This window comes from Amblyomma mixtum, chromosome 3 (assembly GCF_055824585.1).
Source record: "Amblyomma mixtum isolate Tamu chromosome 3, ASM5582458v1, whole genome shotgun sequence".
In the NCBI taxonomy this organism is placed as follows: Eukaryota; Metazoa; Arthropoda; class Arachnida; order Ixodida; family Ixodidae; genus Amblyomma; species Amblyomma mixtum.
Window position 1 is genome coordinate 184,928,074 of NC_143014.1, and position 144,179 is coordinate 185,072,252.

A 144,179-nucleotide genomic window follows, 5' to 3' on the forward strand; every position below is an offset into this window, starting at 1 on the left:
GCTCCTAGCGTTATCCGCTGCAGCGGTTACACGCGTTAGTTTTTAGAGCGAATATTTGTTTCGACGGAAACACTAGCAAGGATCAAGTGCCCGTGGCACAGAATGTTTGCGCTCTGCAAGTCAGTCAATCGTTTTTGTTAGACCAGGGAAAGGTGCCTATTTTGTGGAGCGACGGCTTGTATGCGTGTAGCGATTTCACTGAACCGGCCGGTTTCCACGAAACCGTGTTTTGTGTAAAAGAAAAAAGAAGACCGTAAGGGCAGCCGCTCAAGCGGTACCATAGTTCCAACTAGTAGCGGGAATGCATAACGCGTGTAGAATACTCCAAAAATCTCAGTGCACAACTGCTTGCTCGTCGTGGTAAAACCATAGACACTGCTGCATTCACGGACTACGTGTTTTTGACGGCGATAGTCCAAGAATGGCAAGCACTTGTGTAGTGGGGTCGTGCGGCGACCCAGGGGTCTATGTGCCCGGTAATAATAATAAAATGTTTTATCTGTCGGTCTAGGGCAGTAGGGCAAATTAGGGGCTCTAGAGCACTAGGGCAAACAAACAAATGCTGTATGAACTTTTCAAGGAAAATGAAAAGCGTCGCATGTTGAGAGGCCACTTTTTTCGACACTACCAACATGAGCGTGAAGTTTACTATGTTTGCTTTCGGCGCCGACACAACACACAGAAAACGCAACCACAACAGCAATTCAAGCAGCATGCCCGTCCGCAAAAAGTATCGAACCAAATAAAAACTGACTCAAACTAGACCGAAATGCGCACATTTTTAGCCGTAAACGAAAATTACACTTTCTTCGAACATTTCTTGGTGTTCAGCGTCGGCAAACTGACATAGGACTCCGTGAAAAACTTGTAGCTCCGTACTCGGTGGCGTTCGGAAAGTGGTTTGGACGCGTAGTAAGTGTCTGCGAAGTCACTTAGAAACTCGGGCAGCAGAAACCCGTCGACTGACCATTCAGTCATGTTTACAGGCTCAAGTGACAGGAAATAAGATTTCGAGCCAGCACAGCAGTAAGGAAGCTAACGCAGGGCACGCCTAGATCCAGACAGCAGAGGCGGAACGAGCTTCTGTCATCCTCCAACATGGCGGATTTTCACTGGTTCTTCTTTTCTCCGATAGATGGCAGCAATTTTGCATAAGGTCTATTCTAGAGCACAGGCTAGACAACTTACTGGATGTGGAGAATACCACTGTCACGCCATGCCGTTGCCCCACTTCGGATTACGCGAGATGACGTGCAAATAGGATTCAACTTCGAGTTTCTTCCTTTTATTTCAATAAATTACCAGTTATTGTTAGTCCAGCGCTGTCCTGTGTATACTTCTTGTGTTTCCGTTTTCGTAGCTGGTTACATTGTTTGATCCACACCAACTAGCCAGCATGGTTGCCCTGTTGCAGCCATTACTCATTGTCCGCTGTTATAGGTTGTTGTCGTTCATTTCTTTCTGGCTTCACTGAGGTGCACTGGAACAAGCGCGGCACGCGCTGGGAGCGCACTGTCCGGTCCCAGTATTACGCCGGGAAAATGCTCGCAGTCTAAAAACGGAGAGCCCACACATCTCGTAAATGGAAGATTTTGCATAAAAATGCGTTACTTTCCCTTACCTCACTCCGTACCTCACGAAAAAGTCGAAGCCGTTTTTATTTTCTGAGCTTGAAGATGAGCAGGCATGACGGCGATTATTTTGGCAGTGCGGTGAATGCATCAACGAATGACGAACAAGTTACCACGCAAAAGTGAAAATAAGAAGGCAGGTTTTCATCGGCGAAGCGGAAAAGACACAGTGATGAACACCGAAGCATGTGCGGCTCGCTCCATCGCAGGCTAAACGCGTTAAGCGGCGGACATTAGCGCGCTACGTTTTTGCGCTCCTCCTCAGCGCAAACAACGATGAAAAAGGAACGAAACGCGGAAAAATAAGCGAGTAACAAGTGATTAACCAACTAATGTGTGAGAAAAAGAAAACAAAAGAGAAGAGAGCGTCTGTTTCGCACCATTTCTTCCGTGTTTCCTTCCTTTCCCACTGTCCTTTGCTTTAAGCATAACTAGCCAAGCTGAGTGTGTTTACATTCTAGAATGTTTAGTTGGAAGTGAATTATTTGTGTCGGTGCTCCGCTATCCGGCTGTCAAGCGGCGCTTTCGAGCCGGACGTACGCGGTCGACGTGCGGCCCGCTCACTGATGGGCAACACATTTTGGGTCTCGCGCTAAACATCTATATATGTCTGGCGCACCATACGCGTTTTAAAGCCCGTTGTGATATCGCTATGACGAACTTCTTGACCAAGAAGTACGAAGGCTTGAATGGTACACACAGTCGAGCTTGATCTCGGCCCTCATAACCAGCTGCGTTTTCGGAAAAAAGAAAGATAAGTGTGTCTTGTTAATCACAGTTTAATTAAGGCCGTGGTCCTCGTCACAGAAATGAGTGGATAACACAATTATGTGCAACAACGGCTTGTCAGGAGTAAAATTATTTGGCAATGACCCGAGCTAGCATGACGAGAGAAAGTGAAAAGCTTTCAAGGGCAGTTTTTTGCGCCTCGTTCTTCGTTCCTGATTTTCCGGCGTACATGCAGGTTCATGGTGCTTACATAGTGAAGAGTTATCGCTCTGCATTTCTACGCTACTTCCTAAGAACTTTCCCGTTAGGCCATGATAGGAGGTAGCAAATATTCATAGCAATTTTTGTGTTTTTTTCTATTTTGTTGGTTTTGCGGAGTCTAGATTGTTATTACCGAGTTTAAGCGCAGCGGCTGAGCGATAAAAAAAGCCCCGCAATCAGATCGCGCCTGGTACCACAATGGAATGAAAAATAAATATTCTACAGTACAAACAATTCCCACAAAAGGCTATTCTATGACGCCCTGAAAAACTGGTTTATTTTCGTTTTGGTTTTGAGGACTCTTCAACGCTGGCTCATATACTTACGCGCTACGTAAGGTAGCCACGTAAAAGTGTCCGCATAGGTTTACGCAACAACGTAATATAGCATAGCAGGCTGTGAACGTTTCCAGGAGTTTATCTATGGAAAGCCAATTTCAGTTGAAACTGACCATCAGCCACTAATCTCCATATCTAAAAAGAATATCGGCGACGTGCCTCCACGCCTCCGAATGTTCTTTCTTCGCCTCATGAAGTACAGCTATGCCTTAAGTTACGTTCCCGGTAAGCATCCTGTGCTTGCGGATGGTTTGTCTCGAGCACCAGTGAGTGCATCACCCCCACCATCACATGACAACCCGAGATTCACGCTGTATCAGTTCTGTTTGATACGGTAACAGAGGCGACTTATCATTGATTGTCAGCAGAAGAGGCAAAAGACCCAATCCTCTCATCGGTGACGATATGTCTCAGAGATAATGAGGCTGTGAAAGAGTTTAAGCCATACGAGTCGGAACTGACTGTTGTGAAAACGGCGTGCTCTTCAAAGGCTCAAAAGTCGTTATCCCTCAAAGCCTTCGGACAGAAATGCTGGCTAAGTTGCATGGCGGCCATTGAGGGCAAGCAGAAAGAACGCCTATTAATGTTTTGGCCTGGGATGGCAGCGGACATTGAAGGCAAGATTAAAATGTGCTCCACTTGTAGGAGTATGCCTACGGACAGCCTGCTAAACCATTCATGATGAGACCGCCACCGGGACAGCCCTGGTTTCAGGTGGGTGTAGACCTGTTCCAGTACGCCGGAGAATCATACGTCGTCGTGTCTGATGCATTCTCCAACTACCCAGAAGCGGAATACCTGGAGGATACCAGTTCTCGAACAGTAATTTCTAGGGGTGTGCGAATATTCGAAATTTTCGAATATAATTCGAATATCATTTTTAGTATTCGTATTCGATTCGAAATCCCAGTATTCGTGTTGTTTCGAATACTCGAGACGACGCGAATATTCGTATCTAGCCGAATATTCTATTGCGAGCACCGGCGTTCATTTCGGTCCGCAAGTCCTATCGACAGAGACATAACAACATGTCGGCGCCCAGAGCAATGCGTAACTAGCGTAACGTTGGGCTATTGGGCCATGCAGTAGCTGACTGCGCTGGTGAGCTTCTTTGTGGCTATACCTGCGAAGCTGGTATAGTCAGAGATGTGCACGAAATACCTCGCAATACGTGTCAGTTCAGTGACAATTGAGAGGTCATTTTCTTTGGCTGGAGTAGTCGTTTCAGCTAGAAGGGAACTACTTCTGCCTGACCATGTGGAGCAGCCGGTTTTCCTTCACGACAACCTTTTATGTTCATCCCAGCAACGCGCTTTTGTGCTTATGGAAAACTAGCCTTGATGAATGCTGTGTACTAGCTATCTTCTCTGATATTTCCACTCTTCTAAGAACAAAGCCCCGCCGCGGTGGCTCAGTGGTTACGGCGCTCGGCTGCTGACCCGAAAGACGCGGGTTCGATCCCGGCCGTGGCGGCTGAATTTCGATGGAGGCGAAATTCTAGAGGCCCGTGTGCTGTGCGATGTCGGTGCACGTTAAAGAACCCCAGGTGGTTTAAATTTCCGGAGTCGTTCACTACGGCGTCCCTCATAGCCTGAGTTGCTTTGGGACGTTAAACCCCAATAAACCAAACCAAACCAATCTTCTAAGAACAAGTAAAACTCTAGTTTTGGCGAGTTAGTTCATGTTGAAAGAAGAAAAACTGGTAATGGCGCAAGAAACGGGGGCACAGAAGGCACACAAAAGACAGGACTGACGCCAACTTGCAACTGGGGTTTATTGCACCAAGCCTGTGTTTTGTACCACAACCAAGCCATATCAACAACGTTGTACATATCAAAAGGCAATTCATGCGAACACTGGCAACAAAGTATCGCTGATCACTACAGAATCTAATCTAAACAGAGCTTGGGATGCCAACTTCTTTTCTGGCTAGCAGAAACAATAACAACATCAACCAAGGCAAAAAAAACAAACAAAAAGAACAAGGCACTGGGGAATGAGAAGTCTACACTAACAAATTATGAAACGCGTGATGAAGGCGAAAAAGAGCAAGAATGGAACGACTATGAGATAAAACCACGTGAAAAATAGATGACTAACAATAACTCGAAAAAAAAAACATGACCAACAATAACAATAAGGGGGGATGAAGTCTGAAGATACGAAGCCTAGCGTCAAGTGATAAAAACTGAAGATCATTCCTGAAGAACAGTAGTCTCAGCGTCTAAGAATCTAAATATTGCAAAGCACCAAAAGAAGGCTTGGTGCAATAAACCCCAGTTGCAAGTTGGCGTCAGTCCTGTCTTTTGTGTGCCTTCCGTGTCCTTGTTTCTTGCGCCATTACCAGTTTTTTCTATCTTCTAAGAACAATGTTCGAGACTTTGATACTTTTTGTGCAGCCACACACACCTTTTGTGCTCATTTCATCACTGATTGTTGAACTGTGATGTTCTTGGGTGCTCAAATAAATGTTTTGTAGTACTAGTTAAATGCGTCTGTCCTTGATTATTCGATATTCGATTCGATATTCGGAACCAAGTATTCGTATTCGATTCGTATTCGAAAAATTTGATATTCGCACACCCCTAGTAATTTCAAAACTCTCCTGTTTTTGCACGCCACGGGATCCCAGTTGAAGTGTGCTCTGATAATGAGCCCCTGTTCACGTCCAGCGAGTTCCTAGCATTTGCAAGAGACTGATTTTAACCACAACACATCTAGCCCGAACTTTCCTCGCTCCAACGGTCTCGCCGAAAAGGGCGTTCAAATTCTAAAAGTCATCCTAAAGAAGACCAAGTCTTGCCATGAAAACTTAATTTTGGGTCTCTTGAACTATAGAACTTCTCCTACACTTGATGGGAGATCACTCAGCGAACTGCTCATGGGCCGACGACTGCGCACTTGTCTTCCAGACGTCATTGCCGTGCGACCAATGCAAATTCAAAAGCGTAAGCCAGCCCACTCTCGGCCGCCTCTGACTACACTGCGTCCTGGAGACTGCGTCCGCATCAGGGGTAACCGCTCACGGAACACCAAGAAATACGTTCAAAGCATGGTCGCGCCACGCTCATACCATGTCGTCACAGAGGATGTCAGAGAACTGAGCAGAAATCGACATCTTCTGCCTTCGCAAGAAAAGGTATTAACCGGAACAAGTCCCAGCGGCGACTTCCATCGTCCCGGAAGACACTCGCACAACAGCGAGTGAGTAAGTACTACCTTACGCAAAATCAGAAGCTCTGGATCCACACCAAATAAATCCACCAGACAGTGATGCACTATAATAAGGAAGTAATTACTCATTGGCATCCACCCGAGCGCAGCCATACAGCTACAAAGGAAAGCTATACAGCTTTCTCAGAAACTTCGTAGTTAAAGAAAAATTCGTCCTGGTCCGGGGTTCGAACCCGGGACCACCGCTTCACCGGAGCAGTCGCTCTACCAATTGAGCTAACCGGGACGGCAAGCTTATGGTAGGGCGAGAGCGAATTGATCAATAACTCGAAGTGGGAGCAGTGTTGGTCAAATGTTTTAGGGGAATTCCCCAAGGTGGAGTAAATTTGTAATAAGGGAGTAATTACTCATTGGCATCCACCCAAGCGCAGCCATACGGCTACAAAGGAAAGCTATACAGCTTTCTCAGAAACTTCGTAGTTAAAGAAAAATTCGTCCTGGTCCGGGGTTCGAACCCGGGACCACCGCTTCACCGGAGCAGTCGCTCTACCAACTGAGCTAACCGGGACGGCAAGCTTATGGTAGGGCGAGAGCGAATTGATCAATAACTCGAAGTGGGAGCAGTGTTGGTCAAATGTTTTAGGGGAATTCCCCAAGGTGGAGTAAATTTGTAATAAGGGAGTAATTACTCATTGGCATCCACCCAAGCGCAGCCATACTGCTACAAAGGAAAGCTATACAGCTTTCTCAGAAACTTCGTAGTTAAAGAAAAATTCGTCCTGGTCCGGGGTTCGAACCCGGGACCACCGCTTCACCGGAGCTGTCGCTCTACCAATTGAGCTAACCGGGACGGCAAGCTTATGGTAGGGCGAGAGCGAATTGATCAATAACTCGAAGTGGGAGCAGTGTTGGTCAAATGTTTTAGAGGAATTCCCCAAGGTGGAGTAAATTTGTAATAAGGTAGTAATTACTCATTGGCATTCCCCTAAAACATTGGGAATTCCCCTAAAACATTTGACCAACACTGCTCCTACTTCGAGTTATTGATCAATTCGCTCTCGCCCTACCATAAGCTTGCCGTCCCGGTTAGCTCAATTGGTAGAGCGACTGCTCCGGTGAAGCGGTGGTCCCGGGTTCGAACCCCGGACCAGGACGAATTTTTCTTTAACTACGAAGTTTCTGAGAAAGCTGTATAGCTTTCCTTTGTAGCCGTATGGCTGCGCTTGGGTGGATGCCAATGAGTAATTACTCCTTATTACAAATTTACTCCACCTTGGGGAATTCCCCTAAAACATTTGACCAACAGTGATGCACTATGCCCATTAACGTCACAGTCAGCACCACTAAGCCCACGACGTTATTCATGGACACGTCGTCCATGCCATAAGTTGATGTACGATGGTTCTTTCAGACAAACGGTTTGATATGACCGGCAGGTTCCCCAAAGGAAGGGGGATGTAGCGGAGTCTGCAATTGCGTAACCAACCGTGTCTGGCAACAAGGTAGCTATAAATACACTGTCAAAACAAAGCCAGCTCTCTTTCCCGTATTGGCAACCCGAGCGATGTTATTCCTGCAGCCCGCACGGCCGTAGACGATACATATACTACTTGATTAAACAGCATAACAGTATTCAACCTGTAATGTGGTCATGCAAAATTAAATCCATAAAATGACCAGACTGGCAACAAAAAATAACATGGTGGCTAGTAAAATCTCATTGGTTTTGGCGTTCAAGGGACCGTAAGAAATGCCCGGGTTACCCGAAGGTCAATTTATAAAATGCACCACGGCCCCCGAAAAAAAAAAAAGCAGTAAAGCCTTATCAGGTGGCTCCATTGCGCAAACGCCTATAAGACCGTGACGAGCGCTCTGATTCGGAGAGCTGGAAGAACAACACGAACGTAAGCGAAAGAGGAACGCACATTGACGTAGAAACGGCGAGACTGCTTCTAAAAAGGAAAATGACCAGCGATGCGCCAGTCGGTGTCCGAAAGCCGCGTGGAGCTGGGAATGGACAACCAGGGAATGCGCGGCCCGACAGCTGCCGTCGCCACGGGCGAGCGGCGAAACTCAGAAACCAGAACTATACGTGGCCGGGCAATTTTTTTGGCCTAGCGACAGGGGTCCTCCGATCGTTGTCACGCCGGTCGTTACGCCCACTTAAGGGGTGCTCGGGTTACAGTGCACCATGCAATAGGTGGCATTTTTACTCGATCGCTTGCCCTGCTGTTACACCTCGACTCGCCCCTTCGGGAGCCACATGCAAAGTTCCGCAAGTGGGCTTTCCCGCATAACACAGACGACCAAATCCAGATGGCAGACCTCACGCTAGGAGAGTTATGAAGGCGACAGGACGAATGCTGAGGGAGTGGGCACTATGCAACATATCACGGAAAGATTAAAAAAAAAAGCGCGCTTTCGCGTTGCGATTGTACGAAGCAGGTCGTCGGCCATCTTGTTCGCAGCACGTTTGATATGTGGGAAAGCCCACTTGCGGAATTTCGCACGAGGCCAAGCCTAGCGGCGTCGGAGTGCGATCGGTCCACGCGATAAATGACGGAGAAGAAACTCGATCGTTGGATAATTTGCCCAGATATTCTGGTTTTACCACGGTCGAATTTGTGAAAGTCGGCACGGTATACGATGGCTGGCGAGTATTCGGGATTTTTCGAATACTCGGGAATTCTCGAATACGAATACGAACCGAATATCAAATATTTGTATTCGAAATTCTAAATATTTGCACACCCCTATTTAAACGTTTGTTACATCCGAAGTAAACACATGAAAGTTGGTTGTATACGAGGTTAACACACGAAGTTCGTTATATCTCAGGAGGCATACTTAGGTTCGGTATAAACGAGGTGGCATACTAAGGTTCCTTATATCTGAGGTAGTATCTATAAGTTCATATAGGTTGTCTGCTAAGTTAGTTCGTAGCCCAGTGGGCAGGCTACCACCTGCCAGAGGCTACTGCTCCATGGGCTACTGTCAGTCGGTGGTTGCCATTTCCGCTTGCAAAGATCCTTCAAATGCTAATTACAGGGCGGTAGGAAAGGTCCGATCTGAGGACGTAATCTGTGCGACGCAGCGTTGCTTACAGCCCCAGAGTGCGACGGGGAGGTAACCATGTTGTGAAAATGCTAATTTTGGAGAACTTTCCTGTTGTTTCGCGAAACACAGCGTAAAATAAAGAGCCCAGTACCACGCAAGAAACGTCTTAAAAAACGTCTGGAAACGGATGCAAAAGTTGGCAGACGTCTTTGATTAGAACAAAATGGCTGAGCAACTACAGCAAGGAACTCCGAAACGTTTTTAAAACGTGTTAGAGACAATAACACATTTTCAGTCAATTGGCAAAAAGTGGCAAGACGGCTACCACTGTGCAACGCGAGATAAGCAACAGCTTTTAAGGCATTTATATTTCGTAAAAAAATTACTTTTAAGGGTATCCGCCTTTAAGGGTATGACGCGACAGCGGTTCCTCTTGCCCACGCAGGCACTGACACTGTTCCCTCTTTCACATTCACAATCATTATGTGAAAGACCGCACGGCATACATATAAAGCCGCGCTTCAACCAAGCCGTACGAACGTGCCTGCGTGGCGCAGCGGTAGTGTGTCCGGGGGTTTCCGATGCGCCGCTAGTGTGGCTGGCGCCATCTACGAGAGCCTCTTGTAACCACCTTTTATACCAGTCCGAATTTTTCCGTCACGGCGACGGCAACACCGACACGGGGCCTTCACGCTTTCGCGCAATTGCTGAGGTGGAGAATGCGAGAGCGACTTCATATCTGCATAGTTCTAATTGCCCTTTTTAGTTTTCCACACATACTCGTTTGTAAACTAGCTTTCTTCTCGTCCGTCACTCAAGTCGCGCGGCGCCACCAATGGCCCTCTTCTCGAGCAGTGTTTCGCAGCAACCGCCGAAGAGTGATCGTGCTAAATTCCTCCGCTCTCACTATGCTCTCCGTCCACGGTAACCGCTCTCCGGTTACGCATTCCTACGTTCTCGCCACACCCTCCTCCTTCCAGGGTAATACCCACCGGGTAGTTCCCCTGGCAACCACCAACCGGTTGGGCCTTCTTACCCTACTGCCACACCCTCCTCCTTTCATGGTAACCATCCTCCGGTTGGGGATTCACCGCTCTCTCGACACCCTCCTCCTTCCCCAGTAACCATAAATACCTTAGCTTCCCACCTGTCATCATCAAATTTCCTCGGGCGTTCTTCATATAATATTTTACACTGACCTTCCTGTTCTTCGAAAAATTTCCAGCTCATATCCCCCTGTACTGCCTCGTTTGTGGTTTGGTTTTGCCGTGGGCACCTAGTGCTAACCTTCTAACCGCTCTCCGATTTATTTATAGTCTGGACTGAACTCTGTCCTTAGGCACAAAACGGCATTCCCGAAAGTAAGCCCCGGCACCATTATTCCTTTCCAAACACCTTTCACTACTTCACATTTGTAGTACCCCATAATGACCCATTCCATTATATCGGCATCTCTTCGGCCTTTTGTCCTACCAGTCCTTACCCATACCCCGAGATATTTCTATTCTGCCACTCTGGGTATTTCATGGCCTTGTACTGCAAGCACATGATCAGTTGAATCGTTGAAAATCATCAGACCTTACTTAATTGCGCTAAAACTAAAGCTCAAAGCGTCTCCTTCTCCACGAGAATTAGCCAGATTTCGCAAATCTTCCTGGCTACCTGCTAACAGTACAATATCAATAAGGTGATTGTGCGGGCTAGTTGGCGTTCCACGAATTGCAGCGCAATTACACAGCAAAAAAAAAAAAACGAGAACAGAGACAACTTGACACACAAGCGGTACAATATCGTCCGCATAAGTTAAACCGGGAAGCCGCTGTTCTACGACCTTTCCGCCTTATCTGTACGACTGATCATAACCTAGATTACTTTCTTGTAGCCTTCTTTCCACATTTGACAGCATGCCCGTAGCTGGTCGGCACCTGGCGCCATTTAAATCCATCAGGGCAATCTGCGCATGCGCAGTGTCGACGCGCGCTAGGCGGTAGCACTATGTTCAAAGCCTCTATTTTTGACATACACGTCTTCTGAATGTGGCCACCTTCAAAAGGCCGCCGTGTCACTGATGATCGAGAGCGCGGTTAGGTAAGCATATGTAGCTCGTAGAAAAGGCTGCGATAAGCTTTTGGCAGCCTTTATTAAAAATGAACGACTGGAATACCCCGCTGAGTTTAAAAAGCTATGAAAAGAAGTTAGCCAATGGTTTTAATTATTCACGAAAAGTATGGCAGATTGCAAATGCGCTGTCAAAACGCCGCACAGGTGATTTTTCTGAACTGTTAGCTGACGGCACACCATGCTCGAGAGAAATGCTTGCAAACAGAATTAACGGCCACTTTTTTAGAGTTAGGGGCTTCGCTGAGAGGTTCATTCACTGGTTATATTAGCAGAGAAAGTTTGCACGCACACAGCACTGCGGAGGCCTGCTGCCGAGTGGTGCACCACCATACGTAAACATGGCGTCCGCCGAGTCTCCTGCGAGTAGCAGCTGGACAGTGGTGTTTTCTTTCTTTCCCATGATGGAGGCACCAGCCACGGGGTGACAGGCACGGATGAACACGTTTTGCAGCGCACGCCTTTCTAATGGGCTCAGTTCGCCGCAGCCTTCATAGCGCTGCAAACGAGCCGGAGTGCGGAGTAAGAGCCCAATGTTCTGTCAATTGCTTTGTGATGACTGTGCGCGGATAAGAGAGCTCATAATTCTTTCAACCTGTACACACGATCAGATATCTATATTCATATCCAACGGAACACAATGCTAATAAAAATTATGAGCACGAAAAAAAAACTACGCAGCAACAGCCCCCCTTCCCTCAAAGACACGGCAGTCTCCCCTCCCCCCCCCCAGTAACCTTAACGAATAAAAAAAGCTTCCAGCCCCCCCAAATCCAAAACGACCCGCCACGGTGGCTCAGACAGTAAAGACGAAAGCCACAGTGGCTCTGTGGTTAGGGCGCTCGACTACTGAGCTGGAGTTCCCAGGTTTGAAGCCGGCCCCATTTCGAGAGGCAAAACGCAAGAGGCGCCCGTGTGCTGTGCGATGTCAGTGCACGTTAAAGATCCCCAGGTGGTCGAAATTATTCCAGAGTCCTCCACTATGTCACCTCTTCCTTTCTTCTCAGACTCCCTCCTTCATCGCTCCCTTACGGAGCTGTGTCCATCGAGACGTGACATACTGTGCCATTTCCTCAAAAACCAATTTTCTAAGCTGTTTAGTACCTTTTTCTTTCTCTTTTCCGCCTCCCGGATATTAGCCATATTTCTATCTGTATGCAGTTCTTTGAACACTACAGCTACCTCCTTTGTATGAAACGACGTGTAAATGAGACTGCCAGCCGCTTTCTCTCTCCCTCTTTATTGTCCTCTCCACCTGTGCTGGATCACTGTGGGGATCACTGGATCCCCTTCGATGGAGCCAAACATGAATAGAACTATAAAATAAGAGCAGCTGGTAACACTGGCCACGCTCAGCGGCGTCCTGTACTGCTCCGCTGACAAATTACAACAGAGAACAAAGCCAGCTTTTTTAGAAAACAGAGAACAAAATCAGCTTTTTAATATCTGAATATCAAACAAGCCAGAGTTTATAATACTGTGTCGTGATTTCCTTGTCATTAAAGTAACAAGAAAACCTTTTACAACGGCCTACTTTTGTCAGGGAGGAATTCTGTTCAGTGGTCTTGAATGTTGGTGGAGCTTCATTGCAGACAAGAGTTGTATCCGACTAAAGCTTATTTTCTACCAAGCAGAGGACGAATTTGCATTCGTGAAGTGTTGTTCACCTAGTCTTCTGGTTTTGTCATTCACCCACTGTAAAAGAGTCTTCCTCATCGATGTCAATTGATTTTATATTCCCTCCAAAGCGAGAGTCTGTCCCCTACCACACCACTTTCACATCAGCCATTTTCATAGGCTAAAACAACAATTTTTTCCTCGCCTCTAGTTCATTCCTCTGCACCTTCAAGGAACTGCGACTCTCAAGAGGTTTCCATCATAAATAAACAAGCGTTTATCGCGAAATTTTGAAGCAAGCACAATTCTACCTCGGCCAATGCCGGAGCCAGTCCTCTGTAATTACTGCCGTATTGGATCAATTGAGGCGCCACCTCACAGCGCATTAATTTTTAAAGTTCCCCCATACGCAAAAACACTAAAAGTCACGCACTATGCCGTTTGCTTTTCATTTGACGCCGACATCCCTCCTTGCATGGGTTCATGTACACTCACTACGAGATGAAGTCGAGGTGTCGTAGTCACGCCGGAAGGTCCGCCAAGAGAATTCCTTAACAACATAGTATCTTAAAGCTTCTGAATACATTTACGAGGCATTACACGCAACGAATCACTGACCCAAGCAGCACCAATCATTGCTGTAACTTACATGAATGATTAATACTACTAGAGTCAGCTCTTCCAGAACATTTCAATCCGAAGTGTTATGTTACAGCCTGTGATGTGATATGTCACATCAGAACGTTAAAGGTGCACTAAAGAGGATTCTGAGCTCGTCTTCTTACTGCGGGAACTCGATCTGCACGCTCTTGCCGTTCTTAGAAGCTCCGAATTATCGTCCTGTGCGGCAGATTTCTCTATTAAATAAAATTGTGTTCCCACTCCCGCCTCTTCTTTTAAACTCTCCTCCGAAAAGAGGAGGAGTCAGCCAACGCGTGGGGTGCCTTTCAGCCAGGTACGTGACGGCTTGCCACTCTGCATTCGGCGGAGTGATATGTAGCAATCAGTGAAAGCTAAGAGTACACGCATATTTTTATTTCCGTGGACCTAATTGGCAGCTATGTAGTCGACGAATGAAACTACTTATTCACAGAAACCTAAAAAAGCTAAATAAAAGCGAAAGCAAAGCCGCCACGCAACCGGCTGAAAGAAACTCCACACGTTGGCTGACTCCTCCTCTTTTCGGAGGAGAGTTAAAAATAAAATTCGGAAGCTGGGATGTTTAATTCGATTTAATATAGAAATCAGCCACACAGAAAAATAGTTAAAAGTTTCTAAAAATGCTCAGAATGTGTAGATTGAGTTCCTGCTGTAAAAAGAAGATTTCAGATTCCTCTTTAGTGCACCTTTAAGGAAACGTAAAAGAACACGTTTGTTGTATCCTAAATATTTAAAACAAGTCTATAGCTCAAACTGAGCATATCGTAAAGTAATGTTCTAAACATTATAGTGATCAAATATCTCTAAAAAGAAAGTTCAAATGTCAAGTACCGTGTCTCAGAACAGTGCTCTAGTGCTCAAATGGCACCATCATTGCCCCTAGCTCCTAGCAGCGCTGGTTAGAGGTACCCCCTTTGCCAAAAGTAACCGGGAAAAGGTTTTTGCTTCTCAACCGTATAACGAAGCCTTTACGGTAACCCTAAAGGCCGAAAGGTGTCAGAAATTGAGGACAATGGCTCACCTTACTTTACACAGAATCAGAGCTTAAGGGCTGTCATGAGTGCTTCGCTACGCGGCTAAGAAACAAACCACCTGTGCCCGGTTACTTTTGACAAAGACTGTACATCCTTGCAATTGGCAAGTCTTGTTCTGCAGGACTACTTCCCCTACAGTAATTTAAATTTTAATGTTGAATTGAAGTCATAAAAAGATCGTTCCAACAATTTTGTAAGTTTCAGAAATGGCAAAGTCTTCCTGCACTGGTACCATCTCATGGATCATGCATGTGGCCTCGTACTGGTGTTTCGGATGATTGGCTTGCGTGACAGCGGCACTTTTTTTTTTCACCACACCAGCATTCCATGAACTTATGCTGCTGCCTGTAGATCTCGCTGAAGAGCACCACCAGTCTATGCCTACCATTTCAACTGTGAAATGCATTGTGATACCATTTAATAAAAAGAATTAAAAAAACTTCCAATTTGGCAATGCAAAAGGAAAAATTCACCGCAGACAGCTTTAACCACAGTAAAACGAACACTTCTGGAATTAAAAGCAGTATTCACTTAAAGGTGCACTGAAGAGGAATCTGAACTCGTCTTTTTTCCGCGGGAACTCGATCTACACGTTCTGAGCATTCTTAGAAACTTCGATTTATTGCCCTGTGTGGCAGATTTTCCTAATTAAATCGAATTAACGTCCGGCTCCCGCCTTTTTTTTTAATTCTCCCTCGTACGGTGGGCGGAGTCGACCAACGCGTGGAGTGCCTTTCAGCCACTCTCGCGGCGGCTTGCCGCTCTGCCATCGGCGAAGTAATACGTAGTAGTCCGTAGAAGCAAATAGTCCGCGCGTATTTTTATTTCTGCGGGCTTATTTTGCGGCTATATTATCTGCTAATGAAACTATTTATTCACGGAAACCTAAAAAACAAAATAAAGCGAAAGCAAAGCCTCCACGGAGCTGGCTGCAAGGCACTCCACGCGTTGGTCGACTCCACCCACCGCACGAGGGAGAATTAAAAAAAAAAGGAGGCAGCCGGACGTTAATTCGATTTAATTAGGAAGATCAGCCACACAGGGCAATAAATTGAAGTTTCTAAGAATGCTCAGAACGTGTAGATCGAGTTCCCGCGGCAAAAAGACGAGTTCAGATTCCTCTTCAGTGCACCTTTAATGAATAAATCATGATATCAAGATGTGCAATGTCGCTTCTCACCAAATGAATTCACCAAATGAATGAATGTATAAATTAGTCATTTTGGTTATTTCATGCGATTTCGATACAAATTAAAATTACTATAAACCCAACTCATTGGTATTAGAATGTCTGATTCTGTCAATGTGAGGAGGAAAGAACATGTTTTGGTCATCTGCTGGCCCTTTAAAAAAGTAAAATTTTAACTGCCAAAGGAGTCCTTTGTGTACAAAGAGGTGTACAGGTAAGAATCAACGTCAAGCAAAGTACAAAACATTTTCCCTTCCATGTATGCACGACCAAGCTCGGCTTTCAAAACTTTTTGCGAGTAGCATCAGCATAATACAGGAAATTGGGTTCAGAATCATACTTTTCCCTGCATGCACAAGTGTGAACAGTGTGACAGGCAAAGCATTCCGTAGTGACATGCTACTAAAACCTCAACTTGCAGAAATCAAAATAGAAACTACAGTGTGGAAGCCACAGGATAATGAATTCACCAAGACATATCGGTGAATGTCTTGGTGGTGTCCCAGAGCTACTGATGTGTTATGCATTTACAGTGAAAAATGACGTGACCCACAAATTTCATGATGTCCCTGCCCTCTTAATGGGTGCTGTTCAACCACATATGAAAGTGAAGCAAGAAATCGGGTTTTTCTTGACTTGTTGCAGAATGCACAAGCAGGATGATGCAGGATGCAGAAGGTAAAAGAAACCTGATCTTTTCCAGGGGTGTTAAATCACAACATGGATACAATATTGTGGGGCTAGCAAGCTACAGATGGTCGCTATGCATGCACACCCATTAGGCCCAAAAATGCTACCTGCTCCTTTGAGGGTATATCCACCAACCATGATAAATGAAAGTAAAATGCTATTGAAACGATCTAATTACGGCGGCAGAGAGATGCGGACTTCGAAAACGCAGCAGCTTCTACAAGCCTATTTAATGCACAAGCCACCATGTTGTCCCGATTTTCAAAAGCCCACTACAACATAAAGTGAAAAGCAGTGTCTTTATGAGACATTAAAGGAATAATTTGCTTGTGTGCAACATAAGTAGTGCATGAACAAACCCAACACAAGAATAAGCCATAATGCAACATGCGCCCACCACTCATACCTTTCCTGTCAGTACAATGAAACTTTCATTGTAGCAATAAACTAAACATGCTTACACAAGTTTGCAGAAATATGACACCTCAAACTATGCAACAAACATGTATGCATATTAATGACCACTTCTGTAGAGATGAAAGACTGACTTTGACTGCCCAGATACAAGCTTAATGTAGCAGAGACCAAGCACATAGGAAAGCAATGCCCTTCAGCCCTCTCCTCCTAGCACTCGAGCAAGTAAACACTAGACTCTGCAATGCTAGTTGGAAAATTAGCCCTTTGAATGTTCATGCAGAGGCTGGGCAACATTCCTTAAGCACGGCAACACCAACAGGGGCTGCAAGCTTCTCTCGCATAGATACCCTTGACCCCTATTGAAACCAATGGCACCAAATGTTTAGGTTTGGTTTATGGGGTTTAACGTCCCAAAGCGACTAAGGCTATGAGAGACGCCGTAGTGGAGGGCTCCGGGAATTTCGACCACCTGGGGTTCTTTAACGTGCACTGACATCGCACAGTACACGGGCCTCTAGAATTTCTCCTCCAAAGGAATTCTAGCCGCCGCGGCCGGGATCGAACCCGCATCTTTCGGGTCAGCAGCCGAGCACCTTAACCACTGAGCCACCGCGGCGGCTGAAAGACTGACTTTGACTGCCCAGATAAAAGCTTAATGTAGCAGAGACCAAGCACATAGGAAAGCAATGCCCTATAGCCCTCTCCTCCTAGCACTCGCAGCAAGTAAACACTAGACTCTGCAATGCTAGTTGGAAAATTAGCCCTTTGAATGTTCATGCAGAGGCTGGGCATCATTCCTTAAAGGGGCCCAGATACACCTGTTTTGCCTGTTGATTGCATACAGTGAGTTATAATGGTGCTATTAGCGTCGGTAATACCGCGTATACTCCGTTTTTTAATATTTTAATATCCTCCCAAAAACCACTTCATGGCTCTGGTGGTGTCGCCACACAGTGGTGGGTTTTTAGCAGCGGATATGACATCACCTGGCACGAGCTTGATGACCGGACAAACAGTAAATATACTGCAAATTGTGTGAATAAATAGCGACACGTTTTGTCACCTGTCTGCGTTTTATATTAGATCAACAAAAACAACTTGTTTGTCTTAGATAAGAGCCCTGCAAAGCAAGTAAAATAAAAATACACCACCAGGGGCGCTCTGGCATGGAAACGACGCTGCCAGTCTCAGCAAGAACGAGTTACAGAGAGCAGGCAACCATGGGGTACAAACTTCCGCGACGTGCTCTGGCTGGCTGTTTTGATTGGTTGCGCCAGGTGCAGTCATTGGGAGAGCGAAATAGGAGTGGGAAGCCCCGCCAAAATCGAGTTGAGGGCAGCGTTTTGTTTGCTTGTATTTACAAATTTCTTCACTGAATAGCTCCCGTTCCTGTGCATCGATTCCTGTAATTCTTTTTAAGTCAGCATCTGTGTGACATAAAGAACCCACCTGAAGTATAGCCGGTATCCCCCCAAGCAGTGTTTCGCAGCCCCTTTAAGCACGGCAATACCAACAGGGGCTGCAAGCTTCTCTCGCATAGATACCCTTGACCCCTATTGAAACCAATAGCACCAAATGTTTAGATATGCCACTACAACTCCCGTGTTAAACATGCAACAGAGGTAATCATTAAAGGTAATTCTGTATAACTTCCAGAATGTGCGTACCTGGCTTCATCTGCCAACTCTCCCAGCTGGCTAAGTGTGGCTGCAAGTGTTACACACAAATGTGAACTATGTTACATATGCACTGAATGTGTGAACACTGTTCCTGACACAGCAAGAGATTACTGCATTCTACAACTACAAATACAACATTCTCATTCTGTGTAAATCTCCATAAAGTGCCGACTAGAATGATCCAACACCAACCACCAACAATTTCATCATCTTTCTTAACGATCACTGAAACACTTCCTTTCTGTGTCATACCTGCACTAGCCAAAAGCAGTGGAGTATTAGATGTTCAATAACAAAAATAGCACTTTTTTGCTGGCTGAATTTGCAAAGGAAGCCCCTCAAAAAGAGGTGAAAAGCATTAGAGGCAGGTGTTCTGGCTAACTCAATGATCAGCTAGGCAAGATACAAATAAGGAGGTAAATGGGTAATGCAAATTGAATGCACTCGTATATGCAGCACAGCACCACCCTGTGGGTCACTAGGTGGAGCTGCAGTGCAGTGAATTTCAAGCAGATTTGCAGTCTGCAGCTACGCAAAAACATGCCAGTCTCACACAGATCGAAAAAAAAAGGACCTTTAATTGACCAGCTTTCCCAGACATTGCCGCAATTAAGAACTGCTCTGAAGGCATAATTTATTTGGTTATTATGTACCATGCAACATAGAAAGGGTAGGAGTAAATTTGTTTTTCTAAGTTTTTACACAAAGCAGTAAAATGTTCTAGTGACATCATACCCAAAAGCAAAAAAAAAAAAAGCCAACAATTGTTCTTGACACATTCGTAATATGTATATATACCTATGTTTATGTACACACAGTTCCTAGTGCACATCACTGAAGCAATGCACGGATGGCAATTCGTTAAAAAGTCGAGCACTGCTGCAACACCGTAATTTTTTTAAGGACCCCCACCACAAGAAAGACGTGAAGAACAAAAAAAAGATGTGAATCGCAAACAAACACATGCCACGGCTGCATCCAATAACTTGTCATTCGTAAACAGGGCCTTGCAGAAGCAATCAACCACATGCACACTGCTCCACCTGTTTAGAAGTTCGTACAAAAAAAGGAACATCCTCAGTTCTTAAGACTGAAGAACAATGCAGAAGTTGTTCAAGAGTCACCAAATAAGCTATCAACTGAAGCACCAAAGCATATTTTAACAGCCTTGAAGAAATTCCTTTAGCTGGCAGAAGCTAAGAATGAAATCTTTCACAATGGCAAATTTCAAGGAGCAGAGGAAGTGGTGCTCTTGCCTGTGTCATGTACCTAACAACTGCCCAAGTTCACCCATATGCGAATGCAACAGATGCTATGCCAACAAATTATGGCCACGCTACTGGGGTTGCATTTTGCTTGTATATCCTAGGCATGAGAGGCGATGCTGTCAGTTACGTGGCACAGATAGGAGGCACCAAATGAGAAAGGAAAAAGCTTTCCCAAAGAATGGCTTTTTCTTTGACTCCTAGGACGATGCAGTAACACATTACAAAAAAAAAAAAAAAATCTTAAAAGCAAGTTGCAAGCGACATCTTCAGAAAAAGAAAGGAAGCAAAACCTTTAAAATGATGTCTAAGTAAACAATGGTGCAGCTATTACAAAAGCACCCCCACAGACAAACGTGACAGACGACTTTGTCACACCATCAAAAAAAAAAAAAGAGAGAGAGAGAGAGAGAGGAGGAGCAAAAAAAAAACAAACACAAATGTCTGAGAGGCTCCTCCTACTCTTTTTATCATGAGATGATTTTCTTTTCCGTGGCGGCACACTGCTGGCATTACAGTGTTTTTCATTGCACACACGCACACACACATCACGCACACAGGCGTCTCGATGGAGACTGTGAAAGCAGGCTCGCCCTGTGTCCACTGAGTTTTTGCAGCAAGCAACAGCTGCACAAGAGTGGACTGAAGAGGAAGTGAGAGAAACGAGCCAGAAAGAAAGGAAGGAGAGAGGAAGATAGGACAAGAAAGAGAGGGGGGGGGGGGGGGACTATGAGCAGTCTTATTCCTATTTGCTTAGCTGCTGCTTCAAGTGTTGAAGGAATTCATAGTAGGAAAGTGCCGAGTCTGTTCTGTCATCAACCATGTGCTGCACAAACAGATGCCGGTCCTTGCTGTCCTCCCTGCGAAAAATGAGACACCAATATTTATCAGCACATCAGCGCATGCCATGGAGGCTAAAGCTAGTGTTCAAGCTTAATAGAAAAGTGCCAAATTATATTTGTCAATCCTGCTTTATGGTTCACAGGCAGTAAACTTAAACTGACATTGCTCAATTATGTCACTAGGTTACATAGTATTCAAAGCACGCGCAAACACACACACAAAAAAAGGAACATTAATCAGGTCTCACTTCCCCAAGTAATTATATGATGATGATAAATTTTTAATGGCACAGGGGCATCAGTGGCCAAAGAGCGCCATGGCACAAGGTTTTTCTTCTACTCAAGGTCGGGTCAAAGACCCATTTCCCAAGCATTTCACCCCAATTAAGCCTAACACCAAGCAGGGGAGAGCTTGTACCCATTGTATCACCAGTGAGTACCTGGTAGCACTGGGGATTGAACCCCGCACCTCCTCACCCCAATTAAGCCTAACACCAAGCAGGGGAGAGCTTGTACCCATTGTATCACCAGTGAGTACCTGGTAGCACTGGGGATTGAACCCCGCACCTCCTCACCCCAATTAAGCCTAACACCAAGCAGGGGAGAGCTTGTACCCATTGTATCACCAGTGAGTACCTGGTAGCACTGGGGATTGAACCCTGCACCTCCTCACCCCAATTAAGCCTAACACCAAGCAGGGGAGAGCTTGTACCCATTGTATCACCAGTGAGTACCTGGTAGCACTGGGGATTGAACCCCACACCTCCCACATGCGAGGCGGACAAACCCAAGTAATTATAGGCATCCTGATAAGCAATGCAGCAGGGGCCATCAAAGTTGATTTTGATGACTAGATTTCTTTTCACCATACAAAACCTAACTGCAGAATTAACGCATTTTTTAAAAAACCTGAAGACATGCACAAACTAGACACACAGTAAGGACACAGAACGAGATCAACTTATAACTCATTCTGTGTCCCATGCTCTCAATGAGTGCAGTTTAGTTAGTGCAAATCTTGATGGCCTTTAAAAAAAATGCACAGACAGCCTGCCACCTTTTGCTAATGCATTTCGTCTACATTAACGTGCACATAGATGCAAACGACAGGAACCAAACTAATGCCATTCAAAAAAATGTTGCAACGCAAGTGACACTGCTCACCTCTAGCAAATCACAAAATTATCACTGCAGCAAATGTCACAGCCATTGCCCTATGCCCATACCTGATCACCCTGAGTGGGCTGTAGAATGGCCGTCTTGACTGCGTCCACGAGAGGAAGTTCCGAACCCTTTCAGATTCCTCTGTTGCTAGTTGGGGCAGCTCAGTCTGCAAAAATGAGGTGCATGGGATCATTTGGATAAGCATACAAATCACATCCTGTCACTTTTAATGAGAGTCTCCTCAACCTCCTCCTGCTCTAAATTAATGTTTTTTATATTCGAAATGTTTTAGGCCAGCGCAAGCCTGAACACAACTCTAGCAGTTAAAATAATTTTTCAATGCTAAACGCTTTTTAATATACCCTTTACAGTGCAGTCCACTTATAACGATATCGAAAAATCCGGAAAAAACGATCGTTATAACCGATCATCACTATATCTGGACTGCCATAAAAATGGCTGCCAAACTTACCTCTGTAGCTCCTGACTCAAGTTTTACACTTGTGCTGAAGAACAGTAATTGCAGAACGTACGATTTGTGAAACAACGCGTTTATTCGTCACGTTTAACAAGTGCCTCAAGCGTTAGGTGCGCTAAAGTAATTTGATATGGGCACTTGCTTGCGTGGCAGTTGCAGTTTCACTACTGCAGTGTGCATAGCATCCAGCTGCTGCGCGTACACTGGCGGCAACCCTTTCGCGTGCATAAAGTCGATCAGTGATTCTATCTTGCACAGCACACTTTGCGTAGTCATCGGTGTCGAAGGTGGGCCAGTGTCAGTTTCGTCGTCGCTGTCGCTGCTGCCGCCGCACTCTGCCGTGACAACACATTCTCAATGACCTCCTCGCAGAACGTAGCAGCACTATCTGCACTTAGGAACTCCTCCATGGACGTACCATTCATTTCGTCGACATTTGCGGCGTGCTCCCAGAGCTCAGTAATGTCCGCAGCTTCAGTTTCCACGTCAGGGGGGGTTTCGTCCTGGCGCACAAAGCCCGCCTTCTTGAAGCAGTTTGATCTTCAAGTCCGCAGCCTGCTCTGACGTTCCAGAAACACGATCGGTTGCTAAAATTAGCCATTCCAGCACGCGTCGCCGATACAATGCTTTGAAATAGGCGATCACGCCGGCATCCAACGGCTGCAGGCACTGCGCTTGTTCTGCTCTCGTACAGGCGCGTGAGGGGCGCCCCGCTTCTCTTTTTTTTCCCCCCTCTCTCTCTCCCATCGGCTGCAGGCACTGCGCTTGTTCTCCTCTCTTACAGGCGCGCGAAGGGGCGAAGGGCGCCCCCACTTCGTTTTTTTTTTTCCCCTCTCTCTTTCCCATCGTCTTCCGTAGCCTAGGCCATAAGGCCGGTTCAGATGCAAGCGACTGAGCGATTGAGCGGCGCGTCGCAGCGAAAATTTCCAACTTGTTGAAACCTCGCCGCTCGTCGCAGCGACGGCTCAAAACAGGTTTTTCCGCCGCGGCGACAGAATTCGCTAACATTTTCGCTTGCATGTGAAACAGGCTATAGGCTATGCCTAGGCGATGCGGCCGACGCGCGGACGCGCGCAAAGTCACTGGAATTTAGACGCGCGGAGCAACTCGCGCTATCTAGCGGCGCTTATCTTACGGCGCTGTCTTGCGGCCGCGATCTCCTCCGGCGGCGGCGCGCGCCACGATCACGGAGGCCACGGCTCGCTCCCCGTGGCTTTCGCAATCGGCGCACACGGAAAAAATGGCGGCAGGCACGGCGAACTCGCGTATCCGAAGTTTTCGCCCGATCTCGGCATCGTTCAAGGGAACTTTGCACCGCGAATGTCACGCTCAGCATGGAAAACGATGTCCAGAAGAAAAAATTCTGATCGTTGTATCCGATATTCGGTCATGGACATATCGTTATATATGGTTTTTTTTTCCATAGCCTCAATGCATAAGTTGATACTCTTAAGTCAACTTATCGTTATATCCGATATATCGTTATATGTGGTATCGTTATAAGTGGACTGCACTGTACTTTGCAATCACTGGCAAGCAGTTACTAGGCTCAGTTACAAAGTACAGTAGAATCTCTATGATACTATCACAGTCGATACGAACTTCAGGAGGATAAGAATTCGTAAAATTTCCTGGCTGGAGTGCATTGTGTACAATGCGCCGAATTTCAGATTTTCCAAACACTCTCCTGCACTGCTATGGATTATAGGAATGTGCAAATTGCAACTGCACCCTTGAGCATTAAACGCTGCTCGCATATCGCTGATGCACAACTGCCGCTTGCTCGTTACACACCGCAAGCAGTAAGCAATGGCTTGTGGCCTGCACACTGCCGAAAACGCAAGTGAGAGGTGGCGTGCAGGCGTAAGTAAATCCTGTCAGCTGCAAATAGATCTGCATGAATGCATTTCCTGTGGACACAGATAGTTTGTTTTGGATTATACGAATATTTTTCGTGACTCCATGAGATTTGTATCAAGATTGTACTGCAGTTATACGTGGCGTATGATTGAGCAGGAAAGTAGAAAATTGCTAGTCAAAAATATAAGAACGAGAAAACAAATGCTAGTTGTCAAGGCCATTTCAGTGTGCACTCGTCTGTTTCTACCTACTCTGGTAGGTGCAGCTTCAATGCCTACGTTTTTAAAAATATTGCTGAAACCACTGTGCATAGTGTCACTATGCTCACACGAGGGCTCGCTGCACCCTAAAATCGGGACACAAGAGTACTACAGCTCGCCAAGAAAGCACTACATGGCCCCTCCTAGATGGTAGCTGGGACAGTATTTCACAGCCAGCACTTTTTCTTTATACACTTCATTAATTTCCAAGCTGTCTTGGCGAGTTTCGCTTCTTAACATCACGCAAACACAACTCTCGTCACTCCAGAGCCTCCCTTGCACAGTGCCATCCCTCATCTCAGCACGCTTAAGTTTGGCCCTCAACCATTTCCTCTACGTTTTTAAAAATATTGCTGAAACCACTGTGCATAGTGTCACTATGCTCACACGAGGGCTCGCTGCACCCTAAAATCGGGACACAAGAGTACTACAGCTCGCCAAGAAAGCACTACATGGCCCCTCCTAGATGGTAGCTGGGACAGTATTTCACAGCCAGCACTTTTTCTTTATACACTTCATTAATTTCCAAGCTGTCTTGGCGAGTTTCGCTTCTTAACATCACGCAAACACAACTCTCGTCACTCCAGAGCCTCCCTTGCACAGTGCCATCCCTCATCTCAGCACGCTTAAGTTTGGCCCTCAACCATTTCCTCTACGTTTTTAAAAATATTGCTGAAACCACTGTGCATAGTGTCACTATGCTCACACGAGGGCTCGCTGCACCCTAAAATCGGGACACAAGAGTACTACAGCTCGCCAAGAAAGCACTACATGGCCGCTCCTAGATGGTAGCTGGGACAGTATTTCACAGCCAGCACTTTTTCTTTATACACTTCATTAATTTCCAAGCTGTCTTGGCGAGTTTCGCTTCTTAACATCACGCAAACACAACTCTCGTCACTCCAGAGCCTCCCTTGCACAGTGCCATCCCTCATCTCAGCACGCTTAAGTTTGGCCCTCAACCATTTCCTCTTCCAACTTGCTTACGCTGTGCACAGCTGCTTCTGCTTAGCAGTCACTTCCAAGGCACAAAAACAACTGTGCTGCAGCAACTTGGCTATGTGTAACCTGGAAGCACACCTCTTATTAGCTGGCGATGCAATGCATTGCATCATGTGCCTCCGAGAGCAGCCTCTGACATCAGGCTCCCAGCTTCCCTTCCGTCCCATTATTTCAGACTGGCATTGCTCTCTTCAGATTTCACTCTCAGCCATGCCACTGATGCCCATTGCCCTTTCCTCTGCAATCTCTCCCTCCCTACTACTGTTGTGCCACAAATGTGTGCCTGAAGTGCATAAGGTTCAACCATAAATGCAACTGCATTTAGAGGGCTGTATTTCACTCAATAAAAAAATTGATGTTGAGAAATGGTTGCAGCAAAACAATTCTGAAAGCCATCTCTGCAAGCAACTGATGCCTTCAGGCAAAATATATGCAAATCACGTACCATGTCCTCAGGAATGGCTAAAAAGTTTGGCACGCCCAGGACATTCATGCAGAAGTGATCACTGAGCGCACGGCCCACGTAGAGGTAAAGACGGTCAACTGTGTCCAGAGCGTAGCAACCATGCCTGTCGACGTTTTCGAAGGACAACTGCAGCCGCGGAGGCTGGCACACCAATGTCCCATCATCCAGCTCCAATGCGTCCTGCAAAAAACAAATGCAAGCTCACGCAGTGCCCTTGTGGTTACCAGCAGCGAAAGATGAGTGAATCTTTCATAAAGAAATCTAAGCCACTAATGATGCACACAAAACTGTGCTGCTCGCAATAACTAGTAACACACCACTCATGCAGCTACAAAAACAAATCTCTATGTGCCAAACCAACACTTGGCTGTGAGGAGGACTCAGATAAATTTTAACTGCCTGGGGGGTTCTATAACACATACTGTAATCTCAGGACAACTGAACCTCACTGTAACGAAGTCAAAGGGGCCCCGCTATTATTTATTTGTTATAGCAGTTGTTTCATTATGGTTGCAGGTCACCTTGGCTGCAAATGACACAAGCCAACAGGCTTACTTAATTCTGTGTAGACTGAGGACTGCTTAAATGGCATTTAGTCTCCCTGCAATGTGTTCTGCAGTGTTTCGGCCAGCGTGCTCGTGTGTTAGGCGGAGAAGCCATCCAAAACGATTCATGATGGAATCACCACTGCGTGCCTGCCTTTATCGCTGCCCGTATCTGCTTTAGAACTTAGAAGATGAGGATAAATATGCAGAATAAGTCTCTCCGTTTTCTACCACATTACTGTTTCAGGGCCCATCATATAAGCACTGAAGCCTATGTGGCCTAAAGAAGAAAATGTTGCGCACTGGCAAGGCTGACATTCGGTTGATGTAGCCATATTCGGCCGCGTCGGAAGCATTCATGTGCATTTAGGTCTCCTTCGAGGAACAATGTTGTAGATAAAAGGAAGAGATGTCTTTGAAAAGATTCTTCGATTTAAACCACAAAAAAAAAAGATAAAAGTACACCAAATTCAATTTTTGGTATTAAGATTTAGCCGCAAATGGTCAGTAGCATGCCCGCCACAGCGGAAAATTAACGATGTATAGAAGCCAGTGACACGGTGACATGGTGGTGCTGTTGCATTAAGTAGTGCAGTTGTGCGATCCAAGGCATTGTTCAGAGGCCTCATATACACGCCTCTACAGAGCGGAGATTCTAACTCCTCGCCAACTCGTTGAACATTGTCTGCTAGCATAGTGCTGTTACTTAGCCGGCTAAATAGGTTTGCCACTGGATGTAAGGATACTGACGAGACACCATGCATAAGCATCATGAAAAAGTGTGGTGTTCTGGATATCAGAATGGTTCAGCCACAGCTCCACCGCTGACATCCGCACGCAGACGAGAAGCCAAAATGAAAAGTAAATTTAGACGAAATGACTTAAGGCCCGTTCACACTTGCGAGTCGCAGAGGTCGCGCGACAGTTTTGGTCGCAAAACGACAGTCGCAAACGGTCGCCCTGGTCGAAAAGTGACAGTCGCGAGCCAGTCTCTCGCTGTTCGATTTTTCAGCCTCGCGGCTTCGAGTCGCAAACCGCTGAACCAATCAGCGAGGAGCCAAGCTTCCGACAACAACACCGCTCACGGGCACGCCGGGCGACGACCTGCGCTGCTACCAGCTGGCTGCCCTAGTCGTCGCTAAGCCTAGCCGGTTACATATCGATGCCGCAGCTGAGGGCGCTTCGGATCCTGGCCAGCACTAGTAATTAAGATGCTGCTTTCGTCACCGCTTTATCGTGGACCTTGTATCATAGTAACATCAAAACATGCTCGACTTCCGCGACGCTTTCAGCAGCGGGGCTAGCAGACAACAGTCGAGCCACATTGAGCAGCAGCAGCAAAGCGAGGGAAGAAATTTGCTTGTGTCGCAGTTATCACTTCTACCAGCAACTCAGTACTGGCCAACGATCTTCAAAAATGATTCATTTTTTACGTTCCTCTACCCAAGGGCTTGGTATGAACGCGAACAAGCAATATTGGTGCATTTTTCTGACGCCGGCGGCCGGCATACTGCAGGCTGGTAGGCCGGCCCTGCAGAGAAGCGCGCCTCTGTCATCATGACGTTTGTACGACCGCGGTGCACATCAAAACCGTCACGACAACCTCATCTTCGCTCGGGTCGTTGTAGTACACTGCGAATAGCAGTTCAGATGACCGAGCGCGAGTACAGGAGACGCGAACAAAACAGACGAAACTCTCGAAAGTGTGCGAACAACATCATTCCCGAGAGTTTTCACTTCAAACGAGAATCTAACGAGAAGGCGACCCGCTGGTCGCGCTTGCAAGTGTGAACAAAGGCATTGTCAAGCTGCTGCTTAGTCGCAAGCGACTCTCAAGTGTGAATGGGCCCTTAGCAAACATTCCCAGTAAACACCAGTCACTAGAAGTCGTAAATATGGAGAGACATTTAGCCACAGTCTGTGCCGCAGTTTGCCTGACGAAAACACGACGCCGCTACAAGGGGGAGGGGGAGGAGGCAAGGGAGCCAGACGCATCCGCCTCTTTCTGCGCACTCATCTAAAACTAATTCGCAAGGTCTCAAAAGTCACAAAATCTGCTCATCTGGAGAAACTAAGCGCCTTGGTGGTTGTGCATTTCACTTGCTCTTGATGCTGAATGCTCGAAGTGTGAACGTCTTTGCTTCACGTTGCCGGTGCTCTCTACCGTACCCGCTCCCATCGTGAGTCTGCTGTCGGCGCCTGAATCGTGTGAGGAACCGAGCAGCAGCAATGGGTGCACACCGCCTGTCCCATGCCTTTACTATGTATGTTGTTTTGTGCTGCTTTTGGACATGAAAATTGCCTTAGTGCCACTTGATGTAACACTACAAAAGCAAAAGCTGCGGAGACTGCTGTATTTGAGCAGAGAGGTGCCGATCGCACTACAGCATGGCGCGTTTTGTCCTCTGCATTTGCTCGTTGCGATCGTAGACATTCAGCTTATGGCAGTTCATGTTTTGTCATGAAATTTTCGCCCGATTCAGCCGAATTTCAAGTAACGCAGTTCATTATAACAAGGTTTACTGCTGCAACACCTTCGTCACATGGAGTTCTCAAATATACATGCTTCAATGAGAACGGTGTTGGGGAATTGAAAAACTTCGTAATATCGAGGAATTCACTACATGGAGGTTCCTTACATCTAGGCTTAACTGTAATATAGTAGACTCATTAATTCAAACCTCAAGGGATGGGAGATTTTTCTTTAAATTACAAGAAGTTTGAATTATCAGGAGTGCACCTTAATATGATCCAAGACTAAACCTGATTTGCTTTATGGACCTCTATGCATACAAATAGTAATTTAGAACTCTTTAACCATGCAAACGTAGCTAAATTCTTGAACACCACATAAAATATGGGTGAAAAGCACTGATGTCTTTCCTTGATCACCAGTCTCGAACTGCTTGTATGATTAAAAAAACGAGATGAATAATGCATTGTTTTCCCAATAGAGCAAAAACCACATTAATTGGGACCTCAAGGGACTGAAAAAAATGTCCGTACTATCCAAAGTTCTGATCTCCCCTGAAGCTGTGAGGAGCCACACCCAGTGTTACCGCGAAGTTCAAGCTAACTACCACCATAGCATATGATTTCAGCTCAAGTGAACGTCATCTGCTGTGCAAGTCCATCCAGGTTTGTTCTGCCTTTAGTGGTGCAGTACCTACCTTATCACCCACAGCAAGAATGGCAACAAGCAAACGAACATAGTCGCTGTTCATAGATCCATTTATCTAAAGAACTCACCTGGTCATCAAGTGCATGTAGAGGATACAATGCTGGATAGATGTAAGTCATCAGGTATGTCAGAGGCATTGTCTTCATCTGCTCCATGGCAAACACTCGTTCATCCAGCTTGGTGCTTATGCCAACACGGAATGCAGTCTGCAATAAGACCACCATATGTATCAGCCCAAACTGCTCCAAGAAAGCAGATGGAATTTAATACAACACTTGAACATTCTGGTTATACTGCATATTTCACCAAACTGCTGAAACAGACACACTGCATCTCCAGCCAGCATTAAAAGTTCTTTCAAATCTGGTGGTATCAAATGTACTGCATGTACTCTCATATTCAGCCCACTTTTTCCAGGAAAGTTAACATCAATTAGGACGAGAGTTCATTATGTGAGAAAGAAAGTTTCAACAGATTTTTTTGGGAGAATCGAAATTTAATATACATCCACCCGCTCATCCATCCATCATCAACAAAAGCACGCAGTCCGATGCGTTCGCATTGCTGGTGTTTAGCATCACACACTTCGAAAGGTGTTCGCTGTATCACGGCACGATCCGACGATTTTATGGCAGCCGGCGGAACCAGCCAATTGCAGCGAGATAAAGCTAACATTCTGAATACCAGCCCTGAGAAGCAGGTGCTTGTTTTTTACATGATGTTAAAAAAAACCCTGACAGTTACAAGTGTCGGGGTCGGGCGTTTTCGCTCCCGATCTTGAGCTCACCAAATCGCTTGGGAGTCTGAAGGTCCTGCTTCCTTCACAACATTTCAGTGTAGATAATTTTTTTATAGGGTTCCGATTCAAACTGCTGCCGAGTTCTGCCCGCTAAGATGACAGGTGGCAAGCTTTGCCTCACTACATAAGTGACTGGTGGTGGTGCAGTAAGTGTTCGCGCTACAGTTCACTTTATCTTGCACTTGCCAACAATGCCACGGAGAATCTAGCGGCGTGAGCAGTTGGCAACCACACGGTTGGTACCCGTCTGCACCTCCTGCACTCGTCAATAGTGCTCCGAAGCCAGCGGCATGGCAGGTTGTAACGAAAGTAAAAGGCTTTGCATGGATACATGCCACCTGATTCTCCGTTACTCACATGCTTGATGAGCGCAAGTGCGTAGAGGGGCACCAGACGGGCGCAGTGGGGGATAGGCAGCCCCAGTGCAGCTGCCTGGCCAGAACCCAGGGTGACCTTGAAGGCCTGGATCAGGTCCAAGCAGGCATTGACCAGTGCCTCCCGTGCATCCACTACTGACGATGACAGACTCCGGTCCACCGCTGCACATGCACCAGTGAATAGCATTGTCCCCACTTCAAATTCACAACCCTCATCGCTGTTGATCCAGTTAATATTACCACACACCTCTATCCATTGCTTTGCTCACTCACTTCGTTCTCAAATTTGCTCGTTAGCCTCTTCAATAACCAACACCACCTAATCACCTGAAGAACGCATGCCACAGTTGGGGTTCCTGTCACTACTGCTCATCAAAGGAGATCATCTGCTACCAGCAACTAGGTTTTGTGTAAAAGCGCAAAGAATACATCCAAAAAAGGAACTCACATAAACAGCCTTTTCAAAACATTCAGACACATTGGTAAAGTAAAAGTCTGCTACGTTACATGCAGAAGTGCTCAAACATTGAACAAAATTTTAGCTACGCAGCTGTCTAGGTGCCACCATCACATGGATCACGTCAAAAGCTGACTTATACTGCCAATTATTATGTATAACCCTCGTCAAAAACGAACTACAAAATTAGGCATGCACAGAATGTGGTTTTCGAGTTCGAAGTGAATCTATAATTTTTGTGAGTAATACAGTCAAACCATGCTACGAAATTCATAGAACCCACGAAAGATTCCGCTGAAGTGGAACCTTCGTAGTTATGCTGACCAGAACATTCACTGACAGACTGAAATGGATAGTTTGTGAACATTTACTTCCGAAAATCAGCTTTGGCTTTCTGCCATGACAAAATCAGTGCCACGGTGCTATTTTGAAGTTATTCTGGAAATCTCGAACAATGGTATGGACCCACAACAATAGCCACCAAAATGCCCAATATTTTTTTTTCAGCGCATTATAAAAGCATGTATTTTTGTCCTGCAAGATTTTGCACTGAAACAGCAATGCCCGACGACATTTCAGCGTAGATGAGGCATGTGCGTTCATGTCACCATGCCCAAAATTGGTGTCGGATGCACCTCGGAACGATGCTTTCGACAACGCTGCAGAAATGTGGCCGTTCTGATTCTTCAGACTATTAGGACGTGCGGTACAAGCATATTGGTGACACATCCTTCTGTGTAGACTCCGCCTATACTGCTGTCAATCCGCTATTTACGCAGCAGTGCCTGTAACTAGACATTTGCACCAGAAGGAAAAAAATATCACAATGCTTGTGGCACAAAAGTGAGACTAGTGTGTACCCACAGGCATGCCAGGCAACAACGGATTGGTCACGCACTACTCATTTTCACTAGGCCTAACATGCTCTGCAATGAAGCTGTAATGAAAATGATTTCCAACTAGCCCCTGTTTATCATAAAAAGTTAATATGTTGCATGTTACCACCACCACAATAACTTCACACTGATATGAACGTACAGCTGATTCCAATCATGAGTTCATCAGTGAGATGAAAAAAAAAAGCGAGTCAGCCAAAAGCCACCTTGCATCAATGATCATGGCTTGCACACACGCAGTACGCTCATGTCTGCACATTAATTCCGATTCTGCAGGAATTAAGTAGAGCCCCTCTAAGTGCAAACTGACTTCGGCAGCCATTTTTGGTCAAACCGAACAAGATTTTGAACTCTTTAGGCATACTCAAGTGCACGAAAATAAAAAAAAGGAATCGCCTGCTTCCTTGCATAACCTTCGTTGAAACGAAAACTCCCTCCAAAAACTGTTCATTGTGGGAGGAAATAATTACACTGCTTTAAATGGCTAGCTGACTGGGAATCAAAAACACTGCGTTGTGGCTGAAATTTCATTTTAGCGGAGTTTGACTTGGATCACAAGCAGACAGAGCATTAACACAGCCTGCAAGCTACAACACCTTGAACCACTGATGGTAAAACCAAGGTCTGCACACACACTTCAGACAACTACCGTATTTACTCGAATCTAGGCCGGCCACGATTCTAAGCCGAGACCCGAAAGTTGAAGGCCACAGAAAAAAAAAAACTTACCTCGATTGTAGGCCGGCCGAAAAAACAACTGTGAACAAGAGGTACAGCACGCAAACGACATTTATTGCCAGGAACCCGCTCAGGCAGATCCCGGGCTGGCGTTTGGGCGAGGAGACATATGCAACGCCAGCCCGGGATCAGCCGCCGAAGTCCCGCCCGGCTTGAAGATTTGACGACTGCTCTGCAGCGAGTATAACTTTCCGCTTGAAGGCGGCACTATAATGGCACCGCCTGTTTGGTGCTATGGTGTTGGTGATAAAAACCACGCACGAAAACTTCACTGCTGCAAATGTGCTCACACCACCGCACGAGAACAGAACAAGGCCAAAATGGCAGCCAGTGCTCATGTGTGCTTTGATCAGTATCGGCTACGGATAGCAACGGCTACAGTGCTGTCTTTCGTTGGCGTTTTGTGGGGGTGCCACCTGCGTGCTACATTTATTCGTATTTTACGAATACGAAACCTCGAAACGAAATCCTCGAATCTAAGCCGACATAAGAGTTCTACATCTCGTTTTTTTGAAAAAACTATCGGCCTAGATTCGAATAAATACGGTATCATCAATACGTCACCTCTGCCAGGAGGATTATCAGGACCCACTCACCCATCTTGCATAGCATGCCCATAACTGCTTCCTGGTCTACGGACCCAAGAATGTCCTGCAGCATTGCAGTCACTGGGAGGCACAGAGTGTGCACACGAATGCGCCTTTCCCCTGAGGGAGATATACAAACGTGCTCAGTCGCTGGTCTCACACTGAAAAGATTTTCACTTCAACACAATCAAGCCACATATGCTGATTAAGTGATATGAATTCTGAATTCAAAACACAATAGTCTGACATGTGTCTCACAATGTTACATATCTTAGCTGCTCTCAAGTGCATTGTGCTTTCTGTTACAAATAAGCATTTTTTAGAAAACTTGGTGCTCAGATGTATCAATCTGCTTCTAAAGAAAAATGTTGAAAAGCATTTGGGAAGCCAAGCAATATGTTTGTCATTGTTTTGATGTCACTTTCCAAGGTAACAGTCACACAATATAATTAAAAAAATAAGTTAAAATAAGTTCTTGCAAATATCATACCTCGACTCGATGTGTACAGCACTGCTGCTTGGAAGCAGGCCACATTACAGTCGGCCAAGCTCTCCTCGATAGCAATTTGCATTCCAAAGCCTGCATCTGGGTTCACATTGGGCAGCGACAGCAGATCCGTTGAGCGCACAAAGAAGTTGCCATGGAACGTATGGATCACCAACCCTGCACCAGAAAGGGAAAAAAGAAAGCATACAATAAGCCCCTGTTAATGCAAAATTGTGAAAACAATGGAAAATTTCGTCAACAGTTTCGAAATAGGAGAAGTACCAAAATTTTCACTGCACTGATAGTGCGTTGTAAAAAATTTAAGCCTTCTACCTCACTTTATTTTGTGATTCACCCCCACAACAGAACCAAGCACCTAGTTGTAAGAAAAGGAGTCGTGTGCAGCAGTGCGGCAGCACAACAAACACAGACGGCAAAATTGTGCCAGCTCAGAGTGTTGATCACTTTGATAATAAGGTGACAGCAAGATTACCACCTTCTCCACTGTGGCTCAGACAACGATGCTACCCGCAAAGTAAGGGAATGGGTAAGGGGGAGCTGGTCAGAAGCGCCCGCTCTGCATGTCCTCTCTCTCAATGTGCCCGGCCGCCATTACCCTGGGAAACAAACCCTGTCGTCTCACTGCAGTGGCTCCAAGCTTTGAATCTATCAGGAGCTTAACTGCATTATGTACAGGGTCAATCACACTTAGCGTGAACACGGCTCCGCGTGGCACCGCGCTCCGCGCAGCGCCGCTTGCAGCGCCCGCAGGAAGCGGCGGTGGATTCTCGGGCAGGCGCAGAGTGCGCGATGAGCGGGGCCACCAGTGCGTCGTCTGCTACTGCGCGTCGTCTGCTGTCGTGTGGAGCATCGCCGCGAAGAGAGCTTGCCTCAGGTGCTGATAGGAAACCGTCGACTGTTTAAGACCGATCAAAATGCTCGTTACACAGCACACACTTCTCCACAATTTGTACTCTTTGCTCCTCTGGGAGACGAGACATTACGACGGGCTTCTCTGTTCACAGATTAACTGCTACTGCATTTCGCGGCTGCAATTTCTGACTGAAAGCTGCCAGTGATAAGTCGATGACTGCCTAAAATCTCTGCAAGCTCATCACGCAATCTTTCCGCGAGTGCGCCATTCTGCAGCTCATTGCGCTGACTCGGCTGGCCAGCCGCCAGCGGCGCTTGGTCTCGATCAGAGCGATAACCACGACGCCTATTTATGCCACATCGAGTATTTACCCAACGCCTAGCATTTTTTTCGTGCAAGCGCGCTATATGCAGCCACCGTGATTTTCGAAGTGATCTAACCTCACCATCAGTGCCGGCTCCCTGCCGAGACAGCGCAATGACTTGAAGAATGCGGCACTCCGCGTTGAGTGATGATTTTGCAGATATTTTGTTCAGTTATTTCCTTGTCTACTACATTCGCGTGTAACGGCCACTGAAATGCAGTAGTACAACTCGGAGATAAACACGCTCCGTGTGATAGTTTCATGCAACGTTCTTGTTCGAAATAAAACAAAGAAGCAATTCGAACTCTTTTTTTCCCTCACTGCTCTTGAGAGATAGGCGAGGAAAAGAGTGTGGCATGCGGCTGCCATTAACCAGCCATTTCGCATTCCTACAGTATGAAGTCAGAGCCATGCAATTGCCTTATTACACGCCGAGATAGTTTTAGTAATGTTCAGCTACCGTTTTAGAGAATTGTGTGCTGCGTAACGAGCATTTTAATCGGTCTTAAACAGTCGACGGTTTCCTATCAGCACCTGAGGCAAGCTCTCTTCGCGGCGATGCTCCACACGACAGCAGACGACGCGCTGGTGGCCCCGCCTATCGCGCTCTCTGCGCCTGCCCGAGAATCCATCGCCGCTTCCTGCGGGCGCTGCAAGCGGCGCTGCGCGGAGCGCGGTGCCACGCGGAGCCGTGTTCACGCTAAGTGTGATTGACCCTGTACAACATGGTGCAAGATATCAGCAAAGAGCAAACAGTGCAGCACAGCACAGACACGCTCAATGGTTCATGGCATGGCTCACTGTGTGACCTGTAGGCCACGCAAGTCACTCACTGATGACGTTTTTTTTTTAGTTTTCCCCACCCAGATTCCAAGCCATCCAAATTCATCATAAAAATACTTCAAGATAAGCAGCAACATAAAAACTCACTAAAGGTTACCACACCTATGCAACACATCATTCTGCGACAGCTGTTTGCAGTGGTGAACGCACTGTCTGCCCCGTTACACAGTGCCGCTTTACCTGGCCTGGGGCACAAATGAAGTAAGCACGTTTCTGCCTCTACACCCAAAGGACGCCACAAACTTATTGCTCCTCATCTCTTCTCCATGTTAGGCCACAAACACAAATGCTGACGCTTAATGCTGTTGCAATAAAACATGGTGCCTATTGAGCGAAATAAAAACTTCTCCATATTTCAAGATAAGAGCTGTAGCTAACTAAATCAAACTAGTATCGCTGCCAGACGTGCCGACGACCCAGAAAAGCAACACCATGAGCCAACCTGGCCCAACACGTGCTTTCGTACGTCTACTCGGTTTAACTATGTTAAGACACTACCATATTTTTTTGGAGGCCCTTTGAAAAATCTGAGCTTTTCCACGGCTTTATAGCGCCACCCTGTATCCATGCCACACAGCAGAAATACACGAAGTGACCCAACGGTAACCCATAACGCAGTGAGCGTGCCAAGCAAATGAATGGCCTTCGATACATGGCAGTGTTATGTGCACTGGGAAAGGAATAGGTTCCTGTCATTGTGAGTCCGAATTTTCTATCACATTGCTACCCCTATTACGCAGACATTTACTGCACTGATATTATGATGAGTACACTAAACAGAAAATGTATGCTCATGTAAGGGTACACATACCTTTGGTACACCGTATCCTCATAACCGCTTCGAAGCCAATCTTGCGTGTCACATAATACCGTAGCTCTGCCTCAAACTTCTCCACCTGGCTCTTGTTCTGAGTGCTGTGCAGCCCGGGGTAATAGCTAACGCAGCCTGCAGAGTACTTGGAGATACAGGCTGTAACAGGAAAAGCAAGGCACAGGAGTTGAGACCGAAAGCAAAGTAGCTCAAGAAAAAAAAACTATGGCAGGTGCAGACACTAGCAGCTAGCTACCACAAGATTTTCACTACACTATAAGTGCGGCTCAACTAGACTGGAACTGCCAACAACCGACCAGCTTTAGGCCAGTCTGCTAAGGCCATATTTCAGACCGTTATTGAAAGCAATGGAAAAATTAAATTCAAAGTAAGAAAAACTGTTTTTCAAAAAATCGACTTTCTCGCAATTTTTTGCGACCTCAGGGCCTGCATCCCCCTTTTAATCGACGACTGTAATTTAAGCCACCAACCAACGTGCTTGTACACAAAATGAACTGAATAAAATATTGACTCCCATTACCTAACTTGTGTAATGAGAGATTCAGCAGCTGCTGTTTGCAGCACAAGGGCTAGTTTGTGCCGCTGTGCACCAAGGGCACCACTTAACTGAAGGCACTGCACCCACTCCCCTTTCCTCCTTGTTTCTCCCTCATGTTATGCCAGTGACGCTGCAGAACCGGCAAGCGTTCCCTTGACAGCTGCCGCTGTAGAAAGGCACTTGGCCGGCACAAGACTACTAACCGAGGCTTGCCACATCCATGTATTGGGCACCCATGAGGAAAACATCCACCGCTACCTGCTGGCTGGAGCAGTCCAGGGCAAGTTTCTTGTAAAAGTCAGTTGCAGGCAGCAGGTTCAAGATCTCCTGCAAGCAAGACCCAGAAACTTGAAGCCAAGGAAAAGTGCCCTCTGACACAAGCAAGTAGTATGTATGACACGCCACCAAATCTTGCAAAGCAAGTAAAGCAGCATGCAGTCACCCCAATTTTTTTTACTGCTGCTAGCTTTTCTACACCTTTTCTTTCGTTAAAGATTACTATTCTATCTATTTGTTATTTATTTTACTATTTTCTGATTTTACTATTAAATCTTTCCACACCTCAAAGACACAATATGGCTTCCTAACTTGCACTGTACTGTAAGAAAACTGGAAAAATACCAGAAAATAGCAATGACGCCACCTTCTATCAAAGCACTACCTCCTGTATCTCACAGCTCCAAGCTTGCTCAAATGGTCGCAGAACAGTTTGTTTCCTTAGCCTTCGCCTGTTTCAGTTAGAGCAAACAGTTTTTCTAAATAATGAGTGAAACGGTTATAAAACAGCAAAAAGCAAGAAAAAAACAAACTGCCTTTCAACCAAAGTATAACATCACGACAGGCCAACTTATGACGTCACAGATACTGTCACAAAATCTTTTTTATGCCTTCATTGACTTAAATGGCAACTGTGACAACTTCTAATGTTATTGGTCAGAACCAAGAACAAGGTCGAAATTTGTTTCCTCCAGCAAACATCGAGCGAATATTGACAGGTACACAACTTATGACACCGCATGTGTAAGACTATACGTAGACATCATCCAACTGAGGCCATAAAATGAGAAAATTTGCAGTGTATACTCGTGTAAGTGATGGCGCCGTGCAAAGGCTACACCCCCAACTTGCCAAACAGTAATTCGGAAAAAAAAAAAAAATTAATCCAAAACAACTGTTTCACACGTGCATAATTTTGCCCTCGTACATTCCACTCGGAGCTAACAGATAATAACCACCTGAGACACACTGTACGACCACAGACGCATCATCCTGAGTGCCAGACTCCACCTGGAACCATGAACACATGGTGCCTCACCGCTGTTGACTCATCTTGTGCACTCAACGTTAGCACCAGAAGGCACAAAATGTTATGCTGCAAGAATGCAGTGCGCCCATGCTAGCGACACGTTTCCTTGCGGCGATGGGATTCAATGCTTGCCAGGCTTGGGTGCTGGTGGAATATGCACTTAGTGGCGTGCCGTTCACTTCATGTCCCTAGGCCTAGCATGGTTTGCATCAAAGCCACAGCTAAAGTGCTTTGAAAAGTGCTTTGCTACCAGTTTACCATCACACAATAACCTCACATTGAAATGAACATATAATGATTTCCACCAGGCCTTCAACAGCAAAGCGCGGGGAAAAGCAGGCAAGGCAACATCAACGGCCGCGGGTTGCACAAACGGAGCGCCGCTTCCAACCATTGGCCAAGGCACCATTACTGCCAGTCAAGCGGCAGATTTTCGGAAGGTCTGAACTTAAAATCACATGACGTTTACCAATAAACTGATTTTGCAATCTATTTTACTTTATGCAGTTATATCACGCGGTCATCGGGCGCACGTCCTATCATCCATACTTTCAATACATAATATCTTTGAAGGATTTACTGGGACTGTGCTAATATGTCAGAAAAATGCTTATCTGTGCAGCACAAGCACGAAGGGGAGCTAGTACGAGACATTTGACGCGGGGTGGCACTGAGCGCATGGTGCGTACGCCTAGCAGTTGTCATGAAGTCACCACTTAAAAGAAACAGCTGCGCAATGACAGTCACAATTAAAAGCAGCAGTTCGAGGCCCCACATATACTGTATAAACGCGTGTAAGGTCCGCATCCATGTATGGGCCGCACTCTGTTTTTCTAAAGGAAATATTAAAAAAAAAATATCCGTGTAAGGACTGTACCCAAATTCTCCACGACTCACGTGGGAATAGCCCTCGCGATCAGCTCCGGCTGTGAGCAATGGTGCGCTTGATCGTGGAGACCATGCACTTGCACACGAGCTTCCAGGTACTGCCAACGGACGGTGCCCAAGGCCGTGACTCATCATCACTATTGTGAACTACTACTTCCGCTGCGAGCTCCTGCCGCTCTCGCTACCTATATCGGCATCAGTACCACCAGCTCCAGCTGCCAAAAGCATGGGAACTGTGGTAGCATGTTAGTTCACCGTGGTTGTGGCTTTCACGTGCTGCCGCGGAACGTTGCAGTTTTCGCATTATGGGCAAGCACCTTAATAGCTACACGGCTGGGAGTTTGCTCTCGGCCACAGCAAGCATGCAGAAAATTTGACATGGCCAAGAAGTGTGTCCGACGACAGTGCAACCAAAAGGATGAACTGAGAAACAAAAGCTATAAAAAGAGCGCTTTCTGAGGCACGCCATGTGAGTTTCCCAAACTGGAAGAAGAGCTGCTTTATTATGTGATGGAAGTGCAGAATAACAGCGACGCGTTGACAATGGAGCATGCACCAGAGCACAGCATCAGCTCGGAGTCGAAATACTCCACGAGTGACGATAAGTGACGACTGAACATAGAATAAATGCCGCTCATTCCCTGACTGGTGTGTTTTTACTATAAAAAATTTTTTTTTTCGCACATCGTGTGTATGGGCCGCACCCCAAAAATTGGCCCTCAAATCTGGAAAAAAAAGTTCGGCCCGTACAAATGTTTACACGGTAGGTCTCACACATCACAGGTAGGTCGGCACCACATGTAGGTCAGCTCCCCTATTTCCGATGGCCATTTTTGTAGACTGAAGACAGCTTCAATGTGTGTGGCAAAGTTTCAATGCACTCTTAGTTTTTTTCATGTAATGGCCTTGTGTGTTAAAAAAATTAAGATTTTAAAACTGCTTATTGTACCATTCAACCTTTTTTATGTGCCAGAAGTACTCAAAATTCACTTCAAAATGATTCAAATAAAATTATGATTCGCTTCAAACCAAAAAACCACTATTCGCACTTCCCTAGTGTTTATGACCCCCCCCAAAAAAGAGCAAGCTGCTTATGACACACAGAGGTCTCAGTCCAGTTACTTTCTGTGATACGCACAAGCCCTGCGTCCCTGGAAGCACTTCATTTTCAAAGAAGACTGAGCTTGACTACAGTTAGTGGCATGGCATGGGCAAACCGAACACTGACCTTCCCAGCCCTCTGGTTGGGGTCTTCCCTTGGCTTGAGGCTGCCAGGACCAGCATTGGGAAGGATGGTCTGGAACACCGATACCCTGCCACCGATGGGACTCTGCACAAGACAGGACGGCAACCTCATGCATAAAATGCATTTTGAGGGGTGTATGCCATCGGTGATCTCTGCCTCACCATCAACTTGAAGGCAGCCTGTACAGCAGCACCCAAGGCACTAGTCGGCTCTCCATTTTGCGCATGAATCGATGGCAGGTTGGTCAACAGATCTTGAACAAGCTGCACAGATCAAAGAGGAGGGAATACAATTTTTTTGAAAATGAACCCCTGGCCACAGCTACCTTACAGCCTGCAGCAAATGGCAGTGTCCCGTAGCAAGAGAACAAGCTTCGAGCTTTCACCAGAAATTACACTGATTTTTTTTTTTTCCAAAGACAGGGACCCATAGTCACTGCTGCTGGACTATGAACAAGCACAATGGCCACATTTCCTTACACAATATTACAGTATATTATTACTTGCGCTATGACAACCAATCCTAACCAAACCTAATTCATTAACCCTTTCACTGTCACGGACGTACCGGTACGTTTTCGCGCTTCCCCCCCACAGTGTCACTGACGTACCGGTACGTTCTCTATCGTGCGTTCAAAATTTCGCGCTTGAGCACAAGGCTGACGCTCTTGGACTAGCTGCGCCATCTGTTGAATCTTTCTACAAGTTCGTATTTTCGCCCCTTACTGTTTTGGTACGTGTATTGAAGAGTACGGAGCGACTGCCATCCCACCCCTCTCTCTTTGCTGAATGGCACGGTCGCTCCGCATTCGCCGGATCATGACGCGCGCGTGTGGTTATGGGTCCAAGGGTTGTTCTGCCATCTGCCGCTGTTTTGCAGGTTTTTATTTTTCTTCTGTCAGCGTGTGAGCTACGGCGCTTCAAGTTCAAGGGCGCGCGCCGTTGCCACTCCGAGAGTCAAAGAGACTGACACATGACTCGATGGCTGCTTTCGCTCTCTCGTCGCACCCTCGCTTGCGGCTGGCAGCAGCAAAAGCAAAGCCCCTCAACTTTGTTTTAGCCTTTTTCCATCTCCCTCTCTCATCTTTATTACACAGCGTCCCATTTCTCTCCGTTTTGTGGGCCACTGAAAGCACACCCCCACTGCGCGGTTACTTTCGGATATGGCTGACCGCCCGGGACCTTCATCTGCGCATTGGAGCGGTGGCTCTTCAGATTCTAAATACGAGCCGAGCTCGGATTCGGATTCTGACAGCGTCTCATCCGAGGAAGAGGCGAGTTCCACATCGTCAGATTCTGACGTTGAAACGGCGGGACCATCATCCCGGAAGCGTGCGACACTGGGGGTGCGTCACGGGCAGAAACACCCGACAGCGAAAGGGTTAAATGTGCCCTTGACAACTACAGCTATGCCTGGTTTTATTTCTTAAAATAAACTAGAATACATGTCTTTCTTATATGCTGCCATAAACTTCGCCATGAATACATTGTTAGAGTATAATGTCCAAGTTTCACGCTAAATAACAAATTTTCTGAGTGCCCAGTGATGGTACCTTTTACAAATATTCCAAGCACAGCTGCTAGCCCACACGATGGCAACAACAAAGAGCAGAATAGGTTCAATGGTTCCGCTGACAAGGTAAAAACCATTTACAAAAGGTACTTACAGCTTTACTTTCATGGATGTTGACCAATAAACTGTCTGGTGAGGGCACGAAGACATCTGCAGAAAAAAAAAAAATTCATATGTGCAATGACAATCTGATAGAAAGTCAGGTGTCCAAAATGAACATAGTTATTACAAATTAGCAGAGCTGCGCGAATAGCAAAATTTTGGGTGCAACGTGAATTTCAATATTAAAAATTGAGTGCGAATCGAATTAAAATATTTTTCAAATGCTTTTCAGATACTACGAAGGTAAATTACAGATGCAATGTTCTGTGAAACATGGCCGAAAAAAAAAAAAAAATGAGAGGTGTGCGAATATCAAATTTGAGTGCAAAGTACAAATAATTAAAATTGGTCGCAAATTGAACAGCATAATTTTGATTATCAGTGCAGCTAGTAGTTCAAAATAGAGAAACGCTTTTCCACAAAACTATAAAAAACAGTATCAGCCTAATTTGTTACACCTATAAGGCAGGAATCATGTAGCAGTAATTAATAGCAATAAACTTTATTTCGTGGACCAATACCTTGTTTACAATTCTTTCAATAACAACAGCTTTCAGCAAAAAAAGTTAAATATCCCAGTTCGATCTAATTCTCACATGATAAAGGAGTTTACGGAATGCTGTCATGAAGCATTGACACCTCCTTGTTGAATGAGTGAGTCAGCGGCTGATTAACGGTGAGGCAGGGAACTGCTGGCAAAATGCAACAAGATGGCTAGAGAATAGTGTTGGTTGTTTGGTTTATGGGGTTTAACGTCCCAAAGCGACTAAGGCTATGAGAGATGCCGTAGTGGAGGGCTCCGGAAATTTCGACCACCTGGGGTTCTTTAACGTGCACTGACATCGCACAGTACACGGGCCTTTAGAATTTCTCCTCCGAAAGAAATTCAACCGCCGCGGCCGGGATCGAACCTACGTCTTTCGGGTCAGCAGCCGAGCACCATAACCACTGAGCCACCGCGGCGGCGGCTAGAGAATAGCGAATAGACGAATAGTGTCCGTCTATTGGCTAGAGAATAGCGAATAGACGGATAGTGAATAGTGACACATTTCCATCAATGCTTTATTGTGTTCACACTGCTGGGAGTGTCAAAAGCAGAACAGCTCTAAAATGATAAGGACCTCTGTGGCATCTTTTACGGTCCAACGCGCTCACAAGCAGCCACATCACGTGTGAGAAGGCGTGCAATTTTGAAGCTTTCACTGGAATGGAAGAATCATGCGGATGGAAGCAAGGGAAACCCAATCAGCGTCCAAATGGGCACACAGCTGTGCTCTGTTGGCTGGCTGATGCGCATCCGATAGCTGTTGCCATTGCCGCAAGTTAGCACAAAGCTCAGAAAAGCAAAACCAAAACTATGGCACCGTATTGAAATTAAGCAGTAAGATTACTGTCGGAAACACGCCCCTCCATTTAGCATCAAGAGAGCGCGGAACTCTGCAGCATGCAATTCAGGTTTATGTAGGGCTATTTTGACTATCGCTTGCCATGCCGTTCATAACTGGACATGGCATCCACACGAATTAACCGGTGCGAGACCCGCAGAATTAGCAGGAACCTGATGCCACAGAATTTCTATGAATTAACGAAGGTCAAATTAAAGTGCTTTTAGCGTACAAACATGGCTTCGCATACACACAATACAGGCAAGCGTGGGATGAACGATGGAGAACCCTGTTTCGGTGGTACTCTCTATTTTTTTTTTCTTTTGCCGGGCACTGAAAGAATGCAAGAGGCACTGCACCAACAAAAGCCCGACTGTGGCGACCAATCACAAATGCCTAAACTACGACTGTGTTGTGCACACCACGTAACCGCAGGCCCAGCGACGAAAACCTGGCAGAGCCCACTGCACCAGCCAGTGCTCCGGCAGCAAAGACCTGTTACGGTATGCACCAGAGTGCACATCTCGACTCGTGCGGGCGGCTTGGTTTCTTCTTTCCATTATTTTGAGAGTCCCGTGAATTTGCAGCGCATTGGCACTCACTATGGGCAGACCTATAGCTGAGTGGAGCAGTGTAAGGCATGAGCCATAAGTTCGAATTAACCGTAGTGGATACAGACATGTTCGAATTATTGGGAGTTTTCCGCTAATGAAATGCACAGGGATATGCCGGGACCTGGGAGTCAGTTCGAATTAACCGTGTTCAAATTAACAAGCTTTCACTGTAGTACTTTTCTGAAACCAGACTGAATAAGGCTAGGGAAGTGAAATAACCAAATCAAATACAAATCGGAAAAAATTGTGTGAATATTCGTTACTCGACAAGTGTGAGCTAGAATAGAAAAGCACTAGTGAGAGCACTACAGTACAACGCTATATTAAAGCTATAAATGTCGGAAGACTCAACACTGACTGCCACCAAGGGGACACAAGGCAGAGTCAGTATGAACTCTATGACTGTTGTGTCATACGCAGAGGTAATTTAACTTTTGCTACTGATAAAGACAGACAATAAAGTAGCGAAATATCTTAGTAACTGAGGGAGCAGGAGTTATGGCGTTCGAGATCGGGCATCGCGGCAGTGTTGGCTAAACCTGGCTGGACCCCACCATGTCGTTCATTTTTGAGGCCACATTATGAGCACTGTGAATGCTGCCCCATGAATGGATGACGTCGCAGCACTGAAATCTCCTTCCTGTCCAACTGCGACAGCATGCTGTGCAACACTGGAGTGGTCCTGCTTTTGAAATAGGAGTCAAAGAAAACTATGCCTTCTCTGTGTGCTAATTACAGCCGATCCGAGATACAGCGAACCAAGATATATCGCATTAGTGCTCATTTCAAACAGTGAGCACATCCCCTTGAAGATCCCATTTAACAACAGAGACCTTCCTGTTCACCGGAACACTTGATATATCAGACAACACGCTGCGCCCCTGTACGTGATACTTCCAACGGTGCTCCTGGAAAATTAGTGCAAATATGGGGATTTTTATTATCAGTAAAAAGACGTGTTGTATTCATGTAAATATGGTATTTACCAGATCACTAAATCTATGTGCCACCACTCTCTTTGAATGTCACCAGCTATTTCCCTTGCTTCTCTGGAAACCCTCCAAGTTTTCCATCGCATTCCCTTTCCTTCATTCCACCCTAAAGGCCCTGAAGCAGACCCAGTGCTTAAGCCTACCATCAATGTCTGAGACGAGCATCATCTGTGGTTGGCTGAGCCCTTCCCCGAGGTTGTAGAAGTGTACTGAAGAGTCAAAGGTAACAAAGCCAACTTGAGTACGGCTGTCGCCCGGAATGTTGTCCAGCTCCTCCAGAAGCACCTTGCAGAACGATGACAGGTAACCTGAAGCAGATTAATAGCACACCTTCGGTTAACAAGCTACACGCACAACACCTGCAATGCCAACAATGCTTTCTTACAGTCTGTACATTGCCTTGTATACTGTGTTGTCCGACATTTCCTAGGCACAGAGACTTAAACCATCCCATTTGCATGCAGTGTCTCCGTGTTCTTCAAAGCAGTTGTTGCTGTGAATAAGGGGAAACGCTAACCTCTACTCACAACCAGGGGCTTCGTTTAGGTGCCATTTTTCAACACTGGTTAGCAGTGTTATCCCTTTCGCCGCTTGGTGTCACTGCATCCATGCTTTATATTAATAAGCACAAGCCAAAGTTTGAACCAAATAAAAGGCCAGCCAGGACACTTGGTGAGCTTTGTGCCAACACAATGCAAGAGAAAGAGCGTTTTAGGATCTCAGGCAGTCGACACCATGAAGGACAGTGGCAACGGCTTTGTGGCTTAACAGCCTATCTGCTCTAGGCCAAGAGCCATGCAAGTGCATAGCAAATCAGATGAAGGAGAAGTGCAAGTTTTCTCAACCACAAAATGTATTAAAAAGTCACAATTCTGAGATCTTCAAGGAACACGTATTTTTCTGTGCTGATTCCAAGTAAAACATGTCCTTGTACAGCTGTGTATTATGTTATGCAAGGTTTTTGTTGTGAGCTTTCAAGAAATTTTGCTGCAGAGAACTGACTAAAATAAAATGCAAGCCATTAGTTTAAGTCAAGGGTAAAATTATCATCCTGCCTCTCATAACTCGAGTTATAGGGTTTCGAAGTAGCCAATTCAGAAAGGGGAAGAGGAAGTACTTTTTTCCCCCCGATGAGCAACAAAATGAGTAACCTAACCCCCATTACTGACAATGACCCTTGCTGTGATTGAGTTAAGAACCCAGCCAAGCTAATTTATACAGCACAATGCTATGAACTACGTATGTTCAAAGCATTAAATTAGGAGCGTGCAAATATTAAAATTTTGGAATATAAATGAATGCCTTCGAATCTAAAATCGAATATAAAATATCTGTTCAGTATCAAAAACATTTTCAAGAAAAGATTAACAGGCAAACATTGTTGTCTTTCTTTTTGAATAGCATATGGCCTTTGCAACCGAAATTGAATAAAACTAGAGTGACTCAGTGCCATACAAAAAAAAAAACATGATGTGCACAAATTGCATACTGCTCAATTAGACAACACAACGGTATGCAACCTGTCAAGTTTTTCAGACTGCATTTATTTCAGACTGCAAGGGACCAGAAGAAATGGCCGAATTATTCAAAAGATCAAGTTATTGAAAGGTCGAGTTCCACTCTGACCCCGTCGCCATTCTGCACATGCTAAATGTAGGCTGTCAAAATGCCGGCACGAGGTGAAACACTATCGCAGGGTAACATCTGCGATGTAGCATATTGGAAACCTGCCACAGTTGCAACCTAACAGCTGAGTTTGTACTGCATGGGTTTTTACGGAAGCTTGGACGTGACTGGCACACGAAAATGTAGCAGCCGGGAAAAAACAGCACCAGGGAACATAATAGCAGGGTTCTACTGTATTTGCGTGCTCCTAATTAATAAACTTAAACGTGGTATCTAAATATGCATCACAATCTCAAGGCACCTGCACTACAAACAAGATCACAAAAACCTGCCAAGTAAATCACCAAGTAGAATCATTAAGGTTTTTTTTTTTTTTCAACATGACAGGACAGCACCTGGCAAGGAGAGGCATTACAGTGCTACACAAGTTCACTACAGCTTCTCCATCTCTCCACAAGCAAATCACAAGTAACGATTCAACAACAAGCAAATCTATTTTTACAGACTAGTAACAACACATCCCACTGCAGACTACAACATATTTGATCCTAGAACAGAAGCTCAAAGAAGCCGGTTGCCGATTCCGTAGTGCAACCATTACTAACCTGTCTGTACAGCACCATGGGAAACATCAAGAACAAAGAGGTAGGCGGCTGGCTGTGGTGGTCTTAGCTGCATAAAAAAAGTGAACACTCTCAAGACATGACAAGTGTTGAGAAAATGAGGCGCTCTATTGGCGATTTTCATGAACGCAATGCCATGCTGTGGCAGCGCGAACTGGTCTAAGAAGGATAGGCAAGCGCAGAACCACGTTGTTTGCTCCACTACATAAGTGGTTCTCCAGCACATGCAGATATTGCAGTCACAGTTTTGTTGTAAAAATATATCTTAGGAGGGCTGTTACATGAACTGTTCCAGTGTACAGCTGAACCCTTTTATAACATAAAAGTACTAGTGAGGAGTTCTTATCTATTATAAGAAAGGGCTCTTATCAGTAGGATTTAGTGCTTTCATCATTTACTGACCTCTCACTGTTCATGTTGTCACTGTATGACTAGAAGTTTCACAAAAAAAGTCTACAGCTTGTTACACAAGCTTATAAGCTGCAAAGTAACTATTTAGCTGTTTACTTTCTTCTGCATGACATGATGTCAAGAGGCCACATGCTTTCTACTGTACTGCAGCCACACCTGTTGGCAAGCTTAGCCCTGGGTAACTTGATGAGTTGCAAAAGCAAGATATATATATTTAGAGAAAATGGATTTCCGCAGTAAATAAAGTACTGAAAAACTTAGTTTACTGATTGTCAATTGTAAAAATAAAAGCCTTCTGTCCAGCATTATTTTGTAGCACGAACTCAAAGCTAATTCCGTTTAGCAAATTGGGCGCTTAATTATAATAAAAGGAGCTCCGTTTAGCAGCACTGCAGCGCACGAAACACTGCAGACTAAGAGCATGCAAGCGCCAGATATTAATGCAGTGGCGTGCTGGCGGAGGCTTGCTCGTTGGCTCGCGGTATAACCTGCAGGGCACGCAAACCATTGACTGATGGCCATTTTTTGATGTTTCGAACTTCTTGACTGCGGGAGTAGCATGAGAAGGACCACTCGCGCCCATACCCCGCAAGTAGTTCAGAAGCAGTTCTTCATGCAGCACTCACAATTAATGTGCCCTCGTCGATGTTTTGCATCTAACTGGCTCGTTTTAAGTCAGTTTCAGCCATAATAAATATCACAAAAGTCATCTCTGATCACGAGTGATCAGCGATGGCACCATATCTGCGGAGTAGGGAAGTTAAGGAGTCTCTTATAAGAGAGGTTCTTGATCAAAATTCAAAGGTTACATGTCCTTTATTATCAAATATCTTCTACACCCGATGTCCACTACAAAGAGGTCCGCTTGATGGGAGAGATAGGGCGGCCAAGAGAGTGTAAAATCTCTTATTCCCGACTGTCTATTACATCATGATCTCTTATAACAGGGTTCAACTATACTATGAAATGGGAACAGCCTGCCCACAAGCCTCGAGGTCAGGTGGCATGCAGCACAAAAGCTTGCTTTTTCCAGCAAATGTGTTCTTAAATTTCAAAATCAAATAAGCACAACATGTACCATATAAGGAATACGAAAGAGAAAGTTGTAATGCAAAAACCTACATGTCAATTTTTACCAAAGTGTCCTCACTTTTGTTCATCACGAAAAAAAAAAAAAAATATTACTAGCCTGAACTCAAATTTCAAATCAGGCAGGCTTTTTACACAACTCCATCAAAAAACACTGAATGCTGCGAAGATATACTGCTTGGTGGTGAATGTGACTAGCATACAAACTCCAACATTATTGCAATGCAAAGCCACAATACGTACCATGTATTCTGTGGGTGCAATGAACTCCACAGTGGCATTACGAACCTCTGGCCGCCGCTCTGGTTCACCATACTTTTTCGTTGATGGGTCATACATGAAGTCATCAGGCACTGAAGAAATAGTAAGCAATGCAACGCCAATAACATGATCAGTAATAAACCACGGAGCTCAATAGCTGCACAAGTCTGCACAATGAAGTTATGAATATATAGTTTGTGCTCTTGATGTCCCTAAAGAAACTTGCCAGATTTACTAGATTCTAAAGCATGCCTTTTTTCTGGAAAAAATCTAAGAGTAATGAGCATTAAAGTCAAGCACGAAACTGCAACTACACCAGCAACACCTTATTGTTATCGGCATTACTAAATGCTGGCTTGGTATTTCTTGCATGTCAATACTGCCTACCGCAGTTGTGGACAGTCGTGGATACCAACAGGTCTCACGAGCATTTGCACTGTCATCAGTAAGGCTCCGCCCTGGGCTTGAGCGAACATGGAATCGTCGGTCGCAAAGACGTGCTGAGTTCACTAATTCGCTGGGTCGAAATGCGGAAGCAAGCGAAAATCGGGCTGCCTCAGGTGTGTTTGGTGATCCTGAAACTTGTGTGCATGATTGGCAGAAACAAAGGGACAGGATTTTCGACAAGTCGACTCTGAAGGGTTTCAACAAGCTGAAGAAGGGCTGGTTTCCAGAAGCACCAAGCAACAGGATTAGCCATGCCTTGCGGAAAGACTTAATGGTATGGATGCAGGATGCATGGTGCAATATTCAATCTGCCATGGTAAACAAGGCCTTCAAAAAGTGCAGAATTTCAAATGCCATGAATGGCACAGAGGATGAAATGCTTTGAACCATTGAGAGCAACAAGGAGGCTTCTCAGCGCAACAATGAGCGATGACGATTTTGCCGGACGGACGGGGAAAGGCGAGCAAGGCTGTGGAGCCATTTACTTAACCATGACATTAGAATGGTGGCAATAAAGGCTGGTTGTTCCAAGTGAGAAGATTCATTTCTTTACGAAAGGATGAAAATCTGGTGCAGGTTACAATCAAAGGCATTGCACTTTTTTTTTCTGACAGTGAAAAACTGGCGCATTACAATCGAGGGTGCGTTAGAATAGAGTAAATATGCTACTACTGCAAACCAAAGTCTGCAAGTAGAAGACACTCTGCTTTTACTCCTCCAAGAAAACTGTTACACACACACAGCAAGGCCCAGATTTACAGACAACATACTAGTAGAGCAATGGTCTTACACAAATAAGTCTTTATAGAAATTTGATTGCTCAATGTTAACTTACAACTACCCCTGCTCTCCCCACTTTCACCCCGTGCTTTCCTCATGGCTGTTGATGAAGCTCCTGTAATAGGCGCCCATAATATGACATGTCTAAAGCAAAGCCAGAGAATCAGCAACATCCACCCACAATTGCAAAAATGACCTAAAGAAACTGAACAGAAAAGGACAGGAACTGTTTCTTCATAATATAAAACAAGTGAAATTTCATTGCACCTTACGATTTCCCATGTAACAAAACACACGATCACTGTTACATGCACTTATGAATTAATGAACTGTATCAACTTCGACATTAATCATGCTCCAAACACACAAAAATCCTTCCGACTATATACGAAAACTCAGTGTATTCAATGCTGCAGTTTGACAAACTTAGAGATGCAGAGAATGGGTGGATTAGTCAGACTGACACTTGGCAAGGAAAGAGCGAATAAGAATAATGATTGAATAAATATTAACTGCTTTCCACACTGTGTCAACAGCCCTCATAAACGAAAACTGTCAAAGGCCTCAAATAAATATAACTGCTTTCCACACTACGTCAACAGCCCTCATAAAGAAAAACTGTCAAAGGCCTCAATTTTATTCTTGTCACTGATGCCACAATCCTTCTCAAATTGTCAAGATCATTCTGGTCAGACACTCTTGATTCATCCAGACATTTTGAGAAGATGTGATATTGAGAACTTAAAGTTCCAACAAGCAATGAGGAATTGAGAGTGGCAGCTGAAGCATGACAGCCCATATTATTGTAGTTTTTTTTTTTTTTGCTCTTCCAAGAGCAACACTAACAGTTACACCTGCCCAAAGACCTACACTTTTTCCTTTAGAGCCAAAAAGAAAAGCTTTTCCAAGTCAAATGCTTTGCAAATGAAATACGGAAAGAAATAATTATGAGACCATGAGTGCCATTTCACACAAGAAAAAAACCTAAGGACTATGATAACAGGATGAATATGCAAATAAAAATGCTGCAAGAGATGACAAAGAGAAAAAAACATTCTTTTTGCAATGTCACACAAGCATACGCTCTTCAATGGCATGAGGTTGAGATGACTATTTGGCATGCACCTCCTATCGGCCAACTTGCTAGTGTGACAGAAAAAATTCAGTTTCTAAGCACACTTGGAAAACAGTACAGCCTGGCACTTCAGTGCAATAATGCAACTTTTAGTAGCAAGCTACCATGAGCCCCCACACTTGCAGCCTTCGCTATTTCACAGACAGGCCTCCATGGCCCCATTTTCACTAACGCTCCCGCAACCTTACACAAAGGAAGTTCAAGCATAGTGACACAGACATTTCAAGCTCAAGCGTGATAAAAGGAAAGTGGTTCAGACAAGCAAAGCAGGCTCCTGGCTTCTGCCTATAGAAGAGACCAAGCCTAATGAGCCAACTTTGACCCCTTACGAGAATGATTCCCCTAATGCGCTCATTGATTAGCTGAACCAGCAGAAGCAGTCACGACACTCAGCTACAATGCAAAGCGACACCGAACTAGCTGTCCAGGTGGCGACATGTCGATACTGGAATGCACTCGTTTTGGTGCCTACTTTCACTGTATGGTCTCTAATACCAAGATTTCCCATCCGGGAGGCAAGCCACTTCTAGAACAATCAGCCATTCTCTTTTAAAAGCATCAAAGCAACTCGGACATCACTGCAGTTGCACTGCAGCTGCACCCAAAAGCAGCGACCGCAAAACCATACCCTTTCAGTCATGAAAAGAAATGTACTTCTACACATATTTTATATAAGATGACAGCAGTTTTATCCGAACATACTTTCTTTTGAGGTGACATATTATTAGTTTGAAAAAGCAATTCATGCAAGCGCGATAGGATCCAGGCTTTCTACAGTAAAAAAGGAGCACAGGCAATGCGGCTGCATGCATGCACTTTTCATTGCAAATGAGTACCACAACATTTTCCATTTGCTTCAGCCAGTTGATGACCACTTCCACAGATCAGCCCCTGGGGTGAGGGGGGAAGGAATCGGAGAATATGAGCCCAGGACCACACTGACTGCATTACTTCACTGATCACACCTTCCAATGCGCGTACCCTATTGCTAGTACCAACGATATAATGCTTAGCCCATGCTGCAAATGAAATCGGCAGCTTCTTTTTGGAACTGCAGCTGGGCACAGTGAATAGCTTCAATTCAAATATACACATGGCAAACCACTTGTTATTCAAGAACAAAGCAAGAAAAAATGGCTGAGGCTTAGCTAAGGTTAAGCCTACATATAGTCAGATGCGAAGCATATTGATGGCTAGGCTTGGTAAAGTTCCTCGCTTTGTTCTTCAGTTGTTGTAGAACGTTGTCGCCGAGCCGCATATTGAGCACGCCGCTTAGCCAGACGTTCATCCCGCTCTTCATCGGTCTCTGTGGCACGCTGAAGCTTTCGCTTCTCGTTCAAATCAACCCTGCTTCTAGGCGGCATCCCAACACCTGGCCGCCTCGTAAGTGCCCGGAGAGCGAGGCAAGGTCAGCTTTATACCGCTGCTGTAGCGTCACGTGGTCAGCTGCAGCGCCTCTGATGTGGAGCCTCCACCGCCGCGGCCGACCGCGCGAGCCGGCAGCCCATCTCTCCTCTGCTGTGACGTCATGTTGTCACGTGGTGTCACGTGGTCACGCTAAAGGTCAATGGTAGCTCCACCGCCGCGCTTGACGGGCTGTAGTGTAGCTCTAGTAATACGCTTCGCATAATAAACAATAAAATGCTCACTCACCACAACAAAAATGCGATATAATGGCAAAGAAGTTTTACTTTCACCTTTTACATGTACCACAGAACCACTAGGTAAGAGTGTGCCTGCTTTGAGTATACTTTCTCATGTGCAGATTTCTACAAAGGCTGGACGTATTTTGTGCAATATTATCACAGTAGTTCACACTGAGGGACCTTGGAGAGCTAGCACTTCAGTGAAAAAGTTGTACTGGCCCAACAGCACTCATTTACAGCAAAAAGCACATTAATCTAGAAACCCCCTCAGGGAAAACTTACAAGCATTGATGCGGAAGCATATGTTGCACTTCCACTTTTGCCGCTCCACAAACTGCACATACGGGTTGATGTAGGCACGACAGGAGCGGCAACGCACAATGGTGCTGCTCTGGATCACAGGCAGGTGCTACAAAGGCAAAGACATCGAAAAGTGAGGAACTATGTCTGGTTACTACGTGCTAAGCACCAATGAATGTGAAGACTCCATAAGTATGTCAAGTGATGATGCTCACATCACTGCTAATTCTAAGTTGAAACCAGTTTCATTAGTGAACAGAATCAAACCCTGCTACAACGAATGCCGCCACAGCAACATTTCAAAAACAACAAAGCACAGTCGATCCCGGATACATCAAAATAGTACCATAGTTCTCATTTATCCAACTCCCATTCAGCGGAACAATTGATACCTCAAATGGTGCACTACACACCTGCAACTTACGCTTCTCCTAAGGGTGCTCCTGCGATCACTTTTCACTTGCTGAGCCAGGTCAGCAGCAGTCTTGGACACCTACTAGCAGCACCAGCCAGGTGAAGACGCAAGATAGCATGACAAAGGGAACGTGGGGTATGGTTATGGACAGCATTCAGTGTGGCTGTCATTAGCAAAGCCAGCGTTCGGTGCACCAGTTGCCATGAAAAGAAACCAACCTAGCTGACTGAAGGCTTGCAGCGGCTCTCGCATGGCCTATTACGCTCACTATGCTGTTGAAGGTGCTGCTGAAATCAACTGCACCTTAATTTTTATATGAGATTATTTTGTTTATAGTGTACCTGTAACAGGATTACATCTGTTACAGGAGGCAGTGGCTAATTCCAAGGCACTGTCCACTGTGTCCACTGACTTCGATGCAAAGCAAGCTAGGCCTAGCGACAGCCAACGAGTGGCGTGCTGCCAGTACGCCAGCAGGTGGCGCGTCGCTGCAGGAAGCGTGGGTACGGTCATGTTCTTGCTTCTACATTACAGATAAGTTTATCTGTTATCATGCTTTATATAGTGAATTATCGATACATCAGAAAAATTTCATGATACCCTTCAAGTTTAATATATCCAGGATCGACTGTACTTCTGGCTTCCCATTAGCTAAACAAAGTACGAAGCAAAAGGTCCTCCCCATAGTAATCTTTCAATTAGGGTTATAAACTCGAGAATTTATTTTCCAATTACAAACATAAGGTCGCCAGTTGGTTCATTTTCACTCATCAAATGATACCTAGAGAGAAAACCATCATTTGGCATCACCAAAAATGGCTGTTAAAGCCTATTAGTTGTCACACTACGACTACATCATGCACGCAAGAATGCATGCCCATATGGTTGCTGCATGTCCTTTAGCATGCAAAATTTAACAACAGTTATGGTTCAAGGAACTCTTCCGGGCTGAGCCCCTCGGTCACTAATGTGCACAGAGAAAGCATCTAAGAGTGTGGGAAGCATACGGCTCTACCATAACCATGAACAGATAAAATGACTACAGCATTTGAAGTCAACATCATGTAAGTGAATGTTTACACAAACAATAACAGCTGTTATAAGCCCTCTCATCCTATCCAAGTCAAAGTTTCATTTGGTTTAGGGGGTTTGAAGTCCCAAAGTGACTTCACAGTACACGGGCCTCTAGAATTTCCCCTCCATCGAAATTCGACCACCACAGCCGGGATCTAACCCGCGTCTTTCGGGTCAGCAGCCAAGAGCCATAACCACTGAGCCACCACGGCAGCTACCAAGTCACAAAGTGCAGACAATAACATAACACCAGACTGGTAAGAACTAAACAACTAGGTTAACATAATTGTCTTCATGGTCTCAAAGAGCCACTGAGGTACATGGTCTCATAAGATCATTGCGCGTTTGTTTTAGACTTCCACCTGTTCTTTCCAGTTTCATGAAAAACAGAATAAAGGTTCATTCTCTAGTCTTTGACAGTTTTCTAGTTCTCTGACCCAAAACTAACATGAGAGGACTGTCTGAGAAATTTTTATAGCGAAGATGTGTATATCCTCACCTCAATGCAAATGTTTGTTGGCCCCTCTGTGAAACACCTGCACTGCCTAACAATCTAGACAGCAAGCCATGGACGGTGAGATGTTGCAACACTTACACTGACATCCCGGAAAGGATGAATAAGGACTCCTAATGGCAGGCGAGCCTTTTGTAAAAGGGACTGCGTTTCTGGTATCTTGGTCAGTGTGCACCTAAAAATGCTGTAAACAGAAAATGAGAGGGCAGGACAGTTATGCAAACTACTCCACAGCGTAGCTTTAATAGACCCAAATTTAAAGTTTGAAATATTTAACAACTACTCTCCATATAATTCAATGGCATTCAACAGAATCCAAAGTAAGCCACATCAATGACACCTTAGTCAGTGCTCTTGGTCAATGCTGTTTATGTACCTTCAAGGAAAAGGTGTCAGTCTGTATAAAATTTCTAAATGAAGCTAGCACAACTTTCTTACAAAAAGAGGTTGCTGAAATTACAACAAATGGAACAGACCACTCAGTATATTAGGCACCACATTTCCCTCGCTTCAGCCATTCCACTCAGTAGGTTAGATACTAGTAGTGTCCTTCATACTCAGTCCATGCCAGCACTAATTTACAGTGTTGTCACTATTTCGTGCACGGTGCACAAGCCCTTCTGTGCATACTCCCTAGGACTGACGCATTCAACCCTGGCCATAGTGCCCGCACACGCCAAGAACATCAGAATATAAAAGTGCCAGAATAGAGCAAAGAACTCTGCCAATACCTGGGCTACATCTAGAGATGCTGAACCATATTCTGCAGAAATCGAAACTAGTGTGGCTGAAATTCTGGCAACCAGCAATGACACAGCAACCAGAAGTTCAAACAAGCTCCTGCTGTTGAAGTTAATCTTTAAAAATTGACCTCAGCTTTGTTGAGCGAACTGCTACCAATTTTGAGGGCTGCATGTGGTATGCCTACATGCAGCCCCACTGCATACAATTTCTGCCCACAGCACACAATTCACTCTGGCCAGGGCATTTTATCAATTCCTATCATCCCAAAATTCTGCTGTATCAACTACTGTAGATTCTACTGTATCAACTCAACTGTTCTGTGCTGTGGTTCAAGCAATATCAGATGCACATGACTTGTATGAAGATACTGCATGCCAGACCAGTGCATGAATTACACCAAAGTGTAGCCTGAAATATTTTACACCTACAGATGAGCAATTTTTAGTACATAAAGTTCAGACGTGGTTTTGAGAGACCCCAGCCCTTACCATCAAAAATATTTTTAAAAATAAACATCCCAGCCACTGAATTTGCAAAACAAACAAAGCAATGCCTATGCCATGGCTTAGAGCAATTTGGAATAATAGCATCCTTTAATTACACGTGGGTATACAAATCTGCATTCAAATATTATGCAAAGCATGGGCTCAAAACAATGGGTAGCCAGCACTTACTCAGTTGAGCAGTTCGCATTCTCGCCAGGCAGCGATGGCTTGGGTGGATCCTCTGGGGCCTTAGGGAGAATGTTGCGTGACTGGAGCAAGTTGCATGCTTCATAGCCCTAGAAAATGGAGGACAGGTGAAAAAAACTTGCCGACAGTCAAGTTTTTATGACGTGACACTCAGCGACAGCAGTTGGAGAATCTGGTAACAAACGTAATGAACTTTGATACCAGATTCTACATTTCAAGATAATTCAGGCGATTAAATGAACACATTACCATCATTCTACCATTTCTACTGATGTCCACAAACACAATATCATCAAAAAATGATACTGTGGCACCTAACAAACAATTCTGCAAAAAAAATTCTGCAAATGCGGCGATTCTGCAAAAAAATCCACAATTTTTTAGGGAATCGTGGGAAACTAGGGGTCTTAGGCATGACTAGCATAACTGGTAACCAGAGCACAATGCAACAAATAATGTGCCCGAGACTCAGTTCCGGTTACATTGCATAAACAAACTTGAGGTGCAAGTGTGAAAAGGGCACACAGTATTACCCAAAGCTTGTTGAAGCTGGCGTTGACACTGAGGCCAGACATGCGGGAATGGAGTTCGGGGTCATAGCCGGGCACTCCACCAATGGGCGGCTCAAGGGGCGGCTGCTGTGTGGGCTGCTGTTGGGCATTGTAGAGAGGAGGTGGAGGTGGCATGCTGCTATTGCCTACCGATTGATTGTAGCCAAACTGCACAAAATATTCAAAGAGCAGATAACATGGCAGTCAGGTTTCCACCACTGACAACAAAAGCAGCATGAAAAGAAAAGTGCAATGACTGAAAATTATATGCAGGGCTTACAATTACAAGTACTTCGGCTACAAGAAATGCCTTACCAGAGAGGCACCTAGTCAGATGGTAGACAAGGTTGAAATTCAACACACAGCTGAAATACTTTGTGCAAGACCTTTTGCGCTCCACCCAAACAAGAATGTGGCCATTACAGCTTAGAATCATGAAGTTTTGCCACTACAGTGGTGGGAATGGCCATGAGTGTTTTGGAGCAGGCCTTGTAGCAGTACAGATTTCATTTTGGTGCAGGTGACATCTCTTTTGGAGCAGAAATATAAACATCAGAGTAGAAGCTTAAAAGTTTAATTGTCTCATAGGTATCATAAATTAAAAATACAAGCAAGCAGACAACACCAGATAAAAATGAAACTGGGTACGATGAACAAGCCTATAGGCCTATAGGCCTATAGAGGCCTATAGAAAATAGAAATATGCTTTCTCATGGCTGTCAAAAATAGTGGCGCGAATGGCACACTGCACATTAAAGGTTTAAAAAAAAGGGAAACTCAATAGCTCAACAAAGATCTAGCAGCAGTACTGTTGAAAACAGCCCTTTTCATCCACGACAAGAGCATCGCAATTAAAAGATGCAATAAGCACAAAAAACTGTCAAATAAAAATTAATATAGGAAACAGGACTGCATTAAAAATCGCATCTTTTCTCAGCCAAAAAACTGCCACACAGTAAGACACAGCACAATACATAAGTAGCTAGCATAATAAAACATGGTAATGCTGCAAAACTCGTTAAAAAATGTCAAAATCCGCAGATCTGCACAGCAGAAAAAACGCAATACAGCACTGAACACCAAAGAAAAAATTGACTACCACCGGTTATTAGTGACAGAGCACAGTAAAACCTCATTAATTTGCACTTCAAGGCAGTGTAAAAAACGTCCGAATTATCCGAATGTCGAATTATTGACAGTGGGAGTGGCATGAGCACGGGAGACTGCTGTGCTCTCCTGCTGCGCACTCCCACCATTCTCACTGCGGGTAGACGCCAACACATTCGTGCAGGCGCCTGCTCCCGCCAATAGGTTAGGAGTCTTTCTTTACGAAGCACTCGCATTTATGTGGCTAGCAGGGCACAGTTCATTAGCAGTTGTAATAAATGCCATGCGAGTGTTTACGTCTTGCTGTCTTCCTCGAGCCCGAATGCGACTGCAATATGTTAGCGATGGAGCCGTTCGGCAATCTGAAACTATGCCGAGCGAAGGTGCACATCTAGCAGCATTTCCAATGCTTTCTCTCTGCCTACCAAATGATATGCAAGCTAGAAGAACGACGCACATCGTCACACAGCATGAATTGGACAGGAATAAACAGCACGATCACCTGCATGCTTTACCTATTGGCATGCCAGCGACATAGCCATCGTCGTCATTTACTACCTGCTTTAGACTTTTTAAATGATGCTTTCATTTATGCTGCGAATCTGCCGTCTATTTTAGGAAAAGTTACCTCAACAGGAATGCTTTGTAGAACTGCCCACGGCCATCCGAAAGTACTGAGCGATGTTGTATGGCTACCCATGGTCGCCAAGAGTTTCCCAGGCTTCCATAGAAATAATTACTACCCAAGATCTCTGTGGCAAAAATAAAAACTTATTCCACAGAAGGTACTGAGAGAAATTAACAACTCGCTCCAGTGGACTTTGAACTAATTACAGGTACAGCAGCGAGCACCTGTCATCGTTTGCTTCTCTTATTTTCGATTTAGGTTCTGCTTTGACCATGCTACATCGCCACGGTGCAATGCGCAGCGGCATGAAAGCTTCCCTTTGTTATGAAAGTGCCATCATGGTGCCACCAAGACCACGCTGTCGAGAAAGGCGCGAGCAAGAGCGTGTACCAGCTCGTTGGACGCAAAAGTGACAATGCAGCTATCCATGCCACCGAAAAGGCCAGACCAGAAGCACAGGGGAAAACGTAAGCGTACACAGGCTGCAGCAGAGACCCGCACTTACTCATTCTCCCATCAAGAGAAAGCAACACAAACAGGATCGGACGGAATTTCATCGGTTGCCCTTTTGGCCTTGAATGGTAGAGGGATGAAGTGACAAACTCCACACTGAGCAGAAACTCCCACCACCTGGTGTTAGCAACAACTCGTCTTGGCGCAGCTGTGGTGCAATTCAGCAAAAAAGTCCCTGTTTGCAGCAGCTTTATTTAAACACAAGATGGCGCAATTGGCGCAGGCTCCCCACCACTGCCATTGCACAAACAGCAAGAACAAAACCTCAAGTGATAGCTCTCGCTGTCACTTACTCAATGAGCTACAAAACACAAGTGGTGGTTCTCAATTTCACACATGCCATCAGTGTCAAATGAAATGCGAACAGGAAAACTTAAATGCCAACACAAAAACACAAAAATATGTATACACTGACATAAGGGCCACGTGTAAGGGCCACACCCCCAATTTGGCTACAAGTAATTAAAAAAATTTCAAACCAAAAGAATTGCTTCATGTGTGCAAATTTTGACCATGTGGTACATTTCGCTAGGAGCTAGCAGAAAATGATAACTACCGGTGACACTCAGTACGACCGTGGATGCACTGCCCCATGCGCCGGACTCCGCTTAGAACTGTGAGTACCGAATGCCTCAGCGCTGCTAACTTGTCTTACACGTAAGTGTTTTCACCTGAAAGATCAAACATTAGTTATGCTGCGCAAAAATTGGAATGGGATGCACCAACGCCAGCAGCTAGTTTCCTAGCACCAATGCATCACTCACCAGGTTTGGGCACCAGCGGAATATGCGCCATAGTAGCGCGTTATTTACCTGGTGTTATTAGGCCTAGCTTCCTTCGCATCGAAGCCACAGCGAAAGAGCTTTGAATCTAGGCACAGTTCATCATAAAGGTTACCAGTAGTTACCAGTTAACCATCACACAATGACCTCACATTAAAATGAATGTAGTCGACGACCGAAAATTTGGACCCCCGTTTTTCTGACATGCTTGATAGTTTGAACTTTTTCGCATTCGGGATTCAGCCTCCCTCAACAAAGATATCATTTGGCGTTCGTGCTTTAATTGTTCTGCTGGCATTTCATTTGATACTGATAGTATATATCTATATGCACAAGAACCCTGGGGGCCTCAACACTTAGCAAGCACCAGTCCTGGTCATGGCAGCACATGTGCGCTATCCTGTGAAACCATATGTCACTGGAGTAGAATGTGACTGGTGTGGAAGCCGGTGACTCGCATTAAGAAACGAAGGAAAGGACAGGGAAACTGTCACATTTGCTTCACACATCAAACAACAGTGATGCAACAGACGTCTGAAGACTGAGAAGAACATCTCACGAAGACACGCTGCCAAGCTGCTGAACGACAACGACGCCGTGTCACTACCAAAATGTAAGTAGACAAAACTGCTTTCCCTATGAATATCCTGGCCTAGCTGAGCTAAGCCACTGCCAATTTTTTTGCTAACATGACACAACCACAATGAATAACAGACACTGACTGATATTACCTCACCATTTGTGCACAGATAAAGAAAACCGCCTTTCCAAGGACACTGCCAAATGGCAACCAATGTGCTTCATCTCCTCCAATGCCAAGTACCGTATTTACTCGCATAATAGGCGCACTTTTTTTTCCAGAAAATCCGGCTCAAAGTTCGGGGTGCGCCTATTACGCGGGGTAAAATTTCCGGAAGTTTTTCGACTCCCAAAATTGAACATACTGCATAAACAGACTCGTGTACACGGGCCGCACCTCATTTTCCCGAAGAAAATATTTTTTTAAAAATCCGTGTAAGGGCCGCACCGAAACTTTCCATGACCCACACGGGAATAGCCTTTGAAATGCACGCGCCAAGGCCTCCGCAATCAGCTCCGGCTGCGCGCAACGGGCGCTTGATCGCGGAGGCCACATGCCCGCACAGCAGCTTCGAGACGCCGCCCACGGAGGGCGCCCGAGGCCAAGCTCATCATCATCATCGCTTTCCTCCGCCGCGAGCTTTCACTATCCATATCGCCATCAGCATCACCAGCTCGAGTTTTTTTTTTTTTTGTTGCTGTCAAGTACCGGGATCTGCGGTAGCGCGTTAGTTTATGGTGGTTGGTGGCTTTGCCGCCGAGCGTTGCTGTTTCAGTTCGACGGGCAAGCGCCTTTATAGCTACACAGCTGGGAGTTTGCTCTCGAACACCACGAGCGTGCGGCAGGTCGGAAATTCGACGTGGCCGAGAAGTGCGGCAGTTGCGACTGCGGCGTGCCTAAATTTTCGTGCGCAACTCCAGGCACAGAGGTTTTCGCAGGCCTAAGTCGGGAACGTTTCCGGCTGAAGATGAAGCTCTCCAAACAGTCGTTTAAGGTGAGCATCCCTGAAAACTGTGTGCGGCTGTTCTATGCAATGTCGTTGTACGTGCTGTGGGTCCGCAGCAGCTGCGACAGCAGCAGCACTAGTGAGGACTAGTAGTCAGTTCAGCAAAAACTTTGTTAAAATAAAGATTGGGGGGCAGGGGGCGGCGAGGCGTCGGCTTGCAACCGTGTAAATACAGTATTGATCACAGTGCCAAGTTCGGGGTGCGCCTATTATGAGCGGAAATAAAAAAATCTGATTTTTCGCGACCAAACTAGGGGTGCGCCTATTATGTGAGTGCGCTTATTAAGCGAGTAAATACAGTAAACCACACATAGCATCTATCACAAACGCTCCCTGACCAACGCACTCATCACTGAAGCAGACATGAGGCCATGCTGCGATGCTGTAACGCAGCTAGTGGCTGCTTCTGCAGAAACTGCACTACAGCCCTCAAGGTCTCACAAAAATATTGTGGCCTTGGCCTTTTGCGACTTTGACAACAGATGGTACCTTCATACGCACACCAGCTAATGAACACGTAAGTGGCTCCCCACCTGCTGTGGATATGACGGCCTCCCATGCAACGTCTGAAGCTGTGCATGTGCACCTGAAGTGGGTGGTGGACCAGGGTAGCCGGGTCTCTGTTGTGGCGCCCCAAGCGTGCTGCTCTGAGGTGGCTGAGGCCCAAATCCTTGAGAGTGTGTCCCTGGCTGTGAAACAGAAGCTGGGGCCATGCCAGGCCCTGCCATGCCAGGTCCTGCCATGCCTGGCCCTGCCATGCCTGGCCCTGCCATGCCTGGCCCTGCCATGCCTGGCCCTGCCATGCCAGGTCCTGCCATGCCAGGTCCTGCCATGCCAGGTCCTGCCATGCCAGGTCCTGCCATGCCAGGTCCTGCCATGCCAGGTCCTGCCCCTGCCATGCCAGGTCCTGCCATGCCTGGCCCTGCCATGCCTGGCCCTGCCATGCCTGGCCCTGCCATGGTGGGGCCTGCCAAGCCTGCTGTTCTGGGGCCAGGAAAGGATGCTCCACTCAGTCCCGATGGTGGAGGTGGGAACTGCGATGAAGGTGGAGCTGGCACAGATGTGGGAGGGACGGCAGCAGGTGGACCAGGCACTCGATTGGCGCCTGGAAGCATGTGGGGACCTGAAACAGGTGGTGGGCCCGACACCGGCCGAAAGCTGGCCGAAAATGGAGGCTGGCCTTGAAATGAAGGCTGAGGGCCTGCTGCCATATGCTGGTTTGAAGAGGCTGCGTGCACACCCGAAGTGGGAGGTCCAGGGAAAGCAGAGGAAGGATTGGACACTGGGTATGTGCTGCCTGACATAGAAGTAGGGGGAGGTGGGCCAACAGGCCCCGACACTGGTGTGGGCCTCTGGAGGGAGGTCCCAGAGACAGGAGGCTGCCCACTCGGCAGTGGTCCAGGTTGCGACAATGTCCTTGCAGAAGGCGGCATGTTTGACCCCTGAGATGAGGGTGGAAAGAAGCCTGCTGGTGGAGGGCCTCGGACAGGCTGGGCCGCTTGGCTGGTACTGGGGTGCATGTAGCTGATGGGGCCTTGAGTGAAGAAAAACAACACAAGTGTCACTCAGTTGACAACACAAACAACTTAAACCACTATTGCCAACAAATGCACAACGCTATTTCGACGTCCCTTAACAGTGAGAGTGCAGTGTCCATCTGTCATCTTGCACTGATCAAGATTTCTGTACATCATATGGCCCCGGATATATGCTCACTGTTCATTATTTTCCAATCTGAGGTTCTTACTTCTTAAAAGTATTTTCATACTAGAAACAAAGGACACAGTGTTCTTAACACCTCATCTGTAATTTAAACTTAGTGGGCTATAGACGCAATGGAATGTATGACTTCCCCATTATGCCATCTTTTAGCAGTTTAATTTCAGAACCACTGCACTTTTTCGAAACATTCATCCTTGCCTATGTGCAATTCTTGAGAGTAGGCTCTTGCACTCTGATTGACACTAGCTTCTCAGCCACAACCAGAAAAGTGGTAAGCAACATCAGACAGGTGAGGCCAGTTCACAAAATTCTTATCACTTTCCTGGTTGTGTGGAACAGTGGCAGCAGACACCAAGCTTTGTCTAGTCACTGCGTCCCAGGTGCCCAGAACAGTCACATCACACATACGTGTATGAGTGACATACACCTGTGGATGCAGTGACATGCATTGTATGGCTGCCCTGCTTCAGTTGCACATGCCCAGAAAGACAAATCTTAGTACCACAACATGGAGAAATGTAGCTCTTGTTTTTTTAAATCTAACATCTTAGGTATGCCTTTTACAAACGTTCAGGTGCAAATCGTCAATTACAATCAGGCGCCTGACTGTAATAGTTCTCAATTTTACAACTATATACAGTTAAACTTTGCTGCAATAAATTATAAAGTGCTCTGCTATTTCTTTGTTACGGCCACTGCCTCCTTATAGCCACTAGTCACACTGGTTGCAACTATTGCGTGCCAACATGCCCACCTACCACCATTTTGACAGAGGACAGCATTTAGTCTGTTACTGATGTGTGCTGGCGCCATTGTGGCCAGCATACTTATGCGCCAAGTGAAAAAGCCATCTAAAACTCGCGACGGAATCACCGCTGCATGCCCGCTTTTACCGTGGCTTTTATCAGCTTCACTGCCAAGGAAACGGTTAAAAATTTGAAAGCAGTCTTCTCTTTTCCTCTTTCACTATCCCTGCAAAAGGCCCCAAAACATGCGCATTGCACCCCCCCCCATTCCTCGATATCAGTATGCCAACCGAATATGCCAGCCTCGCTAACGTGCACTTATTCTTTCCGTGCCCCGCATAGGGTTAAGTGTCTAGAAAACGGGTCTTGAAGGTATAATGTCGAAGAAGGCAGACAGAGACATAACCCAAACACTTAGCGCCATTTTCTCAGTCAGCAATTCCATCACAAGTTTTGCTTAAATTCCCAGCATGATGCACAAATATGTTGGTCTGACCACTGCCACCCCATGACTTCTTCACATGGCAACAACACTTTGTGGCGAAGAACAGATAAGCCATACTGAATTCGACTACCACTACTTTAATCACGACTGCCTTTTGGTCAACATAAATTGCCTTGCGCTTTTATTTTCCACTGCTGCCACTCATACTGGCGCTGTGAAATCAATGAGGGGTTGATACCACTAAGCCAACCAAACACACCGTCTAACAGCCAAACCACATGTCAGGACTGCGCTGCAAAAACGGAATCTGAAACAGGGGGCAGTTTCAGTGAGGAGGTGCAAAACGCAGGAACTACAATGGCCTTGGGAACTGTGTCCTGGTGCAGCAGGATGTGCGCACCGTGCTGCCTAACATTGTTCATCATAACGCGACTTTCATTTTTTTGTCCGCTGAATATTTTTTTTTATGAAGGAATTGCCACTTTTTATAGATGATGTATGTGGCATCCCTATATGCTCAAAAGTAACGCATGGTTTACGTTTATCATCACTAGTTTGTTAGCAAGAACAGTTCAAGTACGAGCAATAAGTACACAAATGGCCATGTTCAGTGTGGTGGTTGCAACATGAAATGCTACCATCATCAAAATAATGAGCAACAGTGTGCAAGTCAAGTGATTGGGCTACCACAAGAAAATGTAAACAGAATCAAGCCTCGATGTAACAAACTTCAATGTAATGAAGTATATTCCAATTTTCGAAATTTTGATTTCCAGAGAACACCATGTATTTTTAGCTTCAATATAATGAAGTAGATTTTGCCACACTTTCAACATAAAGAAATTTCACTGCTAGTTTGAACAGACCTGAGAAAAAATTGTACCGCGGGAGTGAGTGGTTGTGCAGAGCGCATACCGAACCACATATTGGAGCGCGCATTTGAAATTGGGTGCAACCCAGCTGGCAGATACAAAGTGTATAGGCAGACAGAGAAGAGCGACGCACGCACACCACTGCCTCCAGTCCGGCCGTGCCTTGAAGCGCCGAGAGCATGTTATTTTGAAACCAGTACCCATGGCTGCATTGCAGCGAAGCATGTCTTCTCCTCTGCAGACATGCACTTGGCAGCCCGCAAGCTGTACCGCGGACTGGTTCTTGTGATGTGAGTACTGGGGATGGGGAGTTTCACATATCAAGTATCGGCATCTCTCTATGCTGCCGCCTCACGGCTCCAAGGGGCTGTCGTTCCACTGGTTTGGGGCGAAATCTGAAATGGGCATTCCCCGCACACAACCCCAGATCTTTGAATTGTGCAGGCTCGTACAGGCTGGCGCTTCGAATTGTGTGGTAAAATTTACATTACGAAATTACAGGACGGCAGGAATTCTTCATTTACTCAGGATTATGAACTAACCAAGCCCGAAATATTGAGATTTTACTGTATTTCTTGCTTGCGACACACTGCTGGCTCCTTCACTTATGGAACGAACTGTGAAGACAGCAAACGCTTCACAAGCTTCATAGCAAGCTTTGACTGTATTAGCCAACTTTTTAAAACATTTCACTTATTTCCTCACATTCACCACCTCTACACACACAAGCACGCATGCAACTTCTAGTAGCACCACCAGTGATAAACACAAAAGCACAATTCACGGCTTGCACTACCTAGCTTGCCACTTGTGTGCTTCATTGTTCATCAGTCTACCCTATCATCCTGTGGTAATACACACAAATTACAATACTGTCACAGACAAATGAGCACAAATGAGAATCAGCAAATGCAAGCAAAAGGGGAGATATTGGTGAGCAGGGGTTAAAAAATGAGTGCCTCATTTTCAATTATGGCATGCAATGACCGGTCTTCTTGTGTGGCTGCTTCCATATTCCGAAACTCATAATCCGCATGTCCATGAAAGTGCCCTCAATAACTAAAGAAACCTAATGAGCCTACTCAAATGGCAAAAAAAAATTCAGAAATTATAGCCAAGACAGCCCAAAACAAAGGGAAAATATCAAGATTATTTGAGGGAAAACAGGAACAGCACTTTAGACTGGCAGCTTTCACATGGAAGATGATGAATGCTCTTGCAACCCATTGAAGCTCTTATAATATCAAAAATGATCACTAAGCAATGGCCTACACTAAGTGTGCAACAAGCAAGAAAAGTTAATTGCCCAAGCTTCTCGACTGTGCACCACAGTACTCCAGCCCAATGATGGAAGCTATGTGACCCTCAGGCAGTACCAATACTGCAGCACTAGACATCATGCCTAAGCAACTCCACTCTCATCCTAAACTCTTATTCTGAAAGCCACTGGCAGCTATTCGAATTAAACTGTTCTACCCTGGCACAATGTAGTGAACAGCAACAAACACTGAACTAAACAATAAAGAAGAAAGCTCCAGAAGAGGAAAAGAAAGGAGAACAAGCTCATGCAAAAGCGAAATAAGAGAGCAAAACAGGCTGACAGGGACACAAGGGACATTAGACATACTCGGCCTGGGAGAAGAGAACTGCCCCTCCATGAAATCGTAACGCTGACTGGGAATTGGAGAAGCATTCCGTGAAGACTTCGCCGATGTAGGCTCTACAGGTGGGGAGGGCACAGAAAGGGATGTGGCAAGAGTTGTGATGCACGGTTAGTTTGATGATGTACCACGCAGGACAGAGGGAACATGAGAATGAAGAAAGAGGACAGTCCCGTCACCACACAGACATACACTGTGACAGACAACTACTACAGCTGTTTGTGTGTTCTAATCCAGCCACACACATGCACAACACGGCAAAGCTTAATCAGCTCCAATGCACTAATGTGTGCCACTTTCTGCTGCATCTAACAGCTACAGCAATGGGGCATTACAGAATGCTACAGAAAAACTTAGCCTCATAGATTAGGTGCACCACAAAATTCTACATTCTAATTCACACTCACCACCTAAAATCAAGTTTACCATGTACAGGGTCCGTCAAAAGTTCCAAGGCCACAGGGTTTGCTTTTGAGCAGCATAGTCGGGCTGTTGAGATACCCTCGAAGCTCAAAATATCTGTAGAGAATAGAAGAAGGATCGTTCTACCAACTAAGAACCTCGATAGCTCTATCGGAATCTTAAGTGCCAGGATATACCGATGAAAAACGGACCATGTGGCCTGGGAACTTTTGACGGACCCTGTACTTCCCCACCCAGGCAGATGACCCTGTTTAAAAGGTAGGAAGTCAGGAAAGTGAAAACTGAACCAACTTTTCCCAGAAACATTTTTACATCAGAGCTTTGTAGAGAAAAGCTTTGCCTTCTAGTATTCAGCACACAAAATACATCTACACAAACGTTAATTGACCAAAGCTGTCATCAGGCAATCCTTATCCAAATTACTGTCAGTCAAGCTCGAAAAACACAAAAAACAATGTCGCCGAAGTCCGTGTATTCAAATTTTTTTAATGAAGGTGCTTGCAACATTCAAGAAGGCCAACACGGTCAGCCGTCTTAATGCTTTATACCACAGCAGGACACGTGTCCCACTCGCTTCAGGTGCCGGCAAAAGGAAAACGATTCACCTACATACAATATTTTTACGAGCTGAATACTACCGAACTATCAAACAAACCATTCAGTGCATTTTTAACTTTCGCTAATAGGCCGCCTTAGTGTTCTGTATGTTTTTCCAAGCGCGGGTGCACAGTTCAACAAGACCAATCTTGATGGAAAAAAAAAAAACATTTTGAAAAATTGTGTCTCTTCTGTCTACGTCCCTGTCTTTTGCGCTGTTTCAAGTAACAATTCAAAAAACTGTTGAGCTTTTGACCCTTTCCAATCAGTCAACTGCCTCACAATACTTCTTGAAGTAATTTTCAATTCTAATGCAAGTTGCCTTATACGTCCAAAAGACTGAGGTACAGAGACATACCGAATTTGAGGTATTTTGATGAAATCATTGGTGCAACTGTGTACCTCTCTTTTCTGCGAATACAAAACTAGTCGTCGAAGTGGCTTGAAAGTGATGTCATTCAGTTCCTAGAGACATCCTGAGTGCAATTCTAACATGTATACATGTGAGACATGCATAAGGTTTGTGCCTTTAAAAGGGACCAATATGTTCTCAGATTCGCCTTAAGTTTATTCATAGATTTGAGAGAACTTCATCCGTCGCCCCATGCCACTGACGCCCAGAAACGTGACTACCAAAATTAATCTAATAATAGTGATTATCACGATGACAATGACAAATAAACTATCAGACAGCTGTAGCACAAGAAAAAGTGCATTTTACGTGTACTACTTGTAAATGCACTCAGCGAATTACCCAAGCAAAAAGTGCCTTCCTATAGCTTCGAGTCCATCACAATGCACCAACAAGCTAATACCCCCTCCGAGCAAACTTTGGGCAAATTCCACTGGTTGATCTGGAGCAGCTTCTCCTGCTTCACGGAAGAAAATGCATGTTCCAATGATAGATTTGGTTCGGGTTACTGTGCCCACTTGTCATTTAGGAGCAACTCGCTACTTGGCAGAGCACTCTCTCGTGATTCAGTAATGAAAAGTGGATTTAAATGCCAAGGGTGCAGTGTCATCACTTCCAGTATGGCCAGGCCAAGCTCGCCAGTTTTTAGCGTGGCTTGAGACATCAAAGGTTTACCCTGGGCATTTCTTTACATTTCTGACGGCGTCATCAGATCAAGGAGTTACACTTCTCGACCCAATTAATTCAGAAAGTAATTAAAAGAGCTCAGAGACCAGCGCCATTGATGACAGCGAAATGTATGGCCCCTTAGACGTGTTTATTAAAAGAATGTTCTCTCAATCACCTCAAGAATGGTCAAAAAATCACCGGCTACATCGATGCTACAGCACACAACTATTAAGACCAAGCGGTATGCACACATACCCCGGACATGCACTCTTTCCTGGTGCTCAGCCCTGAATGCCATTGGCCACTGGGCATAGTAAAATGTGGTGCACCTCATAAACTAAGTGCAACATACAACTGTGCCATCATTGCTGGTCAAAAAAAAATGTGTGGACAGATGCTGCGCACAACTTCTGGAACCGATTGTACACGAGAGCTTTTGTCAGGCTCTCTGCCGAGCATGTTTGCGTTTCCCTGGTCAATCAGCATCAGGTCACCCTGCAGCAGATTCAGTCACTCTGGTGCAGATTAAGCACCCTACTGCAAACTGACTAGTGAAAATCACCATCAAAGATGTGCGTTTGGACTAAGTGTTGTGAGGCAGTGTACTCAGTCACATGAGAAATTTCAGCAACACTCCCTGCAAATCATGCTCAGCAAGTTCCACAAACTAATTTCACTCATTCCAAGTGCCCAGTCTCAACACCATTCAGGAAAAGAAAAAAAACAGGCACATGTAAAAATGAGGGTTCTGAGCTAGTCAAAACGCTGGCGAAATGTTGATGGAGCAACAGATATCGTGTGAAGCAACTGAGCCAAGCAAAGCCTTACCGGATGCAGTAGGTGTCACCAGAGGACTTGCCCCAGGCTGCTGGAAACCCTGGTTTACTCTGCTTGATGCCACACCTGCATCAACAGCATTAACCTAGTTTAGCTGCCATCAAACAGAACTGTTACCCACACAGTGTGACAGGGCACCTTCACCTGTACACACACACACACAGCAAAGCACCATGTAACTAGCCTCCATGAGCCATCTATAATGTGCAAAAATGCATCCATGGTATTATTGTGGCTAAACTTTTTTCACTGAGGCCTCATACACATCCACTGTCCCAGATTTAACATTAAACCATTCATGTGAAACACAAACACACATAATTTTGTCACACTATACAGTTATGAACCAAGGTTTTTCTGAACTACCAGTCCTTGCCCATGCATGTTCAACCCAGTCTAGACATGAGCCCCTCCTTCTCTACATGGTATTTCATAGCCTTAAAGCCTGTTTCACATGCAAACGAGAAGGCTAGCAATTCCTGCTGCCACGGCGCAAAAGACTTTTGAGTCATCATGCCAGCTCGAGCAGCCAAAGCGACGAGGTTCCAACAAGTTGGAAATTTTCGCTGCCACACGCCGCTCAATCGGTCAATTCGCTCAGCTGTTTGCATGTGAACCAGCCTTAAGGGGACCCTGAAACAGATCTATCATTAACAACACCACAGGATCAGTAAGGTACGAGGAATCGAGGGCTAAATTTTTAGCACTTGCAGTTCCCCTCAATTCAAATTCTATCCTCAATTTTCACTCACTCTGCACCACTATGGGTGACCTTGTTTACCAAGGCAGCACCGGATTGACAATGCGTGCGGGTGGAACAGCATAGGCAGCCGATACAGACTCCAGTGTCACACAGTTGATTGCACCTGGCTGATAACTTGTCTTGAGGTGTTGACGGTGACATATGCTATCTACACCGCAGAGCTCCCCATCTCAAGGAGTCAATCAGGGTCCCTTTGATCCAATGTTTATGAATTTATGTGCACATATCATAATGTCAATACTGCAACTGGCTGTTTCTCCCCCCCGGTGTGATAAGATGAGCTGCCTACCTGCAGGGCTTGAAGAAGGCACTTGCTGCTGGTGTGCGGAGACCTTGGGTGAGGGTCCATTGGTGTACCCACCCCCCAGGTGTGTCCAGCTACCGTTCACCGTGGGACCATTTGGCTTTGACTGCATTGGTGGTGGCCCCCCTGAAGGTGGAGCTTGAAGCAGGTGGGCTTCCTTGGCTACATGGTGGGCACTGTCCCCGTAAGGTACCGCATGGGGACTTGTGCCTTCTACAACCCCAGCTGAGGGTGGACCTGGTCGGCCGTATGGAATTGCCCCTCCATAGGGCACACCTTGACCACCTGGCATTGCCATTCCCTGCATACAACACAGGACATTTTAAGATGCAACGTACGTGGCCTGCCGCTCATAAAGTGTCACAAGCAAAATGCGGCTGTCCTACAGCTGCACCAGTTACCAGCGGGACACATACATCCCACTTTTTCACAATCATGTTTTGTGTTGAGCACAAAACTGCTGCATGCAATGCTTTCAGACTTCTAGCATTACATTGTAGATGTCCAAAGCTTTTTTGATTTCATTTTAATGGTATTCACCCGGTTGCAGCACATACCCTTATGAAAAACGAATCGTACCGCCCATGTATGCTGCACGCTGTTCAAAAGATTTTGGAGCACTCTCCAGCCAGTACACCGTAAGCGGTAATTGTCAAAGTTTATTTTTACTCATGAGTTCCTAAATGTCCTATTTACACAGTTTCTTTTTTGTCCTGCCCACTCTGGTTCCTTAAAAATTTGTGCGACATATATTTCACAACTTTTCAGTGATATACTTCCTATGTCTTTACATTGCTTTTATGCATTTTTATAGTCAAGTGGTGCTCGACGAAAACAAGAGAAGTCAGGACACGATTCACCTGCAAAGTCTGTGGAGTGCCTTCTCCATAACTTACTTGCTGTCTTCTCACAACAGAAACTAATCTCCTGCATGCATGCCCATGTTTGTTGTCCGAATGTGAACAAAGAGTAGAATGGGCGAAAAAAATAACAAAAAAATGTTACGCAGTCCACACTTCAGAATGTCAGCAGCGAGTGGACGTAACATTTCGTCAACCTTTTTATCATAAAAAGTAGGTTTTTGTATGTTCTCACATTTAATGTTTGCATGCCTACATCAAGTTCACATCAGATGATAAAAATGCATTTTTTATTCTGAAGCATCTGTCCTTCAGTGGTCAGCCGGAAACGTAAGTCACACTTTTTCCAATTCTTTCAGTGCGCAGTGGGACACATATGTCCAACTTTTTTTTCTCAAGAAGCGTTAACACTCATGTGCTCAAATTTTATGTATTTTATAAGAAACAAATAAGCATCACTATGCCAAGCTTAATAGCAGGCGTGCATTGCTCACAAAATTATGCCCCATAAAGGGTTAAGGACAGTACGCCAAAGTAAACGAAAAACAATTCTGTTTTTCCATGATATGAAATTTTCGCTTCTTCCTGAACGAGATTTAATGTTTCACTAGGATATGGACAAATTCTTTTCCAACAAATGCCAACAATTTTCCACAACAAGCTTTAGTCATAACCTTAGCCTGCACCCCAAGCTCGAACTAACGCAAACACAAAACACAAATAACAGAACAAAGCCGATGTCGCATCACTATCTCATTATCAGTCAGCACCAGTATATATCACAGCGGTATACACCATCTTGCCCAGGTCACTGTTTATTTTGCTTCAAAATAACACTCCATCCCATGGTGCCGTAAGTGAGGAACCTAACTTTAGAAAATGTAATAACGTCAAGTTTAGTAGAGTACAATCCCCCTTTACAAGTCCACATTTGTAAGCAGCAAAGCAAATGAAGTGAGTCCCACTCAAAATCACTACAGAAAGCTACAGAAAGCTAACAAGAAAGATAACTAGCACTGAGGCACAGCTAGATCAACTTCAATGTCATTGTGATGATTCAATACAGTGCCTAAGATGGTTCACAGATAGTACAAGCAGCAGATAAATAAAATACAATTTAAAACGCACGCAATGCACAGCTTGCACAAATGTCAAAATACTGACTTTCCCAGCACTGATTTAGCATGGCAAGCTGTACTAAGTAACTATATTCAGCTTGCTACATAAAAAAAAAATCCTTACAGAGACTTTTGGGGAGATTTGGCTTGGCACAAAACTGAATGGTTCTGGTAAATGCACTTTGTTTTGACTGCTTACCTTTCCGCATAATCCTAAACTAAAAAAAAAAACGTTTTGAGAGCTCTACAGAATACTTTTGTGCCTTGCACAGTAATTAAGAAGAACTTCTTGTTGGGCGAGTTGGTGCATACTGTTGTAGGTACGAATTGCGCACAAAAGACACACAGGGAGACTGGAGACTGAAGGAGCGCAAACTATCAACTGGTGTTTATTTGATTCAGTGCCGCTTTATAGGCAGTGTGCACACGTGCCTACAAAGAGGGGAAGGAGAGGATAAGGAGGCACATCAAACCCTGCACGACAATCCATCAAAAACGCTCCAAAAAATTCTTTCACGTGTTTTCTTCTTCTTTATAGGCACGTGTGCACACTGCCTATAAAGCGGCACTGAATCAAATAAACACCAGTTGATAGTTTGCGCTCTTTCAGTCTCCCTCGTGTTTTTCCTGTGTGTGTCTTTTGTGCGCAATTCGTACCTACAACTTGCACAGTAATATTAAGTAGCTACTGAATTTCGAAAACAATGTCAGAGCACTGTACTTCCTAAAAATAGAAGCAAACCTGAACTGAAACAGAAGTATTCCACCAGTACAGCAGTATGGATGATGTTACATTAACAATCCCATGAAATCGAGAGCCACCGCCATTTGATCCTACAGGCACCAAGCTCACATGACACTAGCCTGAGTGCGGCACACAAGATCTGCTCGTACTTCTACATGCAGAATCACACCGGTTCCATAGCTGAAAGCACTTGGCATATGTCCTATTGGAAAGCAGAGGCAGATGACTGTTCTTAAGAGAAAACTACCAATAAGAAGAGACTACACAAAAGTTCATTTGAATAGCCAAGACAAGTATGACAAAAATAGCTTCAGTCAAAATGAATGCACCTGAATGAATAAGCAAGAACTCAAGCAACAAAATTCCATCTGTGGAAGCTATGCATTATGATCTACCAGTGTCACAGAAGTGTTTGAGCATGGTGCTCCTGTGTGACCAAGCACACTTGCCTGTGGTTAACTCTGATTTACATGGCACCTGTTCGCCCGCAATGCTGTTACTATAGTCCCTAGAAATACTTCGCTAGTCTGCTGTCTCCGTGCTCCTCCCAATGGAGAGGAGTGCCTGCGCTCTTAATACGTGCTGCGGTGATGCTGCACACAGTAGGAGTGGGGTCGGCTATGCTGCCACCATCGTATTGCCCCCATGCAACAATGCTGTAGGAAGTTATGGTTGCCGGCATCACGTGTCTGTTCTTTTGCTTGTCGCGATGAGACCGCTTTAAGCTATGCTTGCTATGCATACTTTCTTCAGGCTGCGCTAAGTGGAACGCTCATCAGCCAAGCAAACTCCATAGCCATCTTTGCGGCCAGTCAAGCATGAAAAATCCTGCTTGTTCTTGCATAAACAACGCCGAGTGCAACACGTCGTCTGCTCCTGAGGTGCATCTAAGGGGCAACATGTCGTCTGCTGGGGCATGCGTACAAGTTGCCAACCTCAACACAGCAAAGAGCTAGGTACTTAGTACAATTAAAACCCCACCTGGTGCTACAAGCGGTGAGCAAGGCACATTGAAGCAGTCCCAAAATAATGAAAAACAGTTGGCGCGTGCGGGTGGCGGCGAAAACAGAGGTTGGAGAGGTGTGGAAGGGATGGGAGAAAAACCTATTGCTAGGTAAAAAGGAAAGAGGGGGAGAAGTTGGGTGGCTCAGAACTGCGGGCAACTGAAGAACTACTATGAAGGTGAACAAAGAATAAAAAGCAGGGTTTAGCAGTAATGAAGATCTAGAAAGATAACATAAAAACAGGCATGCGAAATGAAGGAAGGAAGGAAAAGTAGATTTTACGAAGAGCTGCATGGTGAGGAAAAGAAGAAAAAAAAATCAAGGGAACAACAGCAACTATGCAGAAAAAACAACTGCAATGATGCAGAGACAGAGGTCAATTCGTAAATGGAACACCAACACAAGAACTCCATTTTCTTCATTGCAAAAGCAATGCAAGGATCCACCTGGTCAGGTGATCCCTATATAATAGCTAATAGAGCATAGAGCTAATAGAGCAAATCGGTGGTGGTTTCTATTGAAATAAATAACAAAAAGGAAGGGAACTGATAGGATGATAGGTGCCAGCTGCAGTAACTGCAATATATTCCCCAGGCACCTGATCTGCAGCCAGCAGAAATGACAGGGAACGAGTATATGAGGGGGAGATGAAACAATCATAGGAGGGATATAGTAAGAAAGGGTAGCAAGGATACAGTTGGAAATGTACACAATAATTGCACACACACAGCACTAACACCGAGAACATCAAATGAAAAGAACCGCTCGCAGCCATATGTCCTTAACAGTTCCATGCAATGTGTGTTCGTAAAGGAGGCTGAAATGCCATTGTCACCATAAGAATGTTTTAACGGTACATACGTAATGAACAAAAATGGTAAACTTCCACCTTCTCCGGTATTCCAAACACTCTGTTTATACGCAGCAGTCCTCTCAAGAAAAATGAAGAAAAAGCAACCAAATAAGCTACACACAACCGCAGGCCACAGTCATGCCCGCCGTATTGACCATGCTCAGAGTGCTCACAGTGTCCTCGCAGCACGCATTACAGAGTAAACCCCACACTGGGCACAAGATGGCAGGCTAGCAAGTACTTCTAAGAACCATACTGTTACACCAAGGCAAGATTAGGTGCAGCATAAAAAAAAAAGTGGAGCTCAATGTGCATGCACTGAATTTCATGTGTTTGTGCTTGTGTGTATCCTGTCTGATGATGAAACTAGGACTTCATATTTTTTGTACTAGTATTCAATAAATTTCATGTGAAAGCACTAGTTAATGCAAGGATGGTTCCAAATTATGACTGCTAACTTACAGCATATGAGAAATTTTCACGTGTTCTCAATATTCTGTGTCCGCCAGATTCATGTTCCAAGATATTTCACAAGCAGACAGGAATTTATGGGGCCAAGTAAGGCACCATAACAGGTATGCTGACAGCGGCACAACATACAATTTCGCACTATGCGCTGTAAGGCAGCAATCATAACTGGGAGCCCATCCTTGCACTAACTAGTACTTTCATGTGAAATATATGAAATACTAATACATAAAATACACAGTCCCACTTCAGAATCTACGGCTTTTCGACTGAACGAACTGTATACGCTGTTGCGTAAAACCGCTTCATAATCATCACCAAAAGCACCTACGGAACTAAAAATAAAATATATAAAGCCCCTGAAGGCGTTCAAGTGACCAACCATTAAGACATGCGGGTTGGTCTGAAAGTCACAATTGACGAAATGCTAAACCTTGTTTGGCTGAGTGATTACAGTGCAGAGATTGTTTACGATATTATGTGCAGGCAACTGGGTATGAAAGAAGCTTACTCTGACGCAACGTATTGCGTGTCGGGGGCAATGGACAATAGATAATCGCATCAGGCTACTGAACTCTGAGGTTTTGAAGATGTGGCATAAAACAATGGGCCATTCAGCGCAGGGCAATTGAGACCGAGCTCACATCGAGTGCTTCCAGGCACCACCGCTAATTTTTTAATGTTTATCCTTAGAGGCTCACTATTTGCTGCTCACTAAGGTTTAAAAGCATACTATGCTTTCTTTCAACACTTAAGATATTTGCCAAATAAATAACGAAATGTTTTTCTCCTCAAAGGTGGCCTAGTGCTGGAGACAAGCAAAAAAAAAAAAACATTGGTATATTTTGGTAGGGCTCGTTAATATTACAGTAGAAACCAGTGAAGTACAGCTGGTATCATCAGTAACTTATACTTTAAATCGACAGAGAAAGTGAGTCCAGACCCAATGATGGCAACAAGCTGTTCAAACTTCGTGCACTGCTGGTAGTAGGTAGTACAGCTGTGTCGCTTGGAGTCATGAAGGAAGGAATGCACTAGCTTTCCTTCATTCATGCCTGGAGTGGATTCATTGTAATGTATGGGGAGGACTAAGCACAATACAGAGGGCAATTTTTGCTGGAAGAAACTTCAGGTGCATTTTTTATTCAAGCAACTAGTCACCACTTGCAGTGTTTAATTCTACTTTTTCAAAATCTTTTCAAATATTTTCAAAAGGCCACAATGCTGTCAGTGGTACTGACAGTGGCAGTGCTACTACACGAGAAATATGGTTGCAGATACCTGTAGTAGATATCAGCAGTCTTACCTTACTGACAGTATTTTTAAAACAACATTAATGCATTAAACTGTAGTTTTAAGAGAGCTTATGCATATCAGTTAACGTCATACTCATTACTGCCTAAACAACAGGCAGTCTAGTCATGTCTCTAATGTGAGTGTTTGCAGATGCCACCTACCCCAAAGAAAGGAAAATTCTCATGTCAAAAAGCTACATTTTAAATTGCTCTATCATATTTCGCAGCCCCACAGCCAGGTATACACTTATTCAGACAGGGAGCTTTAGGCTGTCACAAAGAAAATATGGTCAATAAAATTCAGTAGACTGTTCCCTTAAACTGCCAACAAGACCTGCTCTAGAAAGAACAAAAACAATGCAGCAGTACACACATAGCATTTAGTAACTGCAACCAAATGAATACACATGACAGTCACTGCTCATTTTTACGAACACTGTCAATCATGTGCTCCAGACAAAAAGCAAGATAGCAAGCAAGCAGCAGTAAAAACTTTCACCTGAACACAGACCCAAGAATACACAAGCCCATAACAGCCTCCCAAAAAAGTGGAATGTTCACTGTGTCATGTACAGGTAACTGACATCTGCTGCTGCTAATTTCCCTTAAAATAGAAAATATGCATAGACGTAGAGACTACATTGCAAGATTATTTTGGCTTCTTGTCGGCACAAATCAGAAGTCTTTCCAACATACAAGACAGGTTTTGCAGGTAGCTGAGTTGCACAAAACCTCAACCTCTGTGAATGTCCCAGTAACAAGTACAGACATGAACTGACAGATTACATCAAAATCTGTCAAAAGGAAAAGAGCACCTAAAACATAGCCATCACAAATGTTTATCTGCAACTTAGCCATCAAAACTGTTAAAAGACGATTAAAGAGGGAGGTTTGAGAAGCTTGGAGAGAGATGCTGTGTAGTTCTAACCATCTTAGCAGCACACATGTCAAAATGTCTGCGAAAATTCGACAGCCTGGGAACATATGAGCCAAAGATAACAAAACTGCACCACCCATCACTGATCATTGTGACCAAATGCTTACCCAGAACGTTTCAAGTTCGAAAGACGGGATGGCAACCATGCAGCAGATGCGCTGCCATTAAAACGGTAGGTGCTGCTTTACCACTGGGAAGCTAAACTTGCACACGACGAGAATGGTACGAATTGCAAGCAATGAAAATAGAGACATACAAATGGCAATATGACGCACTTCTGTAAAGCCAGATGTTACGAATGCGGGGCGAGGAAACGAAAAACAAACCAAGTACGTCGGCTGCCAACGTTTCCTCGAGCAGCATACACCGACAAGGAATGATTTCGGTGCATAATGACGCAATACGCCAGCGACGGGCAGCATCATCATCCAGCAACCTTAATCTGCAGCCGTTCTACATTTGTAGCTCAATGATTGACAGCCAAGGTGCAGAAAGTAATCGGCTTGAGAGCTCGTGGCATGTAAACGAGTGCCGCGCGCGCACAAGGTCACTGACTGCACATCACAGATGGGGAAGAGGCGGGGGAGGAGAGGTTCAGGGGAGACAAGTGCAACCAGCAGGCTAGAACACGCAAACATGACAGCAGAACGCTTAAGGCTGACTGCTCAAGCATATCGCTACAATCAAATTCAAGGCTACGATAAGGCATTAGCTATTTTTTCCCCAGCTTTCCTGCTCCGCCTTCCCATTGCGCTGCAGCCTGCTCGTGCTATAATCTCAAGTTTCCCAGGATATACCTCGCACTTCCAATCAAATATATGTAATTACATCGTTACCCAGCACCTTCCGCGCAAAGTTATCCTGTAAAAAAAAAACAAGCAGCGTTACTACGTCGCGCACTGATGATGCGGCAGTGCTTACGCGTCGATGCCACGAAGACGTTCGTTTCGAATGTCCCACACTGAAAAAAACTGAAGCGGGGTTCATCTACATACAGCCAGCGTAATGAAGGTGTGTTTATGTGCGCAAACTCTCCCACCGAAGATGCGATTAAGCCTTTTTTTTAAACTCGCCGCAAAGCTGCTCTGTCGATCGCAGGTCATGCACTGGAGGAACAGTTGAGAGCTCGGGGAAGACGGTCTGCCCGAAACCTCTGCAGAACGTCAGGTAGCGATAAGTGCTTCAGTACTCACTTAGCAATGGTTAGAGCGCAGCACGACGGCTTCGTCTTTTACTTCTATAAAACACTCATACTTCCCGTGGTCAAGAAACAGCAGGCTGACGTTACGTTCTGAGCGCCGGAAATGCCATGCTACGCATGCGCCCTCAAAACAACGTGGCATTCAACCCAGAATGCACTGGAAAAAGGAAGCGGAACTTACGCACAAGAAGTTAATATGTCGGGTTTTTTTTGCTGCTAAAACCGAAACCGAAAGTAACATTCGTCTGGATCATCGTTTGGATGATGTAAACATACGTTAGTGTCCATGACACGTTTCTTTGCACACAAAAAAAATAAACGACACATAGACAAGGCAAATGAAGAATCTGACCAAAAAGAAAAACAATTCTAATTCTTCCACTCGCAGCTCGAAACTGAAAGCTCATGATGGAGATGACAATGCTCCTCTGCTCAGCAGTGTTGAATTTATAAATCAGGAATTTGAGACAATGAAAGCAAAGCAGTCTGAGCTTATTGCTGCCAACAAGCTGTTGGCAGATGAAAACGAAACGCTTCACAATAGAGTTGCACAACTCGAACAGTACTCCAGGACCAACAATGTGGAAATAAAGGGAGTTCCTCTGACTAAAGGCGAGGATGTTAAAAAAGTGTTGGAGAGCATTAGCAATGCCATTGAGAATCCTATCTACTCTGCCGGCTTTGACATAGTCAAGAGAACTTTGCGCAGAATAACACAAGACGGAGGGAGAAACACGTACACACACACGGGCGCTCGTGTGTGTGTACGTGTTTCTCCCTCAGTCTTGGGTTATTCTGCGCAAAGTTCTCTTGAATATGTCGCTACACCAACTGGCCCAACGTTCTGCTCTACTCAGATTGACATAGTCCATCGTGTAGCCACCAAAAACTAAAATGAAAAAAAAAAACAATCATTGCTCGTTTTGTTTTTCGGGAAAAGAAAAACGAATTAGTACACGAAGCACGTAAAGCTCATCCCACAACGGGCCAAACTGGCTTTCCTATAACTTCATCTGCCTCAATATTTGTGAATGAGCACGTCACATTTGTCAACAAGAAACTGTTTGCCAGGGCTAAGCTGCTCAAGAAGGAAATGAATTGGAAGCATCTCTGGACTGACAACTGTCGCATTCTTGCGCGTATGACTGACGAAAGCACGGTCTTCCGCATAAGCTCAGAAATAGACCTTCAGGTCTTCCGCAGCAGCTCGGAAATAAGCCCATAGGTCTCTGCCTAGTTTTGCCACTGCATGGCTTCTGACTCAGCTGAATCCCCCTTGAGCATTCCACTATCTCCTGATAAGCTTCAACATGTCTTTGCAAGCAGTACTCTTTCTCTTATCCATTTCAACGCACGCAGCCTAAGGAAAAACCATGAATCTATCGATAATTTTATCACTTCACTTCAGTACTCGTTTTCTTTCATTTGCATTTCTGAAACTCGGCTCTCCAATTCTGACGGCAATCTATTTGGTTTCACATCTTGACCAAATGTTTAGGGGAATCCCCCAAGGTGGAGTAGATTTGTAATAAGGGAGTAATTACTCATTGATGTCCACCCGAACGCAGCCATACGGCTACAAAGGAAAGCTATACAGCTTTCTCAGAAACTTCGCAGTTGAAGAAAAATTCGTCCTAGTCCGGGGTTCGAACCCGGGACCAGCTAACCGGGACGGCACGCTTATGGTAGGGCGAGAGCGAATTGATCAATAACTCGAAGTAGGAGCAGTGTTGACCAAACACTGGTATCTTATATACCAGAATACTGCAATTGCCCATCCAGCAGCCATGGGAGTGCTGCAATTTTTATTTCCCCAGAAATTTCACACCAGCGTAGATTCGATCTCGCACTGAATGCAATGCAATGCGAATCAGTTTGGATTCAAGCCAACCATTCACTCTTTTTCGCTGACTGTCGTAAGTTGGTACTCGGTTGTATCTATCGTTCCCCTTCATCATCAATTCCCGAGTTTCTGTTAGCGCTAGATGCCACATTAAATAAACTACCTTTCGAAAACAAGAATGTTATAATTCTTGGGGACATTACTATTAACCTTTTAGATACGGAAAACTCATGTTGTTTCCTATTATGACAGTTTAAGTGGTTTCGGGTACGAATGTATCATAAATGCTACAACCAGATGTACCCCCAGCGTTAATCGACCATGTTCTTACCAATATTTCGCCCTCACCCTACTCAGGGGTAATCGAACTCGACATAGCGGATCATTTTCCTATTTTCATTACGCACGGTGAAGTTTCCCGTCCCTCGCGTTATGTTTTCTACACTTCTAGGTTTAATAGCGAAGAATTTGTTAGTGCTATCAGTAATACAGACTGGTCTCCGTGCTTTGCATCGAGTGATTCGGAGCGAGCAATGGAATGTTTTTGCCGCCTTTTTTCCATCTGTGTGTCTGAGAGTACAACATCAGTAAAGTGTAGAAAAAATTATAAATTTCCCCACAATCCTGAAAGACGGTTTATTAAGCTGTATGCGACGCCAAGAAAATTTATGCAAAAAAAAACAAGAAGCAGCCTTTTAAAGCTGCACTTTACAAAAACTACGCTACTGTCCTAAATAACCTACTGAAGCACGCGAGAAAATCTTACTATGAGCAAAAAAATGCATAAAAATGATAACACTAAAAAGCAGTGGAAACTTTTGAGTGACTTCCTGAAATTACCCAGCGCAAACAGCCCCCTTGCTGAAATTAATTTCAATGGTATTGTCTACACTGAGCCATACGACATTGCGAATGCCTTTAGTGATTTCCTTTCTGCACCTCATAATAGTCATCCACTTAGCTAAGAAATAAACATAAAGCGCTCTAAACAATCTTTTTTTTTCTTTTTCCAGTTTCCCCTCGTGAAATCGAACTGCTGAATATTGGCCTCAAGGACACTAGCCCCGAATTAGATAAGATATCCTCCAGCCACCTTAAACTTGTTGTCAGTCTGGCTTCTGAACCACTTTGTCATGTTATTAACCTCATCCTAAAAACAAGTCTTTTTCCTGCTTGCTTCAGAACAGCTTAGGTAATCCCAGTGTTGAAGAAAGGAGACAGACGATTAATTTCTAACTATCGACCTAATCGGCTGTCTCCTTTCTTGAACACTGGGATTACCTTAGCTGTTTTGAGGCAAGCAGGAAAAACACCTGTCTTTAGGATGAGATTAATAACATGACAAAGTAATATCATCGAGAAATTGATAGTTAACAGCTTAAACTACCTAGATAAATACAAATACAAATGCAGTTTATTTCATGTTTTTGTTTTACAAAACATGAGGAGGTGAGAGAAAAAAGCTGCTGAACAGCAGCTTGACAAGCTCCCGCCCCCCGTGAGATTCCCGTGAATTTAAGATAATTTCCCCCCATCAGTTTGGTTTTCAGTCTGGCAGCTCGGCTAACTTAGCTGTCATCTCTCTGACTGATTTTATCAAGCAAGGTATTGATAACGGCGAATTTGTTGGCTTTGCCTTTTTAGATTTCACAAAAGCTTTTGATATGATTAATCACTCCATATTGCTTAAAAAACTGGACTTTTATGGAATCGCAGGTCCCGTGTCGCGACTGCTGAAAAGCTATTTGCAAGACCGTCAACAAATAATCAATATTGCTGGAAGAATCTCCCAAGCTAGAACTATAAATTAACCAAAGTGTTCCTCAGGGCTCTCTTTTAGGACCCTTAATTCTATAAGTCCAACTCACTGTGTCTTATATGCTGATGACACTACCGTGTCACTATCTAATACGTCCATCGATTATCTGACTCTTGAATTGAATGCCGTTCTAAGTACTGTAGCCAAATGGTGCACTGATAATCAGTTAATGATTAATCCCGCTAAAACGAAATTTATAGTCTTCAAAAGTAGCCAGAAAATTATTTCGTGTCCTCCTACGTTAACCCTTTGCTCTTGTAATGTTCCGGCTTCTGATAACACCAACTCTCTCGGCGTTATTCTTGATTCAGCTCTTAAACTTTCCGTCCATATCGCTCATCAAAAAAAAAAGAAAAGATCAACGTTTGGCATCAGAGCGATAATTAAGGCGCGTCCATATTTCCCATGCAACCTACTCCTATCTTTGTATATGCCTTCATACATAGTCACATCACTTGTGGGATTATTGCATGGGGAAATACTTATCATTGCCATTTATCGTCTATGCAACACTTACAAAACCAGGCCATCCGCATTATTACCCGTAGCCTTTTCTCTACTAATGCTCGTTCTTTATTGCATGAGCACAATATTTTACCAGTCCACCAGATTTTCCAGTATCACCTTGGAATCATGTTCTTAAGGTTACTATATGGCACCCTGCATTTTCATTTTGTAGACCCCATCCTGCTGATCAATCACAACCCTAGCAGATTTGCAACTAGAAACAATTTTCTGCTCCCCAAAGTCCATGCCAATTATGGTAAAACGACGTCGTCTTTTCAAACAATTTCATTTTGGAATACATTGCCGCCCACTGTAAAAACATCAATTTCCTTGCCTGCATTAAAGAATAAGCTCAAGGTATATTTGTTGGAATGCTGATGCTTTGTTCTCTTTTTATGTACATTACCTGCGTTATTGTGCTATTAGACTCTGATTTTGTGGTGAAGTATTGATTGGTTATTTTATTTATTTTATAATTATCCGCTAACTATGCTGTATTTATTTCTTGTATTATTGATCTATCAAGAGTCCCGGTACAGTCTTTGACTATGGGACCCTCGTCTGTACACTTATGATCTTTTGTATATATTTTGGGACCAATAAACAGTCATTTCACCACAACTAGCCCGACAACAACATTGATAGGTTAGTGTCAGAATTCTTTTTTTCGCACACAAAGACGACACAATAAGACAAGGGAGACAGGACGGAGCGCAAACTTTCAACAGTTTTATTCAGGAAAAGTACATGATGTTTATACAAAAATAAAATGGATATTATAGATGCCACGTGCAAGCAAAAAATCGGGAAAAAGCACAAAGGAAGGGCTCAGGTGACTCACCTCTTATCTAATTTATCTAAAAAGGCAAAATATTTTGTGTTAATGAGCGCCTAAGGGAACACAATTTGTCCTTGAGGAACGGTACCGGTTCACACCTGCCGGCATACATCAATTAGTGTGGAGAAGACGCTTCTTTTTGCGTCTCTCATAGCCTCAGTCGCTTTGGGACGTTAAACCCCAATAAACCAAGTGTGGAGAAGAAAATGACAAAAAACAAAAAGAAAAAAATTCAGGGGGGCGCTTTGTTGACCTAAAGCGCGGAGAGGCGACAGCCTTAAGCGCGGTGTTGCTGCTAGTGTCACTGTTGTGTGGTTACGATGTTAAGCTTCGCCTCTGAGTGTGGAACGCGATAGCGTCTTGCAACGCTGCCAGGGAGTCCACAGAACGCCATCGCCCGTTCGGCTCTACGTCTTGCTTGTCGGTAAATTAGTTTTTGAGGAAAGGAAATGTATCTGTCTATGTATCTGTCTCGCATATCTCGCTGGACACCCGAACCTCGCCTTAAGGGAAGGGAGGAAGATGGGAGTGAACGAAGACACCGTATTCACTAGACGCGCCTTTGTTCATACCAAACCATCGAGCTGGCATGGCGGAGTGGTTAGCATACTCGTTTCGCACTCCGGAGTCCGGGGTTCGATTCCCGAACTCGACCAAATTCTTTCTCGGTTTTATTTATTTATCTGGTCCTACTAGAAAGCTGAATTGGTTAATTAAGCAATGATCTAAACTCAGTCCCACTTAGTTGGAGCATCACTATACGATCCATTTAATTGGTTGCATGGTTACTAGCCAAAGTACAATTGGCCCCGTTTGAAATTCGCGCACTGTGACGTTACGACCATTTCGACCAATTGAAAAGCGTGACATTTCTGTCGACAACTCCTGTTTACAATGATGAGGCATTAAAGGCTTCCGCCTTAAAAACAATGTGTGATTCCAGGCTCCAGGGCACTAGCATCTTGTACAAGAGCACTGACACGCTTGCGCGAGAACTGGCTGAGGTCTACCATATTAGGAAAGGCGGTTGTTGATGTGTTAGCACACCATCTGTGACATTGTATGACAAATAATTTGAATTTCTAGATAAATTAGATAAGAGGTGAGCCACCTGTGCCCTTCCTTTGTGCTTTTTCCTGGTTTTTGGCTTGCACGTGGCATCTATGATTACCCATTTCTTGGTATAAATATCATGTACTTTTCCTGAATAAAGCAGTTGAAAGTTTGCGCTCCGTCCTGTCTCCTTTGTCTTACTATGTCGTCTTTGTGTGCGAAAAAAAGAATTCTGAGAATGAAGCAACTAGCGCCACAACGCATATTACTGGATACGTTAGTGGTTTTTGAGGAAACTAAATGGCGCAGTAACTCTCTCACTTTTCGGTGTACAGCTCAACTGCGCCGTGAGGGAAGGGGGAAGGTGGAAGTCAACGAAGAAAGAGAGAAAGAGGGGCCGTAGTGGAGGGCTCCAGATTAATTTCGACCACCACGGAATCTTTATGGTTTATGGGGGTTAACGTCCCAAGGCGACTCAAGCTATGAGGGACGCCGTAGTAAAGGACTCCGGAAATTTCGACCACCTGGGGCTCTTTAACGTGTACTGAGACATCGCACAGTACACGGGCCTCTAGAATTTCGCCTCCATCGAAATTCGACCGCCGCGCCCGGGATCGAACCCGCTTCTTTCGGATCAGCAGCCCAGGGCCATAACCTCTGAGCCACCGCGGCGGCACCTGGGGATCTTTAACGTGCACTGACATCGCATAGCTCACGGACGCCTTTTGCGTTTCGCCTCCATCGAAACGCGGCTGCTGCGGTCGGGTTCGAACACTGGTACTCCGGCTCAGTAGCCTAGCGCTCTAACCACTGAGCCACCGCGGCGGGAAAACATAATGTTTGATAATTCGCAAGAAACATTCAAGACCATGTTATATAAGGCGTACAGAAGCAAAACTTTTGCATAAAGTATATAAAGATTGTCCAGTATGGAATCTGAACCAATGACACTGTATACGTACAGTGTTACGCATCTTAATCGTAGCAACTTTTAAAATTTTTCTAGCCTTAACCGCTGGCTCGCTTACGATGAAACTGCACACGGAGCTTGCACATTGCGATAAGCTTTGGTTCGTAGTAAGTTTGACAACAATACTTACCTGGTTCGGCCGCGCATGATGCAAACCCGTAACCGTCTGCGCCGAGATCAACGATACGAAAGACTGCAACGCCGGTTTGCCGCCAAAGGTAAGGCCGTTTATCTTTTTTAGCCCAAGAGTGGTTGTGATGCTATTTGCATTCCGCAAAGGAAAGCGCCACAGCGCGAAATGCGCCAAGCCGAGCGTTGCAAGGTGCGCGTGTCCTTTAATGGCGCCACCACCACCCTTCGTGGGCAGCCTCTCACTCGGTTCGTCAATCTTGGCGCAAAAGACTACGGGCTTACATCATGCGCGGCCAAAGCAGGTAAATACCGTTGCCAAACTCACTACGAAGCAAAGATGACCGCAATGTGCCAGCTCCGTGCGAAGTTTCACCTCAAACTAGCCAGCGATTATGGCGGGAAAAAAAATTTTAATTGACGGTTGATTTGTGTAGTTAGGCCAAATGCGAATTAGGCGCGCTCGCACATCGGTTTTCACTTCAGTTCCGGTGCTCCAATCTATTGTTCACGGATGGAAGTTGTTCGGATAGCTATCGGTTAATGCCTACATATGCAATTGCAATTGGTAGCCAGGTGCTCGAAGTAGTAAGAGAATATGTCTATTTAGGGCAGGTAGTGACAGCTGATCCAGATCATGAGAGGGAAATAACTAGAAGAATAAGAATGGGGTGGAGCGCATATGGCAGGTTATCTCAGATCATGAATGGCAGTTTACCAATATCCCTCAAGAGAAAAGTATACAACAGGTGTACCTTACCGGTACTCACCTATGGGGCAGAAACGTGGAGGCTAACAAAGAGGGTTCAGCTTAAGGACAACGCAGCGAGCTATGGAAAGAAAAATGATAGATGTAACGTTAAGAGATCGGAAGCGGGCGGAGTGGGTGAAAGAACAAACGCGCGTTAATGAGATCCTAGTTGAAATCAAGAGGAAGAAGTGGGCTTGGGCAGGACATGTAATGCGAAGGCAAGATAACCGCTGGTCCGGGTAACGGAGTGGATTCCAAGAGAAGGCAAGCGTAGCAGAGGGCGGCAGAAAATTAGGTGGGCGGATGAGATTAAGACTTGCGACTTCAATTTCCTGTTACTCTGTTTTCTCTATCATTTTTTTATCTCCTCATCCCCTTCCCCCCGTGTAGAGGAGCAAACCGATAATTCTTCCGGTTAACCTCTCTGCATTTCCTCTTATTCCTCATCCTCCTCCTCCACATCGCACAGCGGCCACGTTTTGAAGGAGGCGAAACGCAGAATGCAGCCTTGTGCTGTGCGATGTCAGTTCCCGTTAAACATCCCTAGATGATCGCAAATAATCTGGAGCCCTCCACTACGGCACCTCTTTCGCTTTTTCTACATACATTCCCACCTTCTACGACGCAGTTCAGGTGTCCATCGAGGGATGACAATTACTGCGGCAATACGTTTACTCAAAAACTAATTTTCAATTTTATCTTTCAGTGACATCGCGCAGCACATGGCCGTCTTTTGGGTTTCGGAGACGAAAGACCCAGGCTGAATCTCGGCTTGGCTGGTAGCCGGTAGCATGGGTAGCACTGATGGCGCCGGTAGCCTCAAAAGGCGCCTGTCAGCAATGTTAGTGCGTGTTAATGATCCCCAGGTGGTCGAAAATTTGCGGAACCCTTCAAAACGGTACCTTTTCCTATTCTTTTTTGTTTTTGCGCCTGAAGTAAGGATGATGAAATCACAGGCATGCCCACTGGCTCCAGCTGCAAGCCACAACCATCCACCGCCGTGGCTCAGTGGTTAGAGCATTCGGTTATTGAGCCGGAGTAATAATAGTTCAAAACCGGTAGCAGCGGCCGCGGTTCGATGGAGGCGAAGTGCTGACTGCGCCCATGAGCTGGCCGATGTCGGCGCACTTTATAAGATTCCCAGGCGGTCATAATTATTCCGGAGCCCTCCACTAAGGCCCCTACTTCTCTCTTTCTTTTGTTACTCTCATCTTCCTCCTTTCCCTTTCGGCGCAGTTCGGGTGTCCATCGAGATGAGTCAATTACTGCGTCATTTCATTTCCTGAAGAGCCAATTTTTTTCAATTCAGAGATGTATAATATCAAAATTCTAATGTGGACAACTGGCGCTGATCGTTTACGTTACCACGGGTGTAGTAGTAGTAGAAGACGTTTATTCGGCCGTAATTTACAGGCCGAGCATGTCGACCGCCTGGGCGACCAGAAGTCTCTGTTCTTCCTCCCATTTATAATCACTATTAAATTCTTTTAAATGCTGAGCCCCGACCCGGGGACACAGATCAAGCTCCTCCAGCTGTTTGAAGATGCCGCCGCTGCCCAAGGGATAGCAGCCGTCGTTTAAGAAGGGAGCGGCTTCGGGTCACTCCTCTGTATCCGCTGGTAATAAAGTTTCACTACCGCCACTACCACTTGAACTAACACCTCACAGGTCTCGGGCTTTTTTGCACTTCGACGCTGTGCAAAAACGGCCGCCAAGCCCGGAATTCGATTACTTGTGATGCTTTCTATGGTCAGCTACCGAACGGCCAAGGGCGTCCGCAGAATTTTTTGCAGGGGGGTGCCCCATTGGTTGTTGGCGCCGGGGGGGGGGGGGGGGGGGGGTATATTCGTAGCAAAAGGCACTATTCGCGCAGTAAATTTATTTATTTATATATAAATAAAAAACAAGTAAAATACACACATGAAAGAAAAATTACAAACAGCAAATTAAAGCGCGGCTACGCGAGATAAATTAGAGTTTATCAACGAAGAAAATATTAAAATTAATAAAAATGCAAAAGATACTATCACTTCGTGGAGAAGAGTGCCCAGTCTTGCTGCATTCGGGTTCTCGACTCACCCGGATTGATGACCAGCACACAGCACAATATGTTCACAAACACGCAACTACAGTCACTCAGTCAGTCTTCCTTGAACAGCAACTATAGGCGCCTCGGATTTTTCTGGGCGAATTGCGTAATTACACGGGTGATAAATTCATTGCCGTGCTTCATTACAAGCACTCAGTGCACACTCATCATACACATTGATTGGAAAAACGGTTGAACGCGTACGTTGAAAACAAAAGAAGACTAGGTATATATACAACGAAAACTTATTTACAAGATAAATGCACGCTCGCAGCTTCATCGCTCCATCTTACTCGCGCATCCGCACAGTCGAGCAACCGCACACACTGCTCGCCGCTCGTCGTTTTCTCGTCCGCTGTCTTGGTTGCTCTCACCTTCGTTGACAACCGGCCACTAAAAACACCCAAGCACAAACACAGAGGCGCGCACACGTGCAAGGGCTTACTTGCCGCAATATCCCCGAATGCGCATTTTGGGGGAGAAAGGAACGCCGCGCGAGACTTCCAAGGGGAAGGGACACTCGCCACTCCGGTCGGAAAATTAGTTTTTGTGTTTTTATGGGGTTCAGAGCCCCAAAACGACTCAGGCTATGAGGGACGGAGTAGTACAGAGTTCCGGATAACGTCGACCACCTGGGTCTCTTTTCTCTTTACCATGCACTGACACGCACAGTACATGGGCGCTGTTGTGATTTGAGGCCCATCCAGAGGTGACAGACGAGCCAGGCAGGCGCCATCGGGCGGCGTTGACCAAAGGCGCTGGTTTTCGGAGAAGACGCAAAGAACGCTGGTGTGGGGGCGCCTCTGGAGACTGCGTCGCCGTGAACAAAAGCAGCTAATCCCCTTTGCCGAAGATTCTGAAAGCGGCGCTTCTACCGAACTGCGCTCTCCCGTGGATCGGAGGAGACAGCGAGCGGCGGCGGCGCCGACTCATCGCCCGCTTGACCCTGAGCAGCCCGACAAAGCGGGGGTGGACACGGCTGATTTGTCCTTCCCTCCTGAAGAATTCATCGGTGGCCGGCGTAACGAAGGCGAAAACAAGATGCCCTGTGCACTGACAGCCTCCGTGTCGCTATCTCTCTAGAGATCAAAGAAACAGACACCCATCTCAAGACGGCTCGAAACACATGCTCGCCGGTGCCGCTGTATGTCTGCAACAGGTCGCCCTTCAGCAGAGCTAACGATGGCGTGGTTTGAAAACGGCGGAACGACGCGCGCCCGGACGTGGCATTTCGCAGATGTGACCCAAAGCGTGGAAGCGGGGCGGCTTTTACCCTTCTGGCTGAGCGCACCACCGCCCCTGGCGTGCGGCCATCGCGCACGGTTCGAGTGAGTGATTTTCCAGGGAGGTGCAGCCGCCCCCCCTTGCCCCCCCCTCCGGACGCCCATGCGAACGGCACATCCCCTGAGCCACTCTGCAGGTAAAATGCAAGCACCAGGCCACGCCTACGGTCCTGTGCGAGCGACTCGTGACCGCGTGCGCAATCGAAGTCTTTGCCTAGTGACTGCAGCTCCTCATTCAGACCGAATGGCAAGTGGAAGACGACAAAAACAAAGTTGTGCTTCCGGCGCGAGCGTTCGAACAACTGGACGCTCTACCAAGAAGACAGAGAACGGACGTTCGGCGACTTCTGAAGTGAGTTTTCTTTTTTTAGGCAATCTGGTGTGACACCGCTGGTACACCCAAAGTGATTAGCCGCAAATACTCTTTGATCGGTTGTAGTTCTTAGCGATGGGCTTAAGCCACGACGGCGTCTTAGTGCGTTCAGCAGAGGTCAAGGATGCGAGGTGAGATTCCCGCTACGGCGTCACTCATAGCCTGAGTCGTTTTGGGACGTTAAGCCCCCCCTACACCACCTTTCACAAAGCTGTCTCATTGACAATGTGCAGATTTATGACTTTAAACCCGCTACACCATATCACAAACGAGCTGAACGAAGTACTTGTCTGATGGTTGTGATTTTAACGTTGTGAAGATGGGCGTATATTGATACGTGAGCGCATTGGTCAGTCTGTTAGCAGGCGATAATTGGAAGCCCGTTCACTCTTTTGCTAGCCGGTGGCTGAAAAAAAGTGCTGAGGTCGTTCCTTCCTAGTTCTAGGGGAACGATTAACTGCAGAGCTGAGAAAGCATTGCTAGCTCCTCTAGATGGGAATGCGATCAGCCCTTTTCGAATTACTGTTAGGTGGCTGTGTGTGATTGCAAAGTCGTAAGTGCGGTGGAAGTGTAACGATTAGAGGTTCAGGATTTTAAAAGACATTGCATGAAATTCGGTGCGGCCCGACGGACTATATACGGCCACGCTTGCTAATGGCAGATTCTAATGGTTTTTTTTTTTTTTTACTGTTAGCTCTGCTGTTGCCTTCTATATACAATAATGTCTTTTTTTAATCCAGAAAGGAATACTTGGCCTTCACATTGGAATTTCCAGTGTCGCGTCCAGAATGTTCGTTTTTGCTATGGTGCATTTATGCAAGTGTCACTTTAATTTTCGATATGAAACGAGACTCTGCTGCTTGGCAACAGTGTTGACGGCCGTTTGCATTAAAGACGCGAAAATGCTTTCTGAAAAGATATTGTCACAGATGGGTCCTTAATCACACAGGCTAGGCACAGGCCGCAAACAGAGAAACAGAGTCCCAGCTCCGAGAGCACGCGAGTTCCTCACTTCTTCGTCCTTTCGGCGCCGCCCGGGGACACCTGGCGGCAATATTTTGGTGTTTCTAAATTTAACCACTGTCTCAGTATGGAAGAGAAGTCACTATACCCTGCTTTCTATTGGTAACAATCGCTTTGACACTTGTTTTAAGTCGGTACTATCTGCCCGAGAAGTGTCCTGTTATTGACGCACAAAGCTATTTTCTTCGCCTCGTACTTAATGAGCGTGCAAGAAGCTGCCGGTTTTCATGCTCGTAGCAGTCCTCATCAGGACCAAAAGGCAGCGTTTCTCCGGCGTCACTTCGGCGTCTCGTTTACCGGAGTCCCTCGAGGCGAAATTCCGGCGCTCTAAGCGACGCGGCGTAGCAAGACGCAAATGTCTGGCAAGGGCAGATGTGAACGTTGGTGCCTGAAATACCTCGCAGCTGGGGACTAGTGGGGACCAATGACTGACCACGCATTGGCAACGATTTCCAGATTAATCCGCGACGCTGCTGTATGTATACGTGAAAGGCTTTTCTAAAAAAGGCTTTTCTTAAAGGCTTTTCTTGTGAAACGCAGCTAGCCCTATTCATTCATGATTTACATGCTAATCTCGATTCTAACCTACAGACCGACACCATTTTTCTGGATTTTGCAAAAGCATTTGACAAGGTACCTCGTAAACGCATAATCCTAAAACTTTCCCGTTTGAACCTGCCCCCCGACATAGTAAAATGGATAGAAGAATTCCTGACTAATCGCTCACAGTTTGTCGTTGTTAACAATCAAAATTCCAATCCGCTACCAGTAACATCAGAAGTCCCTCAAGGTTCTGTACTAGGCCCGCTTCTATTCCTAATTTATATTAATGACTTACCGACCAATGTGTGCTCTAATATTCGCACGTTTGCTGACGACTGCGTTGTTTATCGCACAGTTACTAACGCCTCCGACCCAACATACCTTCAAGATGACCTAAACCACATACAGGAATGGTGCGACCGTTGGCTAATGGAACTAAACCCTCATAAATGTAAACGTTTGTCCTTCCACCGCCGCGGTAACCCGCTTGATTTCCCATATGTAGTCGCTAACGTTCACCTGCAGTCTGTTTCCTCATACAAATACTTAGGCGTCACGCTGTGTAACAACTTATCATGGGCTACACACGTTACTAACATAATTTCCTCGGCTAATAAAACTCTCGGATTCTTACGACGTCATCTTCGCCACGCCCCACAACAGGTAAAATTACTAGCATATAAATCTCTTGTCAGGTCAAAGTTAGATTACGCATCGGCAGTTTGGAACCCTCATCAAGTTTACCTTATCAATGCGCTCGAGTCACTTCAAAACAGAGCAGCCAGATTCATTCATTCCTCCTATTCGTACGACATCAGTGTGACATCTTTAAAAGCGGAATCCAGTTGAGCGCCCCTTTCACTTCGTCGTCGTATTTCTAGCCTCTGCCTATACCATAAATTTTTCCATAGTTCGCTGCGCTGCGCTCCCTACATTGCCCCGCCAGCCGGCATATCCCACCACATTCGTCATCCTTTCCAAGTGTTTCGCCCCCGTGCCCGTACTGTTACCTGTGCCGCTTCTTTTTTCACCGTGTTTCTGTAGACTGGAACGACCTCTCCAATGACATCGCTACCATCTCATGCCCATCCACATTCGCCGAAGCTGTTACCAACCATTTTTCAAAATAACACTTGTTCATTTGACTGTTTGTACCCACCCCTTATGTAATACCCCCAGTGGGTCTTTAAGGTATTAAAATGAAATGAAATGAAATGAAATGAAATGAAATGGGCGCGGCCCGTTTGTCACGTTTCTCGAAGGCAGAATTGTTTCCGCACCACTGTCCTCCTTACCCCCGTAGTAGGTTCCCGTCATCGATGAAGAGGACAACTAACTACGGATAGGGGATAACTGAAGGGATTTTCCCACTGTCTCTCCCTACCTTCGTCTGGAGACGCCACTATCGTATACCCTCATGTGTTTCGCCGCCCTCTCCTGCAGCCGCCGAGTGACAACGCCGGTAGACGAGATGCTGACTAGACGCCGAAGAAATGCTGCCTTGTGCTCGGGCCTTAAGACGCCATAAAGAGCTTCGAAACACCTCTCGAACAATCTGTGCGCGTGTGTATACGAGTTACGAGACATCAGGGAGGACGTGCAGTCGTAAAACGCCGCCAAATCCTCCGAAATGCCTTCCAGAAGCTCGATAGGCGTCAGTGTAGAAGTTATGAGTTATTAGCAAAGAAGTGACACCGGTTCACGTTACATAGTGCGAGTCGCGTCCTGTGAAGGGAGAGGGTAAGGTGCGGATGAACGGGACAGCACTGGAGTTCTGCATCGGCAGACTTCAAGGGAGCTACAATCTGTGAAATATTTTAGTGTATAAGGACGTGGTGGCTCTATACAAGTAATTGTACTGGGCTGTGTTACCTTTACTAGCCACTGCAACCACCGCGCTACCGGCTAGAAAATGAAGAATATATGATTGTACGGAAACCTCCACGCAGGCCTTTTGCTCTGATCATTGAACTACCTAGATCGTTCTTAAATAGCTCAGCAGAGTGGTTTCTTGGGCGAGTTGGTTTACCATATTGAAATATAGCTGCGCTTAAAAGACACGGACTGAAAGAAAGAGACACACACACAAAGCGCTGGACTTACAACTGAATTTTTATTCGGGAAACACTGCTCTTTATGCACACCAGCAGCTGATAAAAATGGAAGATGGTAACACCCGGATGATAAAAATTGACAACTGCCTCGTCACATGTCCAGTCCTACCTTCCCTTTTGTAAAAATGCCCTTTCCTTTGATAGTAGTGAAAGGGACGTGCTACTCACACATGCAACCCCACTGTCCGCTATGCTCATGGCTTCAATTATTTCACGCGCCGTTTGGTCACGGTTCCTGCTTACTATCTTCGTCTCGTTATAGGAAGGTACACATTAAATAGCTCCAACGGGGCAAATGCAGCGAAAAACCCAAAAGGCAAGGGGTGGATTGTTTTTATGTGTAATCTGATAATCATTTTCCTTGTCTTTTTTTTTTTTCATTCCGCACGTCGTAGTCATTTTAAGCGAAGCTCAAATTAGCCCAGCTTTCCTCCTCTAGTGATTGCCTTAAGTAGTGTCGTCCGCTTCAGCCGCTGCCATATGCCTATCTCTGCTTTGCGAAAATACGTTTTTCTTCTCGATAGGCTTTCCACTCCGTGAGTCCATTGCTCATCATCAACTGGCTTGATGTTAACACCGCATGAGATATATTTGGAATTGCGGTCACTAATTAATGAAAGTTCTCGCCAGTTGAGAGGTGTTTTGTTGAATCAGTAATGCGCTCATTGTGAATGGGAAATGTGTTGCTGATGTAATCTTGAAAATTCGTTTTAATGGGCTCGAGAAATGCGCTATTGAGTAAATAAACTGGTCAAAACTTATGCAGATCCTTGCGCTGCAGAGTGCTTCATGGCTTCCGTGTAGCTTTCGAACACGATACTCATCAACCAGTCAGATGACCCAGGTGTAAGAATCGAAAGCAGCGCTTTGACAAGTGACGGATGAAAATACCTGCACTGTTCTTATACAAAGCATCATTGGTGTGAACAAAGAAAGGAAAAATCTGCACATTGGAGAAAAGTGTTAACAGTATTGGGAGTTGAAGGTGAGGCTACAGATGCCAACTTAGGGCATTGGCTTACGTTAACTGCGACGTTGTGCGTATAGAGGCGTGGTAACGGAGACTTGCAAGAAAAGAAGTTTATACAAGATTCCTTTTTGATGTGCCACTCACCAGCCAATATTAAACTCTTTGAATACAGAAAAATTTTCATGAATCGCCGAAGATTGCTAACGAGCGATGAAAGATGTGCCTAATTCACTGAGAGGAAAGAATTGAAGGGGACACACATAAGCTCCAGCTTAATGGGTTAAGAACGGGATAGCGTTAATACGTTAATGCACATATATACGAAGTTGCTCATCATCTACTTTGCATTCATATATAGCTGGGAGTGGTGCAGCGTTTAAACGATGCGTCATTACCCTGCGATGGCAGGTGTGCTGCCACCCGTGGGGCTTGTGCCACCCAAGTTGCTCTTCCCGAGCGACCTCTCGCGACCGATCATTAACTTAACTGCTACGTGCTACGGAAGGCAGGCTGCTCAGAATCTGATGGGCAGGCTGTGATGACGCCACAAGGTCACGTGACCTAGGTGGCCAACCTGCCCCCTAGGCTGCTTCTCTGGGATTTCTCACAGATTTTTCGCTCGCTATCATCAACGCCGACGCCGAGACCTGACGCCTGCCTCTCTGCGACACGAGTTGCTTAACGCTGTCAGGTTAAAAGAGTTTGCAACAATAACAACTGGTATAACTCGTTCGAGCTACTAGACACCTTTAGCATACCGTGTACAATACTACCGTTACCGTTACCGGAGGACCGCCCACCGGCGGTGAGCGCGCGTTGATTGGTCCCGATGCTGCTGGCGCGCGCGCAGCTGCCAGGTACGTGGCGCCATCAGGCGCCGTCAAAATGATTTGCACATGCGCATTGGCTGCGCGCGGCTCCCGGTACTCTGGTACCGGTTACGGTAACACGGTACGCGGTATGCTAAAGGTGTCTACTGTGCCCCGCCGCGGTGGCTCAGCGGTTACGGCGCTCGGCTGCTGACCCGAAAGACGCGGGTTCGATCGCGGTCGCGGCGGCTGAATTTCGATGGAGGCGAAATTCTAGAGGCCCGTGTGCTGTGCGATGTCAGTGCACGTTAAAGAACCCCAGGTGGTCGAAATTTCCGGAGCCCTTCACTACGGCTTCTCTCATAGCCTTAGTCGCTTTGGGACGTTAAACCCCAATAAACCAAAGGTGTCTACTGTAACGCGAGCTACTGTAACTCTTCTGGCTCAGTTGCTGCGGTACGCGAAGCAGGCTTTCTCGATCCTTTTCGTAAACAGGTATCACCTAATCTGCCGTGTTTACGCAGCACCTGAATGGCGAGCCTTGGATGTTCTGCGCAACGGCCTTACGCGGACCCGCCCACATGGTTGACCCGTCTGCGCTACACCAGCAGTTGGTACACCGCGTCTCCCATCGACGCTGAACTCCCTTGTACTGCAGCGGAGGACCAAAGCTGCCAGATCTTTGACCACTTGCCCGTATGGAATGAGGTTTTCTACTGCATCCACTACGAGCTTCGAGCGTCCTCTAGAACGAACGGCCAGCTTTCGCTGGTAAGCCTCGGTCCAGGCCGCCGTTGCCGCCCCACGGCCAAAGACTTCATGGACTGGCAGAAGGCGAACTACCTTCTCAACTGGCTTTTGAAAACACACCGATGCATAGACGCCCTTGAACTCCTTTACTGGGATGTTTATGACAAGGTGTCCCACCCGTACGACCATCTCTTCTGCGAGGCCTTCAGCGAGAACAAGTGGGTGAAGACACTCAAGATCACCTTTTCCCAAAGTCACAGACACGAGAAGCTTAGCGCGCTGATCGCGTCATGCGTGCGCCTAGAACGACTCGAGTGCTACTTGTCGCTTCCAGCCGCGCTGTCCTCTGCACTGGCAACTCTTCTACGGACGACCACATCTCTGACTGTTCTCATTATTGGATCGTTGCGAATAACCGAACAGGAAGCTGACGATTTCTTGGCCGCGTTGCGTGAAAACCGCACTCTGAAGGAACTCTCAATGACCGAGCCGTACAACGCAGCGGTTTCACTGCTCAACCGGGCCGAGTTCGCCGAGTATCTAAAGAACAGCACCACGTTAACGACGTTCAGGATCAGGCCTCTGGAAGCGACTTGCTATGAGCGCGAAAGTTGGTGGCTCTGGATCCTGGAAGGCGTGTCGGAGAACAGAACGATCACCAACGTGAGATTCGAAAATTTGGTCGTGGGCCAAGAAACCTCCCCAATAATAGGCAAGATTTTGACGCAGAATACGGTTCTTCGTTGTCTCAGCTTGACGTCGATAAGAAAGCCGGATGATTTCAGATTATCGACAGTGAATACCTGGTGGCTGGTGGCTTTCGTGGAGAACAAGACACTGGAGGAGATATCGCTGCATTTTCACATGCTGTCGATGGTGGAGTGGGAGATGGTATTCGCATCTGCGGCCCGAAAACAGAACCTGAGAAAAGTGACGGTAAAAGTGATTCCCCACGATCATTACTCTATTCAGGAATTGTACAGGCTGATACGTGAGGCTGGCGCGGAGGAGAAGGTAGTCATTGACGCTGGAAGCTACTTTGTTGGAGATCACCAGAACACACTGGACTGTCAAGCCTTCTCAGAGGTTCGTGGACTTCGCAGGCAGTGTACGAAACTGGACATCTGCCGAGCTTTGCAGCAAATTCCATCGCTGGACCACCTCACGAGCTTGCTACTGCGGATCCCAGCTGTTGACCTCGATGATTCGCTAGCCACGGATCTTAGCGAGTGCATCAAAACAACGACCTCGCTTCAGAAACTACGTCTGACTACAACGTGGGGTGATGAGGCGCTCAACGTTCCAAACTGTTCATGGAAAATCGTCGTTTCGTCTTTTCTTGAGAACAAAAGCCTGGAAGAAATTTTTGTAGCCGCAGTTTACATCGAAGACGAAGATATCGAGCGTCTGGCGGATGCAGTCAAGCTGAGCAGCGTCGTCCGTTGTGCAGAGTTTACCGGTGAAAACTCGGATAAAATAGACGTGTTTTATCGGCGATTGTCCGTGGATATCGCGGAAAACTACAACCTCCAGCGCGTCAACTTTCTGTACCCGGCGAAACGGAATTCCCCAGAGTTCAAGGCCTGGTATGCCGTTTGGGAAGTGGCACGTCGGAACTGTGACCTTGTCGAGCTCGCCGCTGTGTTCGTCAACGGCATGCGGTTCGACCGGTACGTACGTCCGAGGTTGTGCCATGTCTTGAACCGCGCTTGGAAATTAGCGAAGCTTCGGCAGATTCGAAAAAGATCGTATTTCTGGCTGAGAGTTATGAAACGAAAGTCACTTTAAAAAGGCTGCTACGCCATTCCAGATGTTTTCATCGTAACATTAAGAGGACACAGGAAGACACAAAAGCACAGGAAAAACGGGCAGTTTCTAAACTCATGGGCTTAGCAGAAGCGATGTAACGTATTTTGAAGTGAGACCGAAATAATTGCGCATACGTTTCTTTTGCATGTACTTTTGTTCACGAGTCTGGGTTTATTTTATAGGCATAGGGAAAGAAAAGGAACAACTGCCCTTTCTTCTCTTTTCAAGCAGGAAATTTGCATCGGAAAGCAGTTTAATCTTCATTTTTTTGCGAGAATTTTCGGGAACATACTGCGCAAATGGCCACGGACGTATGCTTATTGCGCTTCCCTAGAAGGGGGGCCCGTTTCCATGCTTCGTCGAATGCCACCAGACAACATAACACAGATTTTAACCGCGATGGTTTTTGATGTCTTTTTTTGAGCATGTGTTCTTGCCTTATAAATGTACTGCCCCACAATGACGTCATCGTGCGCCTCCCTTACGGCGCTTTGCAGTGGAGAGAAACCTGAGCACTGCCACAGCTTTGATCGGAGATTGCTCACGATTTCAAATACTGGCACAAAAATGATTTCCTTTGCTTCCCCTGCAAGCTTCCCATATTCGATCGCTTTAAGCTAATTGAATTCCCAGAAAATTATATATTTAATCTGAAATTTTATTGTGGATAAAATAGGTGACAGCTTCACAGCGACGTAAATGCTGAAGGAGGTCCTCATGCAGTGGCTTCAAGGAAAAAATTCAAGGGGACACTTTGTTGACCTAAAGTGTGGTGTGGCGAAAGCCTTAAGCGCAATGTTTCTGCTTGTGTCACTGATGTGTGGTTAAGATGATAAGCTTCGCCTCAAAGAGTGGGACGCGACAGCGTCTTGCAACGCTGCCAGGTAGTCCACAGAACGCCATCGCCCGTTCGGCATTACGCCTTGCTCGTCGGTAAATTGGTTTTTGAGGAAAGGAAATGTATCTGTTTCGCATATCTCGGTAGACACCTGAACCTCGCCGTAACGGGAAGGGAGGAAGATGGGAGTGAACGAAGACACCGTATCAACTAGACGCGCCTTTGTTTATTCCTAACCATCGAGCTAGGATGGCGGAGTGGTTAGCGTGCTCGTCTCGCACTCCAGAGACGCCGGTTCGATCCCCCAACTCGACCAATTTCCAGTTCGGCTTTGTTTATTTATCCTGACTGACTAGAAAGAATAATTAGGCTGATTGGTTAATTCAGCAATGAGCTACCCTCAGCCCCACTTACTTGGAGCATTACCATACGATCCCTTTAATTCGTTGCATGGTTACTAGCCAATATACAATTGGCCCCGCTTCAAATTCACGCAATTTGACGTCACGACCATTTTGACCAATTGAAAAGCGTGACATTTCTGTCAACTCCTGCTTACAACGATGAGGTATTAAAGGCTTCCGCCTTAAAAAAAAGGGTAATTCAAAAACACCGAAACAGAAATCGACGCAGAAAGCATCACGCAACTCTGAGACCTCGAGGTGCGGAAATTGGTGCTCCGTTCCCTTACGTGGAAGAGTTATGCCTTCAGGTTTGATTCTTGCATGTTTCACCCTTTTTCAGGTGCTGTGCCAACGCCCTGGAAAGAGTGGCCAACCGCCCAGCGCTGTTGAAAAAGGTCGCCGAGATGGCATCAGTCAGCGAAGTTGAGGCAGCTGCCATGATTCGCCTAGCACTAGTCCGCTTGGAACCCATGGACGTGTTCATGCGACTCTCGGGGGTAGTCCGGGAGAGGGTTGTGTGCCACCCACGCGGAGACGGCCGCGTGCAACTGCACGACCTGAACGACTACTGCTGGGCTTCTTTGAGGCGTTACCTGACCTTGGACGACATAAAGCAACGCCCTCAACTAGAACGCAAAGCTGGGCGCGTTGCTGCCCACATTCGGGATCGGAGATTCCGCGCGAAATAAAAATTCTCGAGGAAAGGGCTGGCGCAGTAGCTGTCATATTCGGTGGACGCGTGAACCACGTGATGAAAGAAAGAAGGAAGAAAGGCGAATAAAGTAGCAGGGGAAAAACTTGTAGGGTTTTAATATAGTTCAACTGAGCAGAAGTGCGAAAACATGCGTTCAGCCTGGTTGGCTCATGGTTTTGCTTTGATGGGCCGTCGGCACGTCTGGCGACGGCATTAGACTCAGGTTAAGCTCTGGTCGGGTTCCGGTTTGCAGATGGAAGTTGGTCGTGTGTTCGGTTATAGCAGCAGCCTGTTCGGCTGCTGCGATAGCCTAGTGATCTCGGGCAGTGGCCTGCGAAGTTGATCTGTTCGCGCTGCCACAGGTTCGACTATTTCTTTTAAACTTTGCGTCGCTGTTGCTAGGCAACGGCACAGCAAAGATCAAGACAAGATTCTAAAGCGTCATCGGGAAGGGCTCCCACAGGAGCTGCCACAGATGGCCACAGATGCGTAATTCCGTTCTCTGCACAGTACAGTCCTCCGAAATAAAGGCCCCGCCTCTGGATTCCTCTGAGCTTCTACAAAAGCGATTTTGGCTCAGAACTGTCTTAAAACACAACTTCAGGGGTAAAGCACCTTTAGGACAAACTCTAGATGATTGCGTGATGTAAGGTCTTGGAGTGAAAAACAATGGCTGCGGCTTAGCTTAGCTGACCCTGGTTATGAAAGCGAAAGTCACGCTTGCATAACTACCTTGAAGTCACTATGCGGCCCGGTATGCGCGTGTGTGCGTGTGCTTGTGTGCGTGCGTGCATGTGCGTGTATTTGTGCGCGTGTGCTTGTGTGTGTATGTGTGTGCATGTGCGTGCGTTCGTGTGTTCGTGCGTGCGTGTGCATGTGTGTGTGCGCGTGTGTGCGTGCGTGTACGTGCGTGCGTGTGTGTGTGCGCGTGTTCGTGCGCGTGCGTGCGCGTGTGTGTGTGAGAGAGAGACCCTTTCAATGGAGAGGTACCACCGAATACTCCGAGTTAGCGTTTGTTGCACTTGACTCAACCAGAAACCTTCACAGCCAACATACATGCATGTAAAAAATCGACAGAGACGGGGGGCATGACGATTTGAAGAGGGTGCCACTCGCCACACCAAATTTTGAAGCTATAAAAAGCCTGCTATGGGATTCCTATATATGCAAGGGCACTCACAGCCAGGTGTTGGACGCAACAAACGTTTAAAAAATATTTTAATTCCGTTCCAAAGATTACCTAAATGCTCACTCTCATGATCTAGACCCATCGCTAGCGCCATGAACCATGACGTCACAAGGGGAGTAGAAAAATTAGTTTTAGTGACGTCATACCAAAATACAGTGACGTACGATGAGCGGGGCACAGCCGCGTGAGCGCAGTCGACGCACCAGCGAGCCGCGTTTGCTGCTAACCGCCACTCGCTGGGTTTGCGGCGCGCCGTTGCGAACAGCGTCGCAACGTCCGATTGCAGCTCGTTGCCTGCGTCCGGCATACTAGATGTCAACGGCGGGCCGCTCGCGGCAACAACAACGACGGGAAGCGGCAGACAATGCGAGTGCGGAGAGCGGCAGCGTCATGATGACATAGGGCGCACTCCTTGGAGCCCGGCGGCCTGCGCCAGTCTTCGTGCCGAACGCCGGCATCTGAAGAACTCGATAGTAATGTTTGTTCACGTTCATAGCAAACCCTTGGATACATGAATATCAAAAATGCATCGTTTCTGACGATCCTTGGCAAATACCGAGTTCCTGGTAGAAGTGATGACTGCGATGCAAGCAAATTTCATCCCATAGCCGGTTTTGTGCTGCTGCTACCTGGTGCGGTTCGCCTGCCGTCTGCTAGCTCTGTTGCTGAAGACGTCGTGGAAATCGAACATATATTTTATTATGGGACGAGTTCACAGTAAAGGGGTGCCGAGCGGAGCACGTTTCTGAGCGCTGGCCAGTCCCGAAGCGCCCTCAGCTGCGGAGTCTATGGGAATCCAGCTAGGCCTAGCGACGACTAGGGCAGTCTGGGACCAGCGCGCAGGTCGTCGGCCGGCGTTGCCGCAGGCAGTGTCGTTGCCGAAAGATCCACTTTTAGCACAGTCATGCTGTCGTATCTCGAATCTAGAAAGCATCCTTTCTGGTAGCATGGCTGTTTTGCATTTTATTGTGCGGACGTGAGGTACGCCGAGTCTGCCGGCCGGTCGGCCAGCCTGGATACCGTTCATGATGTAAAAAATAGCGCACAGGGAACACACGGGACGGAAAGTAAACGACGCAGACAAGCGCTTGTCTGCGTCGTTTACTTTCCGTCCCGTGTGTTCCCTGTGCGCTATTTTTTATATCATGAACGTTATCCAACTTGCCCAACTTTCCGCTTAGCCTGGATACCGTCTGCCGGCGTCATAAAAGCGAGCTAAAGAGTGTTCTTGACGTAAATAATACACCATGGTACAAGAAATGTGAAAAAGTGTCATTTTGAGGATCGCTGACCAATACTGAGCTGCTGGTAGAGGCAACAACTGTGATATGAGCAAATTTCTTGCCACAACCGCCTAGCAGCTGCCGCTGGCCAGACGTTGGAGTCCGGCTCGCCTGGCGCTCGCTAGCTCCGCTGCCGAAGGCGTCGAGGAGATTGACCATACTATTATTTTATTGTGGGATGATTCTCTTAACACTAAAGCTATTTGTGAAAAGTAGGCCTTTTATTATAGCGCAGGCGACTTCCGAAGCGCCGGCCGCTTGCTAAACAGGCTATAGGCCTAGCGATGACCACGGCATCCAGGCAGCAGCAGAGCTCGTCGCCCGGAGCGCCCGCGAGCGGTGCCGTTGACGAAAGCTCCCAACATAAGCAGACATGCCTTGTCGCTGCTCGAGTATAGCTGGCAGTTCTGATAACAAGGCGATCTTGTCTTTTCTTGTGATATTTGTACACCATCCCAAGCAGCGCGCAGGTACTGCTGCACGGCAGTGTGACACCGGTTGTGGGCGCAGCTTGGGTAGAGCGGCGCAGCGATGCTTACTGGCATTTTGCAAAGTGTTTCGCATCCTCACGCGAACCCGCGAAGGCGATATTAGCGTGCGATAAAAAAAAAAGTCGATGTCCTCACTCATTGGAATCAGATCTGTCAGAATCCGAGCTGCTGGGACTAGACATGCAGTTGTTTGTTTTCATGCGCTGGTCAGCACGTGTGTGAGAAAGCAGGCGATGCAGCAGTAGGTGCGTCACAACTTTTGTGGGCCCACGTGACAGAGCGAAGTAGTTGATCTTCCCCCTCTGTGACGTAACTGCACAACTCGGCGTTCCGAAACCGAAACCGAAAATCGTTCACCTAAAAATGATATAATAAATTATTCACTGTGAATATATGAATCTTTGAGTGTGTATCATGCTTCCTGGAGCCATAAGAAACGTTTGAAACTAAGAACGCGCGAACCACAAATTTGGTGTCTCCACCCCTTTAAGGGAATGGAGAGAGGTGCGAGTGAAATCTGAAAGAGGAGCAGTTTTTCTCATATGGGCACCAAGTGTTCGAGCCGAGCCCGAGGCCCTGTAGGATAACTGTATGAAAACTGTACGTGTCTGATTTCGGGATTTCATAACAGGGGGGCTGGCGCGAACGCCGAACCCCCACTACCAAAATTTATATGCCCCAACTACCCCAGTTAGGCGTAGTGGCGCGCTTCAGCCTGCCGCAGTGCAATGGCAAGCCTCGACACGGAGCCCCGACCTTGCATATCGCCGGCGACCCAGCACCAGGTAAGTATGCCGACGCATCTGCTGAAAACGGACGCCATCTGATTCATACCTCTCTTCAGTACCAGTGACCAATGCACTTCTTACACGAAGTTCCTTATTCCGCACTTGTCAGAATCTTGTTGAAAAGCAACTACTCGGCTCGGCGCGACCGCCGACACGAAGGAGTAACTCTAGTTAACCTACCAGTTTAGTGTAGCGAAAAGAAACAAAACAAATTCGGTGTTAGATGTGTTTGCACCTTGTGACGAAGTTGCACGAGCGGCTAGCTGCGAACAGAGTGGTCGCTGCCGGACGTGCATCTCGAATTCGTCAAAAGGTGCGAGCACAACTAACACCTAATTTGTTCTGTTTCTTGTCGTTACAGTGATCTCTTAGGTAACTAGGTGGTCGAAATTATTCCAAGCCCTGTAGGGTGGCTCAGTGGATAAGGCGCTCGTCTACCGAGCCGGAGTACCTGAGCTCGAACCCGGCCATGCATGCTGCCCGCGTTTCGGTGGAGGCGGAACGCGAAAGGCGCCCTTGTGCTGTGCGATGTCAGTGCACGTTACCATGTGGTCGAAATCATTCCGGAGACCTCCACTACGGCACTTTTCTCTCTTTCTTCTTTCACTCCCACCTTCCTCCCTCCCCTTACGGCACGGCTCAGTTGTTCACCGAGATACGAGATATGTGAGACAGTTACTCTGTCATTTCCTTTCCTCAAAAACAATTTTAGATTTTCAATGTTCATCCATCCCAAACGCCGCGGTTCAGGTCTCCGTCTGGAGTAACGACCTCGGCACACAGTTAACGGCCTCACTTTCAGAGCCCGCAGTGCAACACAAGCAGAAGAGGTCGCGATTGCTCTCGCGGCCTCACATTCCGATTCGAAATATAATCACCCACTCGCGAGGGGCCTGTCGGAACGTCGAACAAGGCTGCACTCCCTTCCTAGCCTATCGAATATACCAAAATTGCATACGGAATACCCGCCGCGGTGGCTCAGTGGTAAGGCGCTCATCTACCGATCCGGAGTACCCGGGTTCGAACCCGACCGCGGCGGCCGCGTTTCGATGGAGGCCAAAACGCAAGAGGCGCCCGTGTGCTGTTCGATGTCAGTGCACGTTAAAGATCACCAGGTGGTCGAAATTATTCCGGAGACCTCCACTACGGCACCTCTTTCTCTCTTTCTTCTTTCACTCCTACCTTCCTCCCTTCCCTTACGGCGCGGTACAGGTGTCCGCCGATATATGTGAGACAGATACTGCGCCATTTCTTTTCCTCAAAAAACCAATTTACAATTTACAATATACGGACCCCGCACACCGTTACCTTATATGGGCCCCTGCTCATCAGGGGCTGGCAGGAAACGAGGCAGCAGACGCAGCCGCCCGCGCGCTCTCTCACCGGGCTGTTTTCTCCTCCCCACCTGATCAGGAACCCGATCTTAATCCGGTCTACACGTTCAAAGATATCACAACCTACTATCAAGATAGCCATCGCCTTTACCCTAGCCCATGTAACGGCCTGAAGAAGGCGAATGAGCGGCTCCTTCTCAGCCTCTTCACTAATACCTTGCTGTGCCCGGCAGCACTAAAACATTTCGACCCCTCCTTTAGCGGCAACTGCCCGCACTGTAGTGCGGTGCCTTCGGACGCCTATCACATGGTGTGGGCCTGCCCCTCCAACCCGGCTATTCCCCCTATCCCCAATCCAGCCCGGGAGGACTGGGAGGCGACCCTGCTCGGCTGCCACGACTTACAGGGTCAACAAGCCTTAGTCGGGCTCGCCAGGGCGGCGGCTACCGCCACTGGGGTCCCATACTAGGGACCTCCACCTAGTGTTTGTAAGGCTCAGGCCCTTAAGGGCTGATCCAAACATACCTCCTGTCCCTTTTTAATAAATGTTTTTACCACCACCACCACTACCACCTTATCTTTCCTCATAGCCCCTGCTCCATCTGTCTGCAACTTTCAGCAGCGAGTTCCACAGCTAGGCTCGCCGCACTCGCTATGATGGCTCAGTGGGCGCAGATCAAATTCTAGAGGCCCGTGTACTGTGCGATGTCAGTGCACGTTAAAGAACCCCAGGGGGTCGAAATTTCCGGAGCCCTTCACTACGGCGCACCTCATAGCCTGGGTACCTTTGCGACGTTAAACCCCATAAACCAACCAACCATCATTCGACTGTTGAGCACAAGCACGCAGGACCAAATCCCGACCCCGGCGGCCGCGTCTTCCTAAAAGTGAAATTGAAAAGAGGTGCCTCTGTCGGACGATGGGAGTGCATATTGATCCCAAGGCTTTGGAAATTATTCAAGCGCTTCGTATCAAGCAGCTCCGCTTTCACTTACTTTTGGCGCGCTGCGCAGCATTACGCATCGCTTTCCTACGAAAAGTTAAAGCTCCACAGGTGGTCGAAATTATTCCGGAGCCCTCCCCTACGGCACCTTTTTCTGCCTTTCTTCTTTCACTCCACCTTCCTCCCTTCCCTTACGGCGCGATTCGGGTGTCCACCGAGATACGTGCGACAGTTACTGCGCCATTTCCTTTAAAAAAAAAACATGTAAAAAAAAATTTATGCAATGAAAGGCCCCGTAAAAATCATTTCTCTGTGGATATCTCAACCGCTTCATGAAGGAAGGGACGAAGGTAGCAGTGAGAGGAGAAAGTGAGAAAGAAGTGCCGCTGTGGTCTCGAATAGTTTTGGCCGGCTGGGATCTTTAATTGGCACTGACCACTCAGCATACGGGCGCCTTTTGCGCTTCGCCACCATAAAAACTCGACCGGGATTGAAACTGCTCCACCATGTTCTCTGCGGTGTCAGTGCACATCAAAGAATTCCTCTGCGATATCAGTGCACGTTAAAGATTCCCAGGCGGCCGGAATTATTCCGGAGCCCTTCACTATGGTACCTCTTATCTCTCGTCTTTCACGCCCGCCTTCCTCCCTTCTTTTGCGGTCTGCTTCGTGTGTGCGACGAGATGTGACGCAATTACGGCGCCATTTCATTCCTAAAAAGCCCATTTAAAATTTTTTCCTCCTCTATTGCACTTCTTATCTCTCCCTTATTTCGCTATCTGTTTGCTTCCTTCTTTCACAGTGCAGTCTGCGTGTTAAACGAGGAAAGATTACAAAAAGCTGGATGGGGTTCAACCCTGCTGAAGCTAGTTTACCGAGCGGGAAGCTCCATTCAGCATGCTCAGACATATGCATCAGCTATCTGGTCACCACATCATGCTTATTTAATTCATTCCCTCGAAACAATTCAGAACCGTGCAGCGCGTTTTATTTCTCATGGCTACAATCGTCGTTCCAACTTAACAAGCACCAAGTTATCTTTGGTCGGTCGGTCGGTCGGTCGGTCGGTCGGTCGGTCGGTCGGTCGGTCGGTCGGTCGGTCGGTCGGTCGGTCGGTCGGTCGGTCGGTCGGTCGGTCGGTCGGTCGGTCGGTCGGTCGGTCGGTCGGTCGGTCGGTCGGTCGGTCGGTCGGTCGGTCGGTCGGTCGGTCGGTCGGTCGGTCGGTCGGTCGGTCGGTCGGTCGGTTGGTTGGTTGGTTGGTTGGTTTATGGGGTTTAACGTCCCAAAGCGACTAAGGCTATGAGAGACGCCAAGTTATCTTTATCGCTAACAAGTTTACAGACACGTAGGGATATCGCACTTATTTGCTTACTACAGAAACTAATAAACAGTCGTCACGCGTCAATACTGCCACTTACACGCCTAATGCGCACTTCAATAATCTTAGCTTCCAACGTCTATTCGGCCGAACACTCGTTTAATTCTTCTGCTTTGCCACGTGCTATCAAGTGTTGGAATGGTCTTCCGGATTGCATTGCTACCATACGTGACACATTAATGTTTAAAAACAAATTGACCACCTTTATGCACCCATGATAGAGTACATCAATTGTGTTCGTATGTGTAGTTGAATCCATGCAGTGCCGCTAATCGTTTGCTGTTTTTCTTGGGTGTCAATGTAATACGTTTTTATTTTAAGTACGTTTTAATAATTGTTTGCGGTCCAATGTATGTAATATTGTTTACTTTTATACTTTTCCACTTTGTACCATATTTTGTCTACAAAATATTGTAATCCCTCCCTTCACACAATGTTCCAAGTGTGGAACCTGTGAGGCATTTGTATAAATAAATAAATAAATAAATAAATAAATAAATAAATAAATAAATAAATAAATAAATAAATAAATAAATAAATAAATAAATAAATAAATAAATAAATAAATAAATAAATAAATAAATAAATAAATAAATACAAAAGATGACATTATCTACCAACGGCTACCGGGGCAGAGCGGCATAGCAAGAAATCACCGCGCGGATGAGGTCGCGCGAACTACTCTCCAGGACGACGATTTTGTGTCGATCCCCCTTCTGAGATCAGACGCAGCGGGCAGGCTTCGCGCACTTGTGCGGGACATCACGATTCCCGCATGGCATTCCGGCCAATTTTCCCAATTCATTTTCATTTCATTTTATTTTCATTTCATTTTATTTCGGACAACAATACATGGTGTCCGCGGGGAGAGGCTAAAGGAGACTGGAGTGTCTCCTGACGAGGCCTAACACCCGCTTTACACGTCGGTGCAGATGGTGCAGAGTGACATATCAGTGAAAACAGTGGTACATAAAACACAGTGGGACAGGAATTCAACATAAGCAATTACACAAACACTGATCAGGCAGAAAATAATACTCAAGAAGTCATTAACAATGAGCGATAGTAATTGGAGTAGAAAAGAAAAACACATTCGAGCAGAACAAGAAAGAACAGTACAGAACAGTAGGTGTAAAAATGAATGCAGCAGGTATGCATAACAAAATTTCACACAGGGGTGTTCAAAAGATTGCTCATTTTCTTCTTAAATTGGTGAATGGTGACACTCTCCTGGGCACAAGCAATTAGTGTTGGATATTTGTTGCATAAAACTGTTATTTGGTGATCCGTAGTCTGGGTTCCGTAATTAGTGCGAGGCCTAGAAGCAATCAAGGAAATTGTGCGCAAGTTATGTGGGATTTCTCTATTCAAATAAGAACGAGAAAATGATTCAAAGTCATGTTTTATTTTTTGGTAGATTAGGTGTGCTAAGTAGTGCTTATAGCATAGAAAAAACGGTAACACCTTACAAGAGGTAAACATGTCATTGGTACTAGCAGGATAACTACCCAATATGCGCAAGGCTCTTTTTTGCAGAGAGAACAACCTATCTGAGTCAGTTTTATTACATGTTCCCCACACTAAGATACTATACACAATATGGGAATGAATAAGAGAAAAATATAGCTGTTTTTTTACATGGAATGGAAGAAGATAACGAAGTCGTTGAATTAACCCAACTGATCTTGATATTCGTATCCGCAGACTGTTGATGTGATCAGTCCAGCCCAAGTCACTGCGGAAACGAACTCCTAGGAACTTATGAGAATTCACCTGTTCAATTTCTGTGTTATTAAAATATAGTCGGATATTATGCACAAGAGGCTTATTTTTGGCACGGAAAAGCACATATTTAGTTTTTTTTTATGTTTAGTTCAAGCTCATTGGCATCAAGCCATGTTCGCAGTTCATTGAGCCAGGTATTGGATTGATATTCAAGCATGCTAAGGTTGGGACCAGAAAAGAAGACATTAGTGTCATCAGCGTAGAGGACCATATTTGAAGTTGAATGTATATTTACAATATCATTAATATATAATATGAAAAGTAGAGGGCCGAGGATAGACCCTTGTGGTACACCGAATTTTATTACGCCCGTGTCGGATTTAAGCTCCTGTAGCCACGTAGACTGCCTCCGTCCTGTAAGATAGCTTTCCAACAATTTGTGTGCAATACCGCGAATTCCATATTTTTCTAGTTTTAATAATAAGATACCGTGTTTAATTGAATCGAAAGCTTTGCGAAAGTCTAGAAATATTCCAATGGTGAAAAGCTTTTGTTCGAAGTTAGAAAGAAGGCGATCTTTTATGTCCAGTAGAGCAGTCTGTGTGGATTTACCAGCCTGGAATCCATACTGTTCTTTGCATATTACGTTTTTTTTATCAAGGAAGTTTTGTAATCTTTTGTGTACCACACGTTCTGCGATCTAGGAAAACAGTGGCAATATCGAGATAGGGCGATAGTTGCTCATATCATTTTTGTCGCCTCCCTTGTAGATTACTGTAACTCGAGCTGATTTCATCTTATCAGGGAAAATACCAGTCAGGATCATCCTGTTGCATATATGCGTTAAAGGTGGACTGATGCTTCTGATAGCGGCTTTTACTGGTACCGTACTTATATCGTCATCACCTGGAGAACATTTATTTTTAAGGGAATTAACGATAACTACGATTTCTTCTTCAGACGCGGGGGTCAGAAATAGAGACTCACAGCAACTAGTTTTCATATAAAGCTCTACAGGTGATGGGCGACTCGCGCCTGCTGTGGTATAATAAGCGCCTGCTTTAAGAAAATGTTCATTAAATGTATTAGCAAGTGTTACACCAGAGCAGGAAGTTCCATCAATCAGTAGCTCGGAAGGCAGATGAGGAATTCACGTTTAAAATCCTTGGACCCAGCTCCGGCTTCCATCCGGCCCACCAAGACGTGAAGAAACTTTACTGTGTCGCCTGTGGCTTGGTGTAGCTTTCACCAACCATTACACTTTCTTGATCGGTATGGCTGATAGCCCTGCATGTGCCATCTGCGGGTATGACGAGACTATATGACTATATGTGACTGCCCTGCCTACAGCGTCGAAAGGCAGTCTCTCAGCCGTGAGCTGGAGCGTCTAGATCCCGGAAATATGCACCCGTCCCACCATGAGCAGCGCCGCAGAGCCCGTGCGAAGGCACTCCATCGAGCGTACGGCCCCGAGCCATACGCCGTATGGGTGGACGCTGCCTGCACGGGTGATGAAGCGACAGCAGCTGTGGTGAACTCCTCTTTATCCGCCCTCCTCACACTACCTCTCCCTCCAAACACCTCCCCAGAAGCTGCAGAGGAAGCCGCCATTGCACTTGCTATCACCCGCACGGAAGCCCGGTATATATTAAGTGACTCTAACACTGCGATTCTAAATTTTGCTCGAGGCCGAGTCCATGTCCCTGCTTTTGGCATACTGGACTCGCCCGATGCACCCCCGCCCCGCCAAGTGGAGCTGATATGGGTGACCGCGCACTCCGTGAATCCCGGAAACGAGGCCGCCAACCTTTTAGCCCGAGGTTCTTTAAACCGGGTTCAGGGGGCCTCGGATCGGGGATTCACGAAGGAGCGCATGCACTCATTCAGCGAGCTGACGCAGGCCTACAGAGCCTCACGCCAGCTCTACCCCCCGCCCCACCCCTCCCTAGATAACAAACAAACAACGCTCTGGCGCAGACTACAGACCCACTGTCTTCCCTCACCCCTTACCCTAGCCCACTATCATCCCTCCTTCCCCACTCCGGCATGCGCCCTATGCCCAGAACCCTTCGCCTCTTCCCTCCACACCATTTCCCTCTGCCCGGCGAACCCTCCCCCGCGGGACCTAGAGAACCTCAAGACCTGGGAGGACTGGGAGACCCTGCTGCGCTCGGAGGACCCGGTCGTGCAGACCATCGCCACCGGCCGGGCTGCCAGTGTTATGAACCTTAAGAACATAAACACTTGAGTGCAGTGGGGTCGTGCGGGGACCCTGGGGCGTGCCTCGAATTCCTTGTACAATAAAGTTTTTTTTTCTCTCTCTCTAGATCCACGGTCACTGAAGGAAATGAAGATTCTCGGCCACTGGCCGCGGCGATCTTCGGCGGTGAGGGCCTCAAAGGCACTGCTCCGCTTCTTGCAGACTTCTGGCCTGCATGATAGGCTGTGACTTCACGAATGCTAAGTGCCATGCGACTTCAATTTCCTGTTACTCTGTTTTCTCTATCATTTTTTTATCTCCTCATCCCCTTCCCCCCGTGTACAGGAGCAAACCGGTAATTCTTCCGGTTAACCTCTCTGCATTTCCTCTTATTCCTCATCCTCCTCCTCCACATCGCACAGCGGCCACGTTTTGAAGGAGGCGAAACGCAGAATGCTCTCTTATGCTGTGCGATGTCAGTGCCCGTTAAACATCCCTAGATGATCGCAAATAATCCGGAGCCCTCCACTACGGCACCTCTTTCGCTTTTTCTACAAACGTTCCCACCTTCTACGACGCAGTTCAGGTGTCCATCGAGGGATGACAATTACTGCGGCAATACGTTTACTCAAAAACTAATTTTCAATTTTATCTTTCAGTGACATCGCGCAGCACATGGCCGTCTCTTGGGTTTCGGAGACGAAAGACCCAGGCTGAATCTCGGCTTGGCTGGTAGCCGGTAGCATGTGTAGCACTGATGGCGCCGGTAGCTTCAAAAGGCGCCTGTCAGCAATGTTAGTGCGTGTTAATGATCCCCAGGTGGTCGAAAATTTGCGGAACACTTCACAACGGTACCTTTTCCTATTCTTTTGTGTTGTTGCGACTGAAGTAAGGATGATGAAATTGCAGGCATGCCCACTGGCTCGAGCTGCAAGCCACAACCATCCACCGCCGTGGCTCAGTGGTTAGAGCATTCGGTTATTGAGCCGGAGTAATAATAGTTCAAAACCGGTAGCAGCGGCCGCGGTTCGATGGAGGCGAAGTGCTGACTGCGCCCATGAGCTGGCCGATGTCGGCGCACTTTATAAGATTCCCAGGCGGTCATAATTATTCCGGAGCCCTCCACTAAGGCCCCTACTTCTCTCTTTCTTTTGTTACTCTCATCTTCCTCCTTTCCCTTTCGGCGCAGTTCGGGTGTCCATCGAGATGAGTCAATTACTGCGTCATTTCATTTCCTGAAGAGCCAATTTTTTTCAATTCAGAGACGTATAATATCAAAATTCTAATGTGGACAACTGGCGCTGATCGTTTACGTTACCACGGGTGTAGTAGTAGTAGAAGACGTTTATTCGGCCGTAATTTACAGGCCGAGCATGTCGACCGCCTGGGCGACCAGAAGTCTCTGTTCTTCCTCCCATTTATAATCACTATTAAATTCTTTTAAATGCTGAGCCCCGACCCGGGGACACAGATCAAGCTCCTCCAGCTGTTTGAAGATGCCGCCGCTGCCCAAGGGATAGCAGCCGTCGTTTAAGAAGGGAGCGGCTTCGGGTCGCTCCTCTGTATCCGCTGGTAATAAAGTTTCACTACCGCCACTACCACTTGAACTAACACCTCACAGGTCTCGGGCTTTTTTGCACTTCGACGCTGTGCAAAAACGGCCGCCAAGCCCGGAATTCGATTACTTGTGATGCTTTCTATGGTCAGCTACCGAACGGCACATCCCCTGAGCCACCCTGCAGGTAAAATGCAAGCACCAGGCCACGCCTACGGTCCTGTGCGAGCGACTCGTGACCGCGTGCGCAATCGAAGTCTTTGCCTAGTGACTGCAGTTCCTCATTCAGACCGAATGGCAAGTGGAAGACGACAAAAACAAAGTTGTGCTTCCGGCGCGAGCGTTCGAACAACTGGACGCTCTACCAAGAAGACAGAGAACGGACGTTCGGCGACTTCTGAAGTGAGTTTTCTTTTTTTAGGCAATCTGGTGTGACACCGCTGGTACACCCAAAGTGATTAGCCGCAAATACTCTTTGATCGGTTGTAGTTCTTAGCGATGGGCTTAAGCCACGACGGCGTCTTAGTGCGTTCAGCAGAGGTCAAGGATGCGAGGTGAGATTCCCGCTACGGCGTCACTCATAGCCTGAGTCGTTTTGGGACGTTAAGCCCCCCCTACACCACCTTTCACAAAGCTGTCTCATTGACAATGTGCAGATTTATGACTTTAAACCCGCTACACCATATCACAAACGAGCTGAACGAAGTACTTGTCTGATGGTTGTGATTTTAACGTTGTGAAGATGGGCGTATATTGATACGTGAGCGCATTGGTCAGTCTGTTAGCAGGCGATAATTGGAAGCCCGTTCACTCTTTTGCTAGCCGGTGGCTGAAAAAAAGTGCTGAGGTCGTTCCTTCCTAGTTCTAGGGGAACGATTAACTGCAGAGCTGAGAAAGCATTGCTAGCTCCTCTAGATGGGAATGCGATCAGCCCTTTTCGAATTACTGTTAGGTGGCTGTGTGTGATTGCAAAGTCGTAAGTGCGGTGGAAGTGTAACGATTAGAGGTTCAGGATTTTAAAAGACATTGCATGAAATTCGGTGCGGCCCGACGGACTATATACGGCCACGCTTGCTAATGGCAGATTCTAATGGTTTTTTTTTTTTTTTTTACTGTTAGCTCTGCTGTTGCCTTCTATATACAATAATGTCTTTTTTTAATCCAGAAAGGAATACTTGGCCTTCACATCGGAATTTCCAGTGTCGCGTCCAGAATGTTCGTTTTTGCTATGGTGCATTTATGCAAGTGTCACTTTAATTTTCGATATGAAACGAGACTCTGCTGCTTGGCAACAGTGTTGACGGCCGTTTGCATTAAAGACGCGAAAATGCTTTCTGAAAAGATATTGTCACAGATGGGTCCTTAATCACACAGGCTAGGCACAGGCCGCAAACAGAGAAACAGAGTCCCAGCTCCGAGAGCACGCGAGTTCCTCACTTCTTCGTCCTTTCGGCGCCGCCCGGGGACACCTGGCGGCAATATTTTGGTGTTTCTAAATTTAACCACTGTCTCAGTATGGAAGAGAAGTCACTATACCCTGCTTTCTATTGGTAACAATCGCTTTGACACTTGTTTTAAGTCGGTACTATCTGCCCGAGAAGTGTCCTGTTATTGACGCACAAAGCTATTTTCTTCGCCTCGTACTTAATGAGCGTGCAAGAAGCTGCCGGTTTTCATGCTCGTAGCAGTCCTCATCAGGACCAAAAGGCAGCGTTTCTCCGGCGTCACTTCGGCGTCACTTCGGCGTCTCGTTTACCGGAGTCCCTCGAGGCGAAATTCCGGCGCTCTAAGCGACGCGGCGTAGCAAGACGCAAATGTCTGGCAAGGGCAGATGTGAACGTTGGTGCCTGAAATACCTCGCAGCTGGGGACTAGTGGGGACCAATGACTGACCACGCATTGGCAACGATTTCCAGATTAATCCGCGACGCTGCTGTATGTATACGTGAAAGGCTTTTCTAAAAAAGGCTTTTCTTAAAGGCTTTTCTTGTGAAACGCAGCTAGCCCTATTCATTCATGATTTACATGCTAATCTCGATTCTAACCTACAGACCGACACCATTTTTCTGGATTTTGCAAAAGCATTTGACAAGGTACCTCGTAAACGCATAATCCTAAAACTTTCCCGTTTGAACCTGCCCCCCGACATAGTAAAATGGATAGAAGAATTCCTGACTAATCGCTCACAGTTTGTCGTTGTTAACAATCAAAATTCCAATCCGCTACCAGTAACATCAGAAGTCCCTCAAGGTTCTGTACTAGGCCCGCTTCTATTCCTAATTTATATTAATGACTTACCGACCAATGTGTGCTCTAATATTCGCACGTTTGCTGACGACTGCGTTGTTTATCGCACAGTTACTAACGCCTCCGACCCAACATACCTTCAAGATGACCTAAACCACATACAGGAATGGTGCGACCGTTGGCTAATGGAACTGAACCCTCATAAATGTAAACGTTTGTCCTTCCACCGCTGCCGTAACCCGCTTGATTTCCCATATGTAGTCGCTAACGTTCACCTGCAGTCTGTTCCCTCATACAAATACTTAGGCGTCACGCTGTGTAACAACTTATCATGGGCTACACACGTTACTAACATAATTTCCTCGGCTAATAAAACTCTCGGATTCTTACGACGTCATCTTCGCCACGCCCCACAACAGGTAAAATTACTAGCATATAAATCTCTTGTCAGGTCAAAGTTAGATTACGCATCGGCAGTTTGGAACCCTCATCAAGTTTACCTTATCAATGCGCTCGAGTCACTTCAAAACAGAGCAGCCAGATTCATTCATTCCTCCTATTCGTACGACATCAGTGTGACATCTTTAAAAGCGGAATCCAGTTGAGCGCCCCTTTCACTTCGTCGTCGTATTTCTAGCCTCTGCCTATACCATAAATTTTTCCATAGTTCGCTGCGCTGCGCTCCCTACATTGCCCCGCCAGCCGGCATATCCCACCACATTCGTCATCCTTTCCAAGTGTTTCGCCCCCGTGCCCGTACTGTTACCTGTGCCGCTTCTTTTTTCACCGTGTTTCTGTAGACTGGAACGACCTCTCCAATGACATCGCTACCATCTCATGCCCATCCACATTCGCCGAAGCTGTTACCAACCATTTTTCAAAATAACACTTGTTCATTTGACTGTTTGTACCCACCCCTTATGTAATACCCCCAGTGGGTCTTTAAGGTATTAAAATGAAATGAAATGAAATGAAATGAAATGAAATGAAATGAAATGGGCGCGGCCCGTTTGTCACGTTTCTCGAAGGCAGAATTGTTTCCGCACCACTGTCCTCCTTACCCCCGTAGTAGGTTCCCGTCATCGATGAAGAGGACAACTAACTACGGATAGGGGATAACTGAAGGGATTTTCCCACTGTCTCTCCCTACCTTCGTCTGGAGACGCCACTATCGTATACCCTCATGTGTTTCGCCGCCCTCTCCTGCAGCCGCCGAGTGATAACGCCGGTAGACGAGATGCTGACTAGACGCCGAAGAAATGCTGCCTTGTGCTCGGGCCTTAAGACGCCATAAAGAGCTTCGAAACACCTCTCGAACAATCTGTGCGCGTGTGTATACGAGTTATGAGACATCAGGGAGGACGTGCAGTCGTAAAACGCCGCCAAATCCTCCGAAATGCCTTCCAGAAGCTCGATAGGCGTCAGTGTAGAAGTTATGAGTTATTAGCAAAGAAGTGACACCGGTTCACGTTACATAGTGCGAGTCGCGTGGACTGTACCTGTGAAGGGAGAGGGTAAGGTGCGGATGAACGGGACAGCACTGGAGTTCTGCATCGGCAGACTTCAAGGGAGCTACAATCTGTGAAATATTTTAGTGTATAAGGACGTGGTGGCTCTATACAAGTAATTGTACTGGGCTGTGTTACCTTTACTAGCCACTGCAACCACAGCTCTACCGGCTAGAAAATGAAGAATATATGATTGCACGGAAAACTCCACGCAGGCCTTTTGCTCTGATCATTGAGCTGCCTAGATCGTTCTTAAATAGCTCCAACGGGGCAAATGCAGCGAAAAACCCAAAAGGCAAGGGGTGGATTGTTCTTATGTGTAATCTGAGAATCCTTTTCCTTGTCTTTTTTTTTTTTCATTCCGCACGTCGTAGTCATTTTAAGCGAAGCTCAAATTAGCCCAGCTTTCCTCCTCTAGTGATTGCCTTAAGTAGTGTCGTCCGCTTCAGCCGCTGCCATATGCCTATCTCTGCTTTGCGAAAATACGTTTTTCTTCTCGATAGGCTTTCCACTCCGTGAGTCCATTGCTCATCATCAACTGGCTTGATGTTAACACCGCATGAGACATATTTGGAATTGCGGTCACTAATTAATGAAAGTTCTCACCAGTTGAGAGGTGTTTTGTTGAATCAGTAATGCGCTCATTGTGAATGGGAAATGTGTTGCTGATGTAATCTTGAAAATTCGTTTTAATGGGCTCGAGAAATGCGCTATTGAGTAAATAAACTGGTCAAAACTTATGCAGATCCTTGCGCTGCAGAGTGCTTCATGGCTTCCGTGTAGCTTTCGAACACGATACTCATCAACCTGTCAGATGACCCAGGTGTAAGAATCGAAAGCAGCGCTTTGACAAGTGACGGATGAAAATACCTGCACTGTTCTTATACAAAGCATCATTGGTGTGAACAAAGAAAGGAAAAATCTGCACATTGGAGAAAAGTGTTAACAGTATTGGGAGTTGAAGGTGAGGCTACAGATGCCAACTTACGGCATTGGCTTACGTTAACTGCGACGTTGTGCGTATAGAGGCGTGGTAACGGAGGCTTGCAAGAAAAGAAGTTTATACAAGATTCCTTTTTGATGTGCCACTCACCAGCCAATATTAAACTCTTTGAATACAGAAAAATTTTCATGAATCGCCGAAGATTGCTAACGAGCGATGAAAGATGTGCCTAATTCACTGAGAGGAAAGAATTGAAGGGGACACACATAAGCTCCAGCTTAATGGGTTAAGAACGGGATAGCGTTAATACGTTAATCCACATATATACGAAGTTGCTCATCATCTACTTTGCATTCATATATAGCTGGGAGTGGTGCAGCGTTTAAACGATGCGTCATTACCCTGCGATGGCAGGTGTGCTGCCACCCGTGGGGCTTGTGCCACCCAAGTTGCTCTTCCCGAGCGACCTCTCGCGACCGATCATTAACTTAACTGCTACGTGCTACGGAAGGCAGGCTGCTCAGAATCTGATGGGCAGGCTGTGATGACGCCACAAGGTCACGTGACCTAGGTGGCCAACCTGCCCCCTAGGCTGCTTCTCTGGGATTTCTCACAGATTTTTCGCTCGCTATCATCAACGCCGACGCCGAGACCTGACGCCTGCCTCTCTGCGACACGAGCTGCTTAACGCTGTCACGTTAAAAGAGTTTGCAACAATAACAACTGGTATAACTCGTTCGAGCTACTAGACACCTTTAGCATACCGTGTACCATACTACCGTTACCGTTACCGGAGGCCCGCCCACCGGCGGTGAGCGCGCGTTGATTAGTCCCGATGCTGCTGGCGCGCGCGCAGCTGCCAGGTACGTGGCGCCATCTGGCGCCGTCAAAATGATTTGCACATGCGCATTGGCTGCGCGCGGCTCCCGGTACTCCGGTACCGGTTACGGTAACACGGTACGCGGTATGCTAAAGGTGTCTACTGTGCCCCGCCGCGGTGGCTCAGTGGTTACGGCGCTCGGCTGCTGACCCGAAAGACGCGGGTTCGATCGCGGTCGCGGCGGCTGAATTTCGATGGAGGCGAAATTCTAGAGGCCCGTGTGCTGTGCGATGTCAGTGCACGTTAAAGAACCCCAGGTGGTCGAAATTTCCGGAGCCCTTCACTACGGCTTCTCTCATAGCCTTAGTCGCTTTGGGACGTTAAACCCCAATAAACCAAAGGTGTCTACTGTAACGCGAGCTACTGTAACTCTTCTGGCTCAGTTGCTGCGGTACGCGAAGCAGGCTTTCTCGATCCTTTTCGTAAACAGGTATCACCTAATCTGCCGTGTTTACGCAGCACCTGAATGGCGAGCCTTGGATGTTCTGCGCAACGGCCTTACGCGGACCCGCCCACATGGTTGACCCGTCTGCGCTACACCAGCAGTTGGTACACCGCGTCTCCCATCGACGCTGAACTCCCTTGTACTGCAGCGGAGGACCAAAGCTGCCAGATCTTTGACCACTTGCCCGTATGGAATGAGGTTTTCTACTGCATCCACTACGAGCTTCGAGCGTCCTCTAGAACGAACGGCCAGCTTTCGCTGGTAAGCCTCGGTCCAGGCCGCCGTTGCCGCCCCACGGCCAAAGACTTCATGGACTGGCAGAAGGCGAACTACCTTCTCAACTGGCTTTTGAAAACACACCGATGCATAGACGCCCTTGAACTCCTTTACTGGGATGTTTATGACAAGGTGTCCCACCCGTACGACCATCTCTTCTGCGAGGCCTTCAGCGAGAACAAGTGGGTGAAGACACTCAAGATCACCTTTTCCCAAAGTCACAGACACGAGAAGCTTAGCGCGCTGATCGCGTCATGCGTGCGCCTAGAACGACTCGAGTGCTACTTGTCGCTTCCAGCCGCGCTGTCCTCTGCACTGGCAACTCTTCTACGGACGACCACATCTCTGACTGTTCTCATTATTGGATCGTTGCGAATAACCGAACAGGAAGCTGACGATTTCTTGGCCGCGTTGCGTGAAAACCGCACTCTGAAGGAACTCTCAATGACCGAGCCGTACAACGCAGCGGTTTCACTGCTCAACCGGGCCGAGTTCGCCGAGTATCTAAAGAACAGCACCACGTTAACGACGTTCAGGATCAGGCCTCTGGAAGCGACTTGCTATGAGCGCGAAAGTTGGTGGCTCTGGATCCTGGAAGGCGTGTCGGAGAACAGAACGATCACCAACGTGAGATTCGAAAATTTGGTCGTGGGCCAAGAAACCTCCCCAATAATAGGCAAGATTTTGACGCAGAATACGGTTCTTCGTTGTCTCAGCTTGACGTCGATAAGAAAGCCGGATGATTTCAGATTATCGACAGTGAATACCTGGTGGCTGGTGGCTTTCGTGGAGAACAAGACACTGGAGGAGATATCGCTGCATTTTCACATGCTGTCGATGGTGGAGTGGGAGATGGTATTCGCATCTGCGGCCCGAAAACAGAACCTGAGAAAAGTGACGGTAAATGTGATTCCCCACGATCATTACTGTATTCAGGAATTGTACAGGCTGATACGTGAGGCTGGCGCGGAGGAGAAGGTAGTCATTGACGCTGGAAGTTACTTTGTTGGAGATCACCAGAACACACTGGACTGTCAAGCCTTCTCAGAGGTTCGTGGACTTCGCAGGCAGTGTACGAAACTGGACATCTGCCGAGCTTTGCAGCAAATTCCATCGCTGGACCACCTCACGAGCTTGCTACTGCGGATCCCAGCTGTTGACCTCGATGATTCGCTAGCCACGGATCTTAGCGAGTGCATCAAAACAACGACCTCGCTTCAGAAACTACGTCTGACTACAACGTGGGGTGATGAGGCGCTCAACGTTCCAAACTGTTCATGGAAAATCGTCGTTTCGTCTTTTCTTGAGAACAAAAGCCTGGAAGAAATTTTTGTAGCCGCAGTTTACATCGAAGACGAAGATATCGAGCGTCTGGCGGATGCAGTCAAGCTGAGCAGCGTCGTCCGTTGTGCAGAGTTTACCGGTGAAAACTCGGATAAAATAGACGTGTTTTATCGGCGATTGTCCGTGGATATCGCGGAAAACTACAACCTCCAGCGCGTCAACTTTCTGTACCCGGCGAAACGGAATTCCCCAGAGTTCAAGGCCTGGTATGCCGTTTGGGAAGTGGCACGTCGGAACTGTGACCTTGTCGAGCTCGCCGCTGTGTTCGTCAACGGCATGCGGTTCGACCGGTACGTACGTCCGAGGTTGTGCCATGTCTTGAACCGCGCTTGGAAATTAGCGAAGCTTCGGCAGATTCGAAAAAGATCGTATTTCTGGCTGAGAGTTATGAAACGAAAGTCACTTTAAAAAGGCTGCTACGCCATTCCAGATGTTTTCATCGTAACATTAAGAGGACACAGGAAGACACAAAAGCACAGGAAAAACGGGCAGTTTCTAAACTCATGGGCTTAGCAGAAGCGATGTAACGTATTTTGAAGTGAGACCGAAATAATTGCGCATACGTTTCTTTTGCATGTACTTTTGTTCACGAGTCTGGGTTTATTTTATAGGCATAGGGAAAGAAAAGGAACAACTGCCCTTTCTTCTCTTTTCAAGCAGGAAATTTGCATCGGAAAGCAGTTTAATCTTCATTTTTTTGCGAGAATTTTCGGGAACATACTGCGCAAATGGCCACGGACGTATGCTTATTGCGCTTCCCTAGAAGGGGGGCCCGTTTCCATGCTTCGTCGAATGCCACCAGACAACATAACACAGATTTTAACCGCGATGGTTTTTGATGTCTTTTTTTGAGCATGTGTTCTTGCCTTATAAATGTACTGCCCCACAATGACGTCATCGTGCGCCTCCCTTACGGCGCTTTGCAGTGGAGAGAAACCTGAGCACTGCCACAGCTTTGATCGGAGATTGCTCACGATTTCAAATACTGGCACAAAAATGATTTCCTTTGCTTCCCCTGCAAGCTTCCCATATTCGATCGCTTTAAGCTAATTGAATTCCCAGAAAATTATATATTTAATCTGAAATTTTATTGTGGATAAAATAGGTGACAGCTTCACAGCGACGTAAATGCTGAAGGAGGTCCTCATGCAGTGGCTTCAAGGAAAAAATTCAAGGGGACACTTTGTTGACCTAAAGTGTGGTGTGGCGAAAGCCTTAAGCGCAATGTTTCTGCTTGTGTCACTGATGTGTGGTTAAGATGATAAGCTTCGCCTCAAAGAGTGGGACGCGACAGCGTCTTGCAACGCTGCCAGGTAGTCCACAGAACGCCATCGCCCGTTCGGCATTACGCCTTGCTCGTCGGTAAATTGGTTTTTGAGGAAAGGAAATGTATCTGTTTCGCATATCTCGGTAGACACCTGAACCTCGCCGTAACGGGAAGGGAGGAAGATGGGAGTGAACGAAGACACCGTATCAACTAGACGCGCCTTTGTTTATTCCTAACCATCGAGCTAGGATGGCGGAGTGGTTAGCGTGCTCGTCTCGCACTCCAGAGACGCCGGTTCGATCCCCCAACTCGACCAATTTCCAGTTCGGCTTTGTTTATTTATCCTGACTGACTAGAAAGAATAATTAGGCTGATTGGTTAATTCAGCAATGAGCTACCCTCAGCCCCACTTACTTGGAGCATTACCATACGATCCCTTTAATTCGTTGCATGGTTACTAGCCAATATACAATTGGCCCCGCTTCAAATTCACGCAATTTGACGTCACGACCATTTTGACCAATTGAAAAGCGTGACATTTCTGTCAACTCCTGCTTACAACGATGAGGTATTAAAGGCTTCCGCCTTAAAAAAAAGGGTAATTCAAAAACACCGAAACAGAAATCGACGCAGAAAGCATCACGCAACTCTGAGACCTCGAGGTGCGGAAATTGGTGCTCCGTTCCCTTACGTGGAAGAGTTATGCCTTCAGGTTTGATTCTTGCATGTTTCACCCTTTTTCAGGTGCTGTGCCAACGCCCTGGAAAGAGTGGCCAACCGCCCAGCGCTGTTGAAAAAGGTCGCCGAGATGGCATCAGTCAGCGAAGTTGAGGCAGCTGCCATGATTCGCCTAGCACTAGTCCGCTTGGAACCCATGGACGTGTTCATGCGACTCTCGGGGGTAGTCCGGGAGAGGGTTGTGTGCCACCCACGCGGAGACGGCCGCGTGCAACTGCACGACCTGAACGACTACTGCTGGGCTTCTTTGAGGCGTTACCTGACCTTGGACGACATAAAGCAACGCCCTCAACTAGAACGCAAAGCTGGGCGCGTTGCTGCCCACATTCGGGATCGGAGATTCCGCGCGAAATAAAAATTCTCGAGGAAAGGGCTGGCGCAGTAGCTGTCATATTCGGTGGACGCGTGAACCACGTGATGAAAGAAAGAAGGAAGAAAGGCGAATAAGGTAGCAGGGGAAAAACTTGTAGGGTTTTAAACTGAGCAGAAGTGCGAAAACATGCGTTCAGCCTGGTTGGCTCATGGTTTTGCTTTGATGGGCCGTCGGCACGTCTGGCGACGGCATTAGACTCAGGTTAAGCTCTGGTCGGGTTCCGGTTTGCAGATGGAAGTTGGTCGTGTGTTCGGTTATAGCAGCAGCCTGTTCGGCTGCTGCGATAGCCTAGTGATCTCGGGCAGTGGCCTGCGAAGTTGATCTGTTCGCGCTGCCACAGGTTCGACTATTTCTTTTAAACTTTGCGTCGCTGTTGCTAGGCAACGGCACAGCAAAGATCAAGACAAGATTCTAAAGCGTCATCGGGAAGGGCTCCCACAGGAGCTGCCACAGATGGCCACAGATGCGTAATTCCGTTCTCTGCACAGTACAGTCCTCCGAAATAAAGGCCCCGCCTCTGGATTCCTCTGAGCTTCTACAAAAGCGATTTTGGCTCAGAACTGTCTTAAAACACAACTTCAGGGGTAAAGCACCTTTAGGACGAACTCTAGATGATTGCGTGATGTAAGGTCTTGGAGTGAAAAACAATGGCTGCGGCTTAGCTTAGCTGACCCTGGTTATGAAAGCGAAAGTCACGCTTGCATAACTACCTTGAAGTCACTATGCGGCCCGGTATGCGCGTGTGTGCGTGTGCTTGTGTGCGTGCGTGCATGTGCGTGTATTTGTGCGCGTGTGCTTGTGTGTGTATGTGTGTGCATGTGCGTGCGTTCGTGTGTTCGTGCGTGCGTGTGCATGTGTGTGTGCGCGTGTGTGCGTGCGTGTACGTGCGTGCGTGTGTGTGTGCGCGTGTTCGTGCGCGTGCGTGCGTGTGTGTGTGTGAGAGAGAGACCCTTTCAATGGAGAGGTACCACCGAATACTCCGAGTTAGCGTTTGTTGCACTTGACTCAACTAGAAACCTTCACAGCCAACATACATGCATGTAAAAAATCGACAGAGACGGGGGGCATGACGATTTGAAGAGGGTGCCACTCGCCACACCAAATTTTGAAGCTATAAAAAGCCTGCTATGGGATTCCTATATATGCAAGGGCACTCACAGCCAGGTGTTGGACGCAACAAACGTTTAAAAAATATTTTAATTCCGTTCCAAAGATTACCTAAATGCTCACTCTCACGATCTAGACCCATCGCTAGCGCCATGAACCATGACGTCACAAGGGGAGTAGAAAAATTAGTTTTAGTGACGTCATACCAAAATACAGTGACGTACGATGAGCGGGGCACAGCCGCGTGAGCGCAGTCGACGCACCAGCGAGCCGCGTTTGCTGCTAACCGCCACTCGCTGGGTTTGCGGCGCGCCGTTGCGAACAGCGTCGCAACGTCCGATTGCAGCTCGTTGCCTGCGTCCGGCCTACTAGATGTCAACGGCGGGCCGCTCGCGGCAACAACAACGACGGGAAGCGGCAGACAATGCGAGTGCGGAGAGCGGCAGCGTCATGATGACATAGGGCGCACTCCTTGGAGCCCGGCGGCCTGCGCCAGTCTTCGTGCCGAACGCCGGCATCTGAAGAACTCGATAGTAATGTTTGTTCACGTTCATAGCAAACCCTTGGATACATGAATATCAAAAATGCATCGTTTCTGACGATCCTTGGCAAATACCGAGTTCCTGGTAGAAGTGATGACTGCGATGCAAGCAAATTTCATCCCATAGCCGGTTTTGTGCTGCTGCTACCTGGTGCGGTTCGCCTGCCGTCTGCTAGCTCTGTTGCTGAAGACGTCGTGGAAATCGAACACATATTTTATTATGGGACGAGTTCACAGTAAAGGGGTGCCGAGCGGAGCACGTTTCTGAGCGCTGGCCAGTCCCGAAGCGCCCTCAGCTGCGGAGTCTATGGGAATCCAGCTAGGCCTAGCGACGACTAGGGCAGTCTGGGACCAGCGCGCAGGTCGTCGGCCGGCGTTGCCGCAGGCAGTGTCGTTGCCGAAAGATCCACTTTTAGCACAGTCATGCTGTCGTATCTCGAATCTAGAAAGCATCCTTTCTGGTAGCATGGCTGTTTTGCATTTTATTGTGCGGACGTGAGGTACGCCGAGTCTGCCGGCCGGTCGGCCAGCCTGGATACCGTCTGCCGGCGTCATAAAAGCGAGCTAAAGAGTGTTCTTGACGTAAATAATACACCATGGTACAAGAAATGTGAAAAAGTGTCATTTTGAGGATCGCTGACCAATACTGAGCTGCTGGTAGAGGCAACAACTGTGATATGAGCAAATTTCTTGCCACAACCGCCTAGCAGCTGCCGCTGGCCAGACGTTGGAGTCCGGCTGGCCTGGCGCTCGCTAGCTCCGCTGCCGAAGGCGTCGAGGAGATTGACCATACTATTATTTTATTGTGGGATGATTCTCTTAACACTAAAGCTATTTGTGAAAAGTAGGCCTTTTATTATAGCGCAGGCGACTTCCGAAGCGCCGGCCGCTTGCTAAACAGGCTATAGGCCTAGCGATGACCACGGCATCCAGGCAGCAGCAGAGCTCGTCGCCCGGAGCGCCCGCGAGCGGTGCCGTTGACGAAAGCTCCCAACATAAGCAGACATGCCTTGTCGCTGCTCGAGTATAGCTGGCAGTTCTGATAACAAGGCGATCTTGTCTTTTCTTGTGATATTTGTACACCATCCCAAGCAGCGCGCAGGTACTGCTGCACGGCAGTGTGACACCGGTTGTGGGCGCAGCTTGGGTAGAGCGGCGCAGCGATGCTTACTGGCATTTTGCAAAGTGTTTCGCATCCTCACGCGAACCCGCGAAGGCGATATTAGCGTGCGATAAAAAAAAAAGTCGATGTCCTCACTCATTGGAATCAGATCTGTCAGAATCCGAGCTGCTGGGACTAGACATGCAGTTGTTTGTTTTCATGCGCTGGTCAGCACGTGTGTGAGAAAGCAGACGATGCAGCAGTAGGTGCGTCACAACTTTTGTGGCCCCACGTGACAGAGCGAAGTAGTTGATCTTCCCCCTCTGTGACGTAACTGTACAACTCGGCGTTCCGAAACCGAGAATCGTTCACCTAAAAATGATATAATAAATTATTCACTGTGAATATATGAATCTTTGAGTGTGTATCATGCTTCCTGGAGCCATAAGAAACGTTTGAAACTAAGAACGCGCGAACCACAAATTTGGTGTCTCCACCCCTTTAAGGGAATGGAGAGAGGTGCGAGTGAAATCTGAAAGAGGAGCAGTTTTTCTCATATGGGCACCAAGTGTTCGAGCCGAGCCCGAGGCCCTGTAGGATAACTGTATGAAAACTGTACGTATCTGATTTCGGGATTTCATAACAGGGGGGCTGGCGCGAACGCCGAACCCCCACTACCAAAATTTATATGCCCCAACTACCCCAGTTAGGCGTAGTGGCGCGCTTCAGCCTGCCGCAGTGCAATGGCAGGCCTCCACACGGAGCCCCGACCTTGCATATCGCCGGCGACCCAGCACCAGGTAAGTATGCCGACGCATCTGCTGAAAACGGACGCCATCTGATTCATACCTCTCTTCAGTACCAGTGACCAATGCACTTCTTACACGAAGTTCCTTATTCCGCACTTGTCAGAATCTTGTTGAAAAGCAACTACTCGGCGCGACCGCCGACACGAAGGAGTAACTCTAGTTAACCTACCAGTTTAGTGTAGCGAAAAGAAACAAAACAAATTCGGTGTTAGATGTGTTTGCACCTTGTGACGAAGTTGCACGAGCGGCTAGCTGCGAACAGAGTGGTCGCTGCCGGACGTGCATCTCGAATTCGTCAAAAGGTGCGAGCACAACTAACACCTAATTTGTTCTGTTTCTTGTCGTTACAGTGATCTCTTAGGTAACTAGGTGGTCGAAATTATTCCAAGCCCTGTAGGGTGGCTCAGTGGATAAGGCGCTCGTCTACCGAGCCGGAGTACCTGAGCTCGAACCCGACCATGCATGCTGCCCGCGTTTCGGTGGAGGCGGAACGCGAAAGGCGCCCTTGTGCTGTGCGATGTCAGTGCACGTTACCATGTGGTCGAAATCATTCCGGAGACCTCCACTACGGCACTTTTCTCTCTTTCTTCTTTCAATCCCACCTTCCTCCCTCCCCTTACGGCACGGCTCAGTTGTTCACCGAGATACGAGATATGTGAGACAGTTACCCTGTCATTTCCTTTCCTCAAAAACAATTTTAGATTTTCAATGTTCATCCATCCCAAACGCCGCGGTTCAGCTCTCCGTCTGGAGTAACGACCTCGGCACACAGCTAACGGCCTCACTTTCAGAGCCCGCAGTGCAACACAAGCAGAAGAGGTCGCGATTGCTCTCGCGGCCTCACATTCCGATTCGAAATACATAATCACCCACTCGCGAGGGGCCTGTCGGAACGTCGAACAAGGCTGCACTCCCTTCCTAGCCTATCGAATATACCAAAATTGCATACGGAATACCCGCCGCGGTGGCTCAGTGGTAAGGCGCTCGTCTACCGATCCGGAGTACCCGGGTTCGAACCCGACCGCGGCGGCCGCGTTTCGATGGAGGCCAAAACGCAAGAGGCGCCCGTGTGCTGTTCGATGTCAGTGCACGTTAAAGATCACCAGGTGGTCGAAATTATTCCGGAGACCTCCACTACGGCACCTCTTTCTCTCTTTCTTATTTCACTCCTACCTTCCTCCCTTCCCTTACGGCGCGGTACAGGTGTCCGCCGATATATGTGAGACAGATACTGCGCCATTTCTTTTCCTCAAAAAACCAATTTACAATTTACAATATACGGACCCCGCACACCGTTACCTTATATGGGCCCCTGCTCATCAGGGGCTGGCAGGAAACGAGGCAGCAGACGCAGCCGCCCGCGCGCTCTCTCACCGGGCTGTTTTCTCCTCCCCACCTGATCAGGAACCCGATCTTAATCCGGTCTACACGTTCAAAGATATCACAACCTACTATCAAGATAGCCATCGCCTTTACCCTAGCCCATGTAACGGCCTGAAGAAGGCGGATGAGCGGCTCCTTCTCAGCCTCTTCACTAATACCTTGCTGTGCCCGGCAGCACTAAAACATTTCGACCCCTCCTTTAGCGGCAACTGCCCGCACTGTAGTGCGGTGCCTTCGGACGCCTATCACATGGTGTGGGCCTGCCCCTCCAACCCGGCTATTCCCCCTATCCCCAATCCAGCCCGGGAGGACTGGGAGGCGACCCTGCTCGGCTGCCACGACTTACAGGGTCAACAAGCCTTAGTCGGGCTCGCCAGGGCGGCGGCTACCGCCACTGGGGTCCCATACTAGGGACCTCCACCTAGTGTTTGTAAGGCTCAGGCCCTTAAGGGCTGATCCAAACATACCTCCTGTCCCTTTTTAATAAATGTTTTTACCACCACCACCACTACCACCTTATCTTTCCTCATAGCCCCTGCTCCATCTGTCTGCAACTTTCAGCAGCGAGTTCCACAGCTAGGCTCGCCGCACTCGCTATGATGGCTCAGTGGGCGCAGATCAAATTCTAGAGGCCCGTGTACTGTGCGATGTCAGTGCACGTTAAAGAACCCCAGGGGGTCGAAATTTCCGGAGCCCTTCACTACGGCGCACCTCATAGCCTGGGTACCTTTGCGACGTTAAACCCCATAAACCAACCAACCATCATTCGACTGTTGAGCACAAGCACGCAGGACCAAATCCCGACCCCGGCGGTCGCGTCTCCCTAAAAGTGAAGTTGAAAAGAGGTGCCTCTGCCGGACGATGGGAGTGCATATTGATCCCCAGGCTTTGGAAATTATTCAAGCGCTTCGCATCAATCAGCTCCGCTTTCACTTACTTTTGGCGCGCTGCGCAGCATTACGCATCGCTTTCCTTCGAAAAGTTAAAGCTGCACAGGTGGTCGAAATTATTCCGGAGCCCTCCCCTACGGCACCTTTTTCTGCCTTTCTTCTTTCACTCCACCTTCCTCCCTTCCCTTACGGCGCGATTCGGGTGTCCACCGAGATACGTGCGACAGTTACTGCGCCATTTCCTTTAAAAAAAAAACATGTAAAAAAATTTATGCAATGAAAGGCCCCGTAAAAATCATTTCTCTGTGGACATCTCAACCGCTTCATGAAGGAAGGGACGAAGGTAGCAGTGAGAGGAGAAAGTGAGAAAGAAGTCCCGCTGTGGTCTCGAATAATTTTGGCCGGCTGGGATCTTTAATGGGCACTGACCACTCAGCATACGGGCGCCTTTTGCGCTTCGCCACCATAAAAACTCGGCCGGGATTGAAACTGCTCCACCATGTTCTCTGCGGTGTCAGTGCACATCAAAGAATTCCTCTGCGATATCAGTGCACGTTAAAGATTCCCAGGCGGCCGGAATTATTCCGGAGCCCTTCACTATGGTACCTCTTATCTCTCGTCTTTCACTCCCGCCTTCCTCCCTTCTTTTGCGGTCTGCTTCGGGTGTGCGACGAGATGTGACGCAATTACGGCGTCATTTCATTCCTAAAAAGGCCATTAAAATTTTTATGCGAAGCATATTAACGTCGGTTTCGGGCCTTCGCGCGGCGCCCGGCGGTGGCCACCATTGACCTTGAAGTGAGATCACATGATGTGACGTCACGTGATGACGTCACACCGGCTGCAGATGGGGCCTCATATCGCGCCGTCGGACGTCGCCCGGCGGAGGCCTCCACCTCCACGCTTCGGTTCGCGCCGTCGCGCGCGACGCGGCGGCGGCGCCACCATCGCTGCATCACGTGATATGTGACGTCACGCCAGGGATGAAGCGGTGCGCGCCCGCCGTCGCGTCAGTCTCTGTGCCCGCAACCGCGTCAGCGTCTTTGCGCCGGGCGTGTATGCGGTCAAGATGCCTCCAAACGCTAAGGACGTTAATAATAAGAATGCAAAACGAAGGCTGCTTCGCATCCACTGGGCTTAACCTTGATAAGTCTCCAAATTTTTTCTCCTCTATCGCACTTCTTATCTCTCCCTTATTTCGCTATCTGTTTGCTTCCTTCTTTCACAGTGCAGTCTGCGTGTTCAACGAGGAAAGATTACAAAAAGCTGGATGGGGTTCAACCCTGCTGAAGCTAGTTTACCGAGCGGGAAGCTCCATTCAGCATGCTCAGACATATGCATCACCTATCTGGTCACCACAACAGGTTTATTTAATTCATTCCCTCGAAGCAATTCAGAACCGTTCAGCGCGTTTTATTCCTCACGGCTACAATCGTCGTTCCAACTTAACAAGCACCAAGTTATCTTTATCGCTAACAAGTTTACAGACACGTAGGGATATCGCACTTCTTTGGTTACTACAGAAACTAATAAACAGTCGTCACGCGTCAACACTGCCACTTACACGCCTAATGCGCACTTCAATAATCTTAGCTTCCAACATCTATTCGGCCGAACACTCGTTTAATTCTTCTGCTTTGCCACGTGCTATCGAGTGTTGGAATGGTCTTCCGGATTGCATTGCTACCATACGTGACAAATTAATGTTTAAAAAATTACCGACGATTACGTTACTTCCTAATGCGAAATTTGAGCGCAGCAAATAAGCTGTTTCACCTTTTCGATAGATTGAGGCAAAGAAATCGAGCAACACATGTATGCGCTATCACAGAATTTTTTTTTTTTTTCACACGTATTCGCAATTTCGGCTCGGGCGGTGCACATATACAGATCCGCCGCCACCGATCTGGCTCTCTGATTGCCACCGCACAGGGGTTGCATTGGAGGAGGAGCGAAGAAAGGAATTAAGTTCGAGCCGGCGCTTTGACAACCGGAGACTCGCAGGAAGAGGGGGGAGGGGGGCGGCGTGTACACCCAGCGGCAAACGATGGGGGCAGAAGCGCGCGCAGCAAGCGGACAACACGATAAAGGGAGGAGGGAAGATATAGCAGCGACTGACTGATGCCGCTGACGCCGATAGCGCTGGGGGGATGAAAGGGGGGCGGAGCTGGTTACGAGGCCGACGCCGACGACGACGCGAAACCCAGGAACGGACGCCAAAGAGCTGCGCTCTAAAACAAATTGACCACCTTTATGCACCCATGATATAGTACATAAATTGTGTTCGTATGTGTAGTTGAATCCATGCAGTGCCGCTATTAGTTTGCTGTTTTTCTTGTGTGTCAATGAATACGTTTTTATTTGAAGTACGTTTTAATAATTGTTTGCGGTCCAATGTATTTAATGTTGTTTACTTTTATACTTTTCCACTTTGTACCATATTTTGTCTACAAAATATTGTAATCCCTCCCCTCACACAATGTTCCAAGTGTGGAACCTGTGAGGCATTTGTGTAAATAAATAAATAAATAAATAAATACAGAACATGACATTATCTACCAAAGGCTACCGGGGCAGAGCGGCATAGCAAGAAATCACCGCGCGGATGAGGTCGCGCGAACTACTCTCCAGGACGACGATTTTGTGTCGATCCCCCTTCTGAGATCAGACGCAGCGGGCAGGCTTCGCGCACTTGTGCGGGACATCACGATTCCCGCATGGCATTCCGGCCAATTTTCCAATTCACGTTTAAAATCCTTAGACCCAGCTCCGGCTTCCATCCGGCCCACCAAGACGTGAAGAAACTTTACTGTGTCGCCTGTGGCTTGGTGTAGCTTTCACCAACCATTACACTTTCTTGATCGGTATGGCTGATAGCCCTGCATGTACCATCTGCGGGTATGACGAGACTATATGACTATATGTGACTGCCCTGCCTACAGCGTCGAAACGCAGTCTCTCAGCCGTGAGCTGGAGCGTCTAGATCCCGGGAATATGCACCCGTCCCACCATGAGCAGCGCCGCAGAGCCCGTGCGAAGGCACTCCATCGAGCGTACGGCCCCGAGCTATACGCCGTATGGGTGGACGCTGCCTGCACGGGTGATGAAGCGACAGCAGCTGTGGTGAACTCCTCTTTATCCGCCCTCCTCACACTACCTCTCCCTCCAGACACCTCCCCAGAAGCTGCAGAGGAAGCCGCCATTGCACTTGCTATCAGCCGCACGGAAGCCTGGTATATATTAAGTGACTCTAAAACTGCGATTCTAAATTTTGCTCGGGGCCGAGTCCATGTCCCTGCTTTTGGCATACTGGACTCGCCCGATGCACCCCCGCCCCGTGGAGCTGATATGGGTGCCCGCGCACTCCGGGAATCCCGGAAACGAGGCCGCCAACCTTTTAGCCCGAGGTTCTTTAAACCGGGTTCAGGGGGCCTCGGATCGGGGATTCACGAAGGAGCGCATGCACCCATTCAGCGAGCTGACGCAGGCCTACAGAGCCTCACGCCAGCTCTACCCCCCGCCCCACCCCTCCCTAGATAACAAACAAACAACGCTCTGGCGCAGACTACAGACCCACTGTCTTCCCTCACCCCTTACCCTAGCCCACTATCATCCCTCCTTCCCCACTCCGGCATGCGCCCTATGCCCAGAACCCTTCGCCTCTTCCCTCCACACCATTTCCCTCTGCCCGGCGAACCCTCCCCCGCGGGACCTAGAGAACCTCAAGACCTGGGAAGACTGGGAGACCCTGCTGCGCTCGGAGGACCCGGTCGTGCAGACCATCGCCACCGGCCGCGCTGCCAGTGTTATGAACCTTAAGAACATAAACACTTGAGTGCAGTGGGGTCGTGCGGGGACCCTGGGGCGTGCCTCGAATTCCTTGTACAATAAAGTTTTTTTTTTTCTCTCTCTAGATCCACGGTCACTGAAGGAAATGAAGATTCTCGGCCACTGGCCGCGGCGATCTTCGGCGGTGAGGGCCTCAAAGGCACTGCTCCGCTTCTTGCAGACTTCTGGCCTGCATGATAGGCTGTGACTTCACGAATGCTAAGTGCCATGCGACTTCAATTTCCTGTTACTCTGTTTTCTCTATCATTTTTTTATCTCCTCATCCCCTTCGCTCCGTGTAGAGGAGCAAACCGGTAATTCTTCCGGTTAACCTCTCTGCATTTCCTCTTATTCCTCATCCTCCTCATCCACATCGCACAGCGGCCACGTTTTCAAGGAGGCGAAACGCAGAATGCACCCTTGTGCTGTGCGATGTCAATGCCCGTTAAACATCCCGAGATGATCGTAAATAATCCGGAGCCCTCCACTACGGCACCTCTTTCGCTTTTTCTACAAACGTTCCCACCTTCTACGAGGCGGTTCAGGTGTCCATCGAGGGATGACAATTACTGCGGCAATACGTTTACTCAAAAACTAATTTTCAATTTTATCTTTCAGTGACATCGCGCAGCACATGGCCGTCTCTTGGGTTTCGGAGGCGAAAGACCCAGGCTGAATCTCGGCTTGGCTGGTAGCCGGTAGCATGGGTAGCACTGATGGCGCCGGTAGCCTCAAAAGGCGCCTCTCAGCAATGTTAGTGCGTGTTAATGATCCCCAGGTGGTCGAAAATTTGCGGAACCCTTCACAACGGTACCTTTTCCTATTCTTTTGTGTTGTTGCGACTGAAGTAAGGATGATGAAATCACAGGCATGCCCACTGGCTCGAGCTGCAAGCCACAACCATCCACCGCCGTGGCTCAGTGGTTAGAGCACTCGGCTATTGAGCCGGAGTAATAATAGTTCAAAACCGGTAGCAGCGGCCGCGGTTCGATGGAGGCGAAGTGCTGACTGCGCCCATGAGCTGGCCGATGTCGGCGCACTTTATAAGATTCCCAGGCGGTCATAATTATTCCGGAGCCCTCCACTAAGGCCCCTACTTCTCTCTTTCTTTTGTTACTCTCATCTTCCTCCTTTCCCTTTCGGCGCAGTTCGGGTGTCCATCGAGATGAGTCAATTACTGCGTCATTTCATTTCCTGAAGAACCAATTTTTTTCAATTCAGAGATGTATAATATCAAAATTCTAATGCGGACAACTGGCGCTGATCGTTTACGTTACCACGGGTGTAGTAGTAGTAGAAGACGTTTATTCGGCCGTAATTTACAGGCCGAGCATGTCGACCGCCTGGGCGACCAGAAATCTCTGTTCTTCCTCCCCTTCATAATCACTATTAAATTCTTTTAAATGCTGAGCCCCGATCCGGGGACACAGATCAAGCTCCTCCAGCTGTTTGAAGATGCCGCCGCTGCCCAAGGGATAGCAGCCGTCGTTTAAGAAGGGAGCGCGGCTTCAGGTCGCTCCTCTGTATCCGCTGGTAATAAAGTTTCACTACCACCACTACCACTTGAACTAACACCTCGCAGTTCTCGGGCTTTTTTGCACTTCGACGCTGTGCAAAAACGGCCGCCAAGCCCGGAATTCGATTACGTGTGATGCTTTCTATGGTCAGCTACCGAACATCACATCCCCTGAGCCACTCTGCAGGTAAAATGCAAGCACCAGGCCACGCCTACGGTCCTGTGCGAGCGACTCGTGACCGCGTGCGCAATCGAAGTCTTTGCCTAGTGACTGCAGCTCCTCATTCAGACCGAATGGCAAGTGGAAGACGACAAAAACGAAGTTGTGCTTCCGGCGCGAGCGTTCGAACAACTGGACGCTCTACCAAGAAGACAGAGAACGGACGTTCGGCGACTTCTGAAGTGAGTTTTCTTTTTTTAGGCAATCTGGTGTGACACCGCTGGTACACCCAAAGTGATTAGCCGCAAATACTCTTTGATCGGTTGTAGTTCTTAGCGATGGGCTTAAGCCACGACGGCGTCTTAGTGCGTTCAGCAGAGGTCAAGGATGCGAGGTGAGATTCCCGCTACAGCGTCACTCATAGCCTGAGTCGTTTTGGGACGTTAAGCCCCCCCTACACCACCTTTCACAAAGCTGTCTCATTGACAATGTGCAGATTTATGACTTTAAACCCGCTACACCATATCACAAACGAGCTGAACGAAGTACTTGTCTGATGGTTGTGATTTTAACGTTGTGAAGATGGGCTTATATTGATACGTGAGCGAATTGGTCAGTTTGTTAGTAGGCAGGCGATAATTGGAAGCCCGTTCACTCTTTTGCTAGCCGGTGGCTGAAAAAAAGTGTCGAGGTCGTTCCTTCCTAGTTCTAGGGGAACGATTAACTGCAGAGCTGAGAAAGCATTGCTAGCTCCTCTAGACGGGAATGCGATCAGCCCTTTTCGAATTACTGTTAGGTGGCTGTGTGTGATTGCAAAGTCGTAAGTGCGGTGGAAGTGTAACGATTAGAGGTTGAGGATTTTAAAAGACATTGCATGAAATTCGGTGCAGCCCGACGGACTCTATACGGCCACGCTTGCTAATGGCAGATTCTAATGGTTTTTTGTACTGTTAGCTCTGCTGTTGCCTTCTATATACAATAATGTCTTTTTTTTTAATCCAGAAAGGAATGCTTGGCCTTCACATCGGAATTTCCAGTGTCGCGTCCAGAATGTTCGTTTTTGCTATGGTGCATTTATGCAAGTGTCACTTTAATTTTCAATATGAAACGAGACTCTGCTGCTTGCCAACAGTGTTGACGGCTGTTTGCCTTAAAGACGCGAAAATGCTTTCTGAAAAGATATTGTCACAGATGGGACCTTAATCACACAGGCTAGGCACAGGCCGCAAAAAGAGAAACAGAGTCCCAGCTCCGAGAGCACACGAGTTCCTCACTTCTTCGTCCTTTCGGCGCCGCCCGGGAACACCTGGCGGCATTATTCCCCCTCCCCCAAAAAAGAAAGCAAAAACATGGGCGCAGATTGAGTGAACGGGAGGAAGTAAGAAAGTGAACAAACGGTCACATGCCGCTCAACGGCTGCAGGTACAAATAAAAATGGCTGAGGCTTAACTTGGTTAACCCTGGTTAGCTACGAAGCATATTGATGGCTAGGCTTGGTAATACATGGCTTTCCTTGGTTGAATACTTGGTCATTTTAATACAACCACTAGAAGCCTTCGTCGTGGGGGAAGACAACGGCATGGCTACAGCGGAACGCCGACTAACCCCGAGACGCGCGTTGGGTGAGCGCCTGGATTGCCACGGAAGCCGCGTCCGCCTGCCCGGTGGAGCGAGCGTTTCACCTACACCGAGTGCGAACGCGCGTTCGAAATGCGCGGGAATGCCGCTCGAGGACATTCCGGCGTCTGTGCGATGGCATCGTTCTCCCTCTCCCTGCGCGTGACGGCGATCTGTCGTGACGTCATTGTGTCACGTGGTGTGACGTCACCATACCACGTGGTCTGCACGGCGTGCAACCGCAGCGACGGTACAAGTTGGAGCCCCGTCTCTCATCTGTCGTGACGTCATTGTGTCAAGTGGTGTGACGTCACCATACCACGTGGTCTGCACGGCGTGCAACCGCAGCGACGGCACAAGTTGGAGCCCCGTCTCTCATCTGTCGTGACGTCATTGTGTCACGTGGTGTGACGTCTCCATACCACGTGGTCTGCACGGCGTGCAACCGCAGCGACGGCACAAGTGTGGAGCCCCGTCTCTCATCTGTCGTGACGTCATTGTGTCACGTGGTGTGACGTCACCGTACCACGTGGTCTGCACGGCGTGCAACCGCAGCGACGGCACGAGTTAGAGCCCGTCTCTCATCTGTCGTGACGTCATTGTGTCACGTGGTGTGCACGGCGTGTAACCGTCACGAATGGCTTGGGTTACCTATTGTAATATGCTTCGCATAAAAAGAACACGCGGAAGAGGCGACGTCCCTTACTGCGTACAGTAAGGCTTCATGCGCAGTACGTGCACGACTTCAGGCTGAGGTAGACGGCGCGAACTCGGTAGAGTGCCATCGGGGAGGACTTCATACGTCACATCCGTGATACGGCGCAACACTGTGTACGGTCCAAAGTAGCGGCTCAGGAGCTTCTCCGACAGGCCTGGGCGACGTACTGGGGTCCATACCCACACTTTGTCGTCGGGGTGGTACTCTACGTGTCGATGTCGTTGGTTGTAGCGTTGTGCATCCGTGGCCTGCTGCCGTCGGATGTGCATACGGGCCAGTTGCCGGGCTTCCTCTGCGTGCCGGGTCAACTCCTCGGCGTCCGACGTGAGCTCCTGGTCGTCAGGGGCGCACGGAAGCATGGCGTCGAGCATTGTCTGTACGTCACGCCCGTAGACGAGGCGAAACGGCGTAAAGCGAGTCGTTTGAATTTGCGGGAATACGGTGGCCGCGGCTGGCGAAGGACAGGGTTAATTGGAGAGACATGGGAGAGGCCTTTGCCCTGCAGTGGGCGTAGTTAGGCTGATGATGATGATGATGATGATGATGATGCAGAATTGGAGTCAGTAGGGAAAGGGCAGGTAGACGGTTTCTTGGCACTCGCAGAACGAACAGGGGATGGGAAAGCCTCAAGATGCTTGCCAACATTTCGACAAAAGGGCTTGTTTTATTTTCATTTATTTGAACATACTGCGAGCCATATTTTGGCCCAAGTAGGAGGGGCATTGCAATAAAATATAGAAGCCATAAAAATCATCAGCCACAACAGCCGGTCATAATACAATCTGAGCAAGGGAGGCTTACTGTGTTCCGTCATCTTCCGTTTATTGGAGTCCATAGTAGAGTGAGGGCAGGTAGATGGTTTCATGACACTCACAAAGTGAACAGGGAAGGGGAAGGCCTCAGGGTGCTTGTCAATTCGTTTCGACAAGTCCTTTTGCCGAAACATTTCCAAGCATCCTTGGCCGACTACCGACGTGTGGGCGACGTTCCGAAAATGATTGGCAGCCGACTCAATCGGCTAGTAAAGCATGAGAAGTGGTCGGCCCAGAGTCGGCTTGGCAGCCGTGTCGGCAAGTAGTTGGTAGCGGGCTTCGGCCCGACCCCGCTGAGTGATCAAGTGCCGTACTCGGCGCCGGGTTACTGGCAGAAGCACGGCAATGCGCCGGCGCGACCAGTTCAGTAACAAAAGCGCTGAATAGCGCTACTCTGACGTGTTATTCCGGCTTCTTGCATTCAATTTTTGTGAAGTTGCAGAATTTACACGTAGCGTGGATTAAAACTATAAATGCATTTACATCCATGCTTTGTAATTTCTTTACTATCTCCCCCGGGGAGTCTTAACCAGGGTCAGGACATTTGTTCTGTAAAAAGTAAGTGCGTTGAACCATCATGAACAACCTACTAGGCCCAATCCTCGCCATTTTAGTGTACCATCACATTGCTGGTCCTGCATGCTCGTACAGGGTTGCTTCATCATTTTTGAAAATGTTACACCATGTTGTTTAAATCATGATGGTACACTCTTTAGTCAAAGTTCTGCAAGCACCAGCAACGAGGGCGACACCTCATCTCTATAATACAGCAAAACATGCAACTCTTGTGCACGGTAACACGGGAACAAGGTGGGCACACAGTAAGAAGTCTATTCATTTTTAGCCTCACCATTGGGGCTCTTCCACGTCCACTTCCTGTTCTTTCGTTTCTGGAAGAAGGTATTCATGATCCATAAATTATTTCTACTGATAACTCTCCCCTGCTATTACTGGAGCCTACGCGGCGCCTGTCGCCTTGTCTCCAGCCTGCTCCTTGCCAACTTCACATTGAAGTCGCCCATGAGTGCAGTATACTGTGATTTTGCTTTGTTCATTGCCAATTCCAGGTTTCACACAAGCTTTCAACGATCCGGTCATCATGGCTGGATGTAGGCGCGTAGACCTGAACCACCTACAACTTGTACTTCTTATTAAGCCTAACTACGATATAGCTGCTACCCCTTCGTTCATACCATAGAACGAAACCTCGGGCTTTACTGTGGGCTGCCTCGTTCCCCGGATTTCCCGAATGGGCTGGGACCTTTCGCCCAGTTCGCCCTTGTGCGAAATTATTAATAGCCATTTTGGAGTCGCTGAGAATGGCGCTCTCTTGGGTATGTGCAAGGGCGAAGGCTATAGCTGCCTCTTCTGCCGTTTCAAAGGATTTCGTTTTTATTGTTGCCGAGACGATGTGGTAACCGTTTTCGTTCACAGTTACAATTGCAAAGGAATTCGTATGATTGTATTCTGTCGCATCTGCATCTTGGCAGAGCCCGTTGCAATTTTTTAAAGCTTGGCGCTATTTGCGGCTAGTGGCGCTTGTTGTTGTTGCTGTTGTTGTTCTTAAAATAATGACGCGTACCCACTGCGGGGGATTTGCCAAGACAGAGGCGGCGACTGACAGGTGCTCAAACTGTTAAACAATGAAATAAATGACGAAAAAATATATAATCGTAATAATGATAGCAATAACAATTAGGAAATAGATGAAAGGAATTCAGATTTGTAAATTGAAATAAACTATACTGAGAGATCGGTGACTGCAAGAGGGAACGGGGCTAAACGTGCCATGTTGCTGCTTGTGTGTGTGTTACCAGCGCGTCTTCGTCTTTTGCTGCCGCACCATTCTTCGTTTAGCAAAAATCAGCATACGTATTGTATCAGAAACTTTCATTTCTATATTACATAACATGTAAACCTGTGATCGGAAAGGAATATTTATGTAATTTAAAAATGTTTCTTTGTTCTTCGTGTAGCTCAGCAAGATGAAACCCGCCTCTGCTCCAATCGGAGATTGGCCATCGACATCAAGGAATCGACAGGCTGCCAAAAGGAGATCGGCGACCAAGCCTCAAACCTTTGTTCCATATTTTGCAGCACAACACCTTTTGTAAATAAACTTTTCACCACGCGTTGTCATCCGTCATACGTCCACATTTATTAATGTACATCGCGAGCCGTTTTGTCACGCTGTTGAAAAATAAATTTTTCTGCAAATACTACCCGCTTCGCTTCTCATTCTTGGCACTAGTGAAGCTGCTGCTTTTCGTGATTGCACTTGCTTGCACTGGCCTGCTATATATGCACGAACCACGCTATAAAAATAGCAATAAATGCAAGGCATTAATACCCACGTGATGGGGTACACCAGACGCAATGCCACGGTTTTTAATCTGCCGGACACTTCCCTTAAGGCCTCCAGGATTACGGGTACTACAGAAGGGGTGGGTAAAATGCATGTAGTAGAACAAATTGCGTACACAAGTAAAACAAGTGAAATACACACATGTCCGCTCTTAAATATGAGAGCTACACACACTTCAAAAAAGTGCGGAGGGCCGTTCCAGTCCGAGGCTGATCAGGAAAAGAATGATGTGGCAGATGTAGTAGTGCAGGCACGTGGCCGGGCAATTTGGAGATGGCCAATGTGGAGCGAAATGCGTGCTGAAGGACAGATGTAGTGAGCTGTTAAAAAAAATACAAAATAAACACCTGCGATTCGACGGCGACAGGCCAAGGCCAGATTCTGCTTTTAATGATGAATGAATCCAGTGTCTCGATTCTAAACGGATTCTAAGAAATTCGTTAGATATATTTGATTAGGTTCCCAGATGGCAGAGGCATATTCTAGCTTAGATCGGACAAGTGATTTGTAGGGAAACAATTTTAGGTTTTGGTGGCGCTTGGAGCGGATGACGTTTGAGGAATCCAAAACTTCCGTTAGCAGACGACATGACTATAGTAACATGCGCATTCCAGGTTAGATCATTGCTCAAGATTACGCCGAGATATTTGTAAAGTTAATTCAACCCTGACGTGTGAGATTGCATATGGGGACATAAGAGGATTACGTTTGCGGTTAAAAGACACGAGTTTGCGCTTATGAGGGTTAAGGTCCATGAGCCAATGGTTGCACCAGTCCTGCACATCATTTGAGTCATTTTTCAGAGCTAGTTGATCGGAGGGGTTATGAACTGTGCGATAGATAACACAGACATATGTGAACATGCGGATGTTATGTTACTGGAGACACGCCTGGTTAGGTTGTTCATATATATTAAATTTGAGCGCGAAGAAGCCAGCATTTTAGCGGGAAAATTTTTCTTAGATTTTCTCTGAGCGACGCAATGCTCAGAATAAGACCAGAAGAGAAGACTGCACTTCAGAAAATTAATAGTTAATTAATTAGTTACTTTTAATACGCCCTAACGGGTACACTGGCGACACGACCTCGATCCACACATAGCGTTTTAGCATGAAACTGTCGATCTGCGGCTTCGGATATACCGCAGTGTACGCTTTCCGACGTGGGGTTGCATGCATTTGTGAAAGCGCCTGATAGAAACCCCTGAAAGTGCCTAGAATGTCATGCATTTTCCAAGTGAATTTTGCTGTTTATTTGAAACGAGGTTACTCTTCCAATCGTTTTTGTGGGCGTAAAGTGTGGCGTACTGCGCTGGAATCGCACGTCGTTTGAGAGCGCGCGGTGTGGTTTTTCCCCTTCAGTTGAAGGCGCAGCCTTAAGTTTAACCAATTTTGGTCACTGTCCTCTTCCAGGTGCGCCGACACGACCGCTCAGATTTGGGCTTTATATTTAGATTGCGCGCGGTGCGTGCTATCTATAAGCGGCCGACTTTCGCTTTTTCAGCTTTACGTCAGATGGCAGCACGAGCAATATGAACGCGCGCGTGCCTTTTAGCAGGCGACAGTTGCGCAAGGCAACACGCCTCCGGACTTGAGAAGTGTAACATGTCGTGTGGTGACAGCAGCGAAAGGCTATAGGGCTATAGATAAGCAGACTTGTACGTAACGCGTTACAAGTAATAAACTGATAGCTTGCAATAGGCTACATTTTCTTGATTACTTTTTGTAAAGTGTTTTCGGTAATTCAATTGTTTTTTTTTTCTTTCAGTAATCTATTACCAGTAATCTGTTAGATTCCTTAAAAAAAAAAAACAAGTCGTAACAAGCAGTATAACTTCAAGAAACTGAACTCGGTGGCAAGCACTTGTGTAGCACAAATTTCTTTTTTTTTTCTTTATTGAATGTAGCACAAATTTCCCGAGCGTTAGGGTGACAACGGTCTAGCTGCGGCGAAGCCGAGCGCGCGAGGATGTCCGCACATGCAAGGCTTCGCGCTTCGCATTTTACCACGACGTCGCAACAGAATGTTATGTTTAGAGAGGTGGGGCTTTGTCCCCTCAGAACGCGAACTGCAGCTATGCCTGGCGCTTTGCATGTAATTTCAAGGTGGCGTGCAAGGTCTTCGTAGTTAAATCAAAATCTGAGTCAGAATCAAAAATGTTTTATTCTTATTCCGTTGTTTTACATTGTATTTTTTATGAATAAGGGACCCCCAGAAACGTACTTTCCTCCTGCGCGTACGTCGAGATACTCTTTAGTGTCGCTACTGTTGTGTTCACAAGGAAATGTGCAAAAGAAAAAAAAATGTGAAAAACAAATGCAAGTAAAATTACCGACGTATGTACTGCAACAGACCATATAGATAAAGCAAGCCGCATTAGTTCATCCTCGTCATGTATATTTGTGCT

The 144,179-nt window shown here is 46.9% G+C and overlaps 1 protein-coding gene and 2 non-coding genes across 5 annotated transcripts; all 3 read right to left on the minus strand.

Annotated features, from left to right (window-relative positions):
- Positions 1 to 19,152: 19,152 nt before the first annotated feature.
- On the minus strand, positions 19,153 to 80,539 carry Sec24AB (Protein transport protein Sec24AB). Of its 3 annotated transcripts, XM_089582179.1 has the most exons (24): positions 80,403 to 80,539; positions 71,915 to 72,230; positions 70,854 to 70,928; positions 67,891 to 67,983; positions 63,012 to 64,012; positions 57,845 to 58,030; positions 57,294 to 57,400; positions 55,957 to 56,059; positions 53,855 to 53,981; positions 49,547 to 49,656; positions 47,786 to 47,852; positions 45,698 to 45,862; positions 42,556 to 42,611; positions 41,051 to 41,152; positions 40,872 to 40,973; positions 37,653 to 37,776; positions 36,891 to 37,049; positions 34,002 to 34,175; positions 33,521 to 33,631; positions 30,814 to 30,995; positions 29,726 to 29,863; positions 25,911 to 26,111; positions 21,928 to 22,031; positions 19,153 to 20,719 (listed from the first exon to the last, which is right to left on the minus strand). In XM_089582179.1, the coding sequence occupies exons 2-24, from the start codon at positions 72,225 to 72,227 to the stop codon at positions 20,605 to 20,607; spliced, it is 3,915 nt and encodes a 1,304-aa protein (XP_089438305.1). In that variant the 5' UTR covers positions 72,228 to 72,230; positions 80,403 to 80,539; the 3' UTR covers positions 19,153 to 20,604. The 3 variants fall into 3 exon arrangements, with proteins under 3 accessions (XP_089438305.1, XP_089438306.1, XP_089438304.1); XM_089582180.1 differs by lacking the exon at positions 67,891 to 67,983; XM_089582178.1 differs by lacking the exon at positions 80,403 to 80,539 and having other exon boundaries at positions 71,915 to 72,236.
- A 25,073-nt stretch (positions 80,540 to 105,612) lies between these two features.
- On the minus strand, positions 105,613 to 105,775 carry LOC149352980 (U1 spliceosomal RNA). The gene has a single exon (XR_016291965.1). It is a non-coding gene; the product is annotated as a U1 spliceosomal RNA (small nuclear RNA).
- Positions 105,776 to 128,319: 22,544 nt separating this feature from the next.
- On the minus strand, positions 128,320 to 128,482 carry LOC149352981 (U1 spliceosomal RNA). The gene has a single exon (XR_016291968.1). It is a non-coding gene; the product is annotated as a U1 spliceosomal RNA (small nuclear RNA).
- Positions 128,483 to 144,179: the final 15,697 nt, after the last annotated feature.

What these genes read in the sequence shown, in the direction of transcription:
- Sec24AB (XM_089582178.1), bottom strand. Translation starts at nt 72,236, where the DNA reads ATGCAGGGAATGGCAATGCCAGGTGGTCAAGGTGTGCCCTATGGAGGG. An exon ending in GGTGACACCTACTGCATCCG is followed by an intron (nt 67,984 to 70,853) that starts GTAAGGCTTTGC and finishes CCCCACCTGTAG; the next exon opens with AGCCTACATCGGCGAAGTCT. An exon ending in AGCCCACTCAGGGTGATCAG is followed by an intron (nt 20,720 to 21,927) that starts GTATGGGCATAG and finishes CATTTTTCGCAG; the next exon opens with GGAGGACAGCAAGGACCGGC.